The 121,896-nt window shown below is 46.0% G+C and overlaps 2 protein-coding genes across 4 annotated transcripts; both read right to left on the bottom strand.

Moving 5' to 3' along the window:
• Window positions 1–994: 994 nt before the first annotated feature.
• Window positions 995–11,401, bottom strand: CENPS (centromere protein S). 2 transcript variants are annotated; one of them, XM_073585019.1, is made up of 5 exons: window positions 10,700–11,401; window positions 4,130–4,250; window positions 3,360–3,393; window positions 1,606–1,672; window positions 995–1,250 (listed from the first exon to the last, which is right to left on the bottom strand). In XM_073585019.1, the coding sequence occupies exons 1-5, from the start codon at window positions 10,736–10,738 to the stop codon at window positions 1,110–1,112; spliced, it is 402 nt and encodes a 133-aa protein (XP_073441120.1). In that variant the 5' UTR covers window positions 10,739–11,401; the 3' UTR covers window positions 995–1,109. The 2 variants fall into 2 exon arrangements, with proteins under 2 accessions (XP_073441120.1, XP_073441119.1); XM_073585018.1 differs by having other exon boundaries at window positions 4,130–4,253; window positions 10,700–11,336.
• A 2,595-nt stretch (window positions 11,402–13,996) lies between these two features.
• On the bottom strand, window positions 13,997–110,636 carry LOC141097665 (6-phosphogluconate dehydrogenase, decarboxylating). 2 transcript variants are annotated; one of them, XM_073585017.1, is made up of 52 exons: window positions 110,582–110,636; window positions 109,574–109,649; window positions 109,120–109,198; window positions 108,832–108,974; window positions 108,248–108,283; window positions 104,416–104,663; window positions 101,752–101,831; window positions 101,469–101,544; window positions 98,991–99,070; window positions 98,697–98,803; window positions 98,128–98,211; window positions 97,641–97,821; window positions 97,382–97,454; window positions 81,991–82,087; window positions 81,117–81,265; window positions 80,786–80,964; window positions 80,127–80,264; window positions 78,576–78,824; window positions 75,687–75,805; window positions 75,379–75,464; window positions 74,249–74,378; window positions 74,005–74,167; window positions 73,758–73,848; window positions 73,559–73,674; window positions 73,425–73,480; window positions 72,743–72,851; window positions 72,596–72,662; window positions 65,977–66,061; window positions 65,796–65,898; window positions 65,544–65,570; window positions 56,229–56,343; window positions 55,986–56,119; window positions 55,722–55,783; window positions 43,185–43,330; window positions 42,406–42,645; window positions 42,231–42,302; window positions 41,816–41,937; window positions 41,587–41,736; window positions 41,302–41,494; window positions 40,606–40,724; window positions 19,993–20,068; window positions 19,481–19,660; window positions 18,976–19,041; window positions 18,777–18,895; window positions 18,542–18,608; window positions 18,016–18,150; window positions 17,712–17,901; window positions 15,561–15,691; window positions 15,175–15,308; window positions 14,823–14,922; window positions 14,439–14,561; window positions 13,997–14,324 (listed from the first exon to the last, which is right to left on the bottom strand). In XM_073585017.1, the coding sequence occupies exons 3-52, from the start codon at window positions 109,176–109,178 to the stop codon at window positions 14,205–14,207; spliced, it is 5,925 nt and encodes a 1,974-aa protein (XP_073441118.1). In that variant the 5' UTR covers window positions 109,179–109,198; window positions 109,574–109,649; window positions 110,582–110,636; the 3' UTR covers window positions 13,997–14,204. The 2 variants fall into 2 exon arrangements, with proteins under 2 accessions (XP_073441118.1, XP_073441117.1); XM_073585016.1 differs by lacking the exons at window positions 40,606–40,724; window positions 41,302–41,494; window positions 41,587–41,736; ... (35 more) ...; window positions 109,574–109,649; window positions 110,582–110,636 and adding an exon at window positions 22,921–23,075.
• Between the last annotated feature and the right edge of the window lie 11,260 nt (window positions 110,637–121,896).

Raw genomic sequence — 121,896 nt, 5'->3', positions numbered from 1 at the left:
AGCGAGAGCGGCCGAGCGAGAGCGGCCGAGAGAGAGCGGACAGGAGGGGCCGAGCGAGAGCGGACGGGAGGGGCCGAGCGAGAGCGGACGGGAGGGGCCGAGCGAGAGCGGACGGGAGGGGCCGAGCGAGAGCGGACGGGAGCGGCCGAGAGGGAGCGGCCGAGAGAGAGCGGAGGGATCCGGCCGAGCGAGAGCGGACGGAAGCGGCCGAGAGGGAGCGGCCGAGCGAGAGCGGAGGGATCCGGCCGAGCGAGAGCGGACGGGAGCGGCCGAGCGAGAGCGGACGGGAGGGGCCGAGCGAGAGCGGACGGGAGCGGCCGAGCGAGAGCGGACGGGAGGGGCCGAGCGAGAGCGGACGGGAGCGGCCGAGCGAGAGCGGACGGGCGAGAGCGGACGGGCGAGAGCGGACGGAAGGGGCCGAGCGAGAGCGGACGGATCCGGCCGAGAGCGGCCGAGCGAGAGCGGCCGGGAGGGGCCGAGCGAGAGCGGCCGGGAGCGGCCGAGAGAGAGCGGCCGGGAGCGGCCGAGAGAGAGCGGAGGGATCCGGCCGAGAGAGAGCGGAGGGATCCGGCCGAGCGAGAGCGGACGGGAGCGGCCGAGCGAGAGCGGACGGGAGGGGCCGAGCGAGAGCGGACGGGAGGGGCCGAGCGAGAGCGGACGGGAGGGGCCGAGCGAGAGCGGGCGAGCGAGAGCGGACGGGAGGGGCCGAGCGAGAGCGGACGGGAGGGGCCGAGCGAGAGCGGACGGGAGGGGCCGAGCGAGAGCGGGCGAGCGAGAGCGGGCGGGAGCGGCCGAGCGAGAGCGGGCGGGAGCGGCCGAGCGAGAGCGGGCGGGAGCGGCCGAGCGAGAGCGGGCGGGAGCGGCCGAGCGAGAGCGGACGAGGGAGAGCGGACGAGGGAGAGCGGACGGAAGATCGGAAAGGTCTTACTACCATTTCTCCAATGAAACTCAACATATTTCTTACAAGAAAAAAAAGCATCGCTTGGAATGAGAATATTTATATAACAGATTTTTAATGAAATATACTGACATTTTCCACATTAAAAAAAAAACAGATATATTTATATTCGTTATTGATCGGTGGCAGACGAGAGCCGCACACGACTCCTTCATTCCATGTTGTGGTCCTCTATCTCGGCCACCTCTGAATCACCATCCGACCGCCTCTTCCCGACGCTGACAGACTTTTTCTTTTTTGCTTTCTGGTTGTTGGCCGCAATCTCATCACTGAAGGTGGAAATGTGATCGAGCTAGAAAATAGGAATGAGTATGAGTGAATGTATAACACAGAAACTGGGCCTGTATTACACAAAAGCGGAGGTCCTGGATTTATTATTACGGGGGCTATTTGGGTTCTGCTTGGTATCCGTTTTCAGAACAGAAGCAAAACAAAAAAAAAACAAAAAAAACAAAAAAAAAAAAAACAGCAAGTAGAATTTATTCTTCCATTCTAAAAGCAGACATATAAAGGCCAACCCCATAATAATCAGTGGGGTCCTCCTCCGCTTCCGTCTGTATCATTTATGCAACAGATCAGAGTCTGCATCAAAACCCAAATGCCTGAGAATGAGAAGCCCACCGGAGTCTCCCCTTAGGATTACTTACCAGCGATCGGCTGCGCCTACAGAGCAGTTTCACGTCGTCCATGTTGATTGTGCTCCTTTTCGCATGTCTATGTAAGAAGTGAAGAAAGGGACTTTACTGATCTGCAGGTAAGGCCTGTGAGGGAGCGAGAGCCGGCCAGGCTGCCGGCAGACGACGAAACTTCAAAGTCTTATATTCCTGGAATTAGAAGCTCTGGAATATATTTTTTTTTAAATGAGACTATTAAAGTGAATTTTCTGTTTACTTTTTTCTTGCACATTGTGATTTTCATGTAGAAAACAAAGTAACATTTCTTCAAGCTCAAACTTTAAAAAAAAGGCTAACACATGAGAAGTTTACATGTTGTAGGTATACACACATGCATGCAACCACTTTATTGCATTTTTGCTGTGATTGTTGGAAATATTTACCCACAACACGACAACAAAACCGTGATATTTGGCCTCACGCTTCAAGGGACTGATCTGCTGCAAACTCCATTGAGAAATCTAAAGCAGCAAAAACTGTAAAAACGTCTCCCTATGTCCCTGGCGATGGGACGTCACCTCTGCAGGCCAAGAGCAGAGACCCGGAGAGCTGCAGAGACTCGGGGCTGTAAGTGGGGACACAACTTTTCTGACCCCCTTTATAAAAAAAAAACTAACATCACAATTTCATGAAAAAGAAAGTTTAATATCTTCAATGTTGAAAAAAGAAAAAAATCATTCCAAGCGGTGAAGAGATGGCAGCGGAGCAGATGTTGGGAGTGGTGGAAGATGAAAGCAATCTGGATATAAACAAACAATTACACCCCATTACAGAAAAGCATCACTGCACACAAGAGCGTGCCGCGGCACCTGCGAGGACTAAAGACCCTGCGATACGTGCAGCCCCTTCTACCCGCAGATGAAGTGACTCGGGACAATGGAGACCGGCAATTACCCCACAATCTCCTTACACCTGCAGATTATTTGATGGATCGGCACTCAGAAGACACCGAGGTCTGCACGAAGGAGAGCGTCGCATTAATGCCGTGACGTCAGGGGAGCATAAAGGACGTCTGTAGAGGGGACAGATGTTACGTTTCTGCAGGAGACGCTCGCTCCGATCACAGCGATCAGGAATCAGGCATTATAAACAATGGGCAGCGAGACATCCCCGCACCAGAGAAAAGTGTCACAGCCAGTCTGAATCACAGCCTCAGAACAAAAAGAAGACTCAAGGGAAAACAAGGGGCTTATGTGATGTATTTATGGTCCGGGATGTCAGGCCCCCGCCCCACCATGGATGTGAGACTGGACACAACACAGTCACTGCACCAGCAGAATAGTGAGTGCAGCTCTGGAGTATAATACAGGAGGTAACTCAGGATCAGTAATGTAATGTATGTACACAGTAACTGCACCAGCAGAATAGTGAGTGCAGCTCTGGAGTATAATACAGGATGTAACTCAGGATCAGTAATGTAATGTAGGTACACAGTGACTGCACCAGCAGAATAGTGAGTGCAGCTCTGGAGTATAATACAGGATATAATTCAGGATCAGTAATGTAATGTAGGTACACAGTGACTGCACCAGCAGAATAGTGAGCGCAGCTCTGGGGTATAATACAGGATATACTGTACAGCTTTGCTGTGCAGTTACATACGTATCACATCCTCTAATTCTTGTAAGTAGTAGCAGATGAGTGACTGATATCTCGTGCTGCTGGTGACATGACTGTGAGGGGTGCCGGGATCTGGAGATCACCAGTATCGTTGCTCTCACACCTACCGTGCAAACATCTCAAGGTCCTTTGCAAACGTTTCTGTTGAGAGAGAGAAAAAATGGAAATTAGATCCTTAATTAGTGAGTCTGGGAAAACTCATCATTAAAAATCTTGGAAGGAAATCAAGACAGAGGAGCGAGTGTTTCACGTGAATTCTTCAGCAAACTAAAAAGAACAATTTGATGTTAAGTCACAAATGGGGGATGGGATCTGCCAGGGCGTGAGGAGGGCAATAAGTAAAGGGGGTTTCTGGTTTAGACAAATACAGCTCAATCAGTGTATAATGAATACTTGTGCAACTTTCTAATTTAAACTTTCAAGTTCTCACCATATTCAAAACCTTTGCTTGATGTCAGTGAATGAAAATATCCACACAGTCTGGCACTGATACATTGCACCAAATTATTCTGGAAGTCATTGTAACAAACTCTCAGCTATGAGACAGTCTAATTGACTAGGACCAGTACAATGCTTAATGAGGACATATCGGTTCCTAAAAAGAGACCAGTGTCGCCCCATAGGTCTGGCATAGATGGGGTTCTTACCCCATAATCTTCATAGGCTTATTTTTGGGAAAGCCTCTTGATCTCCATTTTTTAATCCCTGACCCGCACGAGCTTTGATCTGATCATCCGGATGTTAAGGATACAAGTATCTAACAAGTTACTAGAGAAGCAAGATCCTAGTAACCAGTCCGTCTCAGATCTTTACAGAACTGGGGGCAAAAAAAAAAAAAAGGTATAAAAAAAAGTCTGTTACGGGGCGGCACTCTTACCGCATTGCCTGAAGGTGATTTCTGAAATTGCAGCGATAGCTTGCTTGCTGAAGGTGACTTGCTTTTCCTCGGCAATCTCCTGGCAGAGACCCCCCACGATATAATGCACGGCAGCCCTAAGCTGCTAGAAAAACAGGGAAAAAAGCAAGAAAGTATCAGTGAAAGTGGTGTGCCCAGAATTAGGACAAATCAAAGGATAAGGGTCTGATGAATGGGACCCCCCGATCCCGACGGATGAGGCTTAAGGCTGTGGGCCCATGTTGGGTTTTTTATGTGTTTCCGCATAAAAATGCACCCCCATGCATTCCTATGGGATTCCGCAGTTGCTGTGCCCATGCTGCGGATTTTACCGCTGCAGAATCGCATAGAGGTAAAATCCGCAGCATGTTCATTATTTCTGCTGAATAGCGGCGATAGGATTGCATTGAAACGCTCACTTTACGCATTTGGCTATGCCCACCATGTGTAAAGTGAGTGCTTCACATGCGGATGGTAACCAGGGTCTGGAGGAGACTCTCCTCCTTACCCTGGGTACCATATCCCTGTAAAAAATAGAATTAAAATAAAAAATAGGGATCTATTCACCTTCCGTCAGCCCCCGCAGTCCCCCCGCCTCTCTGCCACGCTGCCAGCATCTTCCGTTCCCTGGGATGCATTGCGTGAATGACCTCTGATGACGTAGCGGTCTCACGTGATGCTACGTCATCAGAGGTCATTTGCGCAATGCATCCCAGGGAACGGAAGATGCCGGCAGCGCCAATAAGAGCGGGAGGACATCGGGGGCCGACAGAGGGTAAGTATATCCCTATTTTTTTAAATTATTTTTAACATACTATCTTTTACTACTGATGCCACATAGGCAGCATCAATAGTAACAAGTTGGTCACACTTGTCAAGCACTATGCTGGCCAAGCGTGACCAACCTGTCAATCACTTTTCCAAGCGATGCTTCAAATCGCTTGGAAAGCGCAAGCATTCCGCAAGGTAAATATGCTTGCAAAACGCTTGTGTTTTGCGGGCAAACGCATGTGAATTCCGTATGCATTTTACACGAGGCAGGGAGTTGCGGAAATGCTGTGGACAATTCCGCAGCATTTCTGCAATGTGGGAACATAGCCTAATAAGCATTAGCACGACAAATGTACCATACAGAAAACTGGCATACATGATTACGTATTTATGCACAACAGGAAACTCATTGAAAGGGGTTTTCCATGAGAGAAGCGGATGAGACTATAGTCAGGACGTGACCGCAGGACAGAAATCACCCAATCCTCACTGTTTGATTGGCCGAGAAATCTGCAGCACAATAAACTGCAGCTACAGAAATGTTAGAAAGGCGATCGGAGGTTCTGATCACACGTAGCGACCTGGCTGCAGCGGCGATTCCACTGGGAATTGTTCCATTTTTAATGTGTTTTTTCTGCAGAAAACGTTTCTTTTTTGTAGTTTTTTTTATAAAAGATCTCAACTGAGAAAATAAAAACAGTAAAATAACTGACATATCGCAAAGCAGGTCAACGTACAAACGGGGAAGAAAAAGCACAATGTGAGATGTTGGAGCGCGCACTCATTCTGCTGCAGCTGTGAAATGATGCATTTTTGTGCCCCCCTCTCCACCCAAAAAAGGCCCTAACGAATTCAAAAAGTGAGAAATTTAAAAAAAAAACAAAAAAAACAGAACATCTGTAAGTCTAAAGAAACATCAGAATGTTATTATAGTAAAAAAAAAATAAATTCTGTACAAAAAGACACATTACAGCTAAAGAAAGTAAGAAGATACAGGTCGATGGTACCGACGCGTCTTTCCACTCTGTGGCATTAATTATGATGAATTTGTTAAACACGCTTGGCCACTTCCTGTCTGCATAAACCCCACTACATTTGTACAAGTGGGCGGAGCTGTTCAGGAATGGCAAAAAAACAAAAGAGTTGCAAAATTTGAAGTGATGCAAAAACGTAGGGACATTCCAAACAGTTTTACACCATTTCGATGAATACTGATGGATGAATTAAGGTCTAGCGGTCTTGGAGAATCATTTATACCGCATGGTGGCACCATCATAACAAAACCCAGATGACACCATTGATGTATTTTTTCCCCTTCTCCTCTAAAATTACATATACCGTATTTTTCGGATAAGACGCACCCCAAATTTTGAGGTGAAAAATAGGAAAAAAAAAAATGTTGTAAATAAAATGGTGGTGTATCTTATAACCCATGTGTCTTATTGCTTACTGGGGGTGGTGGCTGTGGTGAAGCAGGGTCCCTGGGTTGCTGCTGTAGGAGGCAGGAGTGGGGTGATGCTGCAGGCTGGGATGAGGGGGTATTCCGATGTGCAGCGCACCTCTGTGGGTGTCTGGTGCTGCCAAGGCACTGCCGACATTTTGTGAAAGGCCAGAGCCCTGGCAGTTCCATGGTTTCCTGTGCGATGGACTCCGGGAAAATGGCCGCCGGGGGCGGCGCGTGTCCAGATGGAGATCTGGCCACCAAGATCTAGTGAGATGAGATTTCAGCGTCGGGCAGCACTACTGGACAAACCCTTATCCCAGCCTGCAGCAATGGTACCGGTAAGGTATATACGCATTATAGGACGCATTACCATTTTCCCCCCCAAAAAAGGGGGGAAAAAAGTGCATGTTATAATCCGAAAAATACAGCATAAATCTCCTGACAAGGATCTATAGCATAGACATCGGGATATCCTTCGGACTTGAGAAGTGAAGCCGGTTGGTAATAAAGAGAGGCAAGGTAGTCAAGACTGATGGAGTGGAATTACCAGCAGGGCACACAGCAGATGTCCAGACATGCCACAGCATCCCACAGGGTCACGGTAACCATGACGAGGAGGCAAGGAAAGCAGCAACATCCAAATACCATCAATGGTTAAGACAGGTCCTGAAGAGCCAGCTCAATGGGAAGAATAAAATCTGCGCCATCAATACATATGCCATGCCAGTTATCAGATATCCTGCTGGCATAGTGCGCTGGCTAAAAGAAGAGATGGAAGCTGCAGATGTGTAGACAATAAAGCTCCTCACAATGCATGGAGGTCTTCACCCTAAGTCTAGCACCCAAAGATTGTATACCAACAGAAAGGAGGGTGGTCGAGGCTTGAGAAGCATCCAAGCCACCATCACGGATGAAACAAGGAGCATCCAGGAATACATCAGAAGAATGGCACCAGAAGATGAGATGGGCAGCAACAACAACAGATCTGGAAGGAAGAACAGGATCATGAAGCGCCATGGCAAGACAAGCCGCTGCATGGGATGTACCACCGACAGATAATGGAAGTCGCTGACATGGAGAAATCCTACCAATGGCAGGAGAAAGCTGGACTCTGAGACAGCACAGAGGCACTAATCATAGCGGCACAAGAACAAGCACTAAAGGTACTGTCACACTTAGCGATGTACCAGCGATCCCGACCAGCGATATGACGCGGTCAGGATCGCTGGTGCATCGCTAAGTGGTCGCTAGTGAGCTGCCACACAGGCAGATCTCACCAGCGACATCGCAGCGGTCGGGGGTCGCTACTTACCTGTCAGACGAGGCGATCCTGACGTCCTCCCGCCCGCGTCCACGCGTCGCTCGTCTCTCAGGTGGCTTATTGCAAACTTAAACAACACTATTTATGGATATCTTTGAGAAATGGCTTTCTTCTTGCCACTCTTCCATAAAGGCCAGATTTGTGCAGTGTACGACTGATTGTTGTCCTATGGACAGACTGTCCCACCTCAACTGTAGATCTCTGCAGTTCATCCAGAGTGATCATGGGCCTCTTGGCTGCATCTCTGATCAGTCTTATTCCTTGTTTAAGTTGAAAGTTTATACGGATGGCCGGGTCTTGGTAGATTTGCAGTGGTATGATACTCCTTCCATTTCAATATGATCGCTTGCACAGTGCTCCTTGGGATGTTTAAAGTTTGGGAAATCATTTTGTATCCAAATCCGGCTTTAAACTTCTCCACAACAGTATCACGGACCTGCCTGTTGTGTTCCTTGGTCTTCATGATGCTCTCTGTGCTATCACAGAGCAGGTGCATTTATACGGAGACTTGATTACACACAGGTGGATTGTCTTTATCATCATTAGTCATTGAGGACAACATTGGATCATTCAGAGATCCACAATGAACTTCTGGAGTGAGTTTGCTGCACTGAAAGTAAAGGGGCCAAATAATATTGCACGCCCCACTTTTCAGTTTTTAACTTTCCACAAACATTTAAAATAACCAATAAGTTTCATTCAACTTCACAATTGTGTCCCACTTGTTGTTGATTCTTCACCAAAAATTTACATTTGGTATATTTATATTTGAAGCACGATATGTGGGAAAAGGTTGAAAAGTTCCAGGGGGCCGAATACTTTTGCAAGGCACTGTACTGGACGTCACAACCAAGTAGCGGGAATTGTATACAGGAACATCTGTGCAGCATATGGGCTAAGTCGCCCTAAGTCCAGGTAGGAGACCCGAGAGAAAGTGGTGGAAAATGAAATGGCTAAAATCCTGTGGGACTTCAAGATCCAGACAGATAAGCAGGTGTTGGCTAACCAACCAGATATTGTGATAGTAGACAAGGATCAGAAGACAGCAATGATAATAGAAGTGGCAGAGCCAAGTGACAGCAACGTCAGAAAGAAGGAATATGAGAAGCTGGAGAAATACCAGGGCCTCAAAGGAGAACTGGAGAAGATGTGGAAGGTGAAGGCCACAGTGACTCCAGTGGTGATAGGAGCACTGGGAGCAGTGACCCCTAAGCTGGAAGAATGGCTACAACAGATCCCAGGAGCAACATCTGAGCTCTCTGTCCAGAAAAGAGCAATGCTTGGAACTACTAAGATCCTGCGTAGAACCCTCAAACTCTCAGGTCTCTGGTAGAGAACTCGAGAAAGGACAACAAAGACCACCCCCATTGAGGGGTGAGAAGGAAGTTTTTATACGTATGTATATATGAAAAAATTCAACGCAATCAGCAATATATAATTTTTTTAAATGATCCTAGCACTGTTGACACATTTCGTTTTGTGACTTTTTTGCACAATTATGAAGTCATTGCACAAATGTGACATCATAACCAGCAATTAACCCCTTTGGGACATGCGCTGTACTAGTACGGCGCATGTCCCCCTTTGAAGTGGGCTCCAGCGGTAAGACCACCTGAAAGCCGGGACATGTCAGCTGTTTTCAACAGCTGACATGAGAGCGCAATAGCCGCAGCTGGAATCGCGATCTGCCCGCGGCTACTAACTAGATAAATGCTGCTGTCAAATTTGACAGCGGCATTTAACAAGCGCTTCCAGCCGTCGGGTCGGAAATACGCGCTCCGTTGACACCCGTAATGTGATAGGGGGTCATCGGTGCGTCGGCATGACAACCAGAGGTCTCCTTGAGACCTTTATGGTTGTTGATGCCGGATTGCTTTGAACACCACCCTGTGATCAGCGCTCATAGCAATGCAGTAATTCAGCTACATAGAGGCAATCTGAGCATCGCCTCTATGTAGCAGAGCTGATCAGGCCATGGCAGCTCCTAGCCTCCCATGGAGACTATTGCAGCTTGCCAAAAGTAAAAATTAAAAAAAAAAAAAAAATTAAAAAAATAAAGTTCAAATCAGCCCCCATTCGCCCCATTCAAAATAAAATAAAAAAATCAAACGTACACATACTTGTTATAGCCGTGTTCAGAATCGCCTGATCTATCAAGAAAAAAAAAAAGGATTAACCTGATGGTTAAACGGCGTAGTGAGAAAAAAATTCAAAACGCCAGAATTACGGTTTTTTTTGGTCGCCGCGACATTGCATTAAAATGCAATAATGGGCGATCAAAAAAACGTATCTGCACAAAAATGGTATAATTAAAAAGGTTAGCTCGGCGCGCAAAAAATAAGCCCTCACCCGACCCCAGATCACGAAAAATGGAGACGCCACGGGTCTCAGAAAATGGCACTTTTTTTTAAGTTTTGGATTTTTTTTTCACCACTTAGATAAAAATGAACCTAGACATGTTTGGTGTCTATAAACTCGTAATGACCTGGAGAATCATAATGGCAGGTCAGTTTTAGCATTTAGTGAACATGGTGAAAAAAAACAGGTGTGGGATTGCACTTTTTTTTTTGCAATTTCACTGCACGTGGAATTTTTTTTCCCATTTTTGAGTACACGACATGGTAAAACCAATGGTGTCGTTCAAAAGTACAACTTGTCCCCCAAAAACAAGCCCTCAAATGGCCATAGTGACTGAAAAATAAAAAGTTATGGCTCTGGGAAGAAGGGGAGGGAAAAACAGAAAGGCAAAAACGAACATGGGCTCCGGCGCGAAGGGGTTAAAAAGCTACATAGCAGCGACACAAGTGCTCATCACTGAAGGGGTCAGCAGAGGGCGCGCTGAGCGAGAAAATCGTGTAGTTACAGCAAACCTCCACCAGATGGCACAGCGAGCACACATTACATTCTCGCCGAGCTGTACTGAGCAGCAGATGTAAGATGTCAGCACGTACACCCGGCTGTACCTCACTGGCCACTCCGGTAATAACCGGCACAAAAGTTACTAATAGACTGTTACCTGGTTGTGCGGCAGTCGCTGCTCCTCATCCTCCGCCATGACGCCCCTTAACGAGACGGCCGTCACCAACTCTCTCCGCGCTTTACCGCCGAATGTCTGTCAAAACCTGAACTACGGTCACCGAGGCGGACCAAACTGCAACGCGAAGCGTGAAAAGGCCCCTTTCTGCTCGTGCTAGATCTCTTCCTGGTTATTCCTTACTGGCTTCAGTGTGTTTATAAGCAGAACGTTCATGCAGATGTAGAACTACAAGTCCCAGCAGGTTCTGATGCCAAGTCATCAATATCAGAGCTATTAATGAGCCACGTGTCGTTATTACCCCATTACCGGCCTATAAACACCACAGTTTTCAGTTTTGTGTAACCTGGGGCTGAATTCTTCTCCATATGTCCACGGTATCTCTACCATGTGTACGGGTTAGAGATGGCGGCCTGTAGACAGGCTGCGGTCTGGGGTCGTGCACCCTCTGGGCAGAGCAAGGCGACGAGAAAACCTTCCGATTTCACCGCAATGGCGGAAACGCTACAGCCCTTTATTCGTTCATATGACCCCACAGAATTTTAGAGGCTTTGTCTATGGAATTTCTTCCGCTAGCGGTGTGTGGGAAGAAGGGGAGCGACCAGCACATCGCCTTCAGGGAAGGACAGGCACATGAGGCCCAATGCTGCGGAATTTCTGCTGAAAACAAAAAAATCAACTAAATCCTCTGCGGCTTAAATCGTAGAAATGCAGCGACTCTGCCACATAGTTCACAGGATGAAAGCCGCAGCTTACGATGACGTCCACAATGCAGGACAATTTACGCTACAGTTGTTTTCTCACGCACATTACAGCTGCGGTCATACAGATTTCCCTATGGAAAATCCTGAGAAAAAAAATCCACAGCTTTACCACTGTGTGTGAACACAGCCTTACTGGACAGTAAGAAAGCGCCTGGGCCTGACGCTTCTCTTTGGGCAGCTGCAGATTTCATATACAGTTGTGTGAAAAAGTGTTTGCCCCTGCCTGATTTCTTATTCTTTTGCATGTTTGTCACAGTTAAATGTTTCAGGTCACTAAACAAATGTAATTATTAGACAAGGATAACACAATCACAAAATGCAGTTTATAAATGGTTTTTATTATTAAGTGAAAAAAAACCAAATCGACAGAGCCCTGTGTGAAAAAATGATTGCCCCCGCCCTCTCAATACATAAATTATCTGTAGTTTATCACATCTTTTAGTTAAGCGGAGTTCACATTCCCTAGCCATGCCCAGGCCTGACTACTGCCACACCTGCTCTCAATCAAGAAATCACTTAAATAGGACCTGTCTGACAAAGTGAAGCAGACCAAAAGGTCAGCATAAGCTAGACGACATGCCGAAAGCCAAAGAAATTCTGTAACAAATAAGAAATAAAGTAATTGAGAGCTATCAGTCTGTAAAAGGTTATAAAACCATTTCTAAAGCTTTGGGACTCCAGCGAACCACAGTGAGAGCCATTATCCATAAATGGTAAAAACATGATCAAAATTACCCTAACAGCACAGCAACAACTCATTCGTCACAAAAGACCCCACGACAACATCCAAAGAACTGCAGCCCTCAGTTAAGGTCAGTGTTCTTGACTCCACCATAAGAAAGAGACTAGACAAAAATGTCCTGCATGGCAGAGTTTCAAGACAAAAACCACTGCTGAGCAAGAACATAAATGCTTATCTCAGTTTTGTCAGAAAACATCTTGATGCTCCCCAAGACTTTTTGGAGAATACTCTGGACTGATGAGACTAAAGTTGAACTTTTTAGAAGGTGTATGTCCCATTACATCTGGCATAGAAGTATAACACAGCATTTCAGGAAAAGAACATCATACCAACAGTAAAATATGGTGGCGGTCGTGTGATGGTCTGGGGCTGTTTTTCTTCAGGAATTGGAAGACTTGCTGTGGTAAATGTAACCATGGATTCTGCTACCAAAAAAATCCTAAAGAAGAATGTCCGACCATCCGTTTGTGGCCTCAAGCTGAAGTGCACTTGGGTTATGCAGCAGGACAATCATCCAAATCACACCAAGTCCACCTCTGAATTGCATAAGAAAAAAAAAAATAAAATTAAAGACTTGAGTGGCCTAATCAAAATTCTGACCTTAAAATTCGACTGAGCCGCTGTGGCATACACGGAAACCCTCCAATGTGGCTGAATTACAACAATTCTGCAAAGAAGAGTGGCCAAAATTCCTCCAGCATGATGTAAAGACTCATTGCCAGTTATCACAAACGCTTGATTGCAGTTGTTGCTGCTAAGGGTGGCCCAACCAGTTAAGTTTAGCGCGTAATCACTTTTTTGACACAGGAACCTGTAGGTTTGGATTTCTTTTTCCCTTAATAATAAAGGCTTCTATTTATAAACTGCATTTTGTGATTACTTGTGTTTTCTTTGAACAATATTTACATTTGTGTGGTGATCAGAAACCTTTAAGTGTGACAAACATGCAAAAGAATAGGAAATCAGGAAAGAGGGGGGAACACTTTCACACTATAGGTGCGGAATGCACATTTTTTTTTCTGCGATGTCTCTGGATTGAACTACAGAACTGACTAAACTGATCCATACAGAAGGAAAGAAGAGCGGCGTTATTACTTTATAGAGTCCTGATGGAAGTCAGAGGGATAATCGTTCATTTCTATTGTAATTTAGGCCTTTTTGGTGGCATAAATTATGACTGTCACTCTACGCTTTCAAAAAGGATGTCCGGGACTGGTGTACAGGTCGGCACACCGTCAAAACGACGCATGCGGAGGTATCTGCATACATCGGCACGGCCTGCGTACCTAATGCTAAGGTTAGGGTACGCAGACCGCATGCCGGAGCTGACTGGAGGAGGTGGAGCAGTGGGCGGAGCTTCACAGAGGAAGTCCACACCCCTCCGCAGCTCCACCATACGCTAGTGTGAAACTAGCCTAAGAGAATAGCAGATGGCTGAGTATTGCAACGCAGTGTTCGGACTGGCCAGGGGCTCTCCTGAATGGAATGTGACACCAAGTATTTCTGTGCAGCCATCACGCTTGGGTCGGTAGAGCTGCTGGCCAGTCAGAGCATTGCGATAGCCGGCCGATTTATACGACTGACTCTTCCCGTTCAATGTTAGGAGGGAAAGGTTTTGGATTTTTATGGTAAACTTTTTCCAATGTTGGATTTTACCTTTTGTATTTTGGCGATTAAAAAAGAATCTGGGACTCAACCCAGAAAGACGGAGGTACAGGAAAAGTACATTTGGAGCCAAAGCGCGAGTAAGAAAGTGACACAACAATTCAGGAGTGCAGAAACTCAGGTTTTTCCTTTTATAGAAAAGTCCTTGCTACTGTATGTAGTAATATTTTAGCTGCGGAGTCACGGCACAAGGCAGCAACCATATAAAAAACATTTATTCTCATAATAAACCGATTAGAAAAAACAAAAACGGACAACACTCAGGCCAGCAACTACGATGGGTCCGGACGAATCTCTCAGGGGACGGACGAGCAGCTCACACATTGTAGGAAGAGGAAGACACATTGCCTCCGTGACCGGTCCAGTTAGTGTGAACGTAATTTCCGGGTTTGGTCAGGAGCTCGTAGGTGTGAGCCCCAAAGTAATCTCTCTGAGCCTGAAATAAAAAAAAAACCATCATCAACTCTGCAACCTGAGTCCACAAGAGCAGGATGGGTGTTGTAGTTCAGCAGCTGGAGAGCCCCATGTTCCAGGAAATAAACCCCCTCACCTGGATCAGGTTTGCTGGTAACATTTCATGCCTGTAGCCGTCATAGAAAGACAAAGCTGTGGTGAAGCACGGCATAGGGATCCCATGCTGCACCCCGGTGCTCACCGCCCGGCGCCAGGACTCCTGGAAAACAGGAGGCGGAAACCATAGTGAGTGAATGCAAACATCTTTAATAGGACCCCCAACCCCTCCATGTGGTTTATAACATTGCCATCTTCTGTAGCAAGTGAGCTACCCCGATAATAGGGCCAGAAAGCACAGAGGTACAGGAGCATCCATGGGCGCTAAGAGTTATGCAAATATTAATTCAGGACATTGCGCCATCGGCAGATTAATCCTGTCTGCCCTATGTCAGACTATAGGCTCCCTCCTTTATCTGCTCACCTGGCAGTTGTGCATTTCCTTTTTGAAGAAATCATCTAACAAGAGATTTTGAAGATCAGGATTCCTGTCGAATGCTTCCTTGATTTTGCCCAAGAACACACTGAAAAGAAATAAAAAAAAATTATATAGATTTTTTTTTTTTTATTAGTAACCATAAGAGCCAGCCCAAAGTTACAGCAAAACGATAAAACTAGAAGAGGATGTAAAGAAGTAAACTTCTACATTGTGATTTCTGACCTCTCGCTCTCCAGCTGCTGCAAAAGTCACAACTCTGAGCTGTCAGGACACGCTGGGAGTTGTGGTCTTAACACAGCTGGAAAGGTGCTGTAAACCTCGACAGCCCTCCCGTTACCTGCGGATGATGCAGCCCCCTCTCCACATCATGGCAATCCCTCCGTAATTTAACTTCCAACCAAAATCCTTCGCTGCCTGACGGAACAAGATGAATCCTTGTGCGTAAGAAATGATCTTAGATGCATATAAAGCCTGAAGGGAGGAAAAAAAAGATAATGTAAAAAGGCTTTATAACAATAATATTTCTTTACAGGAGTAGGAGTTTGCACAATTGACCGTTATACCCCAGAGCTGCATTAATAATACTGCAGAGTTCACAGCTAAAGTTACCCAGCATTTCCTGCTGATTCAGGGTCTGCAGTTTTAATTTTTATCATTAGTCTTAGGTCTGTACTCAGTATAAAAAAAAAAACCAAACAAAAACACATTTTGCCAAGTTCATACCTTGCGGATGTCCTCCAGGAATGCCTTCTTGTCTCCTTTAAATGGCGCCTGTTTTGGCCCCTGAAGCTGCTTGCTCGCCACAATCCTTTCTTTCTTCAGAGATGATAGACAGCGAGCAAACACTGCTTCACCTGCGGGAAGCAAGGACAAGTGTAAGAAGCTTTCCACCAGGACCTTCGGCCGGGTTCTCACTGCACATTATGAAGACGTTCGGCCCACAAAAAGTACCGATTATACGATCCTGAGGAATGAAGGGCGCTCAGGCAATCACTGGAGACAGCGCCATACACGTGTGGCTGTGCCTGGTACTGCAGCCCAGTACGATTCTATTACAACAGAGGTGCAGGGAGCCAAGTGATCAGATTCTCAGGACCCCGGTACAGCGGCGGCATCAGTCCCTGACGGGAGGCCAGCAAACCTCCTCCTACCTTGCAAAATCCCAGGCTCCTCTTCTGTAATACCAGCAGGTAGGAGCTGGTTCACAGCGCTCTCATCTGGAGGCCGAGGACTACTGCCCAGGACCTGCAGATCAATTCACTCATCGCTAGGGGCAGGGGTTCAAACACCCTGAAGTGTAAACCGTAAAATGTATTGATGGCCCCCAAAAAAAACTGTTGGCCATTTGCAGCATTGTTGTGCAAAAAAGGAAATCAAAGGAGCGTGTTGAGATGCTCTGCCTGAGACAGATGTGTGATGCTCTGCAGACGCAGGTAATCAGGTTCTCAATTTCATCAGGACAGCGCCATTTACATTAACCCTGTCAGTGCTGGGGCCGTCTGCAGCATCATCACGCAGGACTGGTTTCCTGATGACACCATTAAAGTTATACAACGTTTCCTGATGGGATTACGCCACTGCGATCTGGGGAGCGGGAAGGAAGAGACTGAAAAACATGAAATCCTCCCCCAGCAAGTTATACGGCTCTTTACTGCAATGTCAATTTACAGTTCCTCTTAATCAGGAATCAGATGCACTAACAGACAATATGTCCAGAAAGAGTCCAGATTATCAGATTGTACAGAATAAAGGGGGTTTTACACTAAGCGATATCGCTAGCAATATCGCTAAAACGTCACCGGTTTTGTGACGTTATAGCGATATTGCTAGCGATATCGCTATGTGTGATACTTACCTCCGACCGGCTCCCCCGCTGTCCATCGCTGATCGCGCGAGAATGTCCGGCTCCATTTCTCGTCGGGCGCTTCCTGCTGAGACTTCCTGCTGTGACGACGAGCGACGTGTGGACGCGGGCGGGAGGACATCAGGATCGCTGTGTGTGAATGGTAAGTATCGTTCTCTGCGTCGCTGCTGTATCGCTGTGAGATCTTTCTGTATGAAAGCTCACTAGCGATCATTTAGCGATGCACCAGCGATCCTGACCGGGTCGGATCGCTGGTCGGATCGCTGGTGCATCGCTAAATGTAAAAGGGCCTTTAGGCTATGTGCCCACATAAGCAGATTTTTCCTGAGAAAAACTGGACTCCTCAGGAAGTCAGCATTTTTTTTCACGTTTTTTTCCGGAGCATCCTAATACAATGAACATAGTGGCAAATCCGCAGATTTTCTGCAAAATTAATGAACATGCTGCGTTGTTTTCCGCGATGCATTTTTTTGGCGGAAAGAAACACATCATGGGCACAAAAATTGAGGAATGCATTGTAATAGGATGCTTAATGTATGTGTTTTTTAAAGCATTTTTGCAGGGGAAAATGCTAAATAAAATGCAGAGAAAAAAAAAACAAAAAAAAAAAAAAAACAGTATGTGTGCACACAGCCTTAGTGCGCCATGCTTGCTTACAGGTCGTATTTGGCAATGCATCTTTCTTCACAGGAATAAATAAATAAACAAGCTGCAATACCAGACACAACCTGTAGATAGGGGTGGTGCCGTTTTGGAGGAAAGCTGCAGTGTTTTGCTATTCCCGGACAACCCGTAAGTGCCGTTTGCTTTTCCATCCCCTCAGCCGATCCCACCTTATCACTTGTATGCGATTCTACATTTAGCACAGGTTCAGTGCATTCACACCAAAGCCACCTGCCCCAGGACACAATGCAGTCCAGCTCCAACAACGCACCAACAAAGACCTGAGGAGGTGACTTGAGAAGAAAACACAAGGGGGTGAAAAAAAAAAAAAAAAAAAAAAAAATTACCGATGAGTGTAACAGGGACCCCGAAATCCAGAGCAGAGATGGCAGTCCACTTCCCGGTGCCTTTCTGACCAGCCGTGTCCTGGATCTTCGGGAGCAGGTGTTTTCCATCCGTGTCCCGGAATTTGAGGATGTCGGCCGTAATCTCAATCAGGAAAGAGTCCAGCTCAGTCTTGTTCCAGTCCTCGAACGTCTGAATGACAGGAAACAATTTCACAAAAAGAGCACAAAAACTAATAATGTAAATATGTTGAATTTTTGGAAGTTTTATTTTCTAGCGCACGTCCTAATGCTGGACACGCCGCACCTTCGCCATCTCATCCTGCTCCATCCCCAGGACGTCCTTCATCAGGTGGTATGCCTCGCAGATCAGCTGCATGTCCCCGTATTCAATGCCATTGTGAACCATCTTCACGAAGTGCCCGGAGCCTTCGTCACCCACCTGCCCAGAACAGATCAGAGTATGGCGGTGAGGTCCAGAAATAAAGGCATGAGGATAAATGTCTAAACAGTGAGTATCCATAATCTACACATGCGGGGTTAAACTGGCACAGAACCACCAGGGGGCGCTGTACACAACTGCAGCACATACATGTAGGCACTACATCCTGTCAAAGGTTCCCATAGCACCCAATGGGGAATTAACCCTTTACCATCCTTAAAGGGTCCCCATCCCATACAGCAGTGGGAAATTCCTGCGCAGCACTTGTTGTATCCGCTCAATCATGGGGGTTTGAACTTAGAGACCCGCTTAACTATCAACTCTATTAGTCCTAATGACGCAAAACACCACCAGGTACTTTGGTCCCGAGACATCACGGACATCGACTCACCCAGTCACAGCACGGCTCATTGCCGACCTTCGCTGCGATACTCTGGAAAATGTCCTTAATGTAAGGCCTGAAAAACAAAAGCAAACCCCCTGAGTGTTCCCTGGCAAGTCTGCGGAGGGCACAGCGGACATTTATTTTCCATCGTGTCAATCTCTGCCCCCAAATTTAATGGGACCAATAAAAATAAAACTCAAAAGTTGTAAGAAAAGGAAAGTGAACATTTCAGAACTCTTACCAAGCCTCATTATCTCCTCCGGGCATTAGAGAGGGGCCGTATCTGGCCCCGTCCTCTCCTCCGCTGACACCGCTGCCCACAAACCGAATGCCCTTGGCCTTCAGCTGCTTACAGCGCCTCTGAAAGGAAAAAAATAAAATACAGTGACTATTCTGCAGACAACTACCCTGTAATCCCAGCAGTCCAGAGGAAAACCTACCGTGCTGTCACCATACTCCGAATTGCCGCCATCGATGATGATGTCACCAGGTGAAAGAAGAGGAACCTGCAATCATAGAACAAGAAGTTACACGCCTGCCAGAAATGCTCAGGTCAGATGACTCAGGAGATTGTCCTCGCTGCCAGGAGTAAATCCATTCTTACCAAGCTGGTAATGGGCACGGCCTGCACCCTATTGACATTGGGAGCGGGCACGGTGCAAAGGATCCTGTGTGTATTTGCAGATTGTGATTAAATATTGGGCAGATAGGGAGTAATAATCTGATCGGACCGTGCGTCCTCCACCCTGCATTGTGAGATGCCATAGTGCAGATGCCCCCTAGTACCCGCTGAGGATCAACATGACTGTAAACAGAATGTGATGGCATTGTGGCCATGGCCAACACCATGAAAATCAGGGCTCATTGAACTGGGCACTGACAGTGTGCCCACATACTCATGCACGGCGATGGTGCCCAGGGGCCTATACAGCTAGCAATACATACCAGGCTATTAATGAAGTCGTCCACTGCCTGTCCGGCTTTCACCAACATCATGACCCGGCGAGGTTTCTTCAGCTTGGAGACCATTTCTTCTAAGGAACATGCCCCAATTACCTTGGTGCCTTTGGCCTCATTAGCCAGGAACTCGTTAACTTTAGAAACCGTCCGGTTAAATGCACAAACCTGGAGGAGATGATCAGTCACATATCAGGCCACATGTAGCCTGCACAGCTGCAAATATGCTGGGATTCATAGTTTTACAGAAGCTGGAGTGCCGTAGCTTGAGCCCCTTGGTTTAGGGCTTTGACTTCCAATTGCAAAGCTCCAACTCTCATCATGCTCTGCTGGCAGGCGTAGTGTTAGCAAGACACCCACAATTTGCAAATTTTCCATTATTTTGCTACATTTTTATTGGCAAACATTTGAGGTTCACCAAGGAAGGAAGTCACCCAAGAGCCAGGCGTTACATAATCCAATGATGAACCAATGACTCGTTTCGCCATCTCTCCACTTACCACATAGCCGTGGTCGTTTATGTTCAGGATCAGGTTCTGGCCCATCACAGCCAATCCGATGAGAGCGATGTCAGCTCTGGTAGAGAGAAAAACAAAAATTAAAGAATAAAGTTTCACGAACCCAGAGGTCAGCGGAGGACACGGCGGGGAAAGATTATCGTACACACCCAGCCGAACAAGCAGCAGTGACTGCATCGTGGAGCGTGCACAATTGTGATCAGTCACTTCATGTGTTGATTTTGGAAAGGGAATGCAGAACTTGGTGTGGACAATAAAACTGCTACATGTCAGTTATACAAGTCACATCTTATGTCTTATCATGCAGTTCTATCTCAGGCTGCAGAGATCTATGAAGAAGTCAGCTACTTCCTGCCATACAAGATGGGGAGAAGCAGGATTTTGGCAGAGGTTTTCCCGAGCTGGTGACCCCCTCCGATCAGAACCTGATCACCTGTCCTGACAATAGGTTATAACTCTCTTGAAGGGTATATTCCCACGTGATGTTTCTGCCACAGACCTCCTGCTGTGAAACCTGCATAATCCAGTGCAGCCTTCACTGCGGCAGATCCGCTGTACTTTTCACCCCTTGCACTGCGGTTCAGGTCAGCGCCGCTCAGCTAACGCTGCCAGTTTTTACATGGATTTCATGATTTCTTGCTGCAGTATATATACACAAAATTCCGCTCTACTGGAATATTCAAGTGTTCCTTCATTTTGGAGCAGCTCGCCATCTGTATGGGGAAACCTTATCCTGGATTCTCCTGTTTTTTGGCTTAAGGTTGCATGGTTCCTGGTATAGATACAAGTGGAAGACACTGCGGTTATGGAGGCACGAGGCGCTCTCTACCTCACTGACAGATGCAAATCCTGCACAGAACCCCCACCCACTGGGTGCCACCAGGTAATGGCATGACACAGCATGCAGCTAGAACAAACATGGGCACCGGGGATTAACCCTCTCCTGCATGGACAGCATTAACTGTAAATACCTGGATTTCTACATGGCCTGCCACACCTTCTCGAGGAAGAAAACTGTCATCAGTCTTCCTGGTGTTCGTCAGAGCAGGGAGCGTCTATTTTAGACATTCTTATTTTGGAATAGATTTAGGAGCATCCTGGGAAATTCTGCATCTGCCCCAATATCATCTCCTATAGGAAATCTAGGCATGAACCAGAAGGCTCTGTCTGATCAGCCAGCAGTCACAATGCTGCACAGCTCTAGGATATGCCGGAGGTGTAGTCTCCTGACGAGCTTTCTGGAGCTAATTACCATAGATCATCTAATCGGGATATAAATAACTGATCTCATTACTACACAGGATTACTGGTTCTTTGGGAAAATCCAGACTCCATCGCTGTCACGTTACATCATGGCCGCCAGGAGACGGATTAGAATAAGGGAAATTAAGGATTCCCATTACCGGCATTACCGGGACTCAGGGATCACCATTAACCCTTTATATTCAGCAACTAATCCTCTGAGGTCGGTATAAAGGTCTACGTCTGTATCTGCTCTAAGGTGAAGAGAACACGTGGAGATAACTTTCCACTGTGAGTCTAGTCTGACATCAAACATTAAAATCTGCAGGAGATGCAGCTACAATGGGACAGAGCTGTAATCCCATCAGACAAACGATGAGGCTTTAAAAAGCCACCTCCGCAGATCTCGCTGCAGGATACAGACTGACTGCTAATGGGTGGGCGATGTTTCAGGTAAAATAACTTTTAACATGCAAAACTAATTAACAATAGATGTTAAAACAAAAAAAACCAAAAACACGCAAGTACAATCCACATGTGACTACCGGACCCCACAAGGTCGCTCTGCGTCCTCACCATTGATCGCTGCTTCTTCAAACTGCACAAATCCAGAGAGATTTCAGTGCATCCCACAGTAAGAGATGGATGATGATCAGAGACATAGTGCGTATAAGGCCCATACTACATGGACTGCCCGCGGGTCTCCCGACAGCCCCATAGTCACATGTGAAGGCCGAGGTCTGTGCATCGCGGGTCTCCCGACAGCCCCATAGTCACATGTGAAGGCCGAGGTCTGTGCATCACGCGCCATATACGAACCAGGGCACTGAGCGCTCCAAAGAGGGGAGCCGAGACCACCCTAACAGCTCCCAAAAGAAAACTGACGCTGCCAATCTCCACAATGAAGGTGTCACCAGATCTTCCAGTGCAGAGAACACTGTGTTACCTAGACTGTTGGTGTAAAGGGTCAGTAAATGTGTGACGAAGACCGCATCCGTCAGCCCCATACAATAAAGGGAACGCAGGACCCCTGTTCTCACGGTCAGACAGAACCCCATGTCTGTGGGCCAACCCCTTTAAGGTAAGGGGCAGGTAACAGGTCTTCCTAAGTGTTGTGGACCATGATGGCAAAGTCATGGAAGTCAATGGAAATCACAGAAACAACACTGTCACTGACGTCTGTACATGTATAGGAGGGCAGAGGGAGCCGGGGTAGTGGGGGGGGGGGGTGGAAATATTGGGGGCAGAGGGAGGACAGAGAGAATATAGGGGGCGCAGCCTGTGGTGTAGATGTCAGGGTGCAAAAAAGGCAGTCACGGCAGATAGGGTGCACAACTATAGGGGTGGGGTGCAGATTATAGGGGATGCAGTGGGAGCAGTCAGATATAGAAGGTGCAGAGCCAGCATGTAAGGGGTGCATACACAGGGGGCAGCCGCCCTCACACCTGTCACCCAATATTGGCCTCTGAGTGCTGACAGTACTGCAGTGTGACCCCAGGTGACAGGTAACGTAACAGGCAGCAGTTGGAGGACTGCAAGTCTCAGCATGCCCTGCAGGGTGCCGCCCACAGGCTGAGGAGCAGGATGCCGGGGCTGCAGTTCTCCCATCATGCCCTGTGACCCGCAGTGACTGTGGGATGAGCGCTCCCGTCTCCCTCCCGCACTCACTCCGCCATGTTTGTTGCTCGGTGATGTCGGTGTCCGGTCGTGGCCGCTTCCTCCTCTCGCCGCCGTGTGACAGCTCCGGACTTCAGCCCATGTAGTTCTTGAAATATCACCTGACGTCACGCCCTACCGCTCTTCGATTGGCCCCTGATCAGGTAAAAGGGCGTGGCCAGCGGTGACTAAGAGGGGACGATGGCTCGTCAGGCAGTGGGCCGACCAATCAGACCAGAGCAATCACAGGCCGAGCTGTTAACCCTGCCCCTGCTGACAGGACGATGACATTGCAGGAAGTTGCTCCTCACCTGCCTGGAGGAGTCAGTGTCAGGGGTGTCAGGTGGGTGACTGTGGCTGCAGCAGGGGAGGACATTGCATTATCATCACTGCTCGTGACCCCAACAGGCTGCCATCAGAAGATGCTGGAGGTGCCATTTAAAGGGGTTGTCCAGTATTTAAAACATGTGCTTTCATATAATTAATAATAAAACCAGCGCTACACATTGCAGCAGGATGTCTGTGGAATTCCTGCTCAGCCTCATGTACAGTGCCTACAAGTAGTATTCAACCCCCTGCAGATTTAGCAGGTTTGATAAGATGCAAATAAGTTAGAGCCTTCAAACTTCACACAAGAGCAGGATTTATTAACAGATGCATAAATCTTACAAACCAAAAAAGTTATGTTGCTCAGTTAAATTTTAATAAATTTTAAACATAAAAGTGTGGGTCAATTATTATTCAACCCCTAGGTTTAATATTTTGTGGAATAACCCTTGTTTGCAATTACAGCTAATAATCGTCTTTTATAAGACCTGATCAGGCCGGCACAGGTCTCTGGAGTTATCTTGGCCCACTCCTCCATGCAGATCTTCTCCAAGTTATCTAGGTTCTTTGGGTGTCTCATGTGGACTTTAATATTGAGCTCCTTCCACAAGTTTTCAATTGGGTTAAGGTTAGGAGACTGACTAGGCCACTCCAACACCTTGATTTTTTGCCTCTTGAACCAGGCCTTGGTTTTCTTGGCTGTGTGCTTTGGGTCGTTGTCTTGTTGGAAGATGAAATGACGACCCATCTTAAGATCCTTGATGGAGGAGCGGACGTTCTTGGCCAAAATCTCCAGGTAGGCCGTGCTATCCATCTTCCCATGGATGCGGACCAGATGGCCAGGCCCCTTGGCTGAGAAACAGCCTCACAGCATGATGCTGCCACCACCATGCTTGACTGTAGGGATGGTATTCTTGGGGACATATGCAGTGCCATCCAGTCTCCAAACGTCACGTGTGTGGTTGGCACCAAAGATCTCGATCTTGGTCTCATCAGACCAGAGAACCTTGAACCAGTCTGTTTCAGAGTCCTCCAAGTGATCATGAGCAAACTGTAGACAAGCCTTGACATGACGCTTTGAAAGTAAAGGTACCTTACGGGCTCGTCTGGAACGGAGACCATTGCGGTGGAGTACGTTACTTATGGTATTGACTGAAACCAATGTCCCCACTGCCATGAGATCTTCCCGGAGCTCCTTCCTTGTTGTCCTTGGGTTAGCCTTGACTCTTCGGACAAGCCTGGCCTCGGCACAGGAGGAAACTTTCAAAGGCTGTCCAGGCCGTGGAAGGCTAACAGTAGTTCCATAAGCCTTCCACTTCCGGATGATGCTCCCAACAGTGGAGACAGATAGGCCCAACTCCTTGGAAAGGGTTTTGTACCCCTTGCCAGCTTTGTGACCCTCCACGATCTTGTCTCTGATGGCCTTGGAATGCTCCTTTGTCTTTCCCATGTTGACCATGTATGAGTGCTGTTCACAAGTTTGGGGAGTGTCTTAAATAGTCAGAAAAGGCTGGAAAAAGAGATAATTAATCCAAACATGTGAAGCTCATTGTTCTTTGTGCCTGAAATACTTCTTAATACTTTAGGGGAACCAAACAGAATTCTGGTGGTTTGAGGGGTTGAATAATAAATGACCTTCTGAATAAACTTTTCACAATTTAAAAAAAAATTAAACAAAGAAATAACATTCTTTTTTGCTGCAGTGCATTTCACACTTCCAGGCTGATCTACAGTCCAAATGTCACAATGCCAAGTTAATTCCGAATGTGTAAACCTGCTAAATCTGCAGGGGGTTGAATACTACTTGTAGGCACTGTACATCCATGCAGCTGCAGCACCAGACACAACCTGTGAATTAGGGTGGTGCTGTTTGTGAAGGAAACCCACCATGTTTTTCTAATCCTCCACACACGTGCTGTAAAGTCAGGAGGGTGGAGGGTTCTTCTGAAAAAAGGACTGAAAATGTTCAAGAGTTGACAAATGCAAATCGTGAGAATGACCTCTAGTTCAGGAGTTCTTAAAGGGGCTGTTTTTTTATTTTAGTACTCCAAGGGTTATTGTCCCTAAAATTAATGCGTATCATTACTAGTCGCCTGCCGGCTTTCTGCTGGTCTGTAACTGGCTGCAGCGGTAGAAATCACACAAGATCCCTGACCAGTGATTGGCTGCAGGGATCAAGTCCGCAAAGGCTGTCGAGGAGCAGCAGGGGGCGAGCAATGGCGCTCGTTATTAAGGAACGCAAACCATTGGGATAATAAAATGTAAATATAAAAACTCCCTTTGAAGCCTCTGTGCAATGGATTCCTCGTTTCGGCCGGTACTAGGATGTATTCACACTATAGATTTCTGGAAGAAATTTAGGCAGCTGTCCCATTTATGTGAATGAGACTTCCAGGGGTCCATCAGGCTGATTTCACAGGTCCCGACACTCACAGTCTGAATCCAGACCGGCCAAGGGTCATATATGAGGCTGCTGAGTGCCAGGCAGGAGGTCTGGACATCACGGTCTGTACTGGCACTGTAAATGGACAAGTGGGACTGACCTTAGCGATACAGGAGGACTCAGTATCCTTCCCATATATATTGGGGTCTAAAGGGACATCAGGAAGGAGCTATCCTTCTCGTATACACATCTGGTCATAATTGTTGGCACCCATAACATGAATCTGACAAAAGTAATAAATCAAAAATCTATGAAAACCATGCTTCCACAGAATTTAAACAAAAATAAAACTGTTTAAATAGGCCTGGACAGAAAGGATGGTGCCCCTGAAAATAATGTGACAAAAGGGACATGTTACATCAGGGTGTGTCCACTAATTAGCATCACAGGTGTCTACAATCTTGGAATCAGTGAGTGAGCCTGTATAGATTAGGCTACTTTCACACATCAGTTTTTTGCCGTCAGGCAGGATCCGGCTATTTTTAGAAAAAACGGATCCGGCATAAATTTTGGAGAACTGTAGAAACGGATCCGTTTTTCTGCCGGATCCGTCTAGCAGGTTATATCTGTTTCCTGGGGGCTGGCCAATTGGATCTGAGCATGCGCAGACTTAAAAAAACGGATCCGGTGGCTGGATCCGTCTTTTTCTGGATCCGGCGCCCAGACTTTCATTGTGGCAAAAAGCCGGAAGCTTCGGATCCGGCGCTTCCGGCTTTTTCGCCGGAGACAAAAAACGTTACAGTAGCCGTTTTTTCCAGACGCCGGAATGAGACAAGTAGCCGGATCCGGCAAAAAACGGATGAAACGCAATGCCATCCGGTGCTAATGCAAGTCAATGGGGAAAAACTGGATCCAGCATTGCATTTCGCCAGATCCGGTTTTACAAAAAAAAGCCGGATCGCACCTGACGGCGAAAAACTGATGTGTGAAAGAGGCCATAGAGGGCTACAGATACTCACTGTGCTGCTTGGTGACATGGTGTGTATCACATTCAACATGGACCAGAGGAAGCGAAGGGAAGAGTTGTCTCATGAGATTAGAAAGAAAATTATAGACAAACATGTAAAAGGTAAAAGTTATAAGACCATCTCCAAGCAGCTTGATGTTCCTGTGACTACAGTTACACATATAATTCAGAAACTTAAGCTCCATGGGACTGTAACTATCCTCTCTGGACATGGCCGCAGGAGGAAAATTGATGACCAACTGATAATACAAATGGCAACAAAAGAGCCCAGAAAAACTTCTAAACAGATTAAAGGTGAACTTTAAGCTCAAGGAACATCAGTGTCAGATCTCACCATCCTTCAGTGTATGAGCCAAAGTGGACTTCATGGGAGACGACCAAGGAGGACTCCATTGTTAAAAAAAAAAAAAAAAATCATATAAAAGCCAGACTGGAATTTGCCAAACTACATGATGGCAAGCCACAAACCTTCTGGGAGAAAGTCCTACGGACAGATGAGATAAAGATGGAACTTTTTGGCAAGGCACATCAGCTCTATGTTCACAGATGGAAAAATGAAGTATATCAAGAAAAGAACACTGTCCCTACTGTGAAACATGGAGGAGGCTCTGTTATGTTTTGGGGCTGCTTTGCTGCATCTGGCACAGGGTGTCTAGAATCTGTGCAGGGTACAATGAAATCTCAGACTATCAAGGGATTCTAGAGAGAAATGTGCTGCCCAGTGTCAGAAAGCTTGGTCCCAGTCACAGGTCATGGGTCTTGCAACAGGATAATAACCCAAAACACACAGCTAAAAACACCCAAGAATGGCGAAGAGGAAACCACTGGACTATTCTAAAGTGGCCTTCTATTAGCCCTGACCTAAATCCTATTGAGCATCTTTGGAACGAGCTGAAACATGCCGTCTGGAAAAGGCAACCTTCAAACACAAGACAACTGGAGCATTTTGCTCTTGAGAAGGCCAAAATACCTGTCGAGAGGTGCAGAAGTTTCGTTGACAGTTACAGGAATAGTTTGATTGCAGTGATTGTTTCAAAAGGTTGTGCAGCAAAGTATTAAGTTAAGGGTACCATCATTTCTGTCCAGGCCTATTTCATGAGGCTTATATATTTTTTAAATTCTGTGGAAGCATGGATGAAAAGCAATGTCTGACTTTCATTTGCATAGATTTTTGATTATTATTTTTGTCAGATTCAAGTTATTTCTGTCACCATTGTGGGTTTTTCTGTCATTAAACAACTGATACCAACAATTTTGACCACGTGTGTATTTTGGGGATGTAAAAGTACATAAGGAGGAGCTATCCTGTTATGGGCCATCCTTCCCATGTATATTGGATGTAAAAGTCATCGGAAAGGAGATTTCCTGTGCTTGCTATTCTTCCCATATGTGATAGCTTCTTCTCTGTGGGCTTTTTTAATTATTTCTTGTGTTGGAATCCAGATGAACGAAGGGGCAAGAAATCTCCTTTGCTGGGTTATCCTTCCCATATATATTAGGATCTAAAGGGACATTGGGTAGGCACTATCTTCTGTGGGGCTATCCTTCCACTATGTGATTTTGTCCAAGTGGCCCTTTGGGAAGGAGCTATACTGGGCTGGGCTCTCCTTCCCATATGTGATGGGGTCCAAGTGGCCCTTTGGGAAGGAGCTATACTGGGCTGGGCTCTCCTTCCCATATGTGATGGGGTCCAAGTGGCCCTTTGGGAAGGAGCTATACTGGGCTGGGCTCTCCTTCCCATATGTGATGGGGTCCAAGTGGCCCTTTGGGAAGGAGCTATACTGGGCTGGGCTCTCCTTCCCATATGTGATGGGGTCCAAGTGGGCCATTGGGGAGGGGTTAGCCTGTGCTCAGCTATTGTTTCCATAAGTGATAGCGCCTTCTTAATGACCCACTTGGACCCTATTTTGTTCTGGGGACCAAATGATCCAAGGAGAGAAAAACAAACTATCCTGTGATCGGTTATTGTTCCCACATGGATCCAAATGGGTCATAGGCAAGTGTGAAGGAGCCATCATTCCTTCCCATGTTCTCCATAGCAGCAGCCTTTCTTGTGGGATGTGGGGTCCTAGCAAGGGGCAGAATGCTCCCAGGGTCAGACCTGAGAGCAAGGAATCTGTGTCCTAGGACGAGTCAAGTGATTCAATGCTCTGGAAGGTGATGTCAATGTGCCCAGTATGGGTCTGCGTGTTACAATGTTACATAGGAGGAAGGATGTGAAATGTAATTCTTGGGTGCAAGTCGCCGAGTGGTGAAACTGTCCTCTTCTCGCTCAGGATCCTATGATTTCCTCACTGCAGGGTTTATGGGGACATAGGCAGCTGTGAACTAAAGCTGAAGAAAGATATACAGCATTATGGTAGGGACATAGACACTTGTCCTGCTGGGCATCTTCTCTAGTACCCTCCTAATTAGTACAGATTGGGAAATCATTGAAAATAGACACCGGGGAGAATTGATAAAGACTGGAGTTTTATTCTACAGCTGGAGAAAGTTTCATAAAATGCATTAAGAGGTTGATGGCCCCTAATAAACGTAGTGCGTCTATCGGATTCTCCGTAGGCCAGAAAATGACATTTCAGCTACAATGTGCCACAGTTTCCCAACGTCCATTATAGGAAATGTGCTGTATGGAGAGGAGTTTGCCCTCTTTTCTACACCCCAATCACTTTTTGAAAGGGCAAAAAGCTGCAAAATTTGGAAAATACCTTGTGACACATTTTGTGGATTTTGGATGCCAGCTTTGTGGCATAGAAAGAATAACCTTCACCACCACCACCCAATAATCATGTTAGGATTTTAAGGGAGTAGACGGGAAGCAATAGTGACCATGTCCCCAGTCTCAGAAAACCCATTCTTTAAAAATTAAAATACATAAGGTTTTCCTGAAAAAAAAATCTACCGTACTTTCCCGCTCCCATTTCTCTGCAGCACAAGATTCTTAAAAGTGATGATAAAGCCTCATTCACACATCAGTATTTTTGATAAGTATTTTCGCAGTGTTTGGAAGCCAAAACCAGGAGTGTCTCCAAAATACAGAACATGTGTACTTTCAATGATAGTTCCACTCTCGGCTTTGGCGTGCAAACACTGATGCAAAAATAATAGTGTGAATGAGGCCTTAGATATGTTCCAAAATGAACATTTTCTTTTCCTGCTAATGTGCCGTACAGGAGTGGAGGAAAGCCTGGTGAGAAGCCCTGATCAATGGTAGCCATACTGGCTGTCACTCAGCTTTCCATGCAATATACATAACTATGAGATGAGGACAATTCAAGGATTTCTTTCTATGTTTAGCTCCTTGTTTTTGCAATCTGATGAATCCGGTGCAATACAAAGAAGCAGCCGATATCTCAGATGGATCTGTGGGACATGAGGACGCGGCCAGGAAGGCTCCAGGCTGTCGTCATCTTCTATTGTGCCCTGTTTGGGAGGAGCGCAGAAATCTGCTGAGTCAAAATGACTTATTAAATGAGCTGGATAGCGTCCATAGTCAGCAGCAGATTGTGGCCATTCCTGTTTATATTGCATCTAACACTAATTCCCAGCACAGGCCAACCCCGCACCCTCACCCAACGAGAGGCCTGGTTCTAACGGTGAGGCTAGGTACACACTGGGTTCGTGGCTACTGCCAGGCACGTACGCTCGCTCAGGAGGTACGTGCCCAACCGTGGCCACAGTCAGGATGGTTTCCTTCAAAATACGGAATGTGCGTATGTATATAAGAAAGTATAGTGCACGGTGTGCATTTCTTTGCATTGTCCCTTTGTACAGTGAAGTACATAGTCTGTTTTAGCGTATAGGAATGAGCAGCAAACAGTTTGCAGACGTATACTGGGAAGTCGGAGGACTAAGGCTGTGTTCACACGCTGGGGATTCTGCTGCGGTGTACAGTACCATTATTCCCTATGGGAATTAAAATCCGCTGTGCACATGCTGCGGAATTTTCCACGCGGATTTTGCTGCAGTTTCAAATCCGCAGAAAGAATTGCATGTCAATTCTTTCTGCGGATTCTGCAGCGGTTTACGATCTCCTCCATTGTAGAGATGATAAACCGCAGGCCAATCTGCAGGTCTTTTGACCTGCGGATTTATCTGCGGATTTTGCAAAATCCGCAGCGTGTGCACACAGCCTAAAGGACGGCTCCCGACTTGTACTGGAGGCTCCGTGTACTGAGCAGTGAGTGCACAGCTTTTGTTTGTACACCACCAACCAAAAAGAAAAACTATAATTCCACAAGTTCTGACTGCTCATTTCCAAAACTATAAAAAGGCCTCAATTTTTTGTGTCATCACTGAAAATTTCTGACAATTCTACAAAATGTCCTTTAAATTAACAGTTGGTTTATATAGAATGAGATGTCGGGGCTGAGAAATAACCTGAAGCTCCAATGTAAAACCCACAACAGGGCCCCTACCTACCATTTATAATACTTACAGTCATGGCTGAAAGTGTTGGCATCCTTAAAATAGTTTTAGAAAATTATGTATTTCTCCCAGAAAATTATTGCAATTACACGTTTTGTTATACACGTTTATTTCCTTTGCGTGTATTGGAACACAAAAAAATTTGGAGGGAAAAAAGCAAATTGGACAGTTTCACACATCTCCAAAAATGGGCCAAATCAAATTGTTGTCACCTTTCCAAAACTGTGGGTAAGGCTAGCTTCACATTTGTGCCTTTTTGCGCTGCGCTTCGTGTGCAATAGAAATGCATGCAAAAAACGCATCATGCGGGGGGTTTTACGCGCATGCGTTTTATCTAGCCATGTTAACTTTTAAAACGCATGCGATCTCAATCGCAGGCGTGCACATGTCCATGCGCACGCCTGCATTCCCTTATACTGTAATACTTTATTTTGTTGCATTCTGTGCGCAATCGTACTCATGCGTTTTTTTTTTTTGCGCTGTTGGACGGACCCAAAAATGCAACAGGTTGCGTCGGGCGCGCCTAGGCGCACACTACAAAAACTGCATGTGCACAAAAACGCATATGAACGTGTGCAAACGCTAGACCATGCGCCCGCCATGTTAAACATAGCGTCGCATGGCGCATGATGCGCTGCGCTAAAAAACGCTAATGTGAAACCAGCCAAAGTAACTTTGGTTCCAGCATGTGATGCTTGTTCAGTCTCACCTGTTGCAAGTAACAGGTGTGGGCAATATGAAAATCACACCTGAAACCAGATAAAAAGGGGAGAAGTTGACTCAATCTTAGCATTGTCTGTGGAACACTAAGCATGGAGAACAGAAAGAGGAATCCTAGAATGGAGTGGTTCACATTGTGTTAAGGGCCATGCGTTGAGCACATCCGTTACATAGTGGCACTAACGCTGTGTAACGGGTGCGTTAATGCACCCATTGGCCGGAATTATAGTAACGCATCCTAACGCATGCCGATATCGGCATGCGTTAGCGATGGTGCGTTACTTTATGACACACCCTCGAACACGGTCTGCAGCGTTTTCGGGTGCATGAGATGTTTGTGGACAGCTATTAAGTCTCCTCTTAGCCTTTATTTTTTGCAAAGTAAACACTCTCAGATCCTTAAACCATTCCTTGTTTGCAGTCCACTGACTATACTGGTCGCTCTTCTCTGAACTTGCTCCAGTTTTTCAATGTCTTTTTTAAAATGAGGCCTGACCAAGAAGGAATAGAGGGGGCTAATTACTTTATGTGATCTATACTCTATGCTTCTCTTAATACATGCCAGAACTGTTTGCCTTTTTTTCTGCTGCATCACACTGTTGACTCCTGTGCAGCCTGTGATCTACTAGTATACACAGGTCTTTTGCACACGTGCTGTAGCTTAGTTCTATTCCTCCGATTCTGTATATGCTTTTTTCATTTTTCTTGCCCAAATGTAGGACTTTGCATTTCTCTGTTAAAAACCATTCTCTTAGTTGCTGCTCACTGCTCCAGTTTATTTATATTTTTTTGAATCCTCTCTTCTCTAGTATTAGTTATCCCGCTTAGCTTTGTGTCATCAGCTAATTTAATCAGTTTACCCTCAACACTGGGGTCAGGACAGAGCCCTGTGGTACCCCACTTGAGACATTCTTCCAACTGAATGTGCAACCATTTATGGCCACTCTTTGGGTCCGATCATGGAGCCAGTTATGAATGTACCTAACTGTAGCCTTGTCCATTCCATACTTGGTCATTTTTTCCATAAGGATGGTAGGAGATATTTTGTAAAATGCTTTGCTGAAGTTGAGAGATACTAGATCTAATGCATTTCTCTGAGCCACCCAGTAAGTGATCCTGTCATAGAAAGAAATTAGATTAGTCTGGCATAACATGTTTGCTACAAACCCATGCTGGCTCTGGTTGTTAATCACTTCATTCTTATCCAGGAACTTACATACATGTTGTTTAATAATTTGTTCAAAGATGTTTCCTGGTATAGAAGTAAGGCTCACAAGCCTATAGTTCCCCTGTGTCAACCTTCTTCCTTTTCTTGAAGATGGGGACAACATTTGCTCTTTTCCAGTCTTCTGTCTGGAGAAGAGAACTGTCTGAGGACTTGAGAACCAAAATTATTGAAACATAAACTCAAGATTACAAGTCCATCTCCAGGGATCTTGTTGTTCCTTTGTCCACAGTATGTAACATAATCAAGAAGTTTACAACCCATGGCACTGTAGCGAATCTCCCTGGACATGGACAGCAGAGAAAAATTGACTAAAGGTTGCACTACAGGATAGTCCGAATGGTGGATATACAGCCGCAATCATTTCCAAAGAAATTTAAGCTGTCCTGCAGGCTCAAGGTGCATTGGTCGCAAACTATCGGTCGACATTTGAGGGAAATAAAACGCTATGGCAGGAGACCCAGGAGGACCCCACTGCTAACACACAAACAAAGCTACACTGCATTTTTCAAAAATGTTCGTAAGTAAGCAAAAATCCTTCTGGGAAATGGTCTAGTGGACAGATGAGACCAAGATAGAACTTTTTGGTAAAGCACTTCATTGTGCTGTTTACCAAAAACTACAAAGAATACAGGACCTAAAGCCAAATATGAAAGATGTTTTGCTGCCTCTGGCCCCGGGTGCCATCATTATGTGCAAGACATCATGAAATCTTAAGACAACCAAAGTATTTTGGGTCACAATGTAGTGCCCAGTGCCAGAAAGCTGGGTTTATGTCCTAGGTCATGGGTCTCTCAGGAGGACAGTGACCACAAACATACTTCAAGAAGCCCCCAGAAATGGATGGAAACAAAGTGCTGGAGAGTTCTGAAGTGGCAGCTATGAGTCCAGATCTAAATCCCCTGGATCACTTATGGCAAGATCTTAAAATTGCTGTTGGGAGAATGAAAGACATATGAAAGACTTGAAGGAGTTTGCAAAGAAGAGTGATCCAAAATTCCAGCTGAGAGGTGTAAGAAGCTTGTCGATGGCTATAGAAAGCGATTGATTGCAGTTCTTTATTCCAAAGGGTGTGCAGCCAAATATTAAGCAGAGGGTGCTAACAATTGTGTCTGGCCCATTTTTGGAGTTTACACAAAAAAAACAAAGGAAATAAACGTGTATAACAAAACATGTGTAACTAATAGTTTTTTGGGAGCAATAATTCATTTTCATCTATGGGCGCCTCGGGCATCAGGGCCAGGGTGTGACTGCTACCTCTGTACCTGTGTCAGCGATTTACGGTAACAGACATCTTTTAGTGGCACCTTATAAGTTTGGGATACCATACAGTTGCTATGCTACCCCGTTGGTTTTATGCACTAAACACAAAAGGAGGTGATTCTTCAGTTTTCATGCTAGAAATTGGCATAAAACATTTCAAACATTTTACACAACATGGGTGCACATGGGGGGTCTTCAGTATGTCTCCCTGCTGCCTCCACAACATTGATACCCCACATTTGCATCACAGGGCAGCCCATGTGTGACAGAAAGGATCACTTCCAATGGCTGTCAGAATTGAAAGCTGCATTTAAAGGGTTAAAATGCTACAATTGGAGCGAGCTCCTGTCTCAGCAGTTACACTCAGGTGCTGGCAGTATAGAGAAGGTTCAGCTCCTAAGCCCACGCTATACATGCAGGTCGAACATGCAAGGCGGATGTTGCCAAGGGGTCAGGGTATGTGGACATGAAATTAATGCACTGCAAAGTTCGCTGCATATTAGTTACAAGCATTATGAATTAAATTTTAAGAAACTCGATTCTACACGCTGGGTAGAAAATCTGCAGCAGAAAGTGATCTGATATGTGGCTTCACATCTGTAGCTTGTCAATTAATGCTGCACATTCTCAGCACAACTGAAGCTTGTCAATTAATGCTGCACATTCTCAGCACACCTGCAGCTTGTCAATTTATGCTGCACATTCTCAGCACACCTGCAGCTTGTCAATTAATGCTGCACATTCTCAGCACATCTGCAGCTTGTCAATTAATGCTGCACATTCTCAGCACACCTGCAGCTTGTCAATTAATGCTGCACATTCTCAGCACATCTGCAGCTTGTCAATTAATGCTGCACATTCTTATCACATCTGCAGCTTGTCAATTAATGCTGCACATTCTTAGCACGACTCCAACCTTTTGCAAACCTATAGCGATTTTGCAATGAAATTTGTGTTCTATGGAAAGTCTGCAGAGGATAAGTTCAGTGTGGATGCACCTGATCGCTCAACTTCAATACCAGGCACATCCAGTAGTCGGGTGTGGCGCTGATTCTGGGAGAAAGCAGCCATGTTTTTCTAATCTTGGTCATGCAGGTGAATACACAAGACACGAGGCCTCAGAGCTGTTAATGCACGGCTTGTACTTTTATTGTTAGGTCTTGTTCACTAACATTTCCAGTGGTGCAAGATTACCAATACACAGTTATATATATATATATATATCTGCATTGCACATCTAGGCTATACAGCAAATGGATCAGAATTAGTACAAATACATGATATATTTACATTTTGTATACTCAAGCCCACACGTCCAATTATATTTACAAAGTAAAACACAGAAATTAAAACAGTGATGAGAGTTTCCGTCCTGTTTTTGGAGAGATTAATATTTCCTTGTTGTTTAAAGGGAGCCAAGGTTCGGGTGTATGTAACCCTTACACTGCCAGGAACCTTACCAAGTGTCCTCCTGTCCGAGGCAAGTAACCAGATGACAAATGGCCTAAGGTGAGCTGTGTGAGCGCTGTGAATGACATCATCGGAGCAGGAGTGATGTTAAAGGTGTACAGGCTGCATCCTCCTAAAGTGCCACCGATAACGATATGTGATCTAAGGACGACTCTCTGTCCTAAGCGCGCCCTGCATATTATGGGCATCTGAAACTGGAGACATTCTGTAAATCTGGGATTTGGAACTGACATAAAAATACTAATTATTTCTATTAAAAGATTGTTTTGTTTTTTAATCGCAGTTACATAAAAAGCGACTGCTTTGGTCCAATAAAATATCCCATGTCTGGCAAAGGGAAGACAAAGCATCACATGGTAAGTGTGTGAAGGAAGCGGGTCTGGGGGGGCTATTTCTTAAAAGAAAGCAAAACCTCGGCCCTAGTGCTAACCCTGTATTACTACTCAGTGCTGGGATAAGCATGGAGGCCTTCTTCTAGAAACAGCGCCACACCTGTCCACAGGTGGTGTTACAGCTCAGTCCTGTTCAGTAGGGCAGTATGAGTTACCACCTGTAGACAGATGTGGAACCATATCTGGAAGAGAACAGGCATGGTTTACTAATCCATCCACCCCTTAAAATGAGTTATTTATGGCCGTAGGCAATTTAATGTTTAAAACCTGATAAATCCCAAATGTTCACTTTCTTCCTTCTACTAAATTCAGGGTGGTAGTGAGGAATCAGACGAATTGTAGTGTAAGAGGTGAAATATTTGACATAAAATAAAAAAAGTTCCTGGAGCTGAGACATTGACTCTGTAATCACGAGACATTGGCCTGGTCGTGGGTTTTGGTTCCTTCTCTAAATCCAGTGCTTCAGATGATCAGAAATCACAGATATGTCTCCATTTGTTCTACAAATTGCCTCGTCTGTAGCGCCCCCTACTTGTCTACACCACTACCTATACGGAAGGGCAAATAGTGGTTAATCCTACAATAACAAAGCTTAACAAATGTGCTGAACATAAATGTCCTTTCTAGCACGAGATGTGGATGATGTGACTGCGGCTGCTTCAGGCTGATGGCTGCGGATTGAACCCACCGTAGGCTTTTCTATGTGGTCTTAAGCCGGAGTGACAACGAACCCCTCTAGCAGCTTATCCATCAGACTATGGAGGACATGACACGCAGTTCGGTGACACAATTTAATCATTTAGGTTCGCGCCTCTCTAGAGTCTTGATGTGGATCTGCTACAAGATTCTGCCATGATCAGAAAGAAAACAAATCCAGATTTTCCTGATACGATAGTGAAGAAAATGACAGGTACATTTCCGGTTGTGCCGATATGTGTATGGACACCGCTACGTGTATGGACGCCGCCATGTTTCACAATCAGATAAAAGATACTTTAGTTCCCAGAAGTATACCTCAGGCTACTGGCCCTATAAGCATTCGCTTGTCCGTGCAGACGAGTTCGGCACTTTGATTTGCTACTTAGCAAAAGACAAGTAGTGGTTTGTAATCTGGTGCTAAGGAGCAAGTGGAAAACAAGTGTATCTCACCATAGCATGCAATTCTCTGCAAGACCGAGCTGGCGCTTTAAGAACATTGCAGTTTGGCGCTGAGGTAATTTTTAATCGAAAGCTAAAACTTGTGCGTTAATGACACTAAAGTCACCTAGTTTCTGGAGGAGGAAGGACAAAATGTACAAATCCATTCCAGTTAGCATGGCCAGGTCCCACCATCACTAGAACTCCCAGCGTACAGCCCTTTTTGCATGCTGGGACTTGTGAGCTCTGAAATCCAGTTCCATATACATCTCCACTAACCTTTCTGTAGGCAGTGGACGCCGGGCACCTTGAGAAGCAGAAATCCTTCATTTCACACGCGAGTCCGCAGCAGCCTGAGATTGCGGTGAGATTTTTGTGTAGCTGTGATATGCATAGTCCGCTCCCCCCGATAAGGTGCGACGACAAGCCGCCAATGTCGTTCTCTCCCCCCCATCATGTGCAAGTAAACGCAGGCATAAATACAATACACGAAACAACGAAAAACAAGTTAACGTCCCTTTAAATCAGTAAACAAGTTAACGGCGGACTTTGCTTTGATGTGATGCCAGAGCGCGGGATAAAAAAGAAAAATGTCATAAAAACTAAAGTGCATGCATGTCAATTTAAAGCTGTGGTGTCTGGACCTTCAGTCAGAAGGTGCGGGATAAAAGGAGGGCAACGACCAATGAACTGAGCAGGGAAGGGTTGAAGTAGCATTTAATGGAAAGAATTGACATTATCTGGCGCCTATTATAGGGCCACAATCGCAGAGCCAATATTACAGTGAGGCAAACAGGGCAGTTGTCAAAGACCCTCATTTAATAGGGCCTGCAAATTACATTACACAGTATGTGGTGGCATTATTTGAGAACTGAATTGCAGTATTATGTACGAAATATATGGCCATATTATACGGTGCCATCGCTTTGGTTAAATAGTGAAGTGGTAACTAAATTTGGAGCCCTACTTTACATAGAAAAGTAGTCAAGCTAGCTTGGTATATGTGTCACTTAGAGTGCAGGTCCTAAGGATACTTCCACCTAGTGGGTCCGTGGCTGTTCCCTCTGACTTTGCATGTAACAGCACCTTATAGTCCGCCGCCATTGTATGCAGGAAACGCACAGGGAGCAAGACACGCCGGGGGGGGGGGGGGGGGGGGGGGGAGACATACTCACGTTGATCGTTTAGCTTTACCAACAAGGGACTTTCTGCTTCAGGCCCATCTTTTCTGGAACATGCTCGTTGGGTTTGCTGGCCCATGACATGATATATACAGAATGTCACAGAGCTGGCTGACTCTGGACGTGAAGGGGGCTTCCATCAGAAATTCGCTTGTATAGTTATCCAATGAATCTCGCTGCGGATCACCCGATGAAGGAGCAAAATGTTTGCTCTTCGAGTGAAATGATCTTTTTTGTCGCACAAAATATTAATTGTTCTCAGCAGCGCATTGTCTTGTGTAAACAATGGCAGCCTGAGCGCACTGAACGTCCTTATTCCAGACTGGTGGTCGCTTTGTGCTGCCGGTGTAAACGGACCTTTATATATAGGATATATTATATATTACCTGCATACACTGGAGGCGGCCATGAGGCCTAGGACTGGAAATATTTGGGGTGCCAACCTATCGAGCGTCGATGGCTCAGGGGTTGGTGCTACTGTTATGGTTCTTGGTACTGAATTTGACCAAAGGAAACATCTCCAAGGAGTTTGTCCTCCCCGTATCCTCCTGGGAGTCCTCCAGGGTCTCCGGTTTCCTCCCGCCTTCCTAAAACATACTGATGGGTTAAGTTTGGATATTAAGATTGTGAGCGGGACTGATGATCATTTCTCTACAGCGCTGCAAGATATATTAGCGCCACATAAATAAAGGTTTGGAGATTAATCTTGTTAATGCTCTGGGATCACTCGAAGCAAAGACCGTAAGACATTGTTTCCTCTAAAGTAATATAATTATATATTTATATATAATATGTAGAAATATAAGTTTATATCAAGGCTGTCGCCCATTTGTTGTGGAGCAAGTCTGCAAATCTCTGCAGGAATCCCGGTAAGGGAGAAAGGGTTAATGTAACATAACTCTCATCATCAGACCTTCCAGCTGACAAGTGAAGCTCTTTGGAGATCACTAAGGGTCTCCTGAAAAACCTTCAGAGATATGGTCGTAAAAACCAATGTACATTGTACCACCTCCCCCACGCCAAAGAGTTACCGGATTGGCCGGGGGTGTTTTGCTTGACGCACATGCAGCTTTTTAGGCAAGCACATTTTTTGTCCTGAGACACTAGATGGTATAAAATAGGATGTAAGATGCCCCCACTGCAGAAAGGGTTGGATTTCCTGCTCTTTTTCTTCCGTGTGACCTCCTAGTTACAGATAAATAAAAGCAGCATTTTCCGAATTGTACAATTTCCAAACATCATAAAAAAAACCCTCCCCAAATTCTGTTGTGCATTAAAGTCAGTAATCCGTACATTGAAGGGCACCGGTACCTGTCCACGCAGCTCTGCAGGGCACGAGGACGACAATGCCACGTACACATAGAAGCCTAGCAACATTAATAAAGTTTTCAAAAGTTTCAAAACTTTGATAGGAAAAAACATTTTCCTTGGAGGGTGGGAGTGAGGGGACAGGGGGAATAATCTGAAACTTGCCACTCCCAGCCCAATATTATAGCCCCTGCGCAGTAATGGTCACAGTGCAGCCCCTGGTATTGGCGATGCCACAGCTGGAGAAGAGACAGAGAAAGTCAGACATGGAACCTCCCGCCCTCCCCAGGAGTGGTTAGCAGCACGACGAGAGATACAGGAGGATGAGTAACATCTTGGGGAGAGCGGTTTCCCACAGCTGAGAAATATTAAAAATAACGTGAGGCGAAGAAAAATGCAATATGATGCATTTTCCGACAGACGAGTTACGCTACAGACACTAGAAACCGCCAGGAAAGTAGGTAGTGGAGGGACACGCATTCAGAAGAAAAGAGGGCGATCGGGAGTCAGTTTCTCTCTCTGTCCTTTCTTCTGTGGTTGGCCACATGCGACAAGTTGGGTTCGTTTTTCGGCACAGACGGAAGAGGAGCCGGGGAAAAGCCACAGTTTTACAGACAAGAAAAAACGTCAATCACAAAATGGGGAGAGGGAGTTAACCCTTCACGCTGGAAGGAGACAAGCTGCTCAGTACTTGGACAAGGAACGACGTCTTGCGAGTTTCGATCTGCAGATATCAGAATAAATCACATTGTCAGCATGTGGATATAACGAGAAACTTATCTCCTAAACCACGTCCCGTCACCACAGAGGTGGCATTATCCCACATCCATACTCACCGTATTGTACCAGCTAACAAGGGGTTAAAGGCATACAGCCAGTCGTTCATGTCTTTATCGTTAATGGCCTGCAGCAGGATCCCACGGTGCTTGGTGCAGACGGCAAAGATGTTGGGACTCTGAAGAATACAGGAGAGTGTTAGAAAAAAATCTGCATAAACAAACATATGAGAAATGATGGAGGTCGCAGTAACAAGTAATAGCAATTCTGCTTTGTGATGAAGAAATTGGTATCAGGTGGAATGATACAGACATCTTTAAAACCTCTGATTGTTAGGCAGTTTATCCTCAGCAACTAGACAGTCAGACGTGACAAAGCTCAACAGCTGCCGTGCTACCAGCAAAAACCTCTCCCGGTGCCTGCGCACTGCAGGACTCTGCTCCGCCATCAACAGGGCAGAGCAGTGCGCCTGCGCTGGAGCCGCGACGGGAAGCAAAGAAGAGGATGTCACCGTTAGATGATGGGAGGCGCCGGACCGGACCGCGAGACCCATCGAACCCGGACCACCCCTGGGTGAGTATAATATAACTAATTTTTCTTATCTTTCAGGTTACATCGGGGGATTATCTACAGCATTACAGAATGCTGTAGATAAGCCCCTGATGGCGGTGCCGGCAGCTGATAGTCGAAAAAATAGGTGACAGATTCCCTTTAAATCTGGGAAATGTATTCAATACGTCGGTGTCGGATCTGACCTTCACCATGGCCTGTTGGTCCTCGCTATACTCCACTTGCGCTGTAGACAGGTTAATAAGACATCGCTCCACCGGATCCTTGTCACTGTTGTAGATGAAGACGTATGGACGCCGGACGACCACATACTGCTTGGCCCAAGAATGAGACTGAGGCTCCTTGAAGTTTAAAAACCCCTTTTTAGAGACAACCGACCTGCGGACAAAAGAAACAGGGTTCACTACGTAGCCGAGGAATGACCCCTTGACAAGGGCACGTGTGTGTCCTGCTTATCCAGTCTCTCATACCCGGGTCTCAACTCTTCGATGTCAGGTACTAGGTTCAGGAACTCATTCTTTCCGGCACGGGCCAGGTATGAGCTTTCTACTGGGGGAATAATATGGAACTGTTCAAACTCCATGCATGGACTGGAAGAGCGGGAATTGGCTTCAGGGGTCCTGTAAGAAACCGCACGGATGAAGCTCATGTGTGGGCAGCAGGTATGTAAATGTACCCAAGTGTCAGCTTATCACTCACTTCTGATCTACGGAGCTGCATCTGGAGTCCGCCAGCGATGGACAAGTAGAAGATGGGGTGAGGGTGGCGCTACTAAAGCTGGAGACTGATGGGTCACGACCAATGGGGGAAATATCGGACAGCTGGGAAAGGAAAAGTTATAGTTAAATTGTTAATGGGGTCAAAAATAGAATAAGAAAATTCAAGTCTTTACTTATAAAAAAAAAAAAAAAAAAAAAAAGTGATCGATTTAGGGTCAGAAAAAAGTATGAGCAAAGTGTATGTAAAGGCGTCGTCTTTAAAGGATTTTAATTAGAAAATTGCTATTTTTTCCTTCCCCTAACAATTGCACCCATCTATCAAGACAAGAAAACCCCTCTGAAGTTCAGAAAGGTGGGCGCAGCACATCGGTGGGAGGTCACAATGTGCAGCTCACCTTACAATCACTGATGCTGTTGCACACTTGGGTCAGTTCCCGGTTATACGTATGAGTGAGAAGTCGCAAGCACTGGAAGACAAGTAATAAAGAGATTGGCCCCTGTTGCTTTCAGAAATCATGAACACAAAGCCAAAAGTAAGAGAAAAAAAATGGATGCGACGGTCTCGACTACCTTAGTTGCCAACTCCTTCTCACGGTCCACCAGGCTCTCGACATCGGTGGAGTCGTATCCGCTGCTCTCGCTTGGGGTGATGGCACTTTCGAAGGTGGTGGTAGAGATCTGAGAGGAGATGCTGGTGGAGGTGCTGAGCGTCCCACTGCTCAGACTGGGGGATAAGGAGTCACTCAGGGATTTTGGAATACTGTCGCCAAGCTTCTCTCTGAGCAGGAGGAGATGCCTAGTCTTCTCCACCTGGAGGAACAGTTCGGGGGGATTTGTTATAGGACCCTCAGGACGATTCTTGATAATATCTCTCATATGTAACATTTGGGGTTATTTGGATTGTTTTTACGTTTTCTTATTAGCGTGTGTAACACAAGATGATTCTGAACAGGTTTAGAAACCTAGACTTCTTGCTGGTAACACAACGTGCCAAAAGATTCAGATTGAAGACGTCATCACCAAAAAAACTAAGTTCCTGAAGCAAAATGATCTCCTTGAAGATACAGATGGATTAGATCGTGTTATATTGGGTAAAATTTGGGGATGTGCTGTTCTGCCTCTCGGATCATGTATGCTGTAGTGGCAAGCAATGTTTAATGTGGATGAATGATTTTTAGGCTGAACAGATACTTATCTCTATGGAAAGAGTTAAGACTCCATAGGACAGGAGAGCGGGATCCCATCTGTCTATTAAGCCTTTCTATAGACTAGTACAATCCATAGATAATATGCCCTTTGCCTCTCAGTGCACGGTGCCGGGCACACTGGACTTAATCGGATTGTGATACCTCATGTAACTGTTCCATTTTCTCCAGCTCCCACTGATGTTCAAGTATCAGGCTGTCCCCGCGGGGTCTCCAGCCAGCCAGGTTCTCCTCCCCTCGGACGTATGCCACTGAGGTGTCCAGGATCTTTCTTCTTCTTCTTTGCATTCCTAAATAGTAAAAAAAAAAAAAAAAAAATAGGGCCACACATAGAAAAAAATGTGAATTTTTTTGGGCCGCTTTCTTGCCGGACAAAGTGACATTTTTAGTGAATACATTTTTTTCTATACACCTTTTGATTATTTATCTTTTTACAATTTTCAAATGGCATTCATCGTATGGTTTATAGTACAGTTTATACTGTACCTTGGGTCATTATGGATGTGGTGATAAACATGCACTTTTTTGGGCTTACTGTAGTTTATATACAAAAACAGGATTTTTAGTTGATTACCGTAAAATCTGTTTTTCTGAGCCTTCATTGGGGGACACAGGAAACCATGGGTGTATGCTGCTGCCACTAGGAGGCTGACACTATGCAGAAAAAGCTAGCTCCTCCTCCGCAGTGTACACCCTACCGACAGGATGTAGGATGTTCAGTTAGTGAGAAAGCAGTATGAGAAGTAATCTGTAGATGAGATAAAAAAACACAAATCCACACTGTAACAATATTATGCAGTATCCTAGCTGTTCAACTTTGGAGGTTGCTGTGTCCCCCAATGAAGGCTCAGAGAAACAGATTTTACGGTAAGCAACTAAAAATCCTGTTTTCTCTATCGCTTCATTGGGGGACACAGGAAACCATGGGACGTCCCAAAGCAGTCCCCAAGGGGAGGGAACAGCAAACAACTCCAATCAGGACGAGGAAGTCACCCTCATCACCTGCAAGGTCACCTGCGAGGTCTTTACCCCGACCGGCACTTGCCGAAGCTAGGAGTGAGCTCTGAAGAAAACCTCATGGACTTGTGGAGGACATATCATCGCACTGCAGAGGTGCCAGACGAAGGCCCAAAGAGTACCGCCAGGAGGACACACACTGCCCGGGCAGAGTGCATCATACTCAAAAGAACGCAGTCCTTTCTGAGCCAGCAACCCTACTAATGCCGACCAGATTCCGCGAGCAGACGCTGACCTGGAGGCCAGAGGACCTGTACACTTCAAGCCGGAGTTTGATACGTACCGTTGCAGTGGCAAGGTAGCCTGATGCGAGAGCGTCATGAAGTAAAAGTTCGAGGCGGACGAAAAGAAAGGGAATTCAGAATGATGGAGAGTGGACCCTTGATCCACAGGAAGTGCACCACGGCTGCTACAGGCTCTGTGAGACCCCAAGGGTGGTTGAGAGTCTGAAAGGACAGGCTACCAACTGGAAGGAAAAGGAACCCGTCCGTTGCCAACGCAGATATCGCCAATGTCCTGAAGAAATTAGGACCTGGATAAGAGCTTCATGGAACAAGGGAAAATCATGCGATTCACAGGAGGCAAATGCTGAACGAAGAAAATTTTATCTTGAGAAAAACAAGTATGGACTCAAAGCTAGATCCGCAAATTCAAGCTGAGGAAAAAAGCGCTGAAGAATGACGAGGTTTAGCCTGAGGAAGGAGAGCGCTTGTCCTTCCGGTGACCTCATCAATGATTTGACCTATTGGAGACACATGCAAAGAACGGAAAGTTGGTGAGGGACTTGTTTGGGGATAATTTCGCTCATGAAACCGAAAGCCAAATGGAACCTTAGATAGGAACGATAGGCGAAAACCCATGTGTCCATGCAAGAAAAATTTTTGGACAGTCAGGACGGTCAAATCTTCCGACTGGTGTCCAGAAAGAATGCTCTGATGAGCAAGCTAGGCCACACGGCTATAGAATTTTGCCAACTACTGTGTGAATTTGCCGTTGGCATCCCTGAGGGATGCACTTCTGGGAGAGGAAGGACCATAGTGGTGGAAAACTTGGAACCGGAGGGTTCGCAGCCGCAGAAGTAGTCCAATTTTGCGAAGCACTCGGGAGAAAAGAGCTATACCGAGGCGCCCCCTTGTTTGGAAACGGCTGAAGTCCGTTCTGTGAGAAAAGGAAAGGACCTGAGAGCAGGCCACTGGGAACCTGCTAAAGAGTCGAACACTGGAAACGTACTGAATGGCACCTGGGAATAACCTGGATCTCATCGTCGTGATGTAGGCTCAGGATGGTTATGAAGAGACAACAGATTGCTCGACTAGGCAGGTAGAACAAAGGCTACTGGATTACTTTGAGATCAAAGGGAAGATAAACCCATCATTCAGGGATGAGGGTGGATATGGAAAAAAATAGTCCAGCCGGACTTAGAAAAGAGATTAGTCGAGCAAGAAAAGTCCATGCAAAACATGGACTATGTCAACTCTAAGGAAAGTTGGCTCTAGTTAGATAAAATAGACCCCAGAGGACAACTAGGCTGACGAAAGGCAGGTCAATCCGTATGACGATGTAAACGACCAAATCCATCCTGGACCCTCTGGAGCAGGGAGGGGATTGCGGTGAGTAGACCCGCTTACCTAAGTCTAAGACAACACGCCCGAGGATAACAGGGAAAAGATACAATTCTAGCTGAAGGAAGAAACACATTATCACCAGACTCATCCTTGGATCCCAGACTGGAGCAGCTTTCTACCCTGGTCGATGCTTGCGCAGAGTCAGATTCCACTCTTGTCTGAGGTGGGATACATTTTCCAGTCATGGTCAGAAGTTACCTGTCTGAGCTGCTGGAGGCTTTACCTGTAAGAAAGAATAAGTTCCGACAGATAAGGAGCTTAGGCATTGTGGTAGCTCGAAGGCCCTTAGGACAGACTAGAACTTATAAACTACTATTGGCCAAACATTAAAGATAGACGTAACACCTGCAGTAAAGATAGCCTGCGGACAGTACTGTAAACTGATCAGAAGGTGTGGCAAAAACTCCTGTGGGGCAACTCGCACATAGGGTCCAGAGCATGCTGCAGTAAAACCGCGACCATCTGTACCTGACACGAGAGTGTCTGACCCACCTGAGGGTGGAGAATCAAGTTATGTTGCTACCGAGATCCGCTCTGTAGTACAGAGATCCGCTCCGTTTGGACATGGTAGTGCTTACGTTTAACTGTTAACAAACCATAGATGTTATTAACAATGAATTATGCATCTGAAAGGTGTGTTTGACTCACCTGGACGTGGCCTGTAACCGCAGCTGCAGCCCGTCAGGAGCAATAAATGCCGGCACCTCACCACGAGTGGTGATTAGACGGGAGCTTAGGCAAAAGCTGCAAAAGACCCAGATGAACGCGAAAGAGGACGCTCCTGACTCACCTGAAATGGGACAGTAGAGCCAGATCGGTATAGTAGATGGACCTCGGGTACGTTTGAGTCACCAGAAAGACGGCATGTATTGACTAAACATGTCTGGTAGAGGCCTATCCAAGTGCTCGATAAGAGATATAATACTGCTGCAATAGAGCGCGAGGAACCTGAAGGCGGGAGCGTCTAACTCTCCTGAATACGGTACAGAACACCAGTACCACAGAAGCAGTCAAACCCAGACACGTCTCCACAGTAATACGGCCGTTTCAACTAGTGTACGTGGAAGGTGGTGCTTCTGAAGCCTGTATAGCGGATATAGCACAGTTGCCATCGGCTCTAGGTATCCTGTGAACAAATCCGCGTGGAGAGAACCCGGAGAAGGGAATAGGAGACAGCCATTTCTGTGTTGCGGTGCAGTCTAGGTCTGGATACCTGATGACATTAGGTAGAATAACGGCTTCTGTGTTGCGGTCAAGGACTGGGTACCTGACGGCATTAGGCCGAATAACGGCTTCTGTGTAGCGGTCTAGGTCTGAATACCTGACGGCTTTAAGCAGAATAACGGCTTCTGTGTTGCGGTCAAGGACTGGGTACCTGACGGCATTAGGCTGAATAACGGCTTCTGTGTAGCAGTCGAGGTCTGAATACCTGACGGCATTAGGCCGAATAACGGCTTCTGTGTAGCGGTCTAGGTCTGAATACCTGACGGCATTAGGCAGAATAACGGCTTCTGTGTTGCGGTCAAGGACTGGGTACCTGACGGCATTAGGCCGAATAACGGCTTGTGTTGCTGTCTAGGTCTGGATACCTGACGACATTAGGTAGAATAACGGCTTCACGTGTAGTAAGCCATATTACAAAGACTGTAGTAAAGTAGATTCTGACCAGTCAATTCTTCTGACAGTAGAACATTAGGCCTGGGATCAGAAAGAGACTAACTGCACTCTCTGTTGTGTGCTATGGTTCCAACCTCTGGACCAGCGAGTTGTGGTCAGCTTATTTATCCACTGAACCACAGTAGACAATTGCCAGGTAGCACGAACTTCTATCCAGCTGGAAGACCGGCCCAAACACTGCAGACGTGAAGAGATAGAAGCCGTACATTATTCTGCTTAGAGCAGTATGAAGCCAGCGTCCGAAGGGGGCTGCAGAAAAAAGGAAGGGCGAGTGTCTGTGAGCCGTAGATATGGGAGCAGATGCTATGCCAGGGCTCCAGCACCTGGAGTAACGGTTGAGTGCTGCTCTGCTGAAATCAAGGCACATATCTGCAATGGCCAAAAACACAACAGCCGTGTGACAAAATCAGATCTCCGATGAAAAAAACGTGCGAGTGAAACCCCCTACTAGGCCAAGGCCATGCGGCAAATACAGAAGACAGCAGCGTGGCTCTCCAAGCCTCTGTGTGCTATGCCAGACATACTGATGCACTAGAGACCGTGCGGCAGAAGATTACAATTACGCCAGGAAAACCACCATGGTTACTTACCGGTAGCCGGTTTTTCCGGAACCCATGACAGCACCACATGAGAGAGGGATCCGCCCCGCCAGGACAGGAACCTACTGAAATATAAGGGGCGGCACCTCTCCCCCGCTTCAGTTGGATTACAGAGCATTGAGAGGACTTCCCGGTTAGTTACATGTTTATCCAACACCACATCACACAAATACACCCGACTATTGTGCACACCCATACGGTGAAAAAAGGGGGGGGAATATAGGGGTGCTGTCATGGGTTCCGGAAAAAACGGCTACCGGTAAGTAACCATGGTGGTTTTCCCTTCACCCATGACAGCACCACATGAGAGATTTTTGGAGACTTCGAAACACCTTTAGGGAGGGACCACCGCTTGCAGCACCCTTCTACCAAAGGTCAAGTCAGCCGAGGAGGATAGATTTAATCTATAGTGCTTAAAAAAGGTTGAGGGTGAGGCCCAGGTAGCGGCCTTACAAATTTGCTCAATTGATACCTCTGCCTTTTCAGCCCAGGAGGTCGCCACGGCTCTGGTGGAATGAGCCTTGATGCCATCAGGAATCGGAACACCACTAGCTGAGTAGGCTACACTAATGGCCTCCCTAATCCATCTGGCAATAGTCCCTTTCGATACTCCATAACCTTTCCTGGCACCCTGGAAGGCTACAAATAGGGACTGGGACCTCCTCCACTGGCTGGTTACTGATATATACTCTAAGAGGGCTCTTTTCACATCTAAATTATGGAATTTCTCTTCTCCTGGGTTTTTCGGATTTTCACAGAAGGAGGGGAGGACGATTTCCTGGCTACGGTGAAAATCTGACACCACTTTCGGTAAATAAGCAGGGTCTTTTTTTAGGACAATTCTGTCCTGGTATACCTGGGTATACGGTGGACTAACTGATAGGGCCTGCAGGTCACTTACCCTACGTGCCGATGTAAGGGCCACTAGAATAATGGTTTTTAGGGTAAGATATTTCACTGATAGTTGTTGTACTGGTTCAAATGGTTCCTTTGTGAGAGCTTCTAACACAAGGTTTAAATCCCAGGGAGCCATTTTTTGCGATGGGACTGGTCTAGACCTGTGGCAGGATTTAATAAACCTAGCTATCCATCTGTTTGCCGCTATGTTACAATTATATAGAGCGCCTAGCGCTGAAACTTGTACTTTGAGTGTATTTACCGCTAGGCCTAGCTGTAGACCTGCCTGTAAGAACTCTAAGATAGTCTTGATCGGGGGTTCTTGGTCTAATGGTTTCCCCAGAAACTGCAGAAACTTATTCCATATTCTACCGTATATATTAGTTGTTACTGGCTTCCTACTTTTCATCAGTGTAGCCACCAACCCAGGGGAGAATCCTCTATTACTTAAAAGTGACCTTTCAAATTCCACGCCGTCAGATGGAACCCCTTGACTTGCGTGTGGAATACCGGACCCTGAGCTAGCAGGTCTGGAATCTCTGGCAGTACCCATGGATCTGAGAGGGACATTATCTGTAGTAGTGAGAACCATGGCCTTTTTGGCCAGAACGGGGCTATTAAGATCACTCTGGCCTGATCTTCCCTTATCTTTTTTCACTACTACTGGGATTAGAGCTACCGGAGGAAAGGCATAACTTAGCTTGAAATCCCACGGAATTTGCAAAGCGTCCACTGCCCATGGCTCTTCCTTTGGGTTCAGTGAACAGAATCTTTTTACCTGCCTGTTGCTTCTGTTGGCAAAGAGGTCTATTATTGGCTCTCCCCAAAGATGTACTATCTTTTGGAACACTACCCGATTCAGGGTCCATTCCCCCTGTTTTAGTGTGTTGCGGCTTAGGAAATCGGCTTGTGTGTTTTCTACCCCTCTGATGTGTAGGGCTGATAGGGAGTGTAGGTGTCTCTCTGCCCTGTGAAAGATCTCGTTGGTTTCGAGCATTAGGGAGCGTGACCTTGTCCCTCCCTGGTGGTTGATGTAGGCTACTGTTGTGCTGTTGTCCGACATAATCCGGACATTGCGGCCTTCTAGAGTGGGCATGAATATCCTTAGGGCTCTGTTTACTGCCCGTAGCTCTCTTAGGTTGGAGGATGCGTTTTGCTCTAGGTGTCCCCAGGGTCCCTGGGCTACCTGTCCCCTTAGGTGCGCTCCCCACCCCGAGGAGCTTGCGTCTGTCATTATCACGTCGGACACTGGCTTCTGCCACGATGTCCCTGTTAGTAGGTTTGCTCTGTCTAGCCACCATCTGAGAGAGCCTTTGGTTTTTACGGAAAGTTCCAGCCTTCCTTCTAAACAGCCTTTTAGCGACTTCTGTGCTGATAGGACCTCTGCTTGTAGTTGACGGGTATGAAATTGTGCCCATCTGACCGCTGGGATACAGGTTGTCAGAGTGCCCAACAAGGACATTGCCCCTCTCAGGGTCGTGTGAGGTTGATCTATTGTTGCCAAGATCATATCCCTTACCTTTTCCACCTTGGCGTCTGGTAAGAGACAAATTTGTTGATTTGAGTCCAAGATGAAACCTAAGAACATTTGCCTTTGTAAGGGTTGTAGCCTTGACTTCTTGACATTCACCATCCAGTCGAGATTCCGTAGGGTATCTATCACCCTTTCTACTTGCTCTGTGCAGTGACGTTCTGAGTTGCCCACAATTAGAAAATCGTCTAGGTAGGGTATTATAATTGTGTTGTGGATGCGGAGGAATGCTGTCATCTCTGCAACTACTTTTGCAAACACCCTCGTGCTTTGGATATGCCGAATGGAAGGGCTCTGAACTGAAAATGTTTGAGGTTGCCCTGAATGTAGAGCGCTACCCTTAAGTATTTTTGGTATTCTGAATGGATCGGGATGTGGTAGTAAGCATCCTTTAGATCGACTACCGCCATGAAGCAGTTGTGGTGTAACAGCCTTATAGCTGAAGTCACTGACTCCATTTTGAAGGTTTGGTTCTGTATCCAACGGTTGAGGCCTCTCAGGTTTATAATCGTCCTGAACGAATGATCCGGTTTTTTTATTAGAAAGAGGGGCGAGTAGAAACCCCTTCTTTCCTGTCCTCTTGGGACCTCGATCAGGACATGTTTGTCCAGCAGGCTTAGGATCTCTGCCTCTAAGGCCAACTGTTCTTCTACCCCTCTCCTGACGGGGGTCACCACAAATGATGCTCTTGGCTGTTGAAAAAAGGGGAATTTTAAACCTTCCTTTATGATGTTTAAAATCCAAGTATTGGAAGATATATTTTCCCAGGCCTGACCAAACAGCATCAGTCTCCCCCCTACGGGGATGCCGGCGTCATTGAGGGGACTTTTTTGCGGATGAAGCGGCTCCCCCGAACATGAATCCAGACTCTTTCTTCCTCTTGTCTTCCCATCTTTTCCGATCTCCCGGAGGCCGGCCTCTATTGAATTTCCCCCTCCGAAAGGGCGGTCTTCTTTGATCTCCCTGAAACCTGGGGAAGCCCTTCTTCTTATCACCCGCTTTTTCTAGGATTTCGTCCAGATTTTTTCCAAAGAGAAATTGTCCATCACATGGAAGGGAGCATAATTTGGCTTTTGATTGTAGATCTCCCGGACACCCTTTAAGCCATAATGCACGCCTTGCAGCATTTGATAGTCCCGCTGCTCTCGCCGTCAACCTCATGGAATCGGCCGAGGTGTCGGCTAAAAAGGCGGCTGCTCCGTGTAGCAGATACATGTCTCCTAAAATTTTCTCCCTAGACATCTTGGAAGCAATTTTTTCTTCTAGCTGCTGTAGCCAGATCATTAAAGACCGGGCTGTACAGGTACCGGCTATCGCAGGTTTTAGTCCCCCCGCTGTTGCTTCCCAAGCATGCCTTAGGTAGGAGTCTGCTTTCTTATCTAGTGGATCTCTTAGTACTCCTGAGTCCTCTAGGGGCAGGGCCGACCTTTTGGATGACCTGGATACTGCCGCATCGATTTTTGGGACCTTGTCCCATATTTCCGTATCCTTAGGGTCAAAGGGATATCTCCTTTTTGAGGAGGAAGGAAGGCTACCTGATTTTTCAGGCTTCTTCCACTCCCTTTCGATGAGCGCCTGGACTTTTTCATTAACTGGAAAGGTGCGTTTCTTCCTTTCCTGTAACCCACCAAACATTACATCTTCTAGGGATTTGGTCGCTTTTTCCTCCTGAAGGCCCATAGTTGACCTAATGGCTTTAAGGAGACTATCAGTATCCTCAACCGGAAAACACGGTTTGCCCCCTGTGTCACTATCCGAGGAGGAAGAGGACATGCGCTCAGCCTGATATTCGGACGAGGAGGAGTCTGATGAAGAACTTCTTCTACTTTTTTTCTTTTTCTTTAATAATAATTTAAGTGAACCTTCCACCTCTGATTTTATGACAGATCTGAGGTGAGTTGCTAGGCTCGGCACTTCCTCCGCCACTGTTTGCTGTATACAGCTAGCGCAAAGGTTTTTTTGCCAATCTTTCGCTAGGGGGTTCTGGCATATCGCACACTCCCTATTATTTCTTTTGCTCCCTGCTTTTTTGCCTTTCACCTAAGGAAGCAAATAACACACAAAAAGGACCCTATTAATAATGGTCTAACATTCACGAAGATCCACTCACCACCCACAAAATCGGGTACCGGGCTGGAAGGCTGCGCTGGAGCATGTGGTCTGTGTTCTCTCGATCTCGAGGAATCATTTGATCTATGGCTCGGACGGCTGCTGCTCTTACCGCTCGAACGGTTACCGTGCTTCCGTGCCGAGGTCTGCGACGGGGGTAGAGACAGTAGGGACGGTGAGCGTTCCTGCTGTGACCCCATTGTAACAGCCCGGCCGTTCTGCTCCTTGCCTCCTTTAAATAGGCCCCGGTGAGCGATCCTTTTGACCCTCCCCCCTGCGACCGCCGGCCATTCTTCTTTTTTTTTTTTTCCTTCTTCTTTTGTGGCCGGCGCCGCACTAGGCGCCATGTCCGTCGCGTCCGTGACGTCAGCCGGCGCATACCCAAGCTGCACTGCGCCGCTGACGTCAGGCGCCGGAAGTCGCGCCCGGCTTCCCCTGTCCCAGGGAGAAGGAGCGAGCGGGCGCGCGCGCAGGGGGAGGGAGGCACGGAGGAGCGCCCCGAATGGAGGCCGCCTTACCGCACCCGCACGAACCCGGGGCCTGCTGGAGGAACCCCGGGGACTGCGCTTCCAGGTGCCGACGGCCAGCGCTGCAGGTAAGCTGACCTGCTCTTCCCGCGCCGGGACGGCCCTGGGTCCATGTCTTCATCCATGGCAGGCACCGCCGCTGTCAGCCTGGGATCCCGCTCCAGGACAGGAACCCAACTTAAACGGGGGAGAGGTGCCGCCCCTTATATTTCAGTAGGTTCCTGTCCTGGCGGGGCGGATCCCTCTCTCATGTGGTGCTGTCATGGGTGAAGGGAAAATACACAATTCTAGAGTACTATTACGTCAGTGACTCTACATAAAGTTAGAAGGTTAGGGGACGGAAGGATATATGCTTAGAGGAGTCTGTCTGCAGAGCAGAAATACAGGCATGAAGATGCATGTTCTGAAGCCTACCTCTTAATCCAGTTTCTCCCCTGAACAGAACCAACAATTATAGCAGGAGATGTTTGGTTTCCTTCAGAAAAACGCCATCTTCCGGGAACAAACACCAGAAAATGGTGACCTCAGTGAGGTGCGCGCTGAATACGCGCCACTGAAGGGGGAGAGAAGAGGGCGCTACCCGAAAAGGCCGACTGAAGGAGGCTACTGGGGGGTTGTCTAACCGCCGGAGTGACGGTCGGCCAGGAGGAGGCGGAGTTAACCACCAGAGACAGAGGAAAACATAGGCCCCGAGGTGAGGGAGGCGGAGTCCCCAGACGGCGGCAGGAGAGCCTGTGAAGGGAAGGGGAGCGGGGCTAAAGTGCCAGAACTAGGCCATGCTGAAGCCGGGGACTAAATTTAGAAGCCGCGGCCGCCGAGCAGGGGATGGTAGCGCGGAGGCCCCGAAAATTACACACCAGGTAACCCTGCGCCACCAAGAAAGTATCTATAACTACCAGCCACGCAGACCTGAACAACCAGTGTCCGCCGGAGCAGCGCGGAGGCTTTAGAAGCCCGTCAGAAAGGTAGCCTGGTGCCCTAATCTGCCTGCGAACTAGGGGATATGATCAAAAGGGGGTCCCCACACTCCGACCCCTGAGATTAAGTAAATAAAGGAAAATATTCTTTCCTCTTCCTAAGTCTTCTTTTTCCTCCGGGAATCTGGGGGGAGAGAGAGAAAACAGAAGTACCTTTCCATCCAAGGATGTCGGACGTCCGAAAAGACTGCGTTGTTGGACGTCCGCGTCTCTAAACACCGACAGGCTCTGGTGGGCGAGTGGGTGAGGGACGGGGGGCCGGGACCGGATCACCTAACACGCTTCTCTGTTAGGGGCTGTGGGTCATGCCGACTAGACTTATGAGGATACGGGGTGGCAGTACACGCCGTACTCATAAGTCTCTTTGTGGGAGTACAGTTGTGACTGTTCACACTGTATCCCTCCGGGTACGTGAAAAGGAACGACGCACATTGAGGTAGATAAGGATCTAATGAAAGACCCGTGTCCACCTCCTACCTACACTAAGCTAAACTGAACATCCTACTTCCTGTCGGTAGGGTGTACACTGCGGAGGAGGAGCTAACTTTTTTCTGCATAGTGTCAGCCTCCTAGTGGCAGCAGCATACACCCATGGTTTCATGTGTCTCCTAATGAAGCGATAGAGAAACGGAATTTTTAGTGGTAAAATATTTTTTCATGCTTTATCTTTCTACATTTTTACAACTTTGCTTCCCCCAATTGAACACATACAGTAATAGTCATCCTGTTCTCTTCTTGTAGTAACTCCCCATCCTGTCCCCTTCTTGTAGTGTCGCCCCATCCTGTCCTCTTCTTGTAGTAACTCCCCATCCTGTCCCCTTGTAGTGTCGCCCCATCCTGTCCTCTTCTTGTAGTAACGCCCCATCCTGACCCCTTCTTGTAGTAACGCCCCATCCTGTTCCCTTCTTCTAGTAACACCCCATCCTGGTAACCTTCTTTTAGTAACATCCTATCCTGGTCCCTTTCTTGTCGCAACACACCATCCTGGTCCCCTTCTTGTACAGTAGATCCCTTGACAATCGCGGCCCGGTCCACGTGGTGCTTTATTTCGGTTGAATGTGCGTCCTAGTACACACATTTAATTGAAATGTATTGCGACACAGAGAGGAGCTTTCTGCACAGCAATACCAATGCCATCTACCAGGCCAATCAGAGCAGCTGACATCAGCGTGCCGGCCCTGCAGCTTATGATGTCACTGCCAGGCCGATGTCAGCTGCTGACCTCTGATTGGCCCGGTAGATGGCATTGGTATTGCGGTGCAGAAAGCTCATCTCTGCATAGCAATACATATTAATTAAATGTGTGTACAAGGATGCATATTCAAATCAAATAAAGCACCACCTGGACCAGGCCGCAATCATCAAGGGGTCTACAGTACTTGCAGGCCACAAGAAGCAGCCTCAGGGATAGCCTGTTTGAGACCCTTGGGCTGCAGGAATATTCCCATGCTTGTACGTGATGGCATATTTCTAGTATGATCACTGGAGTCTGACTGCAGCGTTCGTTCTCAGCATCCGAGGTCGGACTCCCAGCGATCGGTGATAGCGTATCATTATATATCAGATCATCACCTGTCGAGATAATAATACCCCCTTTAAAAACAAATCAGAGAAAATGTGATGAGAAATAACTAAATATTTTCCTGAGCCCTTTTGCTTACATTGTGGGTTATGTCAGACAAGCGCTGGACGTGCACAATTCAAGTGCGGACGGACTCTTACCTGGACTCCCTGTGTCCGCCATTTTGCACAAACTGAGCTCATAGATTCCAGTTACTTTATTACTGAAACAGAAAGAGACCCAATAATCATATGTACGGAGTAACACAGCCGATGACACCCCAGTACTGCTATTAGTTCTGCCCTTTATACAAGGTCTATGCATTTAGCGCTCCCATCCGTCCCTGCGGTGTGCACCAATATTCCCACATATCACCCACACACTAGGTCCAATTAACCCATTATGGGAAAAATGTACGCATTTACCAGTCAGGGGACTTGGAGTAGCCACTGCCAAAGAGACTGCGCAGGGAACGTGGAGGGGAGATCTTGGCATCACGAGAGTAAAACACCATGCATACGTCCTTGGTAATGACAGCCGGCTGGATGCAATGGTCGAGCTGTAAGGAATAGAATCCAAAGTTAGATTAAATTACAGTTTATACAGCATTTGTAAATTGTGCACAATGCGGCCATAGAACACAGAGAAGCAGATCTGACAATGAATACCTCCAAATAGGCCGACAGCGTCATGAAAATCTTCTCTCCGTAGGGGGTTACGCGGTTCAGGAGTAAAGAGTTATGTAGGGAACTGTCCCAGACCGCCTCGAAGCGATAGAACGTCCTGCAGAGCCGCGGAGAAACAAATGATATTAGTTATCTGCATCAACGGTGTTTCCCAGACCCCAACACAAAGCCCCCCCAACACAAAGCACAAGGACACACAGTGACCTGGACACAACCAGAGTGGTGTACTGGGCTCTACGCAGGATAGGGTACTGCAGGAAATTTGAGGTCTTCTCATTCCTTATCTATAAGACGCTTCATATAGGCTTTTGGATAACTGACCACTAGGGGTGCGGTTTCACATTTGGATACTTGGGTGGAAAAGAATGTCGGTACATTTGATCATAGCGATTCATTGCATTTCTATGGACCCATAAATTTGGGATGGTTATTGAGGTATTGAGTCAAAGATACAAAGAAAAAAAAGTTGGAGATACGATTATAAAGCCCACGTCCAATTAATATTTAAAGGGTTATTTCTCCTACGCCTCATTGGGGGACACAGACAGTGGGTGTTATGCTGCTTGCCACTAGGAGGACACTAAACCAGAAAAAAAAGTTAGCTCCTCCCCTGCAGTATACACTCTCTCGCTGGACGAGATTTCTCCAGTTCTTGCTTAGTGTCTATAGGAGGCACTTGGGTCTGGTTTCAGACCCCACCGTTTTTTTTTTTTTTTAATTTTCTGTAAATTTTTAGTTTTTAATTAACGGAGTGAAGGGGGCGACGGTTCCTTTCTTCGGCCCGCTCTCCCCCCGAACCAACAACAGGCAAGCACGCGGAGTATACCTCCCCGTACACTTTCCTGCGACGAACGGGGCTGATTCCTCTGACGATGATTCCTTACGGTGGACGGATATGAGGGCAAGCGCAGCATGGAGGACCTTACCTACAGCGCTCCCGAATGCCCTGAATCAGCCCCATAGCTCTCCATCCCCCTACCTATAGGGTGGATCGATTGAGCATACCCCTTTAAGAACTCCTCCAGCTCTGCTACATCAGCCCTGGAGGATGAGAAGACCTGTATGGATGGCACGGACAGCGACGGCAGGCCTGAGCACTGGAGTAGAGGTATGGGGTCGGGTCCTGGTACCATACCTCTACTCCTGTCCTAGTCCCCTGAGGCACAGCACAGGACAGGGGTAAGCTGCATCTGCCCTCAGAACAAAGCTTAACCCCTTCCCGGCACATTCCCTGCAGCTGCAGTCCAGACTCTTCCTTTAACCCTTTCAGGAGTGCTATGTCTCAATCTAAGGAGGCTAAATGGGCTGCTAAGAAGCACACTGCGTTTTTTACCGTGTGTACCACTTGCAAGACTGCCTTGCCCAGTGCCCAGACTAATCTGTTGTGCACGGACTGCGACCCGGCCTGCGCTCCAACGCCCCTCGCCACCGCTGCTGCGGGGCTTCCTGCATTTAGGCCCCCTGAGTGGGCTGCGTCCCTGTCACGGTCGGTGGAGTCACTGACCCAGGCCATAGAGAAGACTCCCGGAGGGAGTCTAAGTCAGAAAGCGTCTTTACCACCCAAGCCGGGCTCTGGCGACGGCGAGGAACCGTCAACCACTAGCAGGGGCCGTACTCGCTCAAGGGATGGTCAGGCTAGAAAGCGGACCCATGACGCGTCCCCGAGTCACGCTTGCGCTTCAGCACCGGCGAGTTCTGTCTCTCGCTCTCCCTCTCCTATTGTTCGCAGCGAGCACGACTCTGAATTCAAATCTGACACATCAACCCCTCAGAATCCTCCAACTGACCTCGCTTGATTCTCTTATAGAATCGGTCAACAGGATTCTGGAGTTGGATGAGGAAAATATTCCCGCTCCAGCACATGCTATCTCATTTAAGAGGACCAAACGTGTACGCAGGTTATTTGCCAGCCATCCGGAGTTTAAGGACATTGTCCAGAAACATAGGGATCGGCCACATAAGCGGTTCACAGGGCAAAAGTCTACTGAGACTAAATACCCTTTTGCTTCAGACCTAATGAAGGATTGGTTACAGTCCCCTTCGGTGGACCCTCCCGTATCGCATCTTGCTTCTAAAACGCTCCTATCCGTCTCTAAGGGCTCCTCAGTCAGAAACAGGGGTGGATTAAGGGTAGCCAGGGCCCCGGGCTGTTGAGACTCTGTGGGCCCCCCGGTCATGTGACGGGGTCGGGAAGTCACTAGTTTTCATGACGCATATGGTGCGTCAAGGGGCGGGAAGGGGCTAAATACTGAGGTAAAAAAAACTCTGCAAATGTGCACGAGGCCTCACAAATACTGAGGTAAAAAACACCAAATGCTCAGCGCATCCATGAGGCCTTACAAATACTGAGTAAAACACTCACCAAATACTCAGCGTGTGCATGAGGCCTTATAAATACTGGAAGGCTTCCACCCAACATCTAGTCCTGACTCACCTGTACCTAACATCGAAACCTGCTAATAGTCTGCAATCACCTGCTGACCTGGACCCATGACCTGTCAGACAAGTTACTTCACATGAGTCAGCCTCCGATGTGCAGCCTGTGGCCGGATACACAGGAAGAGACGCTCCTCGTCACAGGCTGTGCCCAACATGTCAGCAGAGGGGTTAACGCCACCGACAAGTCGCCGTCTCCTCACACACTGGACACGACGCTGCATCTGGTGACGAACAAGCGCACATTGCGCAATGTTAGTCATGTCCCAGATGTTCAGCATATGGAGGACCAAGGGGGGACCAAAAAAGACCCCAGGATTGGAACAAGAGCATGGGAAAGTGGACGGCGGTCTGACATATATAGGGGTCGGAGTAAGTAAATACATACATATATACATACGGGCAGCGTACAATCCTCAGGTTGTATAACTTTCAACTGGTCAAAACATTTCTCTCAGTAGGCCAAGAAAGAAATGTGGCAGGAATAAAGTACACCTCATAATAACTTGTGTGAGGCAGAGGTGACGAGACCCGCCATCTCGTGCCCACCTTACTAGAGGTGCCCACATATAACAAAGTTGATGGAAACAGATGACTTCCACTATGATGATTGGTTACCAGGCGCCCGACCACATGCATTTCACAACTAGTCACACCCATATCCACACCCCAACCACACCCATTTAGCACTGCTGATCACACTGACTGGTACTGAGGGCACAGTGGCTGGTACTGTGGGCACACTGGCTGGTACTGAGGAAAAGAAAGAACAGAGAGAAAAAATAGAAAGAAAGGAGAGAAAAAGAAAACAGAAAAAGAAGAAAGAAAGAGAAACAGAGAGAAAGTAAGAAAGAACAGAGAGGAAGAAAGAACAGAGAGAAAAAGAGGGGACAGAAAAAAGAACAGAGAAAAAAAGAAAGAGGGGAAAGAAAGAAAGAACAGAGGTAGAGAGAAAAAGAACGAACAGAGGGAGAGAGAGAGAAAGAGGGGAAAGGAGGAACAAAGAAAGAAAGAAAGAGGTCAAAGAAAGAACAAAGAGAAAAAGAAAGAAAGGGGAAATAAAGAACAGAGAGGGAGATAGAAAGAAAGAACAGAGAAAGAAAGAAAGAAAGACCAGGAAAGAGGGGAAAGAAAGATTCTCTAAAGATACTATACCAGCCCGGCTTGCAGTGCCCACCTGAGCCTCCTGGTGCAGGACATATCATGATCCACTCACATGGCCAACATCCCAGAGTCGAAGGCGATCCCGCTGTCCGCGCTGTCGGAAGAGGACATAGGACATGGTGATGATCTGAAGCATTCCCTGAAGTGCCTCCATGGTTCCGTCACAATCTCCTTTGGTCAGCTTCCAGCACGTCACTTCCGATGGAATGTCACGTGCGAGTTTTCCAGTGCTCCTCGGGGCTCCGCCGTATACTCCTGTGTCAGTGGGAAAAGTAAGCTCCCACTCGGGGCAGTGGGGCAGACTCTCAAAATCTGGGACGGTTGGGAAGTATGAATGCTCCCCATCATACACCTTGTACACGCATGGCTCCGCACACTTCATACACGCACGGTTCCGCTTTGTATGCCTCGTACACACGGCTTCGCTCCGTACACCTCACACACACACGGCTCCACTCAGTACACACATGGCTCCACTCTGCAAACCTCGTTCACATGCTGCTCTGCTCCGTGCACCTTATACACACGTGGCCACACTCTGTACACCTTGTACACACATGGCTTTGCTCCATACACCTCATACCCACGGCTCAGCTCTGTACACTTTGTACACACAGGGCTCCATTCCATACACCTCACACACACACGCGGCTCCGCTCCGTACAACTCTCGCACACACGCGGCTCCGCTCCGTACACCTCGCACACATGCAGCTCCGCTCCGTACACGTCGCACACACACGCGGCTCCGCTCCGTACACCTCGCACACACGCGGCTCCGCTCCAAACACCTCGCACACACACGCAGCTCCGCTCCAAACACCTCGCACACACACGCAGCTCCGCTCCAAACACCTCGCACACACACGCAGCTACATTCACCCTGTAAACCCCTCCTGACCCCACACAATTCCCTCACCCAGCACCATGACAACCAGCACAGCAGTCCCACATACAATACATTGAGGGCTGTGTGATGAGGTCACAGGAGGGGAAGAGTCAGGTGTCAGATGATCAGGGGCCTCCACTGAAGGGCCCCTGATCATGTAACCCCTGACTCCTCCCTCCTGTGACCTCAACACAGGTCCTGTGCGCACAGAGCAGGGATTTATTAGTGAGGGGCTGGCGCTGCGGTGGCCGGTGGGTCTGGGAGGGGGAGGAAGGGGTCAGTACATGGGGGGCGTGGCGCTATGGTGGCGGATTATAATGGGGCAATTTTCCTTGGGCTGGTGGGCCCCCCCACACCACTGAGCCCTGGGCTACCGCCCAGATTGACCTAATTATAATCCGCCACTGGTCAGAAACCCCTCCAATTGTCAAATTGAATACCTTGCCCGCACAACTTTTGAAGCTGCAGGAGCGGAGCTTTTTCCCATCCTTCGCGGCGACTTGGGTCACTAAGGCAATGGCCGCTTGGGCAGAAGTCTTAATTACTGCCTTCCTGGGCACCAATCTTCCTCCGGAGTCAACCAGGGTCACCAGGCAGATAACTCACGCAGCGGACTTTGTAGTGGACGCTTCTTTAGACGCCGCCAATTGCGCTGCTCAAACTGCCGCTAATGCGATCTCCATTAGAAGAGCCCTATGGCTCTGCGACTGGAGGGCGGATGCCACATCTAAAAGATCGTTGACTTCCCTGCCCTATCAGACTGGTCGACTTTTTGAAGAGAAACTGGACCAGCTCATTTCTGATACTACCGGGGGAAAGAGTAAATTCCTTCCGCAACAAAAGGCTGTTCGGCCGTTTCGGAGCCAACAGCCGACGCGTTTTCGACCTTTTTGCAACAATTCCAGTTGGTCCTCCACTACTTTCCCTTCCAGATCAAGTCGGTCCCTGCGCGGAGACAGAGGCTCCCAGGTCTCATACAGACCTAACTGCTCTTGGAAGCCCAGACCAAGAGCATCTGGATCTAGGGGAGCCAGACCCAATAGATCTTCTACCCAATGACTTGTTGCGGTATCCGACGGACACCGAAAAAGTAGGCGGTCGTCTACTTTCCTTCAGTCACACCTGGCTTGCGGTCGTCCACGACAAGTGGGTCAGGGAGCTGGTGTCCTCCGGATACAAGATAGAATTTTCGTCCCCCACTCACACATTTTTTCCGGTCTTCACCCCCCAGGAAAAAGACAAGAGCCTTCCTTCGGGCTGTTCAGGCTCTGCAAAGGGTCGGAGTCATCATTCCGGTCCCCCATCACGAAAGGTTCAGGGGTTTTTATTCAAACCTTTTTGTGGTTCCAAAGAAGGAAGGGACGATGCGGTCCATACTGGATCTCAAACTGTTAAATCAGTTTGTCAAGGTACGGCGATTCCAAATGGAATCTCTCCGATCAGTTGTCGCTTCCGAGAGTTCCTAGCATCCATCGACATCAAGGACGCTTACCTTCACATTCCGATCTGCCCGTCACACCAGCAGTTCCTGCGTTTTGCAATTCACGAGGAACAATTCAAGTTCGTTGCCTTGCCCTTCGGACTCGCCACCGCCCCCAGGATCTTTACCAAGGTCATGGCGGCTGTCATGGCCATTCTCCACTCTCGGGGAGTGGTGGTGTTACCTTATCTGGTCAACCTGCTCATCAAGGGTCCGTCCCTTTCAGCCTGCGAGGAATCCCTGGATAGAACAGTAAATACACTTTCTCACCTGTGCTGGAAGATAAACTTCGAAAAGTCTCTCAAAACTGGCCCAGCAAATTTCCTTTTTAGGAATGATCTTGGACACTTCCCGCGGGTTGGTCATTCTCCCTCCAGAAAAGACCCAAGCCTTACAACAGGCAGCACGGACTCTTTCCCGACCGGTTTCTCACTCCATTCGTTTGAGCATGAGTTCTCGGAAAGATGGTGGCAGCGATGGAAGCAGTTCCATTCGCACAGTTCCACCTCCGTCCCTTACAACACGCGTTGCTGTTAGCTTGGGACAAGAACCCATTCTCCCTGGACCGTCGGTTCCTTCTGTCCCTGCGGGTCAGACAAGCCCTCAAGTGGTGGACACTGAAGTCCTCCCTGAAGAGGCAGGATGGCCATGCACGAAGTGAGTCACATCCTCCACTGGGCCAAGACCAACCTTTCGCCCATCTCAGCAATGCACATCCCGGGCGTAGAGAATTGGGCGGCAGATTTTCTCAGTCGCCAGGGCTTTGCCTCGGGAGAGTGGTCTCTTCATCCGGAAGTCTTTCAGCAGATTTGTCATCGTTGGGGGACTCCGGATGTGGATCTCATGGCTTCAAAACTAAACAACAAGGTTCCTCGATTCATTGCCCGATCCATGCGCCATCGCAGCGGACGCCCTAGTTCTGTCGTGGCACCGGTTCTGGCTCCCGTACATCTTCCCCCCTCTTCCCTTGCTTCCGAGGGTCATCAAGAAGATCAGAACAGAGGGAGTACCAGTGATCCTAGTTGCGCCAGATTGGCTGCGCCGGGCATGGTACGCAGAACAGATACAACTGGTCGCCGACGTCCCCTGGCGACTTCCAGATCGCATGGATCTACTCTCTCAGGGCCCGATTTACCACCAGATCTCCGGGGCCCTGTCTTTGACGGCGTGGCTGTTGAATCCTGGATTTAGCACAGGCTGGGTTCTCTTACGACGTGATTTCCACCATGATTAGTGCTAGCAAGCCTGAGTCCATGCCCATCTATCACCGCACCTGGAAAACCTTCTTTTCATGGTGCAAGGATCATGGTCGATCTCCTCTGGTGTTTTCCATTCCAGCCATATTGGAATTCCTTCAATCCGGAATAAAGTCAGGCCTCGCGCTTAGCTCGCTCAAGGGCCAGATTTCGGCCTTGTCAGTGCTATTCCAACTCAAAATTGCCACCAAAATTCAGGTCAAGACGTTCATTCAGGGAGACTCCCGTGTGGCGCCTCCTTATAGAAGGCCATTGGACCTTACCCTGGGTCTCGGGGCCTTACAGGAGGCTCCTTTCGAACCGCTGCACTGCGGCAGGACGTGCCACTGACCGTCCTCTCTTGGAAGGTGGTCTTTCTAGTGGCAATTATGTCAATCAGACGAGTTTCGGAGCTATCGGCCCTGTCCTGCCGCCCACCGTTCCTTAACTTTCATCAGGACAAGGCAGTTCTCAGGACGTCCCCGTCCTTCCTGCCCAAAGTCGTATCCTCTTTCCATCTCAATGAGGAAATTGTTTTGCCTTCCTTTTGTCCGGCACCAGTCCATTGCATTGAGAAGGCCCTCCACACCCTGGATGTGGTTACGGCTCTGAGACGGTACATCTCACGGATGGCTCCCTTCCTCAAGTCAGATGCCCTGTTCATACTTCCAGAGGGGCATAGGAAGGGTCTAGCCGCTTCAAAAGCAACGCTAGCCAGGTGGATTCGCTTGGCGATTTAAGATTCCTACCGTGTCAAGAACGCACCAGTCCCAATAGGGATTAAGGCGCACTCTACCCATTCAGTGGGCGCCTCTTGGGCCATTCGGCACCAGGCCTCGACAGAACAGGTCTGCAAGGCTGCGACTTGGTCCAGTCTGCATACTTTTACAAAACATTACCAAATTCATTCTCAGGCCTCTGCGGATGCAGCTCTCAGCAGACGCATCCTGCAATCGGCAGTACCACAGTGTTAAGTCAGTGGTACATGGGGTATTAGCAGATGTATGCTCCCCTCACAGGGACTGCATGAGGACGTCCCACTGTCTGTGTCCCCAATGAGGCGTAGGAGAAATAGGGTTTTTTGTGTAGTCACCGTAAAATCCTTTTCTCCGAGCCAATCATTGGGGGACACAGCACCCACCCTGTTTAGCCTATTGGCTCACTGTAGAATTCTTAGGTTTTTACATAGTTACGGTTATTGTTGACTGTTTTTGCTCCTACTGCTCTTTTCACCAAATTGGAGAAATCTCGTCTAGCGACAGGGTGTATACTGCAGGGGAGGAGTTAACTTTTTTTTTGGTTTACTTGGTGTCCTATTGGCAAGTAGCATAACACCCACTGTCTGTGTCCCCCAATGATTGGCTCAGAGAAAAAGATTTTACGGTGAGTACACAAAAATCCCTATTTCTATTCTTCATAAATGGGTATAGTCGGAAAGCGCTTGTAAAGAAGAACACTATTGCAGTTTACAGCTTATTAACAATTTCAGTTTTCCTTGAGATATAAACATTTTTCTATTGTTTACAGCTTGCTGCCTCAGAGGCCAACCACTGCTGCTAGAATATGCACAGTGTTTACAAGTTCTTTTCTATGAAGCATGTAAACGCTTGCTGTTAAGCTGGTCAGGATCACTGGAGCTCGCGGTTACCTCCTAATCCCGATCAGCCTCAGCACATCTTACAAGATAGACAGCAGCGGTGGCCGGGCTACTTGGCAACAAGCTTAAGACAAAAGAAAAAACTCTTCAATACATCAAGAAAAACTGCAAGTTTTGATAAGCAATTAATAGCAAAAGTGCTTATGTTCACAAGCATTATCAGACAATATCCATCAATACAGATGGACAAAACCCTTCAATATAAGCTGCAGACAGAAGATCCTGTAAAATGCAAGAGAAAACTTGGCAGAAAGTTTTCTTTTTGACTCTCTAGTCTGAATCTGTAAGAAATCTACAAGGTATAATAGTATAAAAGCACTATGCAGGGAGCGGAGGAAGTGAAGCAGGAGGGGTGCAGACGGTGGGGGACATAAAGTATTCTGTGCGAGGCCGAGAATCTTTATGTGCAGGGAAGGGAGAAGCAAAACAGAAAATACCTAGGCATATCCTTATCAAGAAACAGCCTGCAAGACACAGAAGAAGAAGCTGCCATTAGTGACACAGACGGTCAGGGGCACAAAAGCAAGCGGGACCCGGGAGGAGAGACAAGGGATTAGCAGAGAGGATTAAAAAAAAAAAAAAATGAAGAGCAACCCAAAATATAACCGAAGCTGGAAAATGACAGCAAAGCCGTAAATGCATAAACCTCTGGAAATGGCCGGTTCACGGGCTCAGGTATCGGACATTACCTGCTGCTGCTGTGATTTTTGAGGTATTTGGCAGAGATTATGTTGAGGGAAAGAACCGCGTCCGCAGCCGCTTCGTCCACCTCTGCGTTATTACGTACTCTCCCTAGACGGACGCACAGATGACAGCAGGTTAGTGGTGAACTACCAGCCACGTGATGACAACAGCAGCCATGACACGTACCGACCACCAGCTCCCGCACGTCCTTCCAGTGCAGCTCGTTTCCTTTCTCATGTATTATAGTCACCGTGATTCTGCGCTGGATCCCCTGTCACAATAAATATCTCTGTCATGATAAATCACGAGACATCAGCAGCTGCTATGACTAAAATATGTATGTTTGCATCATCATAATGATCATTCTGCAGACAATCCACAGCTGCTGGACCGACGACCTATCAAATGTGAATAGCCACCTTCAGTCCAGTTCACTTGAACCAAGGGGTAGAGTTGAGCACCAGAGCCCCAAGTATGTCCTCCTACCTGCAGGCAACCACAGGGTTTCTCTGATTATTAGGCCCGGGACGCACTTACATGTGTGCATCAGACTGCAATGACGGCGCTATGCCAGGCCTATTAATCACCTAATCACCAGAGGCGGCAGGGATCCCAGCAACTAGGAGGTGGTTCACAGGAATGTGGTCAAGAGACCATGGACTACCGATTCAGGAAATGGATGGGGTTCTGCAAATCTTGTTGCTTAACTCTACTGTGGGGTATCCACGTTTTGCAGTTGAACAGCAGATGCTAAAATCCAGTTGCATCTGAAGGACTATTTTGCATTAATCATTGTAAAGAACTTGTGAAAATAATATTGCCTATGTTTTTTTTTGTAATTCTTTATATATTAAACATTAATTTACATACAATCAAACTAGATCAACAACAACAAATTGTATAGGTACAAAAATATAGAGGTATGCAAGGTTAATTTAAAGAGACTTTAAAAATGTGGTAAGAGAGGAATAACATTTCACACTCTTTATGAGGGGGGATAGGAAACCAATTAGGGGTAACAATAAATGGAGGAAGAGGGCTGAAGAGAGGTTGTGAAGGAGATTGTTGTGGGAGGAACTTTTGTGAAGGGTTAATACTAAAATTAGAGCTGAAGTTTCACTTCTCCATTTTTCCTGAAGGTTTTGTTTCTCCGTTTTGTTGCTGTAAGATAAATTTTGTAATTAGGTAAAAGTTCAAACTGTCATGAAACCAGACTGTTCCCATCAGGTGCAAGATAAGGGAGGTGGGGGTGTAAAACTCTGAAGAATATGCCATTATACTACTTTCTATTTGGATACGGACATATATGTAGTTTCCGGTTTTCTTGCAATATTATTGGCTTATAAAGTGAAATGATGCTATAGGTAGTTGAGAACTTTGCATAATTAAGCAAAAGATTATAAAAGAAGTGACTAAAATAAAGGGGACTAGTGATCTGTCTCGATCCTCTCGTACAGAGACCCCCGTCTCGGTGTGGTCATTCCCAGTTTCTAGCAACGCCCTATGAACTAATTTGGAAACCACTGGATCAACCGTGAAGGGTTAATTTAGCCCTCCCTAAATAGCTACCTCAACAGCTTGGCGCCCAACTGGGGGCCCCCGAATAGGGACGCCTCTGCCCCCGGAGGACAACAAGACAAAGGACCCTCGGAGCGGATACTGGTGCTGGAAAATTGGGACTGATCATCCCCCACGACAACCACGGTAAGTTGGCAGTTATACTGTTCAGACTGACCGTTGATGTGATTTTCCTGTGCTTGTTGCTGCAAAGAGGATCTGAGGTTTGTCCCCGTGGTGGGGTGATTCATGGGTGGAATCATATAGAGGTGCAGTCCCGTTGGGGGCCCAGTGCTCGAACCGTACTTCATAAGGGACGGACACCCCGGATTGAGCAGTGATTGTGACTCTCTTTATGTCTAATATTGCTAGAGGTTATGAGTATACTCCCTTCACCCCATCCCAAATAGACACCCTTTGCAATCAATTACCCAATCCAGAGACTTCCCCCATGACTTTCTACAGGCAAATGGCAGCAAATCGAGAGATTTATTCCACTCCCCGAAGAGATCTATTACACATACTTCGAGTGAAAGTTGGGGAGGGGTATTTTCCAATTATTGAGGGTGGCATAATGTATAATGTGAATCTAGATAGGGAAACCTATGAGAGTGGTGTTGATTTCTGCAATGCTTTAAAGGTTTAGGCACAAGATAAATTAGCGGACTAAGCTATCTCTCTCACAGATGTCACACGGGCCAAAGGGGAGACTGCCGAGAAGTTCTATGGGCGTCTTATGGTAGTATTTAGAGATCTGGGATTCTCACTGTATAATGAAGCCCATACACATCTTTTTGTGGCAGCTTTGATGTCCGGCCTCAGACCCGAATTGCAAGAGGCAATAATTTCAGTTAGACCTGACGTTGAGAATTCCACTCCGGACAATGCATTAAAAGTGATAAAAAGTTTTCAGAAGAATTTAACCCGTTCTGCAGCAGCAAGGAAACAGAAAAATAAATCAACAGCGGCAGCTGTGACAGCCGCCCCTGCTCTAACAGCAGCAGCCCCCACCATCGTGCCCAGCGCGGCTGCGAGCACACAGCAAACTCTGGCCCCCCCTCAGACTTCAGCTCCTAATCCTATGACTGAGAACCTTACTCCTCAGCCCCTCCCTGCTAATTCTCATCAGCAATTCTGGCGCTGTGCCCGATTTGGACACTTTCAGAGAGATTGTCATACAGGCCGCTGTCTTAATCGGAGTAGATGGCAGACCCAATTAATATATTTTTATAAACCCCATAAAACCCTTCCCCGAGGTTACTATTCCGTTTGTAATCTCTCTCACATGTCCAGTAAATTTACTAGGGGCAGATTTATTATCACAGTTCAGCTCCAGAATACAATTCCAAGATGATGGTCCGATGGCTCTTACGTTATATAATCCCTATGTAGATGAAGACAGTGAGGAAATTTGTATTTTTCATGCCTTTCCCACAGATGCCACAAGGGGCCCAAAACAGTCCCAACCAGTTTGCAAAAAAAATAAAAAATATGAGCGAGTGTCTTTTGCCATTGCTGCCATTGTTAGCCTCCTCAAGCATCTGGCAGCACTGAACTGTTGGGTTTCGGCCTCGAGACTTCAGTTCTGCCTTGGTCAAGTGATATTCTTGGGTCACTGTCTCCTTCAGGGTGCCAGACACCTCGCAGAAGAAAGAAAAATAGCTGTCAGCTCCCTTCCTTTCCCAAAAGATGAAACTAGATGAAACTGAACTCCAGCGTTTTCTTGGACTATGCACTTATTGTTGTCAGTGGATACCGGATGCATCCCGCATAATGCAACCCATTTACAATGCCTTAAAAGACGGTATAATGAACTATAAGGAAAGATGGCAGTGATGAGGATTACCTCCAATATGATTGTTCCCAACTTCTGACTGAAGAAACAGCTACTCCACCAAATGTCAGTGAGAATCCACTCCCAAATCCTGATCTGGTGTTATACACGGATGGTTCAAGATATGCTGACGAGTTTGGTAGATACCACACGGGATATGCTGTTACCACAGAGGACACTGTAGTGCACGCAGCTGCACTCCCGCCCTCACAGTCAGCACAAGAAGAACTCCAGGCTCTGTCTACTGCATGTACTTTGGCCAAGAACAGACGGGCTAATATATACACGGACTCACGGTATGCATTTGGTATTGCTCACGATTTTCGGGCTCTATGGGCCAATCGAGGGTTTATTACTACTGCTGGAACCCCAGTGAAAAATGCTGAAGCTGTTAAAACCCTCATGGACTCGATCAAATTACCTACTCAGGTGGCTATTATCAAAGTTAAGGCGCACGGTCCTAGGACCAGTCCATAGACTGTTGGCAACACATTTGCGGATATGCAAGCAAAAGCCGCCGCTCTCTTACCCGTTGAACCAACCATACTAGCTATGGTGACCACACGCTCTCAGCGTAAACAGTTACAAGAAGCATTGACCCTACAAGAACCTGAAGATCTACAACAGACTGAAGTTTTCTGTCGGACCCTGCGAGACCGCTTAATGACGATGCAGAGAATGTCTCCAAAGGAAGAGGTGAAGCAATGGAAGACTGATGGGGCACGTATGGATAATGGTCTCTGGAAAAAGGACAAACTCGTGTGTCTCCCTAAGCAGATGTACCCTGCTACTGCCACATGGGCACATGGGAATACACATCGAGGAAAGAATCAGGCCCTCGCACTGGTGCAAAAATTCTACTGGGCCCCGTTTCTCCAGTTGGCCGGAAGCATTCCCTGTTACCAACATGACTGCAAAGACCACAGCGAAGAAACTTGTGATGGAAGTTATATGCAGATATGGGGTTCCAGAAGTTGTTGAAAGTGATCAAGGTCCGGCCTTTTCTTCTCATGTGTACCAGGAAGTTCTGACAATGCTTGGATCCACTGTAGCCCTCCATACTCCGTACCACCCACAATCCAGTGGGAAAGTTGAGAGGCTGAACGGCACACTGAGGGGATAATTGACCAAAATGATGCAGCAGACTACGGCTCCATGGCCAGAGCTCCTACCCATTGTACTATACCACATTCGTACTACCCCTATTGCAAAACATGGCCTGTCCCCATATGAGATATTGTTTGGTACTAGGCCCCCAGTTGCAAATTTCCAGCCTCAGCAGTTATCAGAAGAAACTGACCGTGCTGTTCAATATGTTATTCAGCTTAGTAAAAATCTTGCTAACACCCATGTTCTAGTTTTCTCTTCTTTTCCAGATTCAGCAGAAACCGATACCTGTTATAACCTGAAGCCTGGTGATTTGGTAGTCGTGAAAAGGCATGTCAGGAAGCACGGACTAGAACCCTTCAATGACGGTCCCTATCAAGTCCTCCTCATCACCCAACAAGCCAATAGCAAATAAAGGGGGCATAATGTTTTGGTTTTCCGCATTTTCCATATTATTATTGGTAGAAGTTAAAAGTTAGAAGATATTCAAAGACTCAGAGATCAATACAATAAAGACAATGATCGTAATAAGGACAGTTGGTGGTCAGACACCTTCTCCTTTCTCAATCCAGCCAATTGGTTTAAGGGAATTGGGGGCTGGATAGCTGGGATCTTACAAAGCTTGTTCTTTGGTGTATTCCTGTATGTATTAGGAAATTCTGCACTAAGACAGCTAATGATGATACCAAAGGTGTCGTTGCCCCTGCTTTTCTCTGCACCGATCTCAAAAGGATACTTGATGAAGATGTTGAAGCCAAGCACATGGCTACCTACAAAAGATCTTCACCACCGTTATCAAAAATTGTTATTCGTAAATTGTAGTATACAGGTGGGACGGGTGCGCTGCGACAGCCATGACTGATAACATGGCATCAGTCATGTGAAGACCAGTACCCCTCGAGCTTATGGCTTGGGATAGCACCTCTGATGCTGCATATGTGTTAACAAAATTTATCTAGGGGGGAATGTGAAGGGTTAATACTAAAATCAGAGCTGAAGTTTCACTTCTCCATTTTTCCTGAAGGTTTCGTTTCTCCGTTTTTGTTGCTGTAAGATAAATTTTGTAATTAGGTAAAAGTTCAAAGTGTCATGAAACCAGACTGTTCCCATCAGTTGCAAGATAAGGGAGGCGGGGGTGTAAAACTCTGAAGAATATGCCATTATACTACTTTCTATTTGGATAGGGACATATATGTAGTTTCCGGTTTTCTTGCAATATTATTGGCTTATAAAGTGAAATGATGCTATAGGTAGTTGAGAACTTTGCATAATTAAGCAAAAGATTATAAAAGAAGTGACTAAAATAAAGGGGACTAGTGATCTGTCTCGATCCTCCCGTACAGAGACCCCCATCTCCGTGTGGTCATTCCCAGTTGCTAGCAACGCCCTATGAACTAATTTGGAAATCACTGGATCAACCGTGAAGGGTTAATTTAGCACTCCCTGAATAGCTACCTCAACACTTTTAATTACGTTAAGGTGTCTGAGTAGAGGAAGGAGAACGAGGTTTGGAAGGATGGATGGTGTATGACCTGTAGACCCTGCTCCAAATCTCTCAATCCATGGTGACCAAGTATTTATGACAAGTGAGTGTGAATGCAATTCTCAACTAGATAATTCCTCCAGTCGATAGATCATTTGAGTCTTAGGCCGGGGTCACACTTTACGAGAAACTCGCGCGAGTCTCTCGCATCAATACGTGGCACTGCCGCCGCCACTCAGGACTTGCACAGAAATACATGCAGCCGCACACTCCGGTCCGAGTGCCGGCGGCAGTGCCCGGTATTGATGCGGGAGTTTCTCACATCACACTCGCGTGTGACCCCAGCCTTAGGTAGCCACTCGGGAGTGGGTTGGAGGAGTTGACTGCTTCCAATGAATAGGGATTAGGTGTTTGGCTGAGCATATCAACCACCCTAAAAGGTCATGGTTTCTTGTTTTAAAGTGTCTGGATGGACAGGAGAAAAGGACTTCAGCAGGTTTCAGTTCATGTGTCACTAGACCAAAGTCTCTTAAAGTCTTGTTAACATCTGTCCAGAAAGGTTGTATATTGGGGCAGGACCAAAATATATGAATATATGTGATAAGTTCCCTTTGTGAATGCCACATCTCCAACACAAATTGGACTTGGGAGAGACCTAGGTGATGGTTGCCTATGTTCTTCTATATGGAATCACATGGTCAAAAAATTAGAAAAAAAAATTGGCCTCCTCCTGGTGAATGGGGCCCTATAAACCTGCCGGGAGCTTCCCCAGTACACGTGGTAAATCTTCACATTAGAGCCCAATCTCTCTTGATCTGACATACCTGGTGTAGAAGGAAGTTTCTCTGACAGCACAGACCTCCGGAGTGATCCACAACAGCTGGGATGTACCTGGAGAAAAGTCACACATGAAGGTCACTCCCCCGAATATGGACGATAGGTACAATTTGCATTCTCATCCTCTCACTTACTCTCCTGTAGGCTCCAATTCACTGATCTCAAACCAAACCAACAGGTCGTATTTGCTGACGCTCTGTCCAAGGGTTGGCTTGCTTAGAGGGTTTAGTTTGGTGGCTGGAACTGTAATGCAAATGCAGAGAATGAGTTAAAAACACTGGAAAAAAAACACATCTATGGAGACAACCTACAGGACGTGGGCGCTGCACGGTTACATCATCAAGACCTCCACTACTAACCATCTCTCTTGGGAGCCCTCTCCGGCAGGCAGATGGGTATTGGCAGGGAGAGACATGACGGCAGCTGCTCGGCCCTGTCTTGGAGCGTTGCAGAGAGTGCATGAGCGTGCTCAGATAGCGTATCCAACACTGGCACACTCACATAGCTGGACATTAGGTACCTGACCAAATTTATCTTCCTCTCTCCAGCTACCAGGGACAATTCAATGATGCAAATGAGGAGAAAAGGAGGAGAAAAAGCAAAGGAAATGCAAGGCCAAGGGATAAAACCGAGGAACGAAAGATATAGTCATCATGCAGCAAGAAAAATGAATGAAAAATGAGAGGTTAAACGTATGAAAAGCATGCAGCGCAGCAATCATTAGTGCGGGGCAAAGTAACAGAATTTAGGGTATGCAAGGGTCCCTCTAGAGTTCCTGAATCATCCTATATCTTATGCTATATGGCAATTACTCACCAGGTTTAGAGAGGGGCATCGGAGGGGGAAAATGACGACGGGAAGGCTGAACTGGACTGTAAGGAAAGGAATTCGATATGACCCATCCCATGAGACAAGTACTATAGTATATGCATACATGCACACTACCCCACCTGAGGTCCTGACCATGGGAGTGGAGCGGGTGTTGCTGATAATGTCCGAACACTTCAAACACAATAGGGTTGGATTTGATATATTCTATGAAGGACTCAGTAACCTCGACTGCAATCTGTGAAGAAATATGTAGAGAGGCATTCTTTATTCCATGGCCTCCAGTATGGCGAGTCACATTCCTGGTCGCCGACCACTTACATTCTGTACATGGTAGAAGCCCAGCGGGTTCCCACGACCGTTGTTTTTAAGAGGTTCTGTGGAAAAGGCCTCATCGTGCCGATGTAAAAAACTGCAAAACACTCAGAATCAGCGGCCGACAGTGAACCACAAGAAACAAATGATCACTCGAACAGAGGGGAATATTACTGGGGTGCAGGCCATTTTCAGGTTTGTAGGCACAATGGACTCCATTTTTGCTTACACCGATGATTGTATGGTAACTCACTTGAACTGGCAGAAGATGTCGGCGTATTCTTGCGGGATGCCACTTGCTTGTAGCACGGTGACCCGGAAAGTAAAGACACTGCCGATCTTCAGATGTTCTCCTACATCTTCAGAAAACCCTTCCATCATCATCTTGCCATCCAGAAGACTGCCGGATTTCATATCTGCAGGGTTATAAGAGGTTATAAGAGATGGGCTGAGCAGGAGGTCATAGGGCCCTGGTTCTGTGCCCCTAGGTCCATTACCCATCTCAGCCAGCCGGTTGACCTCTTCCATAGGAGTATTCAGTTCTGAATTTGGACCCTGTCCTTCTACAATGCGCAGTTCTTCCAGAGACAACCCAGAGTGAGTGAGGACGGCGGAGGATACGTCATTCTGCAAGAGAAGAAATATCATAAACGTCTACAGTTTACTTACAGGGAGTCTGTCAGCCCAAGCTGCAGTACAAGTGATCTGCAGTACAAGTGATCAGGCCAACTAATCAGCTCAGAAATCTCCCAGCAAATAAGAAAAACACACACTCGTCTTCTACAGTAATTTTTAAGCTGGCTGAAAAATCATTGTTCTCGGCAGCACATCTTCCTGTATAAACAAGACGATGTGTTGCAGAGAACAATTATATTCTACGTGCAAAGAACAGTCGTGTTAGCGATCTTTCTGTTTGTGCAGACGTGCAGTTGGCTGCCCTAAATAGGATAGTAAACGACCACCGATTAGCATTCATATAGACAATTAGTGCAGATGGCACATGGAAACCCATAATCATGTGATTTTATTAAAGATGTTACAATTTTTCTTTATACTATGGGCCTAAGCAGTAAGAGGAATTACCTGACGGTGTGCCTGGCGCCGATCTCTGTCGGCGATTCAGTGGCTTCTAATAACATCACATCGACAGAGGAGTGGCTTCTCTTCCACTCTGTTGACAGGGCTTGATGGATGTCATGTTGATTGACAGCTGGCTTCCTGCTGCCTAACTGCAGTGATCCAGCTGTCAATCAGAATGATGTCGACAGTCACGCGCCGTCAGAGCGGAAGAGCTGCTCTGTTGACATGACCTCAGTGGGAGAAGCTGAATTGCTGATGGTCACGGTCGGTAACTGCTCTGAGCCGGCACGAGGTAGAACAGCCAGATAGTTGTCTCTATTAGACAACTATCTATTCTTTGTTTGTCTCTATTTTATTTTTTGTTACCTGCCTAGGTAAAAATAAAAAATTAATAGTACTGGACAATACCTTTAGGAACACATAGAAATGAAGTGTCGTTACATGGTACCCATTAATGAATGGCAATCCATATTGTCCTCCCCCTCTGTACCAGACCCTCAGTTGTCAGTGCTATACCCCACGGGTGACCTATCCTTTGGTAACTTACCTTATTAAAGTAATCATTGTCAAATGAGATCTTGGCAGTTCCCGACTGTCGAATGCCGGATCCATAATCTGGAGCTTCTTCATCACCTGAAAAGTGATAAAAAAAATGTTTATATGAGAAGTTTAAAAGAGCCATAGATTCGTAGGACAGATAACCTGAACCTTACAGGAGACTCGTGCTACCAGTGGTCGGATCTATTGATAGGTCTGGACCAGTCAATCATGCCGAGCTGGAATGAGCGGCCCCTGTGACTCGTCCCTGCTTGCTGATGGTCTGTACGATATAAAAACCTGACTATTGGTACTTACCAGCAATTGCTTGCACGGCAACACGCAGAAACCCACGTACATCCCCCTTCTCGCTCACTATGGCCACCCGATGGACCAAGGGGACAGGGAAGAGCAGATTACTGAGATAGACAAACGCTCTGAAAGAGAAACCATGGAAGGCGCTGCGTTACATGACTGCACTGCGTTACCGTCTAGTCACAGGTCACTTCTCTGTGTTAGGATCTGAGAACACGTTGTCTGCATCCACCCAGAAATGATGAGTGACAGATGTGATAGACAGCACTAGATGAAGGAGGCTGTAACTAGACACTACGTCATACACCATGGATCCACGCTCATCTACTCAACCGGCAAGGGGTTAAAGGGAACACAACGGAAAGAAACCAAAATGAAAATGAACATAGGTTACAAACGTAATCAGAACCGAAAACATAAAAGGATTAATCAGCAGTGTTATAACCACACTGCAAACGCAAAATACAAACAAAAGGAAGTAGCTGCAAAGAAATTGTAAAGTATTAAACTAAAACACAACTATTGTGTTCCAGACCTCAAATGTCTCTAGGAAGGAGGGGTGTCCAGAGGTGGCGAGGGGCAGAAATCGGCAATGCAGGATTCACCCGGGAACTGGCCATCAAAACCAGTATACCCTGTGCTCCAATTCCTAATCATTTTCAAGATCTCTGCTTACTGACAGTGAATTGAAATATTAACTATTTGTGCGTAGCTGCTGCGAGATTCTGATCTTTGTGGCTATTGTGTGATTACAGCCAGTATTGCTCACCAGTCTCTCAGAAAAAAGCAGCAACATGAAGGACACTACACAGAATTACTGAGCAGTGTGGCTGTGAATCCAGCTCTGGGGTTAGATAAACACTTACTAGAAAGCAGCCAAACAGGTTTTGGTTGGTCAGTGCGTCTCCCTATACTCGTTGTCATAGAATATACAGCTCTAAGATGATCCCTCAGGGTGTCTTATTTTCATCAAGTCTGATTTTGGCAGCATTTCGGAGTAAAAAATGAGATCAGGAGGTAAAGTGAGGAAAAGAAGTGTCTTACAGATGGAGAAAGAAGCAGATATTTTACAAAGGTTTTTTATATTCACTTGTGAAATTGACTTTTACAAAGTAGGTTGAAACCACAAAGACAGATTCGGCTAGCAGAAGATTGTTTTAGGCTAGTTACATGGCTATAAACCCACGGAGAGAAATAGCCATCGGTCAGAGAGGGTTTGTATTCATTGGCAGCAAGCAGAGATCTCATATTCTAAGTCATTAAAACAAACTAAATAAGAAAATGACAATGTGTCTTGGGATTTTAATGTGATAACTAAGTAGCACAATAGTTTTACCTGCAGTCCAATGTAAATGCTATTATCACAAAAACCTATAGAAAAAGTATTGACTATATGTATAGAGTTGTATCTGCAATTTAAAATACATAACAGGATTGTATCACAGGTATTAGAAAAAGATTATTTAAATATTAGATTACCCCTTTAAGGCACTAGCTTATTTAGTGGAGTTGGAGGGAGCTGCAGTAAAACATGAGTTGCCAGGTGTCACCTATGAGGAGCACAGGCATCCAAAGTTGTGTGGGAAGGTGCTGCTGTAAGACATGGGTTACTTTGTCCCGCTTAAGAGGAGCGCATTTGGCCTAAGTTGATGTAGTGGTGTGGGAGGATGCTGCACTAAAAAAAAAAAAATATATGAATTACCGAGTCCCACCTATGAGGAGGGTAGACAACCTAAGCTGATGTAGTGGTGTTGGAGGGAGTTGCAGTAAAACACGAGTTACTAAGTCCCGCCTATGAGGAGCACAGAGAATCTAGGCTGATGTAGTGGTGTTGGATGGATCTGCAGTAAAACATGAGTTACTAAGTCCTGCCTATGAGGAGTGCAGACGATCCAAACTTTTTAATAGTGCTCCTTTTCCTTCCATGTGGGATCCCTCCCCCCCCCCCCCCCCAACCATAGCCAGGGACAAGAGGAAGGGAACAGAAGTATTAGCAGCGAGGTTGGTGAGGAAATGGCAACACAAAACAAACTACAAACCAAGGAAAAAAGTAAAATATGCTTTGTTTTCCATTTTCTTTGAAAGAAAAAAATTAAAACTAAAAAAAAAAAAAATGAATGAAAATTAGGTGATGACCCTGTCACACTTCCTTAGCATTCCTGCGTCTGACCACCTAGGATAGGCATGGAAAGGACAAGTTCTCACATTTACCCACCGGACGGGAAGGAGGAGTCAACAGCACAAAACTTTTAGGGCATTTAAATTCAGTATAAAGTTTTCAAGTTTCTGAAACTGTAGAAATATCTTATGGCTACCCTAATCATACTACAATGATCCCAAAGTGCCAGTGTAACAGTTTTGTCCTCTATGTTCCTCCCCTCGTGGTTCTCCCAGCCTCTGAGCAGAGGGGACACTTATAAGTACCCAAAAAGTTCTCCCAAAACTGCTCAGTGGTGGCACTTGCTTTTCTTACCTCCTGGTTTGGCACCATAAGGCGCCATTTAGTAGCGCAATTGGGTTCATTACTTCAACTTTGATACATTATCTAGATTTCTAATGTAAAAGGGATGACATCGGGGAGAGGTCCCCTTTAAAAAAAATATACATTGATTTAGTCTGGATTTAGTTAAAGATATTCAATGAGAGCATCATCTATTGTGGCCATATGCCATATGGAATGACACTAGGGTTAAGAAGAATAGAGGATGAAGGTTCTCCTGCTGCACACAGTCCGAACATTTATACATCCATGGTCTTGATTTTTTTTTTTTTTTATGGTTTTTCACTTTTTTTTTCTTCGACTAGTTCCCTTGTGACTAATCATAAAGTGCTTTAGGATCAATGTGAAGAACTTTGTCCTTTTCTACCAAATCCTTGCGCAACCTCACCAACCTTCCTACTAAAATGAACCACGGGGATCGGTCATAAAACGGGTCATGCCCATCGCTGAAGAGATCAGATCCTTCCTCATTCCCCATATCTGAGCCGGTGTCATCTACAAATGGCTCATCGTCGAAATCTTCCATCTGGTCCTGCTGTTCGTCCGCCAGCTCGGTGATGTCGGAGTCGGCTGTTGAAAAGGTGGGGGATGGGGTTCGGTCTGCCAGCCGCTCGTTGACGCAGCCGTGGAATATGGGAGAACTAGACATTTGCAATGGAAGAGTCGTTATAATAACCCAGAGGCACTAGCACAGGAGGATGGGGGATGGGAAGGCAGCAGGGCTCGTACACTCCATAGATCACCAGTGAAACAAAGCATAAATTAAAAAAAAAATTAAGGAGCAAAACCAGAGGGAGAAAGAAATAAGCAAAGAGAGCGGCTAGGAGATATGCAAGGTGCAAATCAAAAAGCAACGTATGGGGGCAGTGGATGTGCAAAATGCACAGGGCAGTATAAAATAGGAAGAATATACAACAACTACTATATTGTCAGGTGCAAAAATAATAAGAGCAGAAAGCTGAACAATGGGGGATGCGTATAAATCCAGGCCCAGGTACAATGTAATGTGGCCCATGATAGCAAAATGTGTGATTCTGGTGTCTGTAGGTTATCATAGAGGAGTCCAAATGTTCTGTAAGAGCCACCAGGAGAAATCCGATCATGAGAAATGACTGCCTGAAGCCTGAGGCTGCACTACTAAGATTCTGATGACAACACGTGTCCCCCGATTTCTGTTAAATGGCCATGAATGCCTTATGTGGAGCCAAATCATCCACCACAATCACAAATGTCACATCCCAAGCCAAGTAGGATGTAGGCAATGATCTGGCTCCACGACACCACTGAAGCGTGGCACATCTCTCGGTGGTGCAGCCTTAGATTTGAGGCCTGAAACTTCAGATGATTTCTGCAGACATGTTTTACATACTTAGTGGATTTATTGAAATCTCTGAAAAAAACATAAAATTTTGCCAGGAGAAAAGGGATCCGAATACAGAAGGATGGCGCACAAATTAATCAAAATGAGAGAAGCTGCTAATTGTGGTTCACACAGGGGGTCCGGAGGGGAAGAAGCCCCTCAATGATGTCTACATGCCCTAATACACTATTATTGTGCAATGTACTAAGACACAACGATAGACATATGGAGGGGGAAATTCATCTGTTTAAGCCAGAAAGGCAGCATTAAAAAAGTTGCAAAATTTTGGGCAACAAATTTAAAAACACAGCAATCTTAATGAATTGGCCACATGGCATATAAAATGGCATAGTGCCACCTCTGACCGCTGTCACATACTGTACACACGGTAGTTATATGGCCATCATGTATGTTACCTGGATTATAGGCTCTGAATAGAGCAAATATCTGTCACTGACATATCCATTACTCCAATAAGAACCAAGTATAAAAGCGGAAGTGATACAAAACCGAATGAAAGAAATGCAGCTGTCAGGATAGCAGCAGCCGTGTGTACGAGGCTCGCACCCGGGGATGAACCTACCTGCCGACAAGCTTGAACCAGTGGAAGCGATCGTAGAAGGGGTCACCGCCACTCATTACCGCGTCGGGCTCATCTTGGACGTTAGACGCCATTTCTCCTGCTCGGTCATACATTTCTCGCATCTGTTCTAGTCGTAACCTATGGGAGCAGATGTAGAAGATTAGAAAAGATAGCGACTGTGGTGCCATCACGGGGGATTGATGCTACGATCTGTGTTGTATGCGCGGTTTCTGAGATCCACTTGCGGTCAGTGAATGGAGATAATCACATTTTGACAGAGATGTGGTGACGTCCACATCGATGCACAGCTCGTTAGTCACATCTCTGTATTAAAAGGTTAATCTGACTCCGCTCACTTCTGTATCGGCGGTCGGAAGTCGGAGACGTCACATGCACCGATATCTCCCTGTTCCATTATAGTAATGTGCAATCAGACAAGATGATCGTGCATCTTATTGCGGTGACATCTGTCAGATGAAGAGAGTTTTCAGACATGATAAGATAGCATTTCGACACAGGCCTACTCGTCAGGTGAATGAGGTCGCAATACCAGACCCAGGCCACAAACAACAGAGGCGCTGTTGATTGCATATTACTTGCAGAGACTTTTTCTGGAGAATCCCTCTAAGTATTATCATAGCAGATCAGTCGTGACTTGCCTGAGCTTTTCCATTGACCAGTAGTGTGTGGCTCCATTTTTAAGGTCTTGCACTTCCACAGCCACCACGGTACGGGGGAAGGGTTGATCTTCAGGTATTTTCTCAGTGTCAGAAGGAAGCAGCTCCGGAGGAAGCGGTGAGTACAATGTATCTGTCAGAAGCACAAACTGGAATTGTACCTAATGGAAAGATAGGGAAGAAATGGTTAAAACACAGAACGGTTCTCTCTTTAAGAGGCCTCCAGAATCCCTTCTCTGCCAGACTCTCTTATCTACAACTCTCCACCTACAAGCGGCTAATAAAACTAATAAAGGTCCGACGAGCTCCTCACCTTCTTCTTCAGCTCCACGCTGATGGCGTTCGCTTCCTTCAGGTACACGGCATTTCCCCAGAGCAGGTCCCGAAGAGATGTGAACTGATGGTGTTTCCACTTCTTAAATGCCCACTGGGCAAGTTCAAACTCATGTTGTGTCCAGGGAACTATACAGAGATAAAAGAGTTACAGCCAATGGGCATCTATTGGCATTGGCTGCATAGATGTACTGCCCAGGGGACATCACTTTCCATAGTGTCCGGTGGTCCCAGCAGCCACCATACAGGAGGGTGTCGCAGGCCTAAATGTCTACAACCAACGCTAGATACATAAGGGTCTGTCTGCAGCCACTAGGGGAAGCTCCCTGTATACAGAGATACATGATAAGATCCTGTCTGCATCCACCACTAGTGGGATCTCCCTCTATACAGAGATACATGATAAGCTCATGTCTGAAGCCACCACTAGGGGAAGTTCCCTGTAGACAGAGATACAGAATAAGATTCTGTCTGCAGTCACTACTAGGGGGAGCTCCCTGCATACAGAGATACATGATAAGATTCTGTCTGCAGTAACCACTAGGGGGAGCTCTCTTTATACAGATACATGATAAGATTCTGTCTGCAGTTACCACTAGGGGGACTCTTTATACAGAGATACATGATAAGATTCTGTCTGCAGCCACCACTAGGGGGAGCTCCCTGTACACAGAGATACATAAGATTCCGTCTGCAGCCACCACTAGAGGGAGTTCCCTGTATTCAGTTATACACACTCGTCCTGCACTTGAGCCCCAATAACTTCAATGTGCTCTGGAGGTGGTGGGGCAATATGAGCAATGTTTATCCCACCCATCCTGGATTTTTCTCTCTGGAACAACAAGGACTCTTACCCTCCTCTTCCTCTTCATCCTCTTCCTCGGTGGTGTCAGCTGTCAGCGACCGGGTCTCTACTTGCTTTTGCAGAGCCAGAAGTTTGCTTTCATAATCCTATGGATGGAGAGACAGGATGCATAGGAAAGAAAGGGAAGAAAGGAAAGAACATGTGTAGTGGGGCTAGGGACCGCTGCGAATGGTGACATCTCTGTACAGCGCTACAGTATATGTTAAGCATCAGGAGCTATATACAGGTGCTTCTCACAAAATTAGAAAATCATCAAAAAGTGAATTTATTTCAGTTGTTCAATACAGAAAGTGAAACTCATTATATAGAGTCATTACAAACAGAGTAATCTATTTCAAGTGTTTATTTCTGTTAATGTTGAGGATTATGGCTTACAGCCAATGAAAACCCGAAAATCATTATCTCAGTAAATTAGAATACTTTATAACACCACCTTGATAAATTATTTAAAACATGAAATGTTGGCCTACTGAAATGTATGTTCAGTAAATGCACTCAATACAATGCAGCATGACATGGAGGGAATCAGCCTGTGGCACTGCTGAGGTGTTATGGAAGCCCAGGTTGCTTTGATAGCAGCCTTCAGCTCATCTGCATTGTTGGGTCTGGTGTCTCTCATCTTCTCCTTGACAATACCCCATAGATTCTCTATGGGCTTAAGGTCAGGCGAGTTTGCTGGCCAATCAAGCACAGTGATACTGTTGTTTGTATACCAGATATTGGTATTTTTGGCAGTGTGGACAGGTGCCAAGTCCTGCTGGAGAATGACATTTCCATCTCCAAAAAGCTTGTCGGCAAAAGGAAGCATGAAGTGCTCTAAAAATGAAGTGGCATGAAGTGCCAGTGTGAAAGTAGCGTGCTGTGCACTTTTGACGGTGCGCCGTGCGCGCCGAAATGCAGCATGTTGCATTTCGGCGCGCACGGTCAAAAGTGCGCAGCACGCTACTTTCACACTGGCAGCGCATGATCTGCGCACCCTATGCTAAAGATAGGGTGCGCCGATCGCATGCATGCAAATGCGATAGTAGGCAGTGATCCCGGATGGGGCGGGCAGGGAGCCGGATCGGGGCGGGGCTTACCGACGCAGTGCGCAGCGTTGTTTTAACGTTAACGTGAAACCAGCCTAAGGGACCTTTTTAAACTCTTAGGAAGCCTTTGCATGTGTTTTTCAGTAATTATTCTAATTTACTGAGATAACTTTTGTTTTTTTATTGGCTGTAAGACGTAATCATTAACATTAACAGAACACCTGAAATAGATCGCTCTGTTTGTAATGACTCTATATATGAGTTTCAAGAACTGAAATAAATTCACTTTTGGATGATATTCTAATTTTGTGAGAAGCATCTGTCTATGTATACATAAATCTGGTGCAGAGTGATGGCCAGAGATGACGATGGAATAATGAAACAAGACTGATGAAGAGCGGATTCATATTTCCAGGATACAGAATGCATTTTATAAGTTAAGCACCATCTATTTATAAGTTAAGCACTATCTATTTGACTCCGCAAAAACTCTGTTTCTCTTATTCATTCTCGTCTCGACTACTGTAACTCTCTTCTAAATCGGTCTCCCTCTTACCAAACTCTCCCCCCTCCAATCTGTCTTGAATGCTGCAGCCAGGATCATATTCCTTACCAATCATTGCCTCTACCTTGTGCCAGTCATTCCACTGGCTACCCATCCACTCCAGAATACAGTACAAACTTATTACCCTCACACACAAATCTCTTCATGGCTCAGCACCACCCTACATCTCCTCCCTTGTTTCAGTATACCACCCTACCAGCACACTCCGTTCTGCTGATGACCTGAGGTTAGCATCCTCAATAATCAGAACCTCCTACTCCCGTCTCCAAGACTTTACACGTGCTGCGCCAATTCTTTGGAATGCACTTCCCAGGTCAATACGATTAGTCCCCAATCCCCACAATTTTAAGCGTGCCCTGAAGACGCATTTATTCAGACTGGCCTACCACCTCAACACATTAACCTAATCTATCCCTGTGTGGCACAGCCAAAAGTTTTACCATAACCAGGTTCCCCGCATCATGTTCCCACATGCTTTATGCATCCATTAGCCCCCTGTGCCTGTACTGTTACACACTTAACATTATGGCTGCTCCATACAATCAGGGCAATTGTTACCACTTAACTTTCATGTCTCCCTTTTTTTCCTCATAGTTTGTAAGCTTGCGAGCAGGGCCTTCATTCCTCTTGGTATCTGTTATGATCTATGTGATTATTGTTATGCTGTAATGTCTATTGTCTGTACAAGTCCCCTCTGAAATGTAAAGTGCTGCGGAATATGTCGGCGCTATAGAAATAAAATTTATTATTTATATAATTGCCTTGTAATGTTTTTATTTCCTATTCTGTCCAGATGTCACCGTATCCCAGAATTCCAAGCGGAGGACGTTCACCGACCGCCATATTGGGACACCCAAGTGATGGGTGTCTCAATATGGAAACTGCTGCTGGTACCAACCTATTGAGCGGTACCACCAGCGGAAAACCGTCGCACCACACACACGCACACTCTCACACCCTCTTGCGTGGTGCCACCAGCGGAACACCGTCACAAACACGCTGCCGCCGGGATCAGCCGAATGATTCACTGACTGACGCCATCTTTGTACAGGAGGAGTGCATGCGCAGCTTTAATGTGACCGCAGCTATCTGTCTGCACAAAGATGGCCGCGGTCTGATTTACTGCGCCTGCACGAATTACGCGCAGGTGCAGTGAATCATTCGGCTGATCCTGGCGGCAGATGCGCAACGTGTCTACAGGCAGAGGAAGCCGGTCACATTAAAGGGGTTTTCCCACGAACGAAAGTTCATTTTAAAAATTGACTGTCTTACCGTGTACGGAGCATACCACATCTCCTGGGCAGGGGAGGAAGCAAAAGACAACACTGACATTACAGCAGGGGATCACAGAGGATTCATTTTGTGAGGTAAAATATTTCACTGACTGTTTTAAAAAAAAAATTTACCTCACAAAATTTATCCTCTGCGATCTCCTGCTGTAATGTCAGTGTTGTCTTTTCCTTCCTCCCCTGCCGAGGAGCTGTGGTATAGACAGATCAAAGAATAGAGCAGAGATGGGAGAAGTCAGCACATGGGGAAAGAGAGTGGATAGGTGGGTGAGCAGATTCTCAATGCTGCAAAGTATGCCCCCATCGTGACATTACCGCCCTCCCCAAGCGATGGCATCGGGCCTCCATCTAGTACATGTAATAACAGGCTATAACACAGGGTGACCGGGGCACGCAGAGGTTAATGCCCTGATACCGTAAGCTTTTATGTCACAGTATAGAAGAGTTCACAGCAGGGCTGAACGGACATAAGGGATAAGCCGCGGATTAGGAAACACCCGCATTCTTCAGCTGATGGAAAACTATTAGCGTTTCTCCTAATTATATTTCTATGAATAGACTTTTGTACGGAGTCTCACAGATCCTCATCACAGACACAGCCAGTGACACCTTTGTGAGAAACTGAATTCTGCTGCAACCGCAAGAGAAAAGTAACTGAATAACACTGCATCTGCGACATGTGACAAAACAACTTCTTGCAGGTGCAACACAGTTATTTCTCTGTATGGAAAAAAGAAGGTCCATGTATAGTCATGTGCTCGAGGCTGTAATCTGATACATCAGTTATTCATTTTGAAGTGTGAATGGGGAAAGAGGAGAAACAAGATTTCCCGAAAAATAAAAAAAAAATAAAAATGCAACCTTGGTCTGACTGTTGCTCTAAGGATGAGTATAAAACTGGTGCGCGAGCAGAAGACACTTATTGTTCACAGATAGAGCTCCCTGCTGCCCTCTGTTGGCAGTGAAAACACAATACACCTGACTTATCTGGATGTGTTCATATCCAGAAGAGGAAAGCTATAAAGAAAATATACTGACTGATGGAAACTTCCTCTCCACGTTTACCAATATAATTACGTATTTTTGGACTATAAGACTCACCGGACTATAAGACGCACCCAGGTTTTAGAGGTGGAAAATAGGGGAGGAAAAATATGTTTGAACCAAAAAAAGTGGTAAAATATTTAATAACATACTATTATATGTGGTATATATATATATGTATATTAGTATGTTATTATGTTGGGAGCTACAGGTAGAAGATGGTGCTGTGGGACTAGTGTGTTGTCTGTAAAGTACTGTATGAAGACGCTGGAGAGTGAGTATTAGAATGGGGGCACAGGGCTTATTTTTAAAGCACAACTCCAGCACTGAAAAATAACACTGGGGTGCTGCTTTAAGATCCTATGGGAGAACTATAACTCCCAACATGTCCTGCAGATCCTATGGCATGCTGGGAGCTATAGTTCACCACAAGATGTCAGAGTGATTTTTATGTGCTGCTAACCTTATAATTCATTCTTGTACAGGCTGCTGCTCACTGTGCTCAGTGCAGGTCCTGCAGCTAGGAAGCCACGCTGTGGTGAGGTAATGCAGCATCCCATGGCCGCACAGAGCCCTCATGTCCTCACCACAGGTCATGCAAGAGGATGCTGCACTGTTTGTAGTGTGGTGTCTGCAGGACCTGTGATGACATCATGAAGAGGCAGGGCTTTGTGCGGTCATGTGATGCTCCAGCCCGCCCTCTTCATGACATCACCACAGGTCCTCCACAGGAGAATTCCGCATGGCATCAGCATAGCCCTGGCTGTGCTGCCTGTCAGGTATGTGATCCCTCCTGCTGCACTCTGCTCCTGCCCCCTCCACCACCAGACACAGATCTCCCCAGCTGCTGCAGGAATCGGTGCTGGGGAAACCATGTGGGTCTGTCATTTGCTTCAGGAGAGCGGGAAGCGGCTCATGAATATTCACTTCACTTTAAGTATCGGGACCACGTGGTTTCCCCAGCGCTGGATTCCTGCAGCAGGCAACATTTTCCTGCCTCCTGTGATCCCAGTGCGGTCTCACTCCACCGCTGCCCCCTCCCCACATGCTACATTCTGACCATAAGACGCACCCACACTTTCCTCCCAAATTTGAGGGAAAAAAAGTGCGTCTTATGGTCAGAAAAATACAAAGAACAAGTCATATGGAGAACAGCTTTTTTGTGTATTAAACTATGACAATCTGTGCTTTTTTAGGTTTATACAGATCACAAGCCTCAGGTACAAAAAACTAATGCAGGTAGAAAGTGAAGTCTGATTTCTCCTGGTTACAGACAGCAGGAACCTGACTGGTCCAGTCACATGTTGTCATCACAAGTTTTTATACAGGAGCTCCAGCGCTTGTAGACGTTTCTGGTTGAAACTAAACACAAAGAAAATTAATCTGGTTCCCTATAACACAGTAGAGGAGATGGATGGAGGCCACGACATTGGCCTCTTGTGCTGTACCAATGGAAAAATACAGTTCACCTTTAATTGGCGAATATAAAATCTGACATCACTGTAGAATTATTTTTCTATTGGTATTTAAACTGTTGCTCACGGGAAACTATCAGAAAGTAGGCCAACTGGTGTTGTTGGGTCTTGCTTTTACTTTTTTCATGATTATAATATGTTGATATGCTCATAATGCAAATATGTTAATACCCAAACGGTTTGGTAATGAATAAGAACACCAAATACTTGGACTGGACGAGCAGCTTAAGAGGTGTATGCAGGAGCAAATCTTATCCACAGCCTATTAAGGAGATAAGCACTAAACAGAAAAGTGTAATAGGAAAAGTAGATCCAACAACAGAGGCTTGTTGATGGTTTCAAGGGAACAATAGATGAAGATACAAACATTGATGGAGACTGGGGTGTGCATTCTATATTTCAGCCACTAGATGGCAATGTGGAACCACCATTTTGGTGAGTAAGATCCCCAGGGATCAGCCATTTAAATCATAGACAACCCCTTTAATTTCTCTATTTAGATTACAATATTGTACAGCCTGGATGTATCCTATACACAGATGAAGCAGAGCTGAATGTATATAATTCTTTGTGAACACACTGTAAAAACACCAAATTAAAGAGGGGTCCAGAATGTGAAAACAGTCCCATACCTGTCCACGGGTTGTGTGTGGAATTTGCTGCTCAGTTCCTTTCTATTTCATAGCACTGTGCTGCAGGACCAGACAACCTATGAGCACGCATGGCATGGATCCTTGTAGAAAGAAGTCATGTTTTCTTACCTTGGACAATCCCTCTAAGATAATGTGGATTTGCATGCAGTCCTATGTAAGTCTACCCATGACCCAATATCACCCTGACCTGTGGCAGACACTAAACTCGGGATCTCGGACTGCCTCTTAAAACCATCTTAATTATACTCTATTCCAGCTCTCTAGTCACATCTAAAACTGCATCTGAAATTCTGCTGTCTGATGCTAACCTGGAATCGATCAGCACTGCACAAATGCCCAGCAACCTCCAAACTATGACCCTATAATACCATGCATGTGCATTCTGGGAGATGTAAGGTTCTGCCACCCTCTGATGACTGTACACTGAACCTGCAGGAGGCAGCAGAGGTCTGATGACCTGCAGGAAGTCTGAACTGAACTGTGTATTTGGAGCTTACAGAAATATGCAGGAAAGCTTCGCTCTACAAAGGACTCTTCTGTAGGGAATGCGATTTATGAGAAACAGTGAAGGATCCCAGGGGGGTTGGGAGGGGAAGGATCCCGGGGGGGGGGGGGGGGGGTTGGGAGGGGAAGGCTCCCGGGGGAGAGGGAAGTGAAGGTACATGCGGGGGGGGGGGGAGGGTCTGGGAAGGACCCCAGAAGGGAAGGAAGTGAAGGACCCCGGGGGGGGGAGGGAAGGACCCTGGGGGGGGGGGGGGGTGAGGGAAGGGAAGTACCCCAGGGTGGAAGGAAGGGAAGGGCCCCAGGTGGGAGGGAAGGGAAGGGCCCCAGGTGGGAGGGAAGGGAAGGGCCCCAGGGGGGAGGGAAGGGCCCCAGGGGGGAGGGAAGGACCCCAGAGAATAGGGAAGGGAAGGACCCCGGGGGGAGGGGGACGGAAGGACCCCGTGGGGGGGGGGGGGGAGAAGGTAAGGACCCCGTGGGGGGGGGGGCTTGGGGGAAGGACGCCAGGGGATAAGGAAAGGGAAAGGGAAGTGAAGGACACCAGGGAAGGGAAGGACCCCAAGGGGGATTGGAAGGACCACAGGCAGGAAGAAAGGGAAGTGAAAGTCATTGAAGAACCCGGGGGGGGATTTTGGCACCTATATGCTCTGTCCTTTAGGCATAACACAGTGTCAGTTTTTTACAGGGTGCCAACTTTAATAAGACGATGAGAGAAATAATATACAACACACAATAAGCAGTGAATGATCCAACTTCGGTATCAGGTCAGAGTTTATTTAGAGAGCAGCCATGAACCAGACAGGATGTAAACTCTGTACAGAAACTTGCTCATCGGACAGCTTACAATCCATAGAGAATGTCTGGGCCCCGCGGGGCCCCACAGGGATATTTCCTTTCTTATTGTTTCCAGGTTTAACAGTTTACATGACATTTTTATTTCCCCCTCAGCCTGGTTGGGCACGGACCCCTTAAGTGGTAACACTGAGATATCAGAGCCACCGTCGGGGTGTGCAGTGTGGAGGCACGAATAGGTAGTATCATGTATAATACCAGGCACAAAGAATCATGGCGATCAAGATACTCAGCGCTGGGTGGATGGAAGCTCCTGGACACATATACACAGGCTGACCAGTCTCACACACACACACAATCCTGGCAGCCGGGAGAACATCGGCCACAGACAAAGGTCATCAGATGAATTATGACTTGCATTGGCCACTGTGAATAACCTATTTTTATCACATGGCTAAAAATTAAAAAAAATAGACCTATACATCACTAATTCTACGTATGGTGTAATACTACCACTGAAAGGCAAACATCTCCAACCTGCACATCCAATGGTCTTCAGTCTACAGATTGGAGTCCAATCAGTTAGCAGATATTACAACCCAGCCCCATTTACCTGAATGGAGATCAGCTGCAATACTAGATATGGACAGGTGTGGCGTTGTTTCTGGAATAATGTATCTTCCTAAAACTGGACGCTTCCATTCTTTCCTCTGACAATACCCATATTAAACACTTGCAAGGTCTTTCGCCATGAGGCAATGCTAGCCACGTAGCAAAGCACACATGAAAACTTACTTCCCGATCAAAAGCAACTCCGATGGGGATAAAAACAAAGCAAAATATCACTTAAAAAGTAGTTCCCAAGCTAGACGTATCATAACTGAACATTCTGCAGACTTCTACTTGCTGACTGTTTCCAAAATACTAAAAGAAAGGTTTTAGATTCTAATCTAAAAATCTAGTTGTAAGAAGAAGTGGATCAAGCAGATCCCTCTGGCCCAATACACTAGTGTGTAAGGAAGTAATAGTCAGCGGACAGAAGCAATGGAAGAAAAACCTTTAGAAGAAAACTTTTGGAACTTTTTATAAAAGTTTGAGAACATCTTTTTAAACATTCTCAGTGAGTGATGTGACGAACCAAAGTGCGAGGATTTGTTCTACGTGTGTCTCAAACATTATGTCCATAGGTGGCGCTATTTCACTATACAAATGCGTTTCATTGTCACCGAGCATGACATCATTATAGCTCCCATAGGCCCCATGACATCATCGGCCGCTGGGTGACACAAGCCAAGCTAAATTTGTTCCTTTGTGGCCCAATAAAACTCTAATCTGTCAAGTAGTGGAAGCCACGTATGACTTGGAAATGTGATGTCAGTGTAACAAAATCATGGTGCCGGTATGAACAGAGCCCTAAATACTTTTGTAGTAGAGCTGCCCATCTGCGTTCACCAAGGTAGTGTAGTGTGTTCATACTAAGCTAAGCTTTTATTTTTTTGCACAGTTTTCAAAGCAGAAACTCTCTCCAACCAAAATTTGTGGCTTTTGCAACAAAAAAAAAAAACCCTCAGTGTGAACACACCTTTACAGCATTTAAACCTGCAGAGAAGCAAGCAGGCCAGGAACAGATGGCGGCGCGATGCGGAATCTTTGGAAGAAATTGCAAAGCAAGAGTGTGAATGTTTTTGGATCACACCTGAAAACAAACTTCCAGGCCCTTTAATAATGGAAAAACCCGACAACTTTAGGGCCGCCATGCAACTGTCCACCCATTGCCAATGTGTAATTTGCAATGTGATAGATACTGTCTGACATGAGAGGATTAGGGAAGACGAAAAGAAGGGGGTGATAAAAGCTAAAGGGGTTAAGTGTTACTGCAACAAGTAGTAGACGGGAAAATGATGACTATAGAAGGACACCCGGCAGATCTTCGCTCGGTGTAACGCCAGGGCAGGGCCTCCCCAGCCCAGACAGGGCAAGGCCTCGTACTGACGGCCCTAATGCATCAGCTGCACTTTACCATCTGTATTTCAGCAGCAAGTCCTGGTCTGACAGTGGGTTTCACAACCTGAATTACCAGCATCACCAGATCCACAACAGAATTCAGTAGATTTACGATCAGCCCCAGGATCTGAGACTGTAACACAGACGCTCAAGTACAACATGCATTACAGCATCTGAATGAGGCCTAAGTGTTTTGGGGTTGGGGTTAGTGTTTTCAGTCTATTAGTGATTTTTGACTAGTGGTATAACATTGTTCTTAACACTTAACAAAAAATAAAAAAAAAAGTCAGCGCACTTACTAAAAGGCCACCTAGAATAAACCATAATATGGGGATTATGCAATTATTTTAGTCTATGGGATTACTGGGTAGTACGTAGCCAAAGTTAATACTGAAGGCGGGAGAGGTAGTAGGTCTTGGGGATGTGGACGGAGGCCCCCACAGATTAGAGACACATTTCACTCTCTCCTAGGGTCCACAAACAGAAACACACACAAAAGTATCCGGAGTAGGAACCTCCACGCACCCAACACTGCTAGGGCTGATCAACCAGTTTAGGGGGCACAAGACATGGCACAAACCTCCCTGTCTAATACACGTTGTCAGCACCAGTCCATCCAAGATAGCAGCTCACACCGCCGTCTCCCGTCCTGATTTGAGGTTGGGAGCGGAGTACTGACGCCTCATGCGAGGCGGGGTGACAAACTGGTTGTAATGGTGGGGTTGCTCGGCCTGTCTATTGTAAGAGTTGTTGCTGCTGTTATTGCTGTTGCCCTGGTACAGACCCCAGTTTTGTAGCTTGTGTGGATTTTCGGGATGGTAGAAGTTCTGCGAGTCGGTCGGCTGAGAGTCACAGGACTGCAGGGACTCAGAGGAGCCCGATGCTTGGCGTCTCAGTCCTTTCTGATATCCATTGAGAGAATTGCTTCTCCAGCGACCAGAAGCATTGTCTTGATTATCCTGCTGCCCCCGATACGGGTTTAAGTGCTGGTTCCGCATTTGGCTATAGGGGCTCCATATTTGCCTTTCTGGATCCACCTCCTCCTGTTCCTGGATTTGTGCATCTTTTGGGATTTTAACCTCTATGACCTTCTTGTCTGTGATGATAATGTGCGTGCCTGGACTCCAGGAACTCCGGTGGCTGGGATTGCTTTTGAAAGGAAAGCGAGGTTTGCGGTTCTCCGGCGGGATGAACCGGTGTGGAGCATTATTCCTCCGCAGCTGCTTGGCGATTTCCTGCTGTTGGAGGTTCTTAAACTTGACTTGTTCCTGCCTCATCCAGGTGGACCGTCCTCTGCAGAACAAGGCGTCATTATCTAATAGTTGGTTTACCCTATCATCTTTTTCAGGGTCCGCCGAGGAGGTTTTACTTATTTCACTTGCGTTTCCTTTATCACGTTCGTTACTGGACTCTCGAGTCTTCCGTTCTGCTTGTGGACCCATCAGAGGTAACACCTTCTCCATCTTCAGCATTTTATTTCTAAGGGCTTTTATCTCCTCGTCCTTCATGTTATTTTGATTCTTGACCTCCTGCAATATGTCTTCCAGTTTATCTACATGAACCTTAAGATCATCAACATCGGTTGGTGCCTTAGCTACTGGCACCACATCCTCAATCCTTTCATCCCCCACACCTACGGTATCCCACACATCCCGAGCTACTGCCCGCCATGAGTCCCGCTCGTTGGGATCCTTCTTTCCATACATGGCACACAGCTCCTTCATTTTAACTATGGCAAGAGCCTCAATCTCCTGTCGGCTGTGCTGAAAGTCGTTCAGAGCCACCTCGTAGCAGATCTCCTTCACGGCTTGAATCTTCAGATCGGAGATGGTCACCCACTTGGAGTCTTTGCTCAGTCGACGTCTCTGCGGGATATGGTACATCTTGTTGGTCTCACGTTTCTTGCCACTGCTGGGGAGGCCGCATTTCTTAACGATACTCTGCACTTTGCTGGGAGGAAGCTTCTCCCGTAAAGAGGTGATTAAACGCCAGCTCTCTTCACACGATCGCTTCTCGGAGTCGTCCCCACTATCTGAGTCTGCATCCTTGAGAAAGAAAAAAAATCAAAATGGCCCCAAAAGAAACTAAAAAAAAATGGAAACACGAAAATTAAAAAAAAAAAAAAAAGACAAACATGAAACGTAAAAAGGAAAACGAAGGGGATGTGAAAACTGAAATGAAGGAGTGACTAATAATATAAAAAAAAATAAAAAAAGTGAAAAATATTTAGTCCTCACCTATATCGTGTGAAAGGTTTGAAGAAAAGACAGGCAGCAGCCTTCATTAAGAGAGCAGAGTTAGAGGTGGAGGAGACACAACCCCCATGCCCACGACACACAGGCCGAATCCTGTATCTCCGCACAGCAAACCCACAACTCCAAGATGCAAGAAGGACAGGTCAGCCAAGAAGAAGGTGAGTGCACGCAGGTTAGTAGATGCAGATGTCAGACGCTGGTGCTCAGCTCGGCCGCCGTACAGACGCGAGTTATTCATCAGAAGAGATGTGTGACACGAGTGTGTGTGCGAGCAGCGTTACTGTCATCCGATGGGTTCAATTAATTGATGGCTTTAATCTACATATTCGGGGTCATTTGCACAAGCAGATTTTAACATTCATCCCGATATCCATCCCAAGTACTAGCCAGCATGCCGATCATGCTATATATACGGGGATTGTTTGATGTAACCCCACACTTTTTTTTCTAGCCTCAGAGCACTACATTAATAGAGAACAAACATTTTTTAAAAATTCCTATATACCTTTATCAAATTATGTTCGTTTCGGCTGTATATAATGGCAGTTGCCTTGTTATAATCTGTCCTACAATGTTAATAGGACCGGTGCCTGCGAGCTCGTGGCGTAGGACCCACCGCTGATGTAGCCCGGAGACCCCATCACAGTATATCTTCAGGTCACATCAGAGCAGCTTCCTACTGCACGTGCTCACATGCGCTGGTCCTATTAAAGGGGTTGTCCACTACTTTATATTGATGGACTATTTATGGGATAGGTCATCAATGACAGATCAGTTCAGCTGTGACCAGTTGTAGAACTTCATAGAACAGCGCCATCATCTGTAGAGAGGCCGTGGAGTGGTGCTGCACATCCGCCCCCAACTACAATGAATCAGAGTGGATCTGCAGTAACTTGCTGTGGCTCTTATACGGGTGATTGAACCACGCTGTTCAGCTCTGTGACTGATCACATCCAACCAGATGATCAGTGGCAGTGCCGGATGTCGTGCACCCTGGCAATCTCATATTGATGATCTATCCAGAAGAAAGGCCATCAATATATGCATGTCCCCGCCTCCCTCACTGGTGATTGACAGTGCTGGCTTTTTTGGAGAGCGGTGCATGGCTACAGAGAATGCTCATGCCAGACAGCGCAGTCAATTACCAAAGAAAGAGACAGAATGGTGTACGGAGCCTCGAGGCTCAGTTTCTGCAGGACAGTGCGCGGAGCATCGAGGCTCAGTTTCTGCAGAATGGAGGCAGTGATTAGATCACTAAAGATGCGAGGTATTATACCACCTACAAGATATTCCCTTTAAGATGCAATAGAAGAGGGGTTTACGGTTTTAGCCATTGTCCCTGCAAATGGAGGCTCTTGCACAGAAGGAAAACTAGCACATCCTCTACATGGATGCTCATTTATTATGTCAGAGGGTCTCAGCAGCAGGATCCCCCCATGATTACCTATATGCCAATGGTAAAAGGCTGACCGCAGTAGGCTTATAATAATAGCACTATATATGAGGAATAAGTAAAACTATAGATACTCAAACACTGCAAATCTATCATAAAGGAATACCTACACATGACACATTTAATGCTAACAGGAATAAAATGTATAAAACTACTGAGAGATAAACCCACACTGCTGCTTACGGTCGGGGCTGTATTCAGTGCATCATTTCTGATCAGTCATAAAACCGAAAAAATCAAATAATGGCAGTGTCACATCTGTTATATGACACAGCAATGGTGCCCAATGGATTCCATCTACTTTAATGTGGTCCGTCAGGTTACTGTCATTTAAAACTGTGCAGTACATTGCCCTTGTCTTCCAGCACCTATAACGTAACCTGTGACGGCCACTCCTAATGGGACCCCACCTGTCCGGGAAGTTTCTGCAGTAGACATGGTGATATACCATGATACTAGATTATTCTTATCTATTGCACATCAGACGGGCTTTCCCACATAGGGCCCATATGTCACCAATCCACAGTATCCCAAGCGACAAATTCCCACTCCTCCTCTGTTCTCCGATTGAGACTGAATGAAGCCGCAAGCTCTCGCATCACCACAGACGCTCCATTCAAGTCTATGGGACGTGTACTCAGCTGTCTCGCTCAGTCCCATAGAAACTGAATGGACTATATGGCTACATTCAATCCAAAACACAATGCGGGATCGGGGCAATTGGGACCCAGTGATCAATTACTCTATGAAGTGGTCACATATCTGCAACCTATGTCATTTATTAAATCGGTAGTGTCGACTACATTTTTAATTTTTACATGACTTTAAAAATCAATTTGTTACTTTTATTCATTACTTACCAAAAAATAACAATATATACAGTATATATATTTGGTAATGGGGGGGCAGTATATTTTGTCACTATTTCATTCCGAACCCCTTCATATGGGTATGGTACCAGCAGAACGACTATTATTGTGCTATGATCAGACATAATATAATTGGACATGTCGAATGTCCGCTGCAGGGCCAATACAGGGCAGGATCAGCCCAATGGCAGGACACAGACCAACAATGCTACGGGAACGTACTAGGCCCAATATATCCAGTGGTGAGGGAAGATCACAAAAAGGAGTCCCTCAATGAAAAATTCGTACTATGTGGCAGCAAAGGGTGGATATTCTAATGGTTGCACAGCAGAAAGTTGCAAATGGGGGAGAAAAAAAAAAAAAAAGCTTTACCCAACACCACAGTGGCCTCCAGAGAAAGTTTTACCATGATCTTGGCTAAATAAATTTTTTCCAACCGCAACTCCCTGCATTGTCACATCTTAGTTTGATGAATTATATGGGTCTGCATATATAAGAGGCAAAGGGCCACAGTGTTAGTGCCCTGCTCTACTTGGAAGCATGTACGGTAGGGTACTATGACTGAACATTGCATCCGTGGTGCAAGAGATAAGACGGCATGCAGCGATAGGAGAGAACACATGCACAGTACTGAGCCTCGCAATGGAGGACGGATTAATATATCCAGGTCATAAAATAATTAGAGTAGCCCTGTGACATGGTTCTTGGGATGTACCCAGGACCCACCGGCAGAAGACATAGCTATTTTGCAGGTAGCAGTTCTAGGCCATAAATTGGATCTGCTGCTGCCTAGTAGGCGGCAACCACAAGTTAATGGCAAAGTTCAATATAAAGCAAACATGTCAGTAAGATTTACACTCCATGCATGTAATCCACTCCATAGAGTTTATCAAGCACTGAGATGTGCAAATAACCTCAATAAGTACAGAAAAAAAAAATAATGGTAAGATACAAAAAGTTATTCAAAATAAATCCTTTAAGTAAAGGAGAACCTATTCCCCTCCATGCCTACAGCGGAGGTGACACTGTCACAATTCATCATCGCTAATCTATCAGTAACATGACAGAGATCTGTACTTATGCAGGAGGGGCCGTATACAAAGAAGTGCCCTGCATCTACTACTAGCTGCCTGTCCCAATAATGCATTGCTCCCTCATTTGTAAGGGAACGCATCACATAAAAGGGTCCTAACTACCAGAAAAAAAAGATTTTGCTAAAAGCACAAGGCAGCCCCATAGACTTTCATGCATTGCGGTAAGAGGAGATTTAGCATGCATCACAGAGAGCGGAGAAGACGTTGAATGTGCGGCAGGTTATTTGTATGTAAGGTTATAAGTGTCCTGTAAAAGTGTCTCCAGAAGAAGAGCAATACACAAGCTCAGAAGTGCAGACCTGCACTGGTGTCGGGGAGGTGTGTGAGCGACAGCGGAGGAAAGTGTCGGGGCTCTTACCAGTCTCTGCTGCTCCAGGAGCAGATCCGCTTCCTCCTTCTCTTTCTTGTAGAGGATTTCCATCTCCTGGAGCCTGCAGGACAAAACAATCCAGATTAAAACTGAACACCATAAATGTACTCTTGTGTAATTGCCACCCAAGACATGGCAACCATCGAAAAATAACCCAAAGCAAGACAACCCCATAGCAATAAATGGGCTCCCTCAATGGTAGCATGCCACACAGGCCATCTATGCATGCAACATCCCATCCTCCTACCTTTTCTCCATCTCCTGCTTCATGTCAATGCCCTGCTTCTCCAGAAGCTCCCGCTGGGCAAAGGTCCAGTCCACCGGTTCTGAGGGGGTCTCGGCTGAAGGAGTCTTTTCTCGCTCTGCACGGGCCTGTTCAGGGTGGTTAAACCGGAAAACATGGTTCTTGCCCATTATTATACGATTACCTGAGGGGATCAAATACCAAAAATACCATCAGCAATAAATAAGACCAACTGCAGTATCAGAGAGTGGCTACTACATGGTGTATGGAGCAGAGACGCTCCAACACGTCCGCCGCAAGACCCGCTAACAGCTGATCAGTGGGGGTGCCGCAACAAGTCCGCCGCAAGACCCGCTAACAGCTGATCAGTGGGGGTGCCGGGCGTCGGGCCACCACTAATCTGATAACCACAGAAAGTCCTGGACACCCCAAAGTGTATGGTTGGAGCACACAGCTGTAAATAAGGCGCACTACATTTAATAATCCTCACCAGAACGAAGCTGCACCGGAAGAACCACTCGCTTCCCATTCACGTAGGTCTCTGAAAGTTCACAGGGCTCCAGGGTCACAATAACTGGAAGAGAAAAAAACATAATAACAGTGTTCTTTTTTATGTGATTGGTGCAAATACAAATGTAATGATGCTCAGTAACACTTTCCAAACCAAACATGTGCATTGTTGTCTATGGGGGGATGGTAAAAGCAAGGACTGCTGAAAAACAGTGAAAGGGCAAGTGCTAAATTTTACATAACTGCAAAACAATAAATAAAAAAATTACGAACGGTTTATTTAATGGACGTCAATGCACAGACAGATGTTTGGATCCACATAGTCTTTATTATAGACAGGATTTAAAAAAAAAAAAAAAAAGGGGGAATTTTAGATGTACTGAAGAAATCCACATAAGATATTCGGGAGGAGCAGCGGTGCTTGTGCATGAAGAGTAACTTTAGGCACCATATTAACCATCCGATCCTTACACTTAAGCCCTTGCCCGACATGATCTAGGGCTCGTCTAATGACCGGGCAGGTAGAAAATGCTGCAAAAAGACAGTCACCTTCTCCAGTGGGCTTCCTCTCACTGCGGAATATACAGTGTTCCTCCTTAATGTGGGCACCACTCAAAACAATGTCCTGACGTCTTTCTGCATCCGCCTGACCAACCCTGCGGACAGAAGGACAGAATTATCACCTGTCACTATAACATTGGCATAATAATTATTACATTGAATTTTCTACGCAGACCCCAAGCATGAAAATCAAGCTCACATGCAACAGCACATAGCTGCCCAATTCTGAGCCCCTGTGGGCACATGTGAACCCCTGGCCTCGGGGCACAGCAGGGACCTCACCTGGTTATACCGTCTTTAATGTAATACAAAAGGCACTCTGACATGAGAGGATCTTCATTAAGGTTAACGAGGTGCGGAGTCTGGAATGAGATATTACGGGATCAGTAAAACAAAATGGGAGCACAGACCTCTGAAATAAAGTTTTCAGGTGTAAAACTTGTGAAAATATCGTTTCAACACATCTCTGCTTCCAGTCAGTAAACGGAAGCATCGGATACTATAAACGGACCTGACGTTATACAATTTTATCTGTAGCAATATTTATTTCTACCAGCCGTGACCTGGACAGGAGGAGACCCATTTGTGCCGACACTTATTGCCACCCTTGTCCATGGCCATGTCTGGTAATGCAGCTCATCCATATTTCTAGTGAATGATTTCTAATAAATATTAACCCCTTGAAGGTCATAATGGATTGCTTCATACTTTGCAGCACAAGGAAAGATTTAGACTTTTCCATTTTATACAGTAAGCAGAGATTTTGATAAGGATTTAAAAAAAAATTAGACTATTAAAAATTTGCCAAACTTAATTATTCGACGATTATGTTTTATAAATCAGTGATTACTAATTATCTATATTATATCTATTATTAGTCTATAAACTATAAATCATTTTTCCACCAGTAAAGTAAGATGTCACCATTCCAGGAAATATACTGGTTACACTTTGTGAGAACGAGCATTTCACGGAAAAGCAAATATTGGGGACACAGACCGTCTAACTCTAGGAATGAGTTCTATCCACTACGACAAACCTTCTTGGGGGAGAAGACCCCACTGGAGTCAGCCATGAGGTCACACAGGCTGGGTGACGAGATCTGGACAGATGAGCGATGATGGAGACAGATGAAGGCACAGTGACAATGACCATAGAAGACCTGCAGAGATTCTTTCTAGCTACTTGTGTCTAAATTTAGTAAACTTAGAATTGTGGAACTACAGATCCAAGAATGCACACACTTACAAAACCACAGGTGAGTCTGGGAGGTGGAACGGATTTGGACTTCTACTACTAGACAGGTACATATCCATTTGGGAGGTACGTTATTTTGGGGGTTACTACATTGCGTCTTGGAGGATGTTCTATGAAGCTCAGCTGAGGGTCTTCCCCTGGCAACATTTAAAGGGATTTTGCCGTTTTAGCAGAGGATGGGAGGTAAATAATTGGGTCTGTTTAATGCCTAATGAGGGGCAGCAGCATCTTCACCACCATTCCTCTTTTGCCCACGCTGGCAGAAGACCCAGTCCTCTACATCAATAAGGCGGCTAAAAGGCACAATAGTTAGAGTTCCCTTTAAATGTGGGTCATGTACAGCTGGAATAAGGGATTAAGGGGGATTTACTATTTTATTTATGACTACTATGGGGAGGGTACGGACTTGGCTTATGAATTAGTTACAACAGACCTGATCTGCAGAAAGTGAGTCAAAATACTCATCAAAAAACATGGAGGAAATCTGAGAGAGAAGGAAATGTGAGATGAACACAGGGAATCAGAGGAAGTAATAAATGCAGAGTATGAAGGATGGACGCGCCGCTTACTGCCATGTATGGGAGGAGATGGGCCTAGTACTCATACCCCCCCACACCCGGCACACAACGCCAGGCACTCAGACACCGGTATATTGGAGGAAGGGGCTAATGTGCAGGTAACAAACGCAATTAGGTGTCATACCATAGACACCCAATGAAAGACATCAAGGGTAATTCTCTAACGGCACATGCTAGACATAGGCCCCCGCAGCCATTTACAGGGTGCAGATACACCAATGTTCTTTTATGACAGCACAGCTCAGGTGCCCACGTTTAATGGGGTCTTAGCCTGTGTAAAGTTGGTGCCATCATAGCTGCTGTCCATACCAGTTACTTTCTTAAAGAGAGCGATCACCAGAATGGACATGTGGGTCCTCTTCCTTCAATTTACTCCAAGTGATTGGAGTGGTATTACGCATGTGGGTCCGGTGCTCCCTCCACTTCCATGGGAGTGGTGGTGAACGTGTGACCACTGCGCCATCCATTTCTATAGGAGTAGTGCTCATGTGACCACTGCTTCATTCACATCAATGGGAGTAGAAGTCAACATATGTGACCACTGCTCCATTTGTTTCTATGGTAGCAGTACATGTGACCTCTGCTCCATTCGCATCTTTGGGGAAAGTAGTCATCATGGGTGACCACTGCTCCATAGAAAGTGAATAGAATGGCTGTCACAAACCCTAACTGCAGCTCCATTCACCCAGGGTTAAAGGGAATACCTATGATAGATGTATGATCAGGGCAGATGGGGTGTTAATAGGGTCAGCCACCCATATATCGCCCATATTGAGGATAGGTGATAAATGCTGTTGCTAGGATAACCACTAAAACTTGACGTACAATATATTGAACCCTGTAGTATGTTCTGCTGAGACACATCAGCCAGAGCATGATTGAGATCCATTTTCCAGAAAGGATAGTCCATAAGGACGGTCTCTACCTTTTTAGGCGAGAAGACTCCCAATGTTCCACCATCCTCTCGGATTGCCACCCCCATCTCTGCCAGTAACGCCTCTCTGAAAGGAAATACATGAAGGATCAGTGTGTGTCACCAAAGACTACAATCTTTAAAGGTAACAGTGGATTCACAATGGCCGCATCTACAGAAGTCAGACAGAAGCAGTCGTCATCAGTGCAAATTCAGGCAGCTGCAGAGCAGACGAGAAATCCATCAAAATGCAGGGCACAGCTGGGGAGCACCGTGTTAGCAAGGTCTATCGTACCTCTCCATCCGGATCGCCTCAGTTTTTCTAAGTTTCTCCTCCCACGTTTCATTAAGTTCTGCAATAATCTTTTCGGATTCCTGGTGGAAGATCGGACATAAGTCAAATGTGTCCCAACTAACATGCACAGGCATTACAGTCCCCAGTCACAGAGAACATGGGGATTCACGGTGAAGTAATCATGTCCTACAGGTCAGGATAAAGGAAGCTACAACCTTAGAGTTTCTTAAAGGAGTTGGCCCACCATAAGCACACAGGTCAGGTAGTAGGTTGCCAACCAGTGGGGAGGTCCACCCACTGGGATATCCAGGGGCTCTGGGGTGCTTCATCTGCATAAATCAACTGTCCCCCTTACGCACCATCGCTCCATTCATGGCCTGTGAGTGGTGCACGTGGGACAATCGCTTAGGATAATCGCGGCTCTCCGGAGCCGGTGTGGGGGTATTTAGCTGTGAATATGGGCCAACTCATTTAATACAGAACTACTGCAAAAATAATGGTGTTTGCTCCCGAGAGCTCTAGTCATTAAGTGATGGAATAGCCTACCAAGATGCCATCACCAACATGGGACAACCTGGATTTAGAAAATAAACGATGCCATTTCCTAGTACATTTTATGCCTCACTTCATGATTGTTTTCCAGAATTCTGCTTGTGGTCAGTGAATGAAAACATTGTTTCGCTCCAGAAAGTGAAAATCTATATAAATCCTGTGCAGGTGACCCCGGTGCATGGCCCGGTACTGATCTCCAATAACTAATGTGACAGTAACGAGCCATGTACCCGTGTGTCCATCACAGGAGCTTCATCCTGTAGAAGACAACGAAGATTTACAATCACTGACTACAAGCAGAGACCTTAAAAACCACAGCATTTCCACATCTTGCATCGCTGGTCCAAGGTCTCCACCTTGAGAATAACTAAGACTTTGCAGGAGAAGCTGCGCACGTCTCAGATGAGCCTGTGCAGATGGCGGGTCGCGTGGTAAGGTTCCGTTTATATCAGGCACTAGGGGTGGTGTGATCCGAGCGCTGGGGAGATCGTGCCCATAATCGCTCTATTCTTCACATTCTCCATATAAATGCAATGGACGACAGCTCAGGCCACGGCTTCTGCAGACAATGGGGGAACTGTTCAGGTCTTAGGACTGTACAGTCTCTGTCTTGTACGACTGGAGGGCCATAGGATGGGGCAGATAAGAGTAGGAGCGCTGTCCCCAAATATCCCAATGACATCCCCTATACCTTCTGGGGCAATGATTATGTATTGCTTTTCTGGAATATTATTTTCTTACCTATTTTCCATTATGTTTAAGCCACTGGCTAAAGCTTTAATAATAAGCAGTGAAGACGATACATAGATTAAACGAAAGTCAATAGGCTCAAATCCTGGACGCCTGTGCTACAGACTCTAGGAGGTGCCACACTCAGCATTGTCCTTCCCTCAATAAGATCTCTCCTCATTCCAGAGCCATCAATGAGAAGTGGAGGTTTTATAAAGAGCAACTACTCGGGTCTGCATTAAAGGGGTTGTCACTTATCCAAACCACAGGACAAAAAGATATGTCCAACCCTGGTCCGGCATCCATTTTGATCCTCCATGGCAGCCAGAAGTTTTTCAGTCAGGATCCTGGGCACCCCTGGAAATAAATAGGACATCGCGATGCCGTTGCTGGGGCCTAGGAGTCACAAGTGCCGGCCGAGGAAGTTCGAATGGCTGCTACAGAGTAACAAACTGGATGCCAGAACAGGAGAATGGGAATCTTTTTGCTAATTTTTAGTGATGAGTTGCTAATCGTTGGTGGTCTCACTACTGGGACCCCCATAAAGGGCTACTAGGTGCCTTATTTGGAAAGAGTGATGACTGCTCCACTGGAACTGCCAGAGATAGACGAGAGCTGTCCGCCGCTATGCCCGATAGTCCCATACACCATGGATCAGGCAATGGCGTGTATGTGGGGACATCACTCTTCTCATACGTGGCACTTCGTAGCCCATTCTTTGGATCTGGTGGGGGTCCATGTAGTAGGACCACCAGCAACCGGCGAATTATCATCTATCCTTTATTGTCCAATGTGTCTGAATATGGCACAAGTATCTTGCACTATTGCTATAAATCTTCACGTCCAGAGTGAAGGAGCTTTCTGAAAAATACCATATCATGCTAAAGTACGAAATCGAATGTACTATAAACCTCAATTCGATGGTATTTGCATTACACAATTTCCAAGAACTAAATTAAGAATATTCCAAAAACAGGAAATTGTATAAGAGTGCAGAACAATGGGCTGCAATGGGGAAACAGCAAAGTCCAGGGAAGCTCGAAACTTTGCAGAGAGTTCATTATATGTGGTCAATAGGGGCATGGTTAAGGAATGCCAGACAGATCATCGAGGACAGACAAAAATGAGAATTTGGAAAACAATTTATACCTAAAATTTAGAATCTCCAAGTTACTTTTCATGGCCCCAATATGACCGGCACAAGTGAATTTGGCAAATCCTGAAAATAAAGATGTCCTAAAAGGAGCAGGTCCTCCACCAAGAATAGAAGATCTCCATATCCACCATCGCACTTCATGGTGGAGATCCAGACACCATGAATGGTTGGTGACGATCGATGCACCATGGTACGGAGGGTGCATAATATATATATATTAAGCTTACCTTGAGTCGCTCGATGGCTTCCTCTCCTCCGGGGGTGGACATGATCCTCTCCTGGATGCTAGTCACCGTCGATAACCCCACCTGACTGCTGAGAGAACATGATGATGGGGAAGATGCCAGCGAGCTCATGGAAGCTGTGGAGAAATGGCCAGGCCGTTGATTCTCATTCGACAGCAAGTACTTATTCTTAAGGTTCTGGTTATCGTTGATGTCTGAGAGAGGAAGGCAGGCCACGACAGAAGGAAGAGCTGGACACAGGAGAAGCACCAAAAGGAGGAGGAACAAGGAGAGAGGGAAACGGCAGTGAGAGATAGGAGAGACTCTGCATCACATCGGACATGATGGCAGCTCAGAAATCACAAGGAAGTGAGGAAAACGAATGGAGTGATAGTGACAGGTAACGGTGGTGGAGACAGGTGCTCTTTATATCACAATAATACAATAAATTGAGGCATAAGCCCATCCTGCAGAAGTTACACTATGCTGAATACAAGCACAGTATGGACAGTACCGGCCATCTTAATGCCACCTGCCGATACGTCTTGGCTCTCGGCACTTGCCTAAACAGTAGTGGCTCATCAATGCACATTTTAGGAGATGAATATTAAGCAAACCCAAGTCTCCATAGCTCATATACAGGTCCTGCTAATATAAAGAATCTAAGTAAAGCAAATTGGTCTGGGGTCCCAGAGTTTATTGCTCATCACCCAAGCAGCTAGTAGGTTCCCTACCATCATAACCCCACCAGATCAAATTATCAGAAAGGTGTTTTACGGAGGAGGTGCATAGCCCGAGATGTAGCAGAAGATACTACTCTCATTTTCTACTATTTTCAGCACCTGCCACTCATCTGATAAGTAGTCCTGGATCACGGGAGCCCAAGTTCTCCATCCTAGATGGTGCCCACAACGGGGGTCATGTATAATAAATAGTAGAAATGCAGTGATCACCACCGGTCAGGTTACAACTATCATTTTGCAAGTATTGAAATCAGTTATCAATGACCCAACACCAATGTAATCATTTCCTATACATGTACCTATATAGTGACAATATCTTGGAAATAAGCTTTGGGGATTTAGGTTTACTGATGGTTTTTTTTTTTTTGTTTTTTTTTTACACAGATTTCCATAGCCCTATTTTTTTAACACATAAATCAGTATCTTCCAGAAAAGCTAAAAAAAAAAAAAAAAAAAATGTAAATTTTGGTAACACATTGGGCAAAAAGCAGAGAACATCAAACATCAGATCGCATGGGTGCAGAGAGCAGCAGCGGGATCTTCCAGCAAAGCCAACCAGTAGTATAGTGTACGAAGCGAGCAAGACCGGAAAAAGAAGCAAGAAGGTTGTATAGGCAAATTCACACGCAGCAGATTTGTTGCAGAAATTTCTGCACCTGTTGCATTTAGGTGAATGGGGAATGCAGCGAAAACATCTGCATTTGTGGTTTTCAGTTGCGTAAATTTCTGCCATAAATGTATGGAGTAAATATTCCCTAAAGAGGTCCTCCAGTCTTCAGCTTAATTGTATCATAAAACATCAGCAACCTTCTGATACACGTTATGTACCAATTCCGCACCATGTACAACATCTCAGCTTGCAGTCAGTGAATGGGAATATTGATATTTACATTCAAAGCCGCATGTAGCTGAAGTTTGTTGCAATGTATCAGCGCAGAAAAGGCCGGTCTGGAGTCTAAGTGAATGGGACTGGGCTGCAATACCAAGCAAAGGCACAGCCATAGCTATGGCACAGTGCCCACGTAGACAATGTCAGGACTGCAATGACTGCCGGAGCGTGCCCTTCATTCTTCTGATGGATGAGAAGTCCTCCTCGGATCATAATAAATGCCCTATAATGATAGACCCATGCATGGGACGCTTCTACATCTCCCAACGACGCCAAGAAATGTACAAAGTGATCTGCCAGCCGATGGAAATGTCTTAGAGGACGCAATGCTGCTGTCTCTATCGGCAACAGTGGAAGGAAACCCAGAGGATTGCATGATACATTGTAACAAACCCAAAGCTGTGGCAGAAAAACTAATTTATTTGAATATTTGACAACCAGCAAGATTCTAGTTATTGGCAGCAACAAGAGGAAAACAAAGTTGTGCGACGTTTTATTATACCACAATTACCACTGATTTGCAGGAGACTGGACGACCTCATTAAGGAATAAAAAAAATATCTGCTTAATTATCAATTCAGTAATAAACAGAAGCTTTAATAGATACAGAATTCAGGCGCCATTAGCGGGAGAACATGTGGATTGCTTGTAAGAGACTGCAAAGCCATCATGCAAAGATTACCCAGCAGAACAATTAGTGTCCTCAGCGCAGCAGCAGAGACTTTCCTAATGTGCAGGAAATCTCAGACAGATCCTTACAGCATGGAGCAGAACTGTGTAATGTTACCCAGAAACAGACTTAAGAGAGCGTATTCCATGAGGTCTACACATACGCAGGCACTTTAGGTCTGATCGATCACCGATGCTCTCCTAACAACTGCAGGATCCCAGAACTCAATATAACTGATCAATCATCAATCACCCGGCTCCAAAATGTTACACAATCTAAAGAGTTCTTCCACCAATGTACAAAATAAAATCAATCTACAACTAACTACCTTCTTTTCAGTAACATCCTGTGTTATACTATTTTGCTGATGCAGTCACTTTGTACATTCATCACATTACTGATCCTGAGTTAGAGTTACATCCTGTATTATACTCCAGAGCTGCACTCACTATTCTGCTGGTGCAGTCACTGTATACATACATTACTGATTCTTGGTTACATCCTGTATTATACTCCAGAGCTGCACTCACTATTCTGCTGGTGCAGTCACTGTGTACATACATTACTGATTCTTGGTTACATCCTGTATTATACTCCAGAGCTGCACTCACTATTCTGCTGGTGCAGTCACTGTGTACATAATTACTGATCCTGAGTTACATCCTGTATTATACCCCAGATCTGCACTCACTATTCTGCTAGTGCAGTCACTGTGTACATACATTACTGATTCTTGGTTACATCCTGTATTATACTCCAGAGCTGCACTCACTATTCTGCTGGCACATTCACTGTGTACATACATTACATTACTGATCCAGAGTTACATCATGTATTATACTCCAGATCTGCACGCACTATTCTGCTGGTGCAGTCACTGTGTACATACATTACATTACATTACTGATCCTGAGTTACATCCTGTATTATAATCCAGAGCTGCACTCACTATTCTGCTGGTGCAGTCACTGTGTACATACATTACAGATCCTGAGTTACATCCTGTATTATAATCCAGAGCTGCACTCACTATTCTGCTGGTGCAATCACTGTGTACATACATTACTGATCCTGAGTTACATCATGTATTGCACTCCAGAGCTGCGCTCACTATTCTGCTGGCTGCAATTGGAAATAGTGTGTGATTGGGGAACCTAGGTAGGTCAGTGAGGTGCTGTTGGAATCCTTTATATGACAGATATGGCCCGGTGTCATGGTGTCCGTTATAAACAGTCACCATGATGAATGTGTGAACAGATCCTTACTTAGCTTTTATTCATTATGTTTTCACCTAATGGCTAAGACATTGGCCACTTTTGTTTTGAAATTATATCAGAAACTGGACTCTACATATATAATGGGAAGCCAGCAGTTGCTTTGAGGGATGTAGAAATTTGGGTGCATTTTTTTCTTGAGCTCCACAATCCTGTCTGGGATTTCTCTGCGGTCTGTGCTGGCAAGCAAGATTCAGCTTTGCGCTGCTTGTGGCTGAAAAGCGAGGCCGATGGGTATAAAGATGACGGATATACACACATGTCAATCCACGGAAATTGTCTTCAATAGAATCAACTGATGGAAGCATTAGGAAAGACAAGATGGAAGGAATTTTAGGTATTTGGAAACACTTGATGTGCAGAGGGGTTTTCCAGAATTTAACCTTGATGTCCGCCCTTAGGTGTGTGGGGACTTCCTACGATCGGCCAAATTTTGGCAAAACACTAAAGTTCCTGACAGTGTCGTCATGTGGTTGAGTCTGATACTGCTGTCAGCCATAGCAGAATGCTGCAGTAACAGACCCGGTCACATGGTCGAGAGTGTCACCTTTACAGAGCACCATGTCCATTCCATTCTGCTGATCTATGGGGTCCCGGCGGTCTGATCCCCACCAATTACATACTCATGGTTATCCTAAGGACAGACAATATTATGGTATATTATGGAAAACCCATTTATGTTCCAGAGCGGAAAGAGCATTTATTTTCCCGCCGAATCAGACATTTGCGACACAACCGGTGGATATGCCGTGAATGTCTGGGTGAAGAATATCCCTTTAATAAAGGTAAAATGTCAAGCAGACATATACATAAACTTCTGGTGTATCGGCAGATGCCACTTACTGTCGATGATATCACCCAAACCCTGGGCTCGCAGCAGCTCCTTCAGACGGGACACTTCATCTTTAAGCTCCCGCACCAATTTAGCATTGGGATCTTCATTGATAATAGCGTTACATTTGATCTGTTTAGCTCGGTCGGCATATCTGTAATAAGGACATCCACAGGTCACAGTCACATATGGAAGCATACACGTAATATAGTGTGTGTGTATATATTTACACACACACTCCCATGGGACTACAGACAACCCCTTTAACACATTCTATAGTTTTCCATCCCTTCTCTCACCTTAATGTGCTAAGAGTTTCATCATAATTTATATCTGCAGGACTCAGGGCTGCGACCATAGCCGTGCGAGAGTTTCCACCTGAAATGAAAGATCACAATTAGTTACCATAGTTCAGCCGTCAAACATGATCACTATTTCTAAGAGCTCAGCCGATCACTTGACTAGTGATTAGCAATGAGTGAGCGTGCTCGGTTATCGTGTTATCTGAGCATGCTCGGACGTGCTCACGTATTATGTTTGAGTTCCCGTGGCTCCATAACAGCCGCAACAAATGCAGAGATTGCCTAATAAACAGTGGCTGACTAACAGCCATAAGACATGCAGCTGCAGGCACTCGAACATATTACTCGAGCATGTCCGAGATACTCGGATAACACATGAGCACGTTCACTTATCACTAGTAGTGATCTGTCGCTGCTTCTGGAATATTGCCTCCAGAGCTGAAGATCATACCTAGATTCTCCCGCAGCAGCCAGGTCAGTACAGAGTCTCTGTAGGGGATGAAGTCTGTTTTTTTCTTCTTTTTGCTCTGAAAACACAAAAAAATATTTAAGCAAAGCTTCGAATGAAGGAGGATGTTTTACACAATGGTTTCTAGTTATAATTTACATGAAAATAGTAAAGTAATGAAAGTGTGGAAACCACCAACTACACAGACACGGATATCCGGAAGCATGGGTCATACTGAGGAGCGACATACCTTGCTGGGACAGTTATCCTGATAGGACAGCATGGAGGAGAGCACAGACATTATAAGAGTCTGGATCCAAAATACATCTTACAAGTCACTTAGTAATAAGCGCGCTTCCCATATATGCACATACATCAAACATACTCATAGGTCGCCATGCACCTGTCGGACGCCATGCGTGCCCTTTTTGCTTCTATTGGGTTGGTACAAGTTTTTCCAATGTATGAAATAGTGTATCAGATGCCATCGGGCAATAGATATGTCTTCACAGAAATACTAATTCATTGCACCACTAATGTATGTGAATGGGTTATCTGGAATTTTTCCTTCACATCCCAAAAAAAACTTTTTTGTCCACTCTGCGGAAAAAAACTTGTCTGCAAGAGGAAAGATCCTATTTCCTGCAGATCCAGCATTGTACAGACTCTGATTATCCTCTCTACGTAGGGAAAGTATTTGTGCGTAACACCGGCTGCAAAAAATACGACCATCAGCCCTGGATTTATTCCATGGATCCTATCTATGCATCCTGTAGTAAATATGCTAAAGAAATCCATGACGTGTGAACTTACAATAAACTTATACACTAAAACGATTAGCTGGGATGTAAACCGCGACATTAAATGTGTAGATTTGAAGGTAAGGATTTGTCTGAAGGCGCTTTCATTCCTGGAGGATCAGTCCTGTAAGAAGTTTCAGTAACCCCCTTATTACTGCTACATCACATCCGGATTAGAGCCATGGTATATATCAATGGCAGGAACACTTACCACCTCTGCAAGAGCGGAGATGACTTTCCCCAGAGTGGTCAGAGATTTATTAATATTCGCCCCTTCCTGCAAACACAAAACATCACAAGATTATTTCTCGCTGCATTTTATGCCTGATGTCAAGTATTGTGCACCTTCAGTTTTTTGTATTTCTTTCTTAAATTACCATGACCTCTACAAGTTGTAGAAATACATATGGGAAACTCTCTCGGCAACTGTAAAAACTAGTTTAACAGGAAACCTGTGCGGACATCGCAGGGTAAAATCTGTGGTAAAGGCAGCAGGTCGTGCTCAATATGAGACAGTAAAATGCAGCTTGACAAGTGCTAAATGATGAACCCATCCAACCGCACCGTGCTCCTGGTGGGTTTATCACAGCTGAAATCTGCGGGCAAGACGGGCATGAATGCACAGCAAACACTTGTCAGGATCTCTCTTTGTGCAGCTGCATTTATTAATAGTGATGAGTGAACGTGCTGGGATAAGGTGTTATCTGAGCATGCTCTTGTGCTAACCGAATGTCTCTGGCATGCTGGAAAAAGAAGTTTGAGTCCCCGCAGCTGCATCTCTCTTATGTATTGTTCAACAGTTACAATACATGCAGAGACTGCCTGTTTGTTAGACAATCCCTGCATGTGTTGCGGCTGTCCAACAGCCGTGAGACGTGTAGCCACGGGGACTTGAATATATATTTTGAGTACGATGTAGGAGGTTATTTGGATCCAAACAATGTTCTTAGAAGGCAAAGACAAGTAGTATTGTAATTGGGACATAAGATGTGAATAGTGCAGATTTTGCCCTCGTCATCTAGGATATGATTTACTCAATAGTGCAACGGATTGAATCCAAAGTATATACATCTCTGGATCCAAGACATAATAACAGGAGTTCTTGGAGACAATGGGACCGTGTGATGCTCGTGTTACCAAGGATCAATACTTGCTTTTAGTCGGGTCCCCTTGGCTCCAGTGGAATCGGCTCTTTCGCTCCCGGCCAGATCTACCAGACTGATTTTACTGACCTGAAGAGGAAATAAACATTTCAGGACTAATGACACCAGAAGACAGAACTTCCAAAAGTGCACAGTAAACTTTAGATCCAAACTCGCTGCCGGAGAACTTATTAAAGTCAATCCTTAACTTGCCTCCCGTTTTTTAATCCTATGTCCCATGTCATGCATAAAGCACATGTTATTTATACAAAGGACTTTAAAATTAAAAAAAATTAATATGATGGAGCAGTTCTGCAAATATGGCTACCAGCCGCGGCTTCCTGGAATAGTCTGCATCAGTAAGTTACATGTTTCAGGTTTTTAAAGTAATATTCAAGGTGTCAGCCGGGTTTCCCATTGCAAACAATGCAAACTATTTTGTGGGTGGTCATCAAGAGAATGTGTGTGATAGGAACCCAAATACATCAGTATTACACAGATCCTTCCTTGGCTACCTTTTCTGTGGAGAGATTAGTCTCTATGTCGAGCCTCCTCTGGGTGAAGACTATGGTGAAGACTGCATGGGAGCGACTGCTGGTCTCATTCATGTTGGTGGCAGCCACAGTCCTGGTAAGGGGAAAAAAAAAAGGAAAGTTATAATTTATTATGCTACTATATAAATGTACTCATTGTGGATATGCACTTTTATACAGATCCACCAATGTATAGAAAAAGAAGGATCCCATTACATGCTATTTAGGTGGCGGTTTGGGATTGTCTTTGTCCCCCAAATTAATGACATCCCGAGGGATCCTAGACTTAAAACATTACATATATCTGTGCATGAAATTAATATATATCCTCCATTTCTAGGTGCTAGGATGAAGTATTGTAGGCGGCTCAGACAGGATGACTACCATGTGGTCGATTTCTTAAACCCCTGAAGGTCAAACTGTAGCCAGACATATAAGTTAAAGGCAACCTCTGCACCACCTACCTGGCCTTATTCCCTGCATCCATCAGGTCCGCAATATCAGTGTAGGACGTGACAGCCAACTTAGACAAATCTTCTACATAGGGTCCCAGTAGTGGGTGCTCTCTCACCCGCAGGTTACCTTTGTTTTTAGGGTTTAGTAGGTCACGGACTCGCTCACAGTAAATTTCCATATAACTGACCTACGAGGATCATAAGAAAAATATAAGTTAGGGATAGTATCCTCATAATTAGAAAACCTCGATGCATAATGATGAGGCTCAGATAAGGTGTTATCTGAGCATGCTCGAGTGCTGGCAGAGTGTCTTCGGTGTGCTCGAATACTAAGTTTGAGTCCTCGCGGCTCCATGTCTCAAGATTATTCAACAGCCACAACACATGAATGGATTGCCTGTTTGCTAGACGATCCCTGCATGCGTTGTGACTGTCAAAAAGCCGTGAGACATGCAGCCGCGGGGAGTCGAACATATTTTCGAGCACGCCGAAGTAACTCTGTTAACACTCGAGCATGCTCCGATAACACAGTATCCCAGCACGTTCACTCATCACTAATAATGATCAATAATGGTCAGGTGCCTCTTTCCAATCCCTGATCTGAAATTTTGCACCTACTGAACCCGATTCATCATTTCCAATTTATTTTAGTCAATTATTATTTTTTTCTACTTGTGGTAATCACGGATGTTTTTGTGTGTTAAATTCATGGGACAAAATCAAAAAGGTTTTTAATTTTTGGCCTTTAACCAGTTTTTTTTGCAACTTTTTAATACCAAAAGTCGCATATTCTTTAAAAAGTGCAACAAATTGGAAACTGGATTGAGATGCGCCCCTCTTTCTAAAAAAAATTAAAAAAAATGTGACATTTGGTAAAAAGTAAATTTAATGAATCTGTCTAAAACACTTAAATGAGCAAAGCTGTCAAGAAAGAATTAAAAAAAAGACTTAAGAAAAAAAATTAAAAATTGGCACAACAGCAATGATGAATCAGGCCATTTTTAGTGCTGTAATAAAAAAAAAAAAAATAAATAAAAAAGCACATTTGCAAAAAATCTTAATAAAAAAGTAGACTGTTTTGTGTCTACAGCTCCCATGCATCTCCATCCTCCAGCCATACACCAATGTGTTACCACACGAAGCCTGGAGCAAAGAGAATGCAGGAGGACAGGGCAATGCAGCTGTGCTCATAAATAGGATTATTTTTCCCTTAAAGATCAGAATTTTGTTTCATTGGAGCAAACAAAAGAATTGTTGCAAAAGTGAACGTGCAATGTAAAAAGACGATTAATGCACCTGATCTTCTGATCCGTGCGGTTACTGTGGATTCTCGGCACAAAGCCTCATGTTCTCTGCAGATTAAACTTTATCATTTGTGAAAAAAAATAATCTTTTCATTGGTTGTGATGTGGCTGGGTAGAAGCCGTCTGGCTCATCAGCGCACATTAGTAAGGTTTGCATTAAAGTTTTAGAAGGAAGCAATGAATAATTCACTGGGAGTTTGGCTCTTCAATTGCTTCATATAATCAGCAGAGGGAAGTCCTGGATGTGGAGAAGTTTACATCTGGGCATATAAAATGTGCCGCTTATACAGAATGGAGGTCTCCATAATCAATGTTTCCCAGAACGCTTTGGTCTGAGCCCCCCATGGCGCTGCACCTGTTAATGTTTTTTATGGGAGGTGCATCACTTGTGTCAATTTACATGCATTCGTACAAGAAACCGATATCTGCAATGATCCGATCAGTTTTCAGGGATTCATTTCACTTTACGGTCACGTAATCCCTCTATAAGTGGAGCGTTCGGATTGGCATTGATGATCTGTACATTATTCCTATTCGTGCATGATGAGATCAAGGTAAAAAGGAACGAGAGGTCTTCACGTGTCTCGCTAAATATGGAATTTTAAAGGGAATCAATTCCTATAACTAATGTATAGTTTTTGGTGCTGACAGGGCGATCTGTAACACGATGCTGAAGGGAAAGATCCAGTGTAGCGGACAGGAGCGTGTGAAATCGAAGCCTTTCCTCACTGCACGCAGCAGCCCTTGTGCGCCATCATTAATGTCCTACAAGGGTTAGCAGTAAATCGTGACATCATTAGGTCTCTGTAAAGATCTAATGAGAAAGAAGACCCCTAAGCAGTGCGAGAATGTGAGTTTAATTGCCTTCAGCCCTCCCAAAGACCCCTGAAAACTCTGGCTGCAGCCACCACTAGAGGGAGCTTTTGCACTCAGCGCATACGAATCATTGGGTATTACCAGAATTGAACGTTATTCCCTCATTCCCTGAATAGCGAGCTGTATACTACACATAAAAAACAGATAATCAGCAGAACGTTGCCTCGGTGGATTGCAGGGCCGTCAGTAATGCCCCGTGACTCCGCTTTAGTTACATTAGTCATCACCATATACCTGGATGCAGGATATTGCTCAATATCAAAGACTCACAGCCAATGCCGATTATTATTTTTCAGCTAAAGTTTCTGGTTTGATGTAGATAAAACGACCCGACCTTGTTTTATGAACCTGCAATTATCTGGACCCCACATGAACAATCCCCATACATTATAATGAATGAAACCCGCTTATGCCAAGAAATCTCTGCAACCTGTCGATGCCATGATACCGCAAGTCACAGAGCCTTATGTGGGGGTATGTAATCTTATATAATCACATAAACCGCTCTCGGCAGAACAACAGTACAGTGGGTGATCGCAGCAAGCAGGGATGATCGTTTATATTCCCGGCAGGGTTGTCACGAAATATATACTTAATACCGCAGAATAATAAGCATTAATGCTGCATCTATACGTGTCTACAGATCCGACATAATGCCAGCCAATCCAATGCCAGCTTTCATGCCATATGTTGCAATACCCCAATGAGAGGTAGGCTCTGATTGGTCACCTTGTGATATCGATTGTGGAAAGGTTTCTCGACAACATACACTGTCTATAGAGACACTGGAGAAAGACTGGCACAATGACAACACCGATGCTTTATCGGTCTCGATGCCGTCACTACTCACCTCCACGGAGAATGAGACCTCATCGTTGTTATTACAATTGATTTTTTCAAATAGTTCCTCGCATAGCTGGGAAGAGAACAGGGAGGTTAGTTTCAGTTTGTCAATTCAGGTGATTTTTTTATTCTTTTTCCTGTTCTGTGTGAATATATGAGGAATAAAACGATTTCTGACAACCAATATGACATGTATCTTGCATTTTTCAGTGGTTTTCTAGCTCTGGGGTGAGATAAAATACTACAAAGCAGCAGCATGGAGGACATTATGGAGCAGTACTGAGTATTGTAGCTGTAAATCCAGCTCTGGGGTGAGAAAAACACTTACTGGAAAGCAGCAGTCCATCCCACTGCCCCCCTCTCTCTACCTTCCCCTCCCCATAGACGTCAATAGGCGTGTTTAAACTGATCTCTAAGTGAGACACCAGGTACAGCTGAGAGGCGGTGGTGTCTGGTGTCGCACACCCACCGATCTGAAATTAATGACCTATCCTAAGGACAGGCTATCAATATTAAAGTACTGGACAGCGCCTCTAAATGGTGTAGTTAGTAGTGTAAAATAAAAAAACCTTATACTCACCTCCAGCGCCGACGCAGTGTCTTCCAACGCTTGTGTGAAGTTAACATGCCTTGTGAACACTGCAGACAATCCATTTACAGATTGTTTCGCTCCCACTTCCCTCTGAAGAAATTCATGTACCCAATGGAAGTGTAGGCAAAGCAGCCCACTAGTGGTCATTGGCATATCAACGTCACACAAGCACCAACAAGGTTTTTCCATGGGGGACAACAGCATTTAAAAGGGTCTTCTAGTTCAGAAAATCCCTGTCCCCCAATGCAGCTTGGTTAAAAAATCCCTGCTATGCTCACCCTCCCTGGGTCCAGTGTGGAGTCTCTGCTGTGTGTCGAAAACTTTTCAACCAATAACCAAGCTCAGAGGCTCTTCCCAAGTTGACGGCACGGGCCGATGAGCTCAGTTATTGCCGACGCATTTGCAGACAATACCAGATGCCAGGAACACCAGCGGAGAATCAGCGCTGGACCTAGAGAGGGAGAATGAAGCTCAGTTTGGGTTTTTTAAATCCCTTTAAGGAGTTCAAGTAGCAGACAACCCATATAAAGTGAACGAGACATATGGTAACAGTCAAACACTATTTTATGATGTTAATGAGCCTACACGACGACATTTCTGCTGAATCTCGGCATCTTATAACTCAGTCAATACTGAAAGAATACACCACTAATGTCCATTGCGAGAAACTCTTTATAGGGGTCCGCAGGTCCCCGAATGCAGTATATACAAGGATGCCAAATGGCGATTCACACAGCCAGCCTGCTATACCCTTTGGTTTCATCCCATAAGCACGTCTAGTTTCATGTCTGCATGTTAAAGGGATATTCACTGATTGCAAGACAGAGTTTGGGGAGAAATAGCCCAAGAATGAGGGAGAAAAACCCAAAACCCATACCTGAGGGATAATGCCCGCCTGTGTCTCCTCCTGTTTCCCCATCATAGTATAGGACTTGCCGGCACCGGTCTGCCCATAGGCAAATATACAAACGTTGTATCCCTCGAAGGCGTGCTCCAGCATCTCCTTTCCAATGTCATTGTACACGCGGCTCTGGGATGCAAAGCTGGGATCATCCGGCTGTGCAAAGAGAAAACGTGACACAGTTAGTGAGCACGCCATTAGACGAGGGTGACCAAACTTTACTGAAACAAGCAAATCTACACGAAACACCATTGCTGAAAGTATCTACAGATCGATGTTCAGAGCCGGGATCGGTGAGGATCATAAAAGGATTTCTATACAAAAAAAGGCAGCGCCGGGCCACTTACTGAGGTGTGGGACCAGTAGGAGTAGTCAAAGCTGAAACTTTTTGCTGGTTCCTTGGGATTCTTTGGATTGAGAATACCTAAAAGAAGAAAAGGAGAAATGTGTGACTTATTACTGGACCGTGGGGAAAAGAGAATATGAGGAGTCGCCCAGGCCCTGACTGTGAAAAGTAACGTATCATCACAAGGAGAGTTTATAACTGCAAAAACTATGGATACACAGGAACGAAAAGCAGAGAAACACTGTCACCCAAGTGACTGAACCACAGAAATGACAGCCGTGGACCCAGAATCACAGACCACCATCACCAAGGTGCCAAGAACCATGACAATCACTGGGACAGGAGCAACATCAATCATCGATCCACGACCCTGAATCATGCCAACACCCAAAAACTAGAAACATGGCCACACCATCACCAAGGGAGTGAGAGGCACGGAAACACGGACTCCCAGGATCCAGAGCGACACGACATAGAAACCCAGAACCACAGCAAAAACAAGACCCAAAATGGCAGGGAAACACAGACACCCGGGGTTACATGGGGCGAATTCATTCCAGCCAATTCCTCCACAATTGGTGCCAACTATAGTGCAAGTCTTTATATTGTAAGGCTGTGTACCCACATTGCAGAAATGCTGCGGAAAGTTCCGCAACATTTCCACACTCCCGCCGCGGATAAAACGCATGCGAATTCGCGTGCGCTTTTCCCGCGGAAACCAAACGTTTTGCAAGCGTTTTTTGCTTGCGCATTCCAAGCGATTAGCATCGCTTGGAAATAGGATGTTAAAATAATGTTTTAAAAAATTAAAAATAGTTATTCTCACTTTCCGACGGCCCCCATCTGCTCTGTGGCGCTCCCGGCATCTTCCGATCCCAGTAATGCTTTGCGCGAAGGACCTGTGATGACGTCACACTCGCGAGAGCGCGACGTCATCAGCAGTCATTCGCACAAAGCATTACTGGGACCGGAAGATGCCGGGAGCGTGGTGAGAGGTGGGAAGGACTTCGGGGGCCGCTGGAGGGTGAGTATATCACTATTTTTTTTCTATTTTTTACAGGATTATGGTACCCAGGGCCTGGAGGACAGTCTCCTCTCCTCCAGGCCTGGGTACCATCCGCACATGACCCGCTTACTTTGCGCATAGAGGCATAGTCACATGCGGAAAGTAAGCGGATCAATGCATTCCTATGAGTGCAGAATCGCCGCGATTCCGCAAAAAGAGTGGGCATGGGGATTTTTCCACTATGCGATTCCGAAGCGGAAAAATACGCAGCATTAGCACAGCATTGCGGAATCCCATAGGATTGCATGGGATGGTTTTCGCGGCGAAAAAAAAAAGCCGTGAAAACGCAAAAACAAAACCCGCAAAGTGTGCACACAGCCTAATAATACAACCAGAATTATTCCGGTTATAGAAAACCAGTCGTTATCTGTGCCCCAGGCAGAACGAGGGCAGGTAAGACGAGGACTACCAGGAACTGACAGACGGCCACAGGGATCAGACCGCCACCTGCTCGGAGCTAAGCTTCCTAGCAGATGTAGTGTCCTTGTGATTCCCTGGAAGTCGCAGCCCCACCACAAATAGCCGGAGACTCGCCAAATTCTGAGCACTATTTCAGACTCTGCCCTTTCAGCTGAAGGAACATGGAAAGGAGGCAACGGGGTGATAAAGAAATGCTTAAACTATTATCTGTAGACGTAAGTAATAAAACCTCAAGTCATTCTCCCTTAAATAAACCTTCCTGATGCACCTTGCAGGAATGTCAGCGTAACCCAGCGTCCTGCAACACACTAGTCTTCAATTAGCAAATTCTGGTTAATAAAACTGCATTTATAAGAAGAAAATGGGCATAAACTCAGAAAAATAAAAACTGCATCCGACAGCTCCTGACTCATCTATAATACCAGAGTGTTAACCCCTGTGGGCACAGCAGACACGGGGAGAACAATCAGTGCGATTTCGCTGCTGCCCTCCCCTCTCTTTGCTCAGGTCTTCTACCCTTACCCAATAACGCTGCGGGTACACGGCGACTTTGGAAAGGACACAGGACACCAGGCCAAAGACCATTCTGTGCAGACGCTTCATCGCAGTGTAGACAGGTAATGGCGTTGTGGTCTCTAGAGCAAAAAGTCAGAGCCAGTTGGATTCCTTGCATCCTGCTTGTCGCAGTGCCCTGGGGTTGGCAATGCGGTGCCATCCACCTGCATTACAATATGATGTTGCAACGGTACAAGATGATCTTTGGCTGTGTTATGGCCACAGACACTGTGTACAACTAGCATAATAATGGACATTGACAATCAGGAGCAAAAAAAGTGACAAACGCAAATTAACCCTTCATTGTCGAGAGAGGGAGAGAGATTATACCACGGTATCATGGGAAGTGATGCCATTACAGGAGCAGTGGTCGAACAGCCGCGAGGACTCAAACACATTTTTCCAGCACACCTGAGATACTCTGTTAGCACCCGAGCATGGCGGTTAACACCTTATCCCAGCACGTTCGCTGAGCTCATCACTATTAGCGGTCCTTCCCCCATGACGCCCTGTCTGGACCAAACAGCTTTAGCGCCGGAGTCTATGAATGTGTTATTGCTCCAGTGTCATTAGACATTGACCAGTTTGGATACTGAAATCCAACAATCGCTACCTGGTCACTGACTACGAATACTGACCTGCCTTGGACCAGCGACTAAATCCCTCCTGTACTCTAATGCACCAGTCGATGCCAACGTAGACTACCCTGGGGGAAAACTCCATACCCCCGTACAGAGGTAAAAGGGTGAAGCTTGCATAATTCTTTAGACCCCGCTGCTTGGTATAATAAATGGTCAAATTCATTAAAGATCCTGTGGTCCTCATTCAAGGCCATCCTCAGTCAAACAACCAAAGGCTGATAAAAGCGAGGGCTGCTCTATGGGGCGTCTGCACTATTGCAATCAATTTTTATCAGTTGCAAAGCAACTTTGCATCATTTTGTGTCCAAAGCTCCTGAGGAGCCCTATGTGTTTCCATGGTTACAGACTACAAACAAGCCTATTGTTGTTGGAACTTGTAGTCATGTTACTACACTCAACTGTACTTCTTGCTGCCCCCACAAGCAGGAGAAAAGGCAGCAAATGGAGGAGGGCAACACATGACTGGAGGATATCCCAAATTTAAAAGTACCGCCTTAGCGCACACATACAAAATACTGACATTATTTCACCAAGCAGATACTGCCAGGATACCTCACAGACATAGGCCTTTTCCAAAGATAATACATTTTATAGGGTCATAGAAGCGGAAATGATGCTTAAAAGGGATGGAAAATTTGGGAATTTGTGCGGCAACATTGTTTTACACTTGCAGCAGACAAAGAGCAGAGTAATAAATAAATGTACCAACTAGATGACTGTCACAAGCGGATACAGGAGGTGACCGATTTCCATACAGTAAAGCTACAGGTCAGGTCTGGACACTTCATCACACAAATGAACATGGTGGATGGAGGTATAAATAGTATCAGAGACCCTGTTTGGAGGCACATCACCCCGCACTCGGTTACCAGGCGATAACGTCTTCCCCGAGGGAGATGGAAGCAGCTGCCGAGGCAGAGTTTAAAGGGATTAGGGATAATGGTGACTCACAGTGAAAAGAAAGCGTGCGAGAGGTGCACATTCCTCCCAAACTCAACGCTCACCATTTCCAATCACATCTGACTCATCCACAGTATCAAGGACAGGCTGCACCGCATAATCACACGTACACGGTACAACAAGGTGCATTCCAAGACTTTATCCAAACCCACACGGGTCCCCGCGTCTGCATCTTTTTCTTTTTTTTAAATTCTTTATTTTCAAATTTAAACCACACCATAAGACACAACACCATTTTACAAGTACAATTGGTGAAGTATTGCTTAGGAGTTGGTCCAAGGTGAAAGGGAGGGAAAGGGGGGAGGGAAAAGTGGGTGGGAAAAAGGAAAAATAAAGAAGGGAAGGGTAAAGAGGGATACATAATATTGAACAATAACAATAACATCAACAAAAAGTAGTCGTCGGCATGAACACTAGCAGTTGATGGGTGTATTTATGAAAATAGAGTAGGTGGGCTGTTCTGTAAGCAACCGTGGGACCAGCTACCCTAGTATAAAGGCCATCAGGTCCAAGTAAGACTTCATGTGGTATTAGATATCTCACCCAGAGGATCATCCCCCAGATATCCAGTCCACGGGGCCCAGGTCGACACATAAGATTTATGGTTAAAGATCTCCCAGCTAGACAGCTCCTCCAGGCAAGAAATCTGATTTATCTTAACATGCCACTCCTCCAATGTGGGGGGGGGGGGGGGCAACATCTTTCCAGTGTACAGCTATCAGCTGTTTTGCAGCACTTAGCATCAGTGGGAGTAGACCATGCTTTTTTGGTAAGAAATCCTTTGATGGGCACGAAAGGAGAACTTCCGTAGCCCTGAGATTAATCTTTATTAGTTGCAATTTCTTAAGAACTAGCTCAACACCGTCCCAAAAATGTCTCAGTTTGGGACAAT

Source organism: Dendrobates tinctorius, unplaced genomic scaffold (assembly GCF_039654945.1).
Source record: "Dendrobates tinctorius isolate UK_male_01 unplaced genomic scaffold, ASM3965494v1 ptg000086l, whole genome shotgun sequence".
In the NCBI taxonomy this organism is placed as follows: Eukaryota; Metazoa; Chordata; class Amphibia; order Anura; family Dendrobatidae; genus Dendrobates; species Dendrobates tinctorius.
Note: the sequence above shows the minus strand (reverse complement) of the source record. Positions and strands in the feature narration are given on the sequence as shown.

Bases quoted from the DNA above. Each gene is read 5' to 3' on its own strand.
- LOC141097665 (XM_073585017.1), bottom strand. From the start codon at position 109,178: ATGGTCGCAGCCCTGAGTCCTGCAGATATAAATTATGATGAAACTCTT. The intron at 97,822-98,127 runs GTGAGGATTATT...TGATCCCCTCAG, and splicing joins TCCGGTGCAGCTTCGTTCTG to GTAATCGTATAATAATGGGC. The intron at 75,806-78,575 runs GTTGGTGAGGTT...TTTCTCTTTCAG, and splicing joins TGGTTCATTTTAGTAGGAAG to AGCGTTTGTCTATCTCAGTA.
- CENPS (XM_073585018.1), bottom strand. From the start codon at position 10,738: ATGGCGGAGGATGAGGAGCAGCGACTGCCGCACAACCAG. The intron at 4,254-10,699 runs GTAACAGTCTAT...CTGTTTTTCTAG, and splicing joins AGCGACTGCCGCACAACCAG to CAGCTTAGGGCTGCCGTGCA. The intron at 3,394-4,129 runs GTAAGAGTGCCG...CTCTCTCAACAG, and splicing joins AATCACCTTCAGGCAATGCG to AAACGTTTGCAAAGGACCTT.